The sequence below is a fragment of the Parus major genome, chromosome 1 (genome assembly GCF_001522545.3).
Source record: "Parus major isolate Abel chromosome 1, Parus_major1.1, whole genome shotgun sequence".
Classification (NCBI taxonomy): Eukaryota; Metazoa; Chordata; class Aves; order Passeriformes; family Paridae; genus Parus; species Parus major.
In genome coordinates this window covers 67,324,732-67,468,234 of record NC_031768.1, presented here as the reverse complement: position 1 = coordinate 67,468,234, position 143,503 = coordinate 67,324,732, and the positions used below count along the sequence as shown (strand labels likewise).

Genomic DNA, 143,503 nt, shown 5'->3' with positions numbered 1-143,503 from the left:
ACATACCTGAGCATCCCAGAGGAAAGGCTTCAGGACCGTTTTCCTCAGGCAAATATTAGAGTTAATTGTTAACATAACCAAGACAGATTTTCACATTTCTGTGACTGATCTGATAAATCACTACTTTTCTTGCTCTCCTAAATCTGCAGACTGATGTGAGGCCTCAGGCCTCCCTGGAAACACCAGTGTAGTCAGTCAGAGGTTGCATGTATGGTTCACTCAAGCCTTGGTGCACGGCTAAGCTCCACCTCACTCCAGCTATTGCCCGTCTGAGACACTGTCACCCTTCTCTCCATCTTTGTGGAAATGTGGAAACAATGGCTTTAGTTTGAAGCAAATCTTTGGCAGCAGTGCTCACTCCTGCTCTAGCTGCTCCCTCCTACCTCTGAGTTTCAGTGCATTACCTCATCATTGGCATGCCAAGCAGGGAATTCTCTGAGTTGGTTCTTTTCTTTGGTGATTATTTCTAAGCAGCAGCAATTTTTCACTGGATTTTATTTCTGACTGGTTCATTCTGGGCACTGGACCTTGGCACTTCCCTCCTGGGGCCAGGAAGAGCTATCCCAGCAGGAGCCATGCTCTGGGGTGGGTGAGCAGCAGGGTCAGCAAGAAGGAATTCTTGTACCTGGAATTGCCATGAAAAGCACTTTGAATGTAACCCTTTGAGGGCTCAGGGGGCTGCAGAGATTATCACTACTACTAGCAGTGACATTTTTCTCTAGCAGAATTTTCCAGGAATAGGGAAGGTCTTTGCCATCTGAGACAACTCAAGCACTTCAGGGAGGAGAAGGTATAACTACTCAGGATGCACAGATGTATCATGTTTGGGGGACAGTGATTTATGGGTCTCCTCTGAAGCTGGGAGGAGATAAGTGACCTGTCCATAGAGAGCTCAGCTGACATCTGACAATGACATTTTCATGGCCAAGATAAACGGGTGCCTTCCATGTCATTCTAGGGAGAGCAAATTACTAGCCTGAGACGAGGCTAGCCTATATCTTAACCATATGAAACAAGCCTAAACCACTTCATTTGAGGTTGTTATTTATTTGGGTCAATATAAAACATTTCTAGCATTTATTTTCAATTTTTGGCTGTCACATGCTGCTGTCTTCACTCCTGTGTATATGTTTTCTTCTCTAACACTTCAGATCTCCTCTCCTGTAATATTTTAAATCCCTATTTGACTGATGCTGCAGATGAATACTATTAGTTATCTTCCATTACCACTCTGGCCACAATATCCTCCTTTGCTTGACAAGCTGATTACTTTGTCAAGGTGAATGTTAAGACTATCTGGAGTATCTCCCTGTGTCTTGTGCAAAACTGTAATTGCAAGCTGGTTCTTTTTGGACATGCAGTTTCTCCAGACACAGAATACTTCTGAGGGGATATCTTTCCCCCAACTTTCCTCCTGAGAGTGATGTTGTTGCAGTTTATACCAGTATGATTTAGATGGCTGTATCTCTGAATTTGACAAGCTAGTGTATGGCAAGCAAACCCAACTGATGAAATTCCATTGATAAAGAAGATTCTTATCCTAGCAACTATCCAGAAAAGTCCACAAGTAGAGATTAGGAGTTAATAACAACTGCACCAAATCTGCCAAAGCTGCTGGGCATGTGACCAGCAGACACTCTGTGGAGCCAAAGAATCACTGCAGCGCCTGCTCCCTGCTGCCCTTCATCAGCAGGTGTGGGAGAGCAGCATCTCAAGAGAGTGATGGGGCTGATGGGCTCCTCAGAGTACCAGTTACAGGCAGTAGGGATCAGTTGGGAGCCTTTGTGACAGCTTTGCAAAAAATGGCTTAATACTGTGTAGACTCATTAAAGCAGGAAAGAAACTTCCTGTCAATTGTCACTGGGGTCATCTGTCACTCCGATTGCCATAGCCACGCTTCACAGAGCCAGTGAACAGGGAAGGATCCAGGTGTGTCTCTGGTTGTCAAAGTGGCTGTAGGCAGAACCAAATTTTTCTGTGCACAAACAACCCAGGCTTCCAGAGACCTTCAAATGGTCATATCCTGCATGATCCCTAAAAGAGGCCAGACAGCAACTGCAGCAGGGAGGCTGTAGCATAAGTAGTGCTTTCAGATCGTCCGTTGGATGTAGTTGAGACACAATAGCAAAACTCAAGTAAATGAAATGCATTTCTCAGCTGTTCCTGAGAGTAAACAGGTTGTATTGTTTGTGAGCTGCAAGCCATGTCAAGTGGATCTTTCACAGAGTGGGTGGATCTTTCACAGAGAAATTGCTGCCTCTGGCCCCAAAATATCATTGTAAGAAGATAAGAAAAGCATCCAAATTTTTCTTAATTCTTTCTAGATGATACATTATGAGTAACTGGCAGTCAGACCACTATAGATATTAAGAATCCAAGAAACAATACTGAGCAACACAAAGAACAGAAAACAGTGTGTATTTTCTGAGAAGATTGGGGGGAAAGTCCTGTGCCACTGAATGCTTTGGAAGAATAAGTCCTAATATCTACAGTAGCCAAATGTCAGCTAGGACTACCATGCGAACAATTCTTTTGTAATATTATTTGGTGAATGCCTCAACAACTTGAGCTCATTGCAGAATAGAAAAGAAAAAGTTGGCCAGTGTTATTTTCTGGTGGTGCAGGAATATTTCTCTAACCCTATGTGGTGGTATCTGACCATCTTGGATACCTGAGGGGGCAGGTGGAAGGAAAGCAATGTGTAGATGTGGTTTTCAAAGGTGCCTATTTCCAGTGAGTGTGAACCTCATTTACTGTCAGGAATAAATTTTTTCCTGCCATATCGTAACAGAAATAGTAAAATAAACAAAAGCATGGTATACTTTGTAAGATGAGGCAAGCATCTGTAAGAGGTGCTTTAGTAAGATGAACCTCAGGGCTACACTGCCCACAGGCAAAACAGCCCTAGGTGCCATGTGAGCACTGAGGGCAAATGCTGGGCTGCTCTTTTCCCAAGCAGATGCTGTCCTGGGGCTTCTCTCCTTCCAGAAGGAAGGATAAAAAACAGCCTTTACCATCCAAGTGCATGACATTCCTTCTCCTCCTGAGTGGAAAAGAAAGGGAGCTCTTCTCCCCCTCTGCCTGCGGGGGAAGCACTGGCTAGTGGTGCGAGAGGCAAGAAGCTGTCTCAGGGCAGACCTTGTTCCCCGCAGGGACCTGCACCCAGCCCTTCCCTGCCCTGGACCAGCATGCTGGGATGCCCTGGCCTCCCCTCCCCGGGGCCCCTGCCCCTCCCTCTATTCCGCAGCTCCGAGTTCTGCCACTTTCTGTCCTTGGAAAGACGGAGGTGGGGGAGCAGGCTCCCAGCAGCTCCAGAGGAGCAAAAGGTCTCCATCGGGAGTATCTCCTTGTAGGAGACGAAGAAGGCATCTCTGCCGTAGGGGCTGCAGGCAGCAGCAGTCACCTGCCTCCCTCCGCAGCCGGCAGCACTCTGCTTTATGCCGCTGTGTATTATCTGACGTCTGTTTTCGTGTGTTTCCCCGCAGGCTGGGAGCCAGGAGGGCTGGCGCTCGGGACACCTCCTCCTGGTGGGCTGCCAAGGACGGCGGCAGTGTCCTCCCTCCCGCCCAGGGCGGTGGCCCCGGCCCCGGGCACACGGCATCCATCCGCGCTGCTCGCCCGACCCTCCCCTCGAGACCTACTTCTGCTGGGAGAGGCAAGGTAACCTCGCCACTGAAAATAGCTGGGACGCCGGCCAGCGGAGATTAATGGCATCATTAACGTCCCCGGTTTATTTATAGGTTTAAAAATGCCTTGGACCTGCAAACTGAGCACAGTTGCTCCGTGTAAGGCAGGGACTCATAGATCTCCTGCTTCTGCCTTTCCCCTTCCTGCTATTTGCTTCTGATTGCTGGGACTGTAAAACCTCCGGAGCAGGCACTGTTTCTCATTGTGAAGCTACTTTGTAAACCTTCCTAACTGAAGGGATACACACAGATACTGTTGTTTTTGTTGGTTTTTTTTTCCCCAAGAATGCTGTATTTGTCTGCTCTCCTTCCTCTACCAACTTTTTCTGTTCACACTGTGTCCTGTGGTACTCTTAGAGAAAATTCTCTTTTTCATGAATTCCTGAGGCAAAGGCTGAGCAGCCATCACAGGAATTAGTGATTTCCCACCCTGTGCTTTAAACTGTGAGTTCTGTGGCAGAGAGACTGAGGTTCTCATAGCTGTGGAGAGCATGGAGAGCACTTAGGACATGTAGGGCCCTAGTGAGAAATGCAGATGCAATTAGTGATCGTGGAGGTCTTCCAACAGAAGCCAGCAGAGCTAGCCCAGCTCCCAGGTCCTCCAGGAACCTTGCAGGACTGGTGAGAAAAGAAAAAAACCCACCCCAAATGTGTTTTGCTCCAGATGAGGAGTTTTTGACTCGTGACCTGTGGCCATACTGCCTGCTGTGTTTCCCAGTGCAGTAAACAGTGAAAGGTAAGTGAGAAAGGAGACTTGTCACCAAGCACAAATACCAGGGGTAGGTTCTGTGACTGGGAGACAGATGGCTCCATGAGTAAGGAGAAAAAAGTAAAAATGCCTGTCCTTATACCCAGAAGCATGGATCACCAGTGTGGCAGCTCATGGAAGTGAGGTTGTTTCAGAGGGCAGCCACCCTTCACTTCACTGTTGCTTTTTTGTTGTATTAATCTGAGATAAACTCCTGTGTCAGTCGAGAGACTCATCTTCTAGGGATGAAATAAAGAACCAGCAGAGAACCACTCAAACCTCTGTTGTCTTTTTTCTCCTCTGGGCAGTGAGAGTACTTCAGGGCAGAGTGAAGGAGCCCAAAATGGTAGAAGGAATGTTTCTCTGCCACTACAGGTGAGGACTGGCACCTCTCTTCCCCACAACCCTGGGATGCCCTCACCCTGCCAACAACTGGTGGTTTCGAGGCATCTTCAGGCCTTGATTTCCCCTTCCTTTCTTTCCCACTTGGGTTCTTGGCTCCAGATCTCCTCCATCCCATCTTGGCGATGGGATGAGAATGCCTGTTGGCATCTCACTTTCCACATCTGTTAAATGGGACCATGACACTCAACTAGCTTTATATGGAAGTGTTCCAGGCCAGGTTGAATGGGGCTTTGAGCAGTCTGGTCTAGTCAAAGGTGTCCCTTCTCAGAGCAGGAGAGTTGGAACTGGATGATCTTTAAGGCCCCTCCCAAACCAAACCATTCTGTGATTTCTACAGTCCTTTGAAGGGCGAAAGCAGACATGCAATTCTTCAGCACTGCAATCCAAATTCAATTGGATTCAGCATTGCAATTCAATCCAAAGTTCATAACAGGGAGAGTACTTCCATGCCTGATATACACGAGATCCTGTGTAATTTTAAAGGCTTCAAGGAAAAGGCAAGTCATGTGCAGCACCTGAGACAAAGGCAGGAAGGGGGAAAAGAGTCAAGTTTAACTGTACTCTATTTATTCTAGGAAAGAGGCACAGTTTATATAGTTGTGTCTCATCTAAATTCCTGAACATCTGACCAGAAAAGTCAGCACAACTTTCTCAGTAGACAGATGTCAGACTAGGAGAGTGAGTCTTGTGACAACAGAGACGATCTGCATCTCAAACTGATTACCTGCTTTGAAAAGTGAATATAAAAAGTAGAAGTTTGGGGTTTTTTTAACAAGATGGCTCAATTTCATTTCAGCTCTGGGACACCTACCCCTGAATGCTGGTGCTACGCAGCTTCTGTGACATTACTTACTCCTGATACAGAAAGCAAGAGCTGGATTTTTTACCGGTTTCACTGGGCTACACCCAGTTGTAACCATATTTAACCTTCCTTTTTCTAGCTGCCAACACTGGGTGGCACTAAGTAACTCCTGACATTTTACAAAATTGACTCTAAAAACTTGAATCACACTGATTTGGCTCCACTCTGTCCTGACAGCAAATGGTTTTGTTTGAGAAACTTGGGATCATATGGTTGTTGCATAGAAACATCTGACTTGCATGGCATGTTTTTTACTTCTCTGGTTTGTTAGGTTGTTAAAACTCTCATGAAACTCTGGCCGTACAGCCTGGTAAAGCTTCAATGTGCTGTTGGACTTGAAAGCCAAATTTCTTGTACTGAGTTGAGAATTTATAGAATACTTGAATATATACACCTGAATATCCAATCTGTGCTTTATGCCAGAGGTTTAAATAAGTCTCACTGAAAGACTGAGGTTGGAAGGCACCTCTGGAGATCACCTAGGCCAAGTCCTCTACTTGAGCAAGGTCAGCCAAAGCAGGGTTAACCAAAGGGTTACCCTAAAGGGTTCCAGGAGCCTGTTGCCAGCCCCTGAGTTTCTTTGTTAGTCTCTAAGCAGAGCTTGGACACTGCCATGTCTGCTGGCTGCCACTGCCAGCTGCACACCGTGAAAGTCCTGCTCAAATAAATCATCTTTAAAAGGAGCATGCCCACAAACATATGTCTGTTACCCCCACTGGCTGTGCTCACCCTACCAGTGCTCCAGCCACCCTTTCATCAGCCTGTAATGGCTCCAGTGGGCTCTGGGAGATGCTGGTGCATATGGTGATGGAGGTGGCAAAAAATCAGGGCCAAGTGGTTTGTCCTCAGAGAATACCCCAGGTCTATGAGCAGCCTGATCTAGTGGCTGGCATCCATGCCCACAATGGGAGGTTAGAACTAAATTATCTTTAAGGTCCCTTCCAACTCAAGCCATTCTGTGATGCTGTGACTTGTGACCATTCTCAGCTATGCCACCAGTGGAGCCCCACTGCTGTGTCCTGGTAACAAACATTACCATTGTTGTGTGTGTACCTGTCCCTAAAAAGGTGTTTACATTCTAACAGAGAGCAGATGGCATAACCTGATGGGATCATAAAGATTTGTGCCCTGAAAGGAGGACACAGAATCATCAATAATAGTAGCTAACAATCCTCAATAAGGAAATTAAGTGAGCGAGTCTTGACAGACTTGCCATGGCTATTCTGACAGCAGTAGGAAAGGTGCAACTGAGGAGGAAGCTTGAGAGATGGTAACTACTGAAGGTGCTTAACGTCTGCAAGCAGAAGAGCAGGCAGAGGGTGAAAGACCACCTGGTGGCTACATTAGAGCCAGGGCAGCAGTGATTATACATGAAGCAGTATCTGCAGTATCCCTTCCCTCTCCAGTGGCAGTGGTAAGGGAGTACAGTAAAGCTAATGATGTCTGAAGTACAGCTTACTCACTGAAAAGCAGTTTCTGGTTGACTGAAGCTATCTGCCAATTGGTGTGCAAATTGTTCATCAGAATTAGCCCCAAAAATTAGAAACATAAAAGGGCTTGCTTTGCTGGTTTGGGGTTTTTTTTAACTTTTTTTTTTTTTTTTAAGCTGATCTCAAAAGGAAACCTCAGCTGGAGCAAGGATTTACCTGATATGCTGTATCTTCAGAGTGTGGCCAAACCACAGGACAGCCTGCAATGGGGCTCTCCTTATGCTCTTGCTCGAGGTATAATTATTTACGGTTTATTGGACCAGACAGAGCAGGAATACCTGCAGGACTAAACTGCCAGCCCCAAAGAGTGAGCCTGGGATCTGGTAGGTAGTAGACAAGACCAGTTGTTTCAGAGTTCAGGGCCAGCCAACAAAAAAGAGACCAGATTTGACAGCATACCATGGCACTTGACTCCAGCTTAGTTTGGTCTTGTGTGTTGTGCCTATGGACCTAAAACCACATCAGTATTTTTGTAAGTTTGGTGTTTTTTTTTTATCCCAGCATAAAATGGTCCGGAAGATGATGCGGTAGCTGACCAGTGCTGGAATTCCATAGGATGTGTAGCATGGCCTGGACTGAGGCATGAGAGTGTTCAGGAGAGCTGGAGGTTGAAAAGGATTGTGAGACCATGCTGGAGGAACATCACAAGGGAAATGAGACAGAGTTTGTTGATGTGGCTCTTGCAAGTTATCCCAGGAGTATCCGTGCCTAGAGCAGCACTGCTTGGTAGCCAGAGGGAGCTGCTTTTCCCAGTGCAGAGGACAGCATAGGTGTGTGCTGACCAACACTATGGGAACAATCAAGGATGTCAAGCTCCCCAGTCAGCTGGGGAGCTGTTTCTGACATTGTAGGCACATCTGACAGGCATGGCTACATCACTAGCAAAGAAGAGGTGGACTCCAGCCCTGGATTTGTGCTCATTGTCTGCTGGGCTCTCAAACTCTGAGGCTCTGGTTTGGATCACTCCAAGCAGCTGTTTCCAAAGTAAATGTTCTCCTTGGGAAGCAAGCTCTAAGGCACAGTGCCTTTGAGCCCAGAGGTACCACTCTACCCTGGCCTTTGTGCTGAGCAGTGTAGGCACAGCCAGTCTCCTGCCTCTCTGTGCTCCACCTCAACATGCCTCTGGTGCTGCCTGGCACACTGGGTGTGATACTGCTTCCAGGAAAGCTTTTTTAAAATATTTCCCATATGAGAAACAGAAGGGGTTTGAACTTGCATCCTGTGTGCTCTGAGGCTGTGTTGTAGGCAGTGAATGGTAGTGGGTGATATCTTCTTTTCATAGGCCTTGTGGCTGAGGGCAAAGTTTCTGTGGGAATCTCCCTTTCCACTCCCATGAGGGTTCTGGGGTTGACCTGTATCATGCTTCTTTTGCCTTTAGTTTGACTGCCAAACAGAAAATCAACTATTGTAAGATCTGTCTTGTCAAATAGACAAAGGCCCTAAAAGGCAGAAGCTCTTTGAAAAGAGATCGTGCAGGGATCATGAGGATTTGGGGAGAATTCAGGCAGAGGATAAACCCCACTATCCAAGACGACAACTTGAGGAAAGGAAGTTGCACAGGATTTTTCCACTGCTGTAGGAACCTTTACTATAATTCAGCTCGTGCTGATTAACCCTGGATGCTGGATTCTTAAAAAGTGATTAGTGAGATCACCCTGGAAATAGAAACAGATGTGCCATCTGTTATGCAGTGTATGGGGCTTAGAAGGAGGTTTTGCTGAAGCACGGTTGATCCCAATACTGAAACGAGACTTCACTCCTGTCACCTCCCTGTTTACCTCCCCAGAAGTTAAACACCGCTGTGAACATATGAAGTGAACTGGTGAGATTTGCTGTCAGTGGACTGGAGCTGTAGTTCTGTCCAGTGACTGGGTTGAGAGATGAGCTATGGTGGCATCTCAGGGGAAGACATGGTATAGGACTTGTTGCCAGAGACACTTTCCAAACACCTGAAATCCCAGAGCAGGAAGTCTGGGCTTAAGTCTGAACTTGTGCTGGTGCTGCCTCAGAGCATCTTTGCCGTCAGTGAAATGTAAACTAGAGGTGGGGGTTTTTTTCAGTTCTTTAGCAGAGCTGTTCCTGTGCTGTATTCCTGCCCCAAAATGCTCTCCCTTCATCCTGTAGTGACTCGCTGTGGGTCTCAAGGATTATCAGAAGCACTAAGCAGCTCTGAGACAGCAATTGCAATTATGCTTCTGCAGCTGTGATTGTCCACAGCCGTGCTTTCTGTCTTCCTCCAGAGCAACAGAGGATTTTAAGAAATAGTGCAAGGCTGAAGAAGGCAATACATCCATATGTGCTTTCCTAAATCTAATCTGGCATCCTTCTGGCTGCCATAACCTCTGGAGAGCAAAGTGCACATTTGTGCTGTTCTTAGCGCTGCTGCCTGATAACCGATATCTGCTCTAATAGGGGAAGCATCACAGCACCTGGGGAGAACAGGAGCGGGTTCCCTTTGATCTGCAGGGCACCTCTCTCAGCACAGCTGCACAGCCAGGTAGAAAACTGTCAGGATTCTTGTTTTCTGCTTCCTTTTTCTCAGAGTAAATCTTGAGACTCATATTCAAAAAGAGCCTCTGGCAGGCCTCCATGTAAAAATATAACAATATAACTACTATTTATTATTCATACAGGAGAAGAGGAGGGCCACTGCTTTATGACCGTGCAGTAAAACGGGTCACTGCTCCCCGTGTGCTTTGAAGCACAGGACATGATCCTGAGGTAGAAAATGGGACTCCAGGCACATAAAAGGGGTTGTTACAGTGGATCCCTTTGCAAGGGACTGGACCTAAATACACAACACACCTACAAAGCACAGGTACAGCTCCACAGTGTAAAAGGAGCCCAGCATCCAGCTGCCTCCTCAAGCAGAGGTGTTGCAGGGGAGGCTGAGCACTGCTTCACCAATACTTTTGGGGATCTGCTGAATGTGAAGCCTTGAAGCATTGCACTGGTTTTACCTGGGTAAAGCCATCTGCCCTTTGAAATAAATGATTTAACTGCCCTCCTGTTGCTCCTCTCGCCCCACCTCTGCCCACTATTACCTGCCCTTGTCCCTGGTGTCTCCACTGGGACCAAAGTAGGGCAGATGATATGCCATGAGGAGAAGAGTGACCAGATGGATTCAGCATGCAGTTGTTCTTTACATTTCCAGAATGTCATCTCAACCCCCACCAACACCCCCAGCTTCAGCATTTCATGTCCGTCCCCACGGCTTGTTCTCCAGGATGCTGGGAGGAACTCAGTGTGGAATTCAGGAGGGTAGAGGGGACAGCCTGGAGAAGTTAATTCACCTTCTGGAGGCCAGGGCACATCTGGGGGCGGGTAGAAACTTAAGAAGCTGAGCCACCATCTCCTCCCAACACCACCTGTATGGTGGGGAACCAGAATAGACCCCACCAGCTTCATTCACTCCAGCAGAGATTTGGGGACACAAAAACGTGTAGTGAGCAAGAAGGGCTCAGGTTTGTTCCCTGGTTCCCTATAAAGGCATTTTGGCACCTCACACAGGAGTTAGGGGACAGAAAAGCATGGCACAGGGGAAAACCAGGATGTTGTCAAAGCCTGTGGAGCCAGCAACCCCACCAACATTTCTTTATCCCCCCTGCAGTGGCAGCAACCCTTTGCCTCCCATCCCAAATGGAGCTGCCCCCCAGCAAGCCCAGCTGTCCTCAAGGATGACACGGCTCTTCCGGGATCTCACTTGTTCATGCAGGGCTGATCCAAAAAAGATGTTGGCAGAAGATGTTACAGACCTTTCAAAATCTCTCTTCATACTCTGTCACTTCCTCCTCTCCATCGTCAGACAGGAATCACACAGGCCTGGGCCTCATTCCCCAGCTCTGGAGCCCTGGCAAGCAGAAGCCAGTGCCCAGCAGCAAGTCTTCCCAATTACCCCTTCTAAAAACACTTTCACCAAATAGTTGATTAACACTACAAAGTGCTCTCTCTGAGCACCGTGTGTCATGCACAAGGATCACACACCCACTGCCCAGCGAGAGGATGGGGTCTAGACTCCTCCTGGAAGCCCTAATGGGTGAGCAGAGAAGGGGAGCTATCAGGAAGGGCAACAGTTTTTCCTTGGCAAAAAAGTCACATCTTATAAATTTTTGTCCCTCTAAATTACTCATATGCAAGCCATGGAAACAAAAAGACACTGTTATTCTATAATTCCATGGAACTTTCACCAGAAAAATGGAAAGCACATTTAAAAAACAGGAAGAAGCATGTAGGGAGTCTTAGCAAAGGTGTCTGAAATCTTTGAGTGCACCTGCCTGGCTGTGTTAGCAGTGCTGGACCCTGTGTCCTGGAGCTCAGCGATGCTCAGGGGACAAGGCAGTGCACCCACAGGGGGTTTTCTCCAGTCAGCATTTGCACAGCTGGAGCAAGGACAGGAGGAAGTGCTGCTGGTCCTGAATGCTTTGTTTGCTTTGTCTGAGCAGCTGAAAGGAGAGATGTTTTCTCCCCTGGTTTATTGGAAAATCAGGGTAGTGTGGCTGCCAGCACAGCCACAGGGTCCCCACTCGGTGATGAAGGTCTGCAGCCATGGGTGTGCTGGAGCACACGCTGACATGGCATCCCAGCCTACTCTGAGACAGAAACCACTCAGTGCTGGGCCTACAACCACCCACAGCAATCCTGACACTGCCTCTTGGGCCTGCCTGCCCAAATAACTAAGTAATCACTCCCCCTTCCACACACACCCAAGCATAACCACACATTTTTCCCAAGTGTTTAGCAAATGTAACCTCTGTGTTTTATACCTTTCACTCATTGATCAAGCTGATGTGGTTCTCTTTTGCACAAATAGTCATTACATCTGAAAGTTTATGGCTTGGCTTTGAAGTTAATGTTCTCTGAGATGAAGGAGAAAGTTCACACTTCTTCTATTGCTTCCAGACCTTCTGGCTGCAGACCAGATAAGAGAGTGATGCCTTCAATTTACAAGTGATGACTATTTTTGCAAGCAGAAAAGCCAAAAGACTTCTTAATGTAATAATGGCTTGAATATTGCTATGATGCTCAGCAAAATGCTGGAAAAGGAGGGAAGTGAGTCCAGGAAACATATGGATGCCTCAGACTAGTTATTTCTCTATTTACTGTCTCATTTTCATCTGAGGCTGCATTTCCTTTCCTCCACGTTTTTGCTGTTGCAGTCACTCTGACTTGGTTTGTCCACAAGCGGCCATTTTCTGCCAGCAGCCTTCCTGTGTGGAAGAACAGCCTTCACAGACAAAAAGTTTTCTCCTGCTTAACATTAAGAGATCTGTCCCTCCAATTCTCCTTGAATAGGTAAAGAAAACGCAGTTTTACAGTGCACTCCATTAACAGCCAAGACTCAGTATTTAAGTTGGAGGGTGCTAAGGCATCCAGTTCCTTCACACTCATTTGGAAACTGCAGCCTTGGTGTGACCTTTTCAAGCCTCCAACTTACCCTCCTTCATACTGCAGCATCAGTATGAAACCTTTCTCCTCCAGTCTTCACTGGGAGAAAGGTTTTAGGAGCTTTTAGGGGCAACCTGCACAGAATGCTTGGAGTCAGACTGTCACTGCGTGCAAGCTCCAGGGGAAGCAAGCAAGGCTGAAAGGACTTCAGAGAGGGATTGGGTTTTCCAGAGCTGCATCGAGCCATGTTTGGGATGTCTCCAAAGATGGCAGAGCCACCACCTGAGCAGAGGTGCCTGTGCTTGCCCACATCCTGCTCTCCTGCCCACCATATCCCTCTAGGCCTCTTCACCCATCACAGGACTGGAAAAAAAAAGAGATGCCAGGAAAACCTGTGCATACCCCTCAGCTGGTGTTATCTGAGCCCATGCTAGTGAGATGTGAAATGTAGTTCTGACAGGAACTCCTGAAGAGAGTGTGCAGTATTGCCAGAATTTTGATACTACTAATGAGTAGATGCTTGTATAAATAAAATACCTTCTGATATGTGATTTACAAAACATCAAGATTTTCAGTAATTTAGCATTGAATTACACCCCTTTGTAGCACATAAAGGGAAGGATTAGGGCACTGCATCTCACAGCTGGGCAGCTAAACCCGCTTCTCCTGTTCTATCATCCAGCTTTGATTTGTTTCTCTTAAATATTCATCAGAAATTCAGCTGAAAGGCATCAGCCATGTTCAGATCAGTAAGGTACCATTGGATGAATGCTTGTGCTCTTTGTGAAGTGAAACCTGACTGGAGGGACCACAAGCCCCCCAGCAAATCCCTGTTCCCTATTGTTGGGTCAAGTGTTGCTGAGAACTGGCAGCCAAGCAGGACAAGGCTCTCAAGCCTCCCTGGCACAACCACAAGGACCAGTCAGAAAATCTCTCCCAGGAGGTGATGAAAAACCCCACACCAGCCAAAGGAGTCCCTCCATCACTTCAGACCAGCAGCATCCTTTGCCAAGTGCAGTAGTTCCCTTTCATTGACACCTGTGTTGCTCATTTGCCTCTGTCAGTATGACCAAGTGATGGGATGGGCTCTGCAGGATTTCTGTTGATTCTCCTCCATGCTTGGCATTGAGATCTGGCTCACTGGCCACTCAAGAAACTTCCCTTTATTTAACTTTATTTAACTCCATTTAATCCTTTGATGTAATGCTAAATAAAACGTACCTATTGTTAACCACACCTCGCAACAGCAGTGGTTATGTTTGCTCCTGGTTTAGTTTCCAAGTAATTTAAATAAACAGCTGAGCCATGAGGAGAAACTACTAAACATCCTTTTCCCCTGGACATTATGACATGCCAATCCATTAATATTTCTTTAGCACAGCAAACTTTGAGGCTTGAAATCCATACCTTGGTTTGTCAAATATGATAATTATTAACATTTTCAACTATCCAGCTAATGAGTTCCTGCGTTGCAGTGAATGTGATGTTGTGCAGTGTTTCTCGCACTAATTTCTCGGGAAATCTGGGCCTGTAATTTGGTGCAGTCCTCACAGCAGGAATGTGTTTCATCTTCTAAGGTGACGTCAGCCACTCTTGTCCTGGCATTAAAAGTCAGCAAATGTCCCTTCCAGCTTTCCCAGGCAATCAGCAACCAGAAAATCAGTGTTGTGCTTGGGAACACCAGTGGCAGGAAGTGTGAAGGTGGTCGTCCTGCCTCTGGTGTCAGGGTTACCCTCTGGCAATCAGCACCAGTGCAACACCCCCTCTATTTCAGTGAATGCCCAATCTTTCCTTCAGGAGCACCTACAAGCACTTGGCAGTGCCACTCTGGGGACATGACAGATAGATCTCCCCCAAGGAGAACCTGGGGGTTGGAAGTCATTTTAGGGGCTTTGATGCTTTTCTCTCCTTCCCCTGGGGAAGGCAGGGCCAGTGGGAGTGGGGCTGGGTACCAGAGGCACTGGAGCATCCCCAGGGGTACCAGGGGCACCAGGACATCCCATGCTGTGGCTCTGTTTTGTTTTTATGGTGCTGCCTGCTTACTTCCATTTTCAGAAGGTGGCACAGCTGAAAGTGAAGCTGCGTGCCCCTCAGGGGAGACATTCTGGAGAACACCAGCTGGTTCCCCAACTCCACCACAGAGCAATATTGTTTCACCACAAAAAAATCTCACTGGCCATCACACAGCAGGTCTGGAGCAGCCCCTGAGAAGCACTGGGCTCTGCATCCCATTAGAGCTGCCCGGAGGAAGCTGGACAGGGTTTTTATTAAATCAAGCTCAGTCAATGCTTAAAGAAGGGCTTTTTTGAACTACGAGCTGAACCTCATGTTTGGTGCCCTGCCAAGCTCAGGATAGTGCGAGGAAGAAAAGGAGATGTATTTTTGGACTGCATGTCTGCTAACAGGCTGTTAGATAAAATTAAAGAGGCTGTTTATAAAGAATCCACTGGTGCTGAAGCAGATGTGGAGGCCCGAGTTTATGACAAGATATATTTCTGGTGTTGGCACGAACAATCAATTTCATTCAGGACTTTCCTCATGCTGTAATGATTTGTTGGTTTGGAGTTGATTTCTTTTTTATTTATTTCATTATTTTAACTGAAACTGGCACAAAGCCCTCATTACTTGTGATAAACTTGTTTGTTTACTTACATCGTGGTAACCGGAGAGCTGGGCTCAGGCTCTGCTTCCTCGGATGCTGCTTGTTTCCTTCCAGAGCACTTGGAGCTGTCTGACATTGGCACTGTGTTTTAAAAATACGCTGCTTTCCTCAGCCTTGCAGGCAGCAAGGGCATCACTGTGCTTTTACAAGAAAAAACAAGAGCACAAGTGAAGGCACATCGGCATTAATTATGCATGGTTTGGGTTTTTTCTGCCTTGCTGCTCCTCCTTGGACCATACACCAAGTCCTGACTTCCTTATGGTACAGATAAAAACTTGAAAAAGAGAAGCCTGACACGATTGCTGTGATCTATATCTACAGCAGGGCATTGCATATGGAAGGCATAATATTTGACGGTAAATTTTTGTTTGACATTATAGTAGAAGCTAAGGGAAAAGGTGTCATCTTTGGCCTAGGGTTTCATAAGTGCCACAGGCAGATGGGCTCTTTTAAACCTTCTCCTCCTCTTCCAAAAAGAGAAACTCACAATCTGGACTCAAGCAAACCTTAAAGTCATAAAATTCCAGGTTCCAATAAATCTTTGTTTTATAAAAACACATCCAGCATATATCAAAACAGAAACTGTAAAAGAAATGAAACATGTGTGGGTCACATACTCTGCTGGATGCTCCTTAATAGTTTTGCAGAATCAGAGGAATAATGAGGTGCAGTTTTGCTCCATGAAGTTTTGGCACCTCCCTGCAGAGCTGTTGGGCTGCCCAGGGCGCCCACCCGGAATATGAGCAAACACAAGGGGAAAGGGACAACAGCTCCACTCCCACATCCTTCTCCCTTCTTTCCCAGAGCAAACAAGCTGGGCAGTAAGACCCTGGGCATCCCAACATCTTCCCATTGGGGGCCCAGCAAAGTGGGGACTTGCTCCTCCAGCCCCAGTGAGTGGCAAGGCCATGGCAAACAAAAGTGCCATAATTCAAAAGGAGGGAAAAGTAAAATGATATCTGGGAGCAGGATTTGCCTGCTTGTTGTCGTAAAGTGGAAGAGCAAAGCAAAACCAAAAGGAACTAGGATCACACTGCAGAGACACAGATTTTAACAAGCTCCTTTTCAGGGCTTTAAAAGATTATGCATGTGATGTAATCTTGACATTTCCTGGCTCACTGGTGATTTCCTTGGATGAAATACCCAGAATGCTGGGGACTTGTCACCACCTCGTGCAGCTCCTATTACTTGCAGCACCCAGGGGGACACAGAAGGAGTGAGGCACGGGGTTCTGGGCCAGGGGGCAGGACCTGCACCCCTCTGCCTGTGCTCCTCACCCTGGCTGGGTGAGACATGGAGCACACACCTTCTCTTTTAGAAATTCCCCTTTAATTCTGAGGGTTGAGGTTTAAGGCTCCTGGCCACTCATCCAGTACCCAGAAGCCTTGGCAGAGAGACTAAAGCCTGTGAGAACCCTGGAAGGGACAGACCCTCAGACCTTGTAACAATATATAATCTATTTCTTTCAATCTGTTGTAGAATGACAATTTTATAAAATTCCAGGTGACTTGCTGAAGTAGTCAAAACCAAAACCAAAAGCGAGCAAAGCCCTATAAATTTTAAGAATCTTCTTATCATAAAGGTTCATCAAGTTTCTGCTACTAATGAGCTGAAACTTGAAAGTAATGGGGAAAGAGAAAAAAAAATGCAGCAAAATATTTATTAGCATTTTGTCAAGCATTGGGACAGGCTTCCCAGGGAAGTGGTAGATCTGCCAAACCCAGAGGCTGCAACCAGAGGTGGGGATCAAGCAGGGCACAGTGGCAAATCCCCATCCTGACTTGAGATCCTCCAGCCTCTACTGTAGTGGGTAGGACAAAATGCACAAACTCTTCTCAGAATTTTTTATCTGGATTTCCAAAGACTGTCTAAATTTGGGCTGTTTGGGAGCTTGTTATTATTACTTACTCTAAAATATATAAAAGCAAAGGCAAAGAAAGAAGCACCTGTCTGGGAAGCAATCATACCATGACCAAAGACCCCAGGCTGCTCTTCCCCACCTCCTCTTCCTCTCCAGGGAACCACTGGCAAATCAAGTCAACCTGGGGGCTGCAGGTGCCAGGGGATCAGGGTCTTCCTCTCCAGGGAACCACTGGCAAATCAAGTCAACCTGGGGGCTGCAGGTGCCAGGGGATCAGGGTGGTGGGACCTGCAGGGGTCACCATTCTGCTCCTGACCAGGCACGTTCTGGCTGGCAGTGCCTTTTGCTGTATGTAAACAGGGAAGTTGCAGCTAAGAGGTTAATGCAATTCTCCTCCTAAAAAGCATTTAGAAAGGACATTTAAAAGAGTATCACCAACTAGTTTAATGCAGCAACAGCACAGCTTTGGTAGTATTTTAAAAAAATTGATCCTAATATTAAAAAGAATATATATTTTGTTATGATTTCCATGCAAATAGTGTAAATAATTGATAGAGCATGTTGCAACCCTTCCAGCACAGCCCTGCTGAGCAGAAACAGAAAGTGAAACAAAGCGCAAGCTGGAAAGCCCCCAGGAGGACAGGGAGACAAGGCCAGGAGGAGCCTTTGGCAGGGCTCCTGCCTGCCCAGTGCCTGCCCCAGGCTCCCAGGCCCAGGCAAAGTCTGGGCAGGTTACAGCAAGGATTAGTTAAGCAGCACCACCTCTCTGGTCACCTGGACTTGTATTCACATAATCCTCCAAGTCTTGTGTTAACACACATGGGTTGGTTTTGGTTTTTAGCTTAAATATATCCCATGCTCTGGCTTTTTATACTCACTTCGAGACGCATGGTGTTATTTTCAGATTTGGGTCACTTTAATTTTATTACTGCAGGTGGCCCAAATAAACTTTTCTGAGGTCTTCCGTGTATGTTTTCTAAAGAGAACTGTTAAGAGGTTTGTTGGACCTTTTGAATAAGGATGAGAAGCAGCTTCCCTATCAGTTTTACAATTATGCACTCCGCCTCAACCCTGACATTAAATGCATCATTCCAGTGCCAAAAAATGAACAGTACTTTACCTGACAGATGCAGATACTCAGATACACAAAACAACTATTTATTACAGGCATTTCAGGCAATTTGAATTGTGTTATGCATCCCTGTTTCCACTTTTCTTTCCTACGTTTTGCTTCACTAAAAACCTTCACAAAGCTGCATGCATGTAATCTCCTCACACAAACAACCTCCCAAGGTTAATTTATTACCAATTAACTTGAGGAGCTCAACACCTTTGCAAAGGCTGGTGTGAATGCTGGAAATCAAATAGAGGTAAATCTCTGACTAAAAAAATAAATAAGGAACATGATTAGCAATCCTTTGGTGTTTGGATACTAACCCAAAAGCAAGTGAAAAAGGGAGCAAGGCTAATGACCACACCCCCCCTTTTAGGAGCAGAGCTACACACTGAGCAGCACAGTAGGTTCTCTCTGAAGCATTTTTAAGACTTCTGTGGGACAAAGGAGTTGTCCTGAACTTTTATTATTTTAAAATTAATGCAGAAAAATAGGAAAATAGGGAATTTCCTTTGCAAAAGTCATGGACCAGTGATTAAGCACAGGGGATATCAATTTGAACTCAAGTTTTGAGAGCACTGAACAGAGAAATTTCTCAGTTTGCAAGTTTACCTTTGAAAAACCACCTGTGGAGCTTCCTCTACCTTTTGGCCTTTTTCATGAAATCCAGGAGGTCTCAGTGATGAGAGATTTCTGCACGCTGTGGACACGAGCCACTGCTCAGAGCAGCGCTCTGGGACGCGCTGTCTCTTTGTTTATATTTCAGTGCTACGCGTGATTAATCCTCCATTTCATTCATTGTCTTTTTACTTCTCTGCTACTGGGAACAGTAAATAAGAGGGAAGTTGTAACAAGAGCCTCCCTTTTATTCAGAGACCTTCTGTTTCCTGCAGACTGGCGGCTTCGAAAAAAATCACAGCTCCATTGTGCTCCAAAGTCATACTGAATGATTCAGATGAAAAGAAAAACCCACGTCAGAAGGAACAGGGGACTCAAAGACAAGTGTCGAGGCCAGAAGACGAGGGACAGCGATCCCAGGCAGCAGCACATCCTGAGAATGTTGCACCCCGTGACAGCAGCAGCAGCATTATGGTTTATCCCTCTGTGCTGCGGGTCTGTGGAAGACAAGTCCTTCCAAGTCCTTCCAAGAGCAGCACTTTCAAGTGCTGCTCCCGGTATTGAGGGTGTCCCTGGGCATCCCTGGCCCCATGGGACTGGCACCGATTGCCTGGGGGTCGTGGGGCAGCAGGACAACCCTCCTGTCCTACCTGGGCGACGCAGATCCACCCCCAGCAGCTGTGGGGAGGTGACCTCGCTCCTTCCTCCTGGAGCAGGGCTGCCAGCGGTGGAGGTCAGGCAGGGCAGGAGGAAGGGGCAGGGTCACCAGCGGCAGGGAGGCAGAGCCCGGGCGCTCCTGTGCAGCAGCAGAGCACGCAGCGATGGAGAGTGTTGCCAGCACCGAACATCTGGTGTGAATGCTCCCCAAAAATAGATCACTTCCTTCTTCCACCTCAAAGGAAACAGTGTTGGAAGGAGACTCAGATACAGCAAGGCTGGTGCACGGAGGGGTCTCGTTCACTGTCAGCCTCCCACTGGGAGCCGTTTACACATTCCAGGGTGCGACTCTGGGACCAGACATGGGTCTTGGCAGGGTTCCAAGGGATTAGTCCTGCGAAACGCCTCGACAAGCCACGTGGGTGCTGAGCCCCTCAGCGCCCCGGAGCAGAAACCCACCAGCACTTCCCATCGGTGGCTGGTATTGCACAGCCAACCCCTCTGTTCCCAAAAGCTGCTCCGGTGCCGAAGGGCTCAGGCTGTGATCAGCCCTCACCTGCATTTTCCAGTACTAGTTTTACATTACAGTGCTGCTTCACAGCATCTTCTTTATTGGCAGGCGTCAGGAGAAATGTGTGTCAACAAATCTGAAGCGAGCGTAAGCGCCGCTACAGTCAAGTCTGATAATAAAACATGAGTCACTGTTATTCAATCATTTACCAGCGCACGTCTTGCAAGAATGTTCTCTCTTCTAGGAGTCACCACCACACAAATTTGAGGTGTTTTAAAGAGCACCCTGGTTTTACTTCTAACTGCGTGGCTGAGTTTTCAGAGGGCTGGTTCCCCCTATCCCTGCTTGCAGCTCACCGCCCCGTGCTCCCTCTGAATCTGCGTTTCAAAGCCAGGCATGATCCATGACCTGATGCTCTTCCCAGCAGTTTTCAAGCTCAGTGTCTCCCCAACACCAGGAGTGAACTGGCAGCAAGGAGGGGGCTGCTGGGACTTACCCCCCCAGTTGCTATCAATGCCCCCCACCCTATCTGTAGTGCCACTGGCCAGTGTTTAGGGGATGTGCATTTTTCCCTGGGATGTGGTGAGGAAGACTGTAGTCAACCCCAGCATTTTGGCAAGGGAAACTTTTTCCCAGAAAGGTATTATTTTCATTGTTTTCTTACATTCCAGTTTGGGAAGGAGCAGGAGGGGTCAGGCATGTCTTCCCAGACATTCCTTCCAAACCGTTTTTATCCTTGGTAACAAATGCCCCTGCCAAACACAGCAGCACACGTCCTCAGTTTCCCCTCTGTAAGCCTGGTTTTTTGAATGGCTTCTTGGGAAAAAGCATTTACATGCTGACCTCTTGCTGCTGTAAGATGTGCAGGGAGATGGGTCCTTTCCAGGCATTCAAGCTGCAGTGCTTGGTCTTTCCTGTTTTTACTAAGGAACTTTTGGGAGGTCAGAAATAAATGAATTGAGCTTTTGCTGCCTTAATAGGTGAAAGGCTGCTGGAAGCACGTGGATAAACTTCCTCTGTGCCAAATGACCATCATTTAAGTCAAATGCTTTTTAACAATAGAAGCAAAATTTTAAAAGGTGTAGTTAAAAAAACCCCCACATTTGCCTGTCTGTCCTCCTTGCTCCGTGCTGCTCTGCCTCTTGCTGCTTAGCTTGATCTCGAGCACTCCTGCTGAAGGAAAGGCTTGAGCTTCTGATGTGGCAAACAGGTAGACTAAGCTAATTTATCGCTCAAGTCTTTTATTCCATCACAGAGTGGCAAAAGGGAAGGCTCGTCTCTCTTGCGGGTCACCTCTAATAGCAATTGCTTCAGCAAGATGGATTTCAAAATTAGGTGCTCTCGAAGCAGAAGCCACACTGTATTTTTCAACAGCACAAAGCAGCTGTAAGAGGAATCTGACCTTCATTCTTCATAATAAATTCACTGGGGGGAAAAAAAAAATCCATCTTTGTTTTTCAGCTTGAAGTACTGTCAAAAGAAAAGCCAGGGCACACACAACATATACAAAATAAAAATACAAGACAACTTCAGCAAAATGATAAAAAACTCAGAATTTCCTGCTTTTTCTTATTCAACATTAGAATAGAGTCTGACAGCTTGTCTACAACTACATTGTTTTGGAATAAAGGCTGGTGTTAATTTAAAGTGGATAAACTAGGCTAAATTAAGATCACCTCACCAAAGCAGTTTTCAAATGTAGAGTGCAATCCAGTAGCTAAGTCTGGGGAAAAGTTTATCGATACACACCCACATTTAGGCACTCCATTGGACTTAGCACGTTTGTAAAATGTCTCTGAATGTATTTCGGGTGCTAAAATAATGTCTGCTGCAGCCTGCCAAAGGAAAATGTCACACAGTTATTTTCTGCTAAAGCGCCCCAAAAAGATGTGATCTGCAGTCAAGTACAGATTCGTAAGCTAAAGAATATAATGGAGGAATGCCTAAAAATATTTGGCATTTTACTGTTATTAATAAAATGATTGGTACATTTGAGTCCTAAAAGCCTGTAGCTGGTCAGCTGCCACTGGCTCCGCCTGGAAATGGTGAAAATTAATCGACTCTTGCATTAAACACTATCTTTGTATTTTGCCATGTCTCCGTTACAGACTCTGTATTGAATAACTCATTATAACCCAACACAGCACATTGCCTTTATTCCTTTAATCTCCTGTCAGGCATAGCTGGGAAGGCAGAATGGGATTGTTTATTCTAACCAGCAGGTCTAACCCTTAGGCTAGCAAGAATTAGGAGAGGTTTTTTCCAGGCTTGGCTTGTCCTGCATCCAGAGAACCAAATGCTGTGGCTGCAATCCGTCTGGCTCTTCTTCTGGACAAGTCACTCAAATCCCACTTTCAAGCAAACCCAGACCCCCAGCTGTTACTCAGCCTTTTCTCCTTCAGGATGGGCTGGTTACACTGATAAAAGCAGCTGAAAAAAGAGGCTCAGTGTCAGCAGTGCCCTAATTAAGCTGCAGAAATCAGCCACTTCACACTCCTTAGTTCAGGTTTCCAGGGGCCCGTTTGCCTGGACAGAAACGTTTTGTTAAATAAGCTCAGCTGTTTTGCTAGAGCTGGTGTGACCACTGAAAGCTCGGCAGAAGGGACGAACATTGTCCACACATTCAGTTAAACCAGCTTAAAACCACAGACTGCATCTAGCATATCTAGGTGGCTGCAACTGCAGCTCCTTTCAGGACCAACTCGATAAGCCACCATAAAAATCAGTCTGGCTTCATTTGGCATTCAAGGTATCATAACTCCCATGTATTAACATTCAAGTTCTCTCCAGACCAATCGATTTTTTGTTGTTGTTTACAACAGCAAAAGCCTTTTCTTTACAACAAGCATTTCTGTGAAGGTTAAAGCCCTATGAGATGCTCTTTGATAGTGATGTCAATGCTGTCAGTTCCCCTGTAGGGAACCACTATCTAAACACTCACAATTTCACCGATCATGAGCCCTCTTCTACAGCAAGCACCCACTTTCAAAGATCAAGGGGAGGCAGATTCAAGCTGAAGTGTCAGCAGTAACTGACCTCAGATCTAGTAATCTTGGAGTGGCCAAGTCTGATCCATCAGTGAAGAGACTCAGACAGTTTTGACCAAGCAGATTAATTAACCACTTGCAAGGGAGCACAGCTGTGAACAGCGAGGTCCTTTCCAAGCAACAAGCCTCACTCAGCAGCTCTTCTTTAAAAAGAGCAATTAATCTACCTATGGCATTCCTCTTCACCAAAGAACACTTCCACTGTTTCCTGAGTTCTGTAGCAGATGCAAGCAAAGGCTTTGGTCTCGATATCCATATGCCAGCTCAGCTGAATTACAGGAATGTACCAAGCGCTCCTGAGAAAACCACGGCCACCCTGGAGAGCCGGGGGAGCTTTGGAGCATCTCCCACCCAACACTGGCCTCTGCACTGAGATACAGGAGCTTCCTTTCCTCAGTGAGCAGCATGGATAATTACATTACCTACCCTCTTCAGCCTCAAGCACACTCTGTTTGTTACCTATGTGCTAAAGTCAAAGGCAAAGCAAAGGCCGTGCCTGGCTGCCGGGAAGCACTCACTACTCATCTTTTAAGTTCAGCTGAATCCTCTAGGTTACTTCTGTCAACATCAAGCACCGAGAACAAAGGCACAAGATTATGGGGATCTCATTAAGTATACTTGTTCCAAGAACAAGAAATGGGTCTACTTTCCTCTGATGACCTGGGGAAACAAAAAAACCCTTCAGCACAGAAAATTTATTTGTCATCAGTTACGAGCATTTGAATGTGTAATGTCCAGTTTAAGGAGACAAAAGAATCTGTCTGTCCTACCCTTTTCTATATCGAGACCTTGCAGGAAGCATCATTCTTCTGCTTGAAACAGAAAGCAGGGATGTACATATCTGAGAACACCAACACACACAAAAACCCCCAAATCCTTAGGGTATTAAGTGAGCCATTTAACTAAGTATTTAAAACCTCTGCAATTATTAGTTTATTAGTATCATCCAGGATTTCAGATGTTCAATATTTCTCCTGAAGTTATACATAAATGCAAATTGAAATAAGAATCTGAAAGTCAAAATTGTATAACAAAACAATACTCCATCACAAAAGCGTGTAAAATTACAAGAATGCTTTTTTGTTTGTTTGTTTTTAAACACTGGCACTTAAGAGAACCATAATTTTGAAACCACAAAATTGCCGAATTGTCCCCCAAACTGGTAAGCAGGTATATGTGAAAATAGTTACAGCTGCCAGCACTTGAAGTTTTACTAAATATGCAAAAAACCCCTTAGCTTTGGTTTTGGAAGAGAACTGTATTTGACCAAATTAGACATTGTTGGTATAACCATAAACATTTAACTTTTTAATGCAAAATTTAATAAAATGTACTTTTCCATACAACTATATTTAACTTAAAAATGGGCAAACATCAAGAGTGCGGTATAAAACCTAACAGGAAAAATACATCTTATCTCATTTTCAATTTGAGACAATATACAACTTTGTTTAAAGGGCTAAAACTAGAATTTCAAGAATACAAATATGAATTTACATAGATTTAACAAATAATAATGGTACCATTTATAGAAATCTTAGAAAGAAAAATCATTTCTTGTGGGCCCTTTGCTACCAGGAGTCTCATGGTATAAAGCCCGTGGCCATCACCAGACCTGTCACCAAAAAATAATATGGTCATTTCATGCTTTTAACTTTACACATTTTAGGTACGCTCATCACTCCCAGGTGTTCAGAGATTTACAAATATAACTTCCATTACATGGTAACAGAGTCACACGTGTAAATTTCTCTACACCAGATGGACATACACTCTTCCTATGGGTCCTTCTAGGACAAAATTTAACATTCCCTCCCTCCCCACCCCCCAAAGTATTTAGTTTCTGTAAAATTGAACTCTATACTTCTCAACTCTCCAAGACTGGTAAACTCATGCAACGCAATAGAATATTACATTTCACAAAAATCTGAACAAGTATCCATTTGCTGAGATTGAATTTTTTGTTGTTTCCAGTTATGGAAGAATATTTTCATCATATGCCTATATATTTCTTTTCTTACCCTATCATGATAATGCAGGGTATGCAGATCAAAGCTTTGTTTATCAGCTGGTTATATGAAAGATGAAAACTGTAATATTCCCATGATCCCATACGGGCTTTCAATAAAGCAAAAGATGAGTTCCCCTCAAAAGAAAAAAAAAAAAAAAAAGAGAAAAAAGAAAAAGTATGATTCTCAAGGGCACCTATTAAAAGGACAACAATACTAATAAAAAAAATTGTATTTACTTAGAAGCATTCAGAATGTCAACAAAACAGCTGCAACTTTTTTTCTTCCTTTTTGCAATTACAGAGTGGTATTCAGTTAACAGAACAACAATTATTTTTATGATGCATCAGAGACAACTGAAGATGAGAAATGAACTACATCCCCAAATATAACTAAATTTGTGCTGTGCACCAACAAGAACCTGCTTTATAACTCCCATGCCAATTTACAACCCCCACACTGTACCAGGCAAGGTTAGTGGCCATTGAAATACCACTAAGGACAGGGCTATCTAAAGACACATTCGGTAGTGTGTTAACTATACAAAAAAAGAGACACTGTACAGTTTAAAAACAAATCTTACACAGCCTTACATTTCAATTTTTTTTTTTCTTTAAAAGGAGTGAGTTGTGTACAGGGGGGTTAAATGCTTTATAGACAAGAAAGAAATTGCTCTAAAAGAGACTTATTCATCATCATCATCATCTTCATCCTCATCTTCTTCCTCCTCTTCATCATCTTCATCCTCCTCATCTTCGTCCTCATCCTCCTCCTCTTCCTTCTTCTTCTTGCTCTTCTCAGCCTTGGCAACTACTTTCTTGCCTCCATCAACCTTCCCTTTGGCCCGGTATGCAGCAATATCCTTGGAGAAGAAAAGCAGGAACAATCTCTCAAAGATTTAACCAGCCAAGAAGTCTGAGCAACCTCCACAGAGCACTTGAGAAAGCAGTCACCCAGGCACCTGCTCTTCCCACTGGGATTGGACCAGGAGCTGCGGCTTCAGCTCCGAGGGGAACCAAAGCCGAAGAAACGGGAACTCTCTAGCACAGAGATTACACTGGCATGCTGCTACACACTGCTTATGGCAGCTAAGGGATCCCCACTGCTGGGCTTCTGGGAACAGGCTGGAAAAGCTGCTGCCTCTCACAGCAAAGGCAGAGCTGAGCCCACTATCCCACAAGGAAATGAAGTAGGGAAACCTCTTAAAGTCCCTTTCTAGGCCCACCTTCTACAGGGCCTAAGGAAACACACAGGAAAACCCTTGTTTGAGGCACAAACTGGGATTAGCCACTCAGAACACATCAGAATGACCCAGCCTAACAGCTACAGTGTTACACCTCAGCAAAGAGCTGTTAGGCTGAACTCCGCCTAAGAGAAGTTTACAAAATAAAAGGTAAAAGAAGAACTTGATTAAAGGGTAGACAGTGCCACCTTCTGCATGCAATAAATTTATTCTAATCGTTTGAAACGCACAAAATTCAGTTCCTGCTACAGGGGAGTCAAAACCGTACCTGGAAGGCACAGTCATAAAAGCAGTTAAGACTTCCCAACTTTGTGCCAAAACAGCCAAACAATTAGGCAGAAGAATTGATCTACACAGCTTACACAAACCAGCTAGAGAAACAGCAACACATTTACACAAATGATCCAAATCTTCCAATATTCCCCATCTAATAAACACTACACCACTAATCTTTTACTGTTCTCTTGGACTCCCTTACAGCTTAGCAGGAAATTTTGAGAAGATATGATACCCACTAAGTCAAAGGCCAGGCAGTGAAATAGCTAAGATTACTACACCTTAAATTCCACATGCAAGTGTAAGAAATAAAGACACTACTACTGAAAATTAAAATAAGATCTGTGAATAAAGATTAGTAACTCTATCATTTATAAATGTCTGAGTTGCCCTGGCTGTGTGTACAAGCAATTACCATGAAGCTGTACAGAAAGCACCGTGTGGAAAAGCTCCTGGACCTGTGACTCCTCTCTGCCACATCAACAGGGCTGCAAGGTTACACCTTGCACACTACAGTGCAAAAATTTTGAACTGGGATTTGTCTGCCAGCTGAAGCAGCCAGAGGAAGGTGACAGCAGCCAAAGGACACAGGTGCTGTATGGCAGCTACAGGTGGTCACTGACCCCTTGTGAAGCATCATCGGGTGATGATGCCAACGTGCATCCCCTCCTCTTCCCTTGGCCCCCATACTGGGCTGGGAATCTGCCTCTAGAAATAAACCCATGTGTTGCACAATCCTGTGTGCACAACGGAATCCTACAGCTCCAATTATGATGGCAGGGTTTAGTGTTAATAATTAAAAAAATTGTATGACAAGCTGCTTCATATGCATAATTAACCAAATTCATTGCTAGAAAGGACGTGGACACAAAGTAGGTCCAGGAAAAAAACACATGCCTAAAACTAGCATCTCCTTTGTGTTTTGTCATTTTCCCAAGAATAAATTTTAAAAATCATCTACATGTATCAATTATCCTAACATTCAAGGATGCTCACCAGTATGTCCAAAATTAGGGAGAACCAATTAATTCCTTACCAACATTACTTACTACTACCAACTCAACTCAAATTCTGCTGTGACCTATGGATTTACTAATGATACAGAACCCACTGTATTTATTAAAGCACCAGTGACAGCTCAAAATTACAGACAAATGTAAAGGACTCAAATTTAGTGTTACGCCAATGAACCATTTGCCTCTGTATACAACCTTTTTCAATAAATCTAATGAATTATGTCATGAGCATATTATAATTTGCAACATCAGGTATCAGGGTACACAATAAGGGAAAATCTGTCTAAACCAAAGCATCTCCCTAAATGTCAGTGTTACCTTTTCATACTTCTCCTTCAGCTTAGCAGCCTTCTTTTCATAAGGCTGTTTGTCATCTGCAGCGGTGTTGTTCCACATCTCTCCCAGTTTCTTTGCGACATCTCCAATGGACAGACCGGGATGTTCTCCTTTGATTTTTGGGCGAAACTCAGAGCAAAACAAGAAAAAAGCCGAACTACAGAGGAAAAATAAGAGAAGATTACTGAAATTTTAGACTTTGCTTCAGGAGCAACTTTTGGGACCTTCGCATTTTGGAAAAAGCACCTAAAAGTGAGACAGACATTGATTACAATGGAAGGGATCAGAACTGAACGAGTCACTTTGCAAACTCAACGCACTCTTTTCTCTTAAATAATGCTGCACATCTGGTCCCATTTTTGCCAGGATCCCCAGATAGGCAGATTTTATGTACCAAACACAGAGAAAAGCTTTAGAAATTATGAGTAAGTGAATGATACTAGGGCAGCAAACATTATATTGGAACTGTTAGAGGTGGGAGGCTGCAATATTTGTTGGCAAAGTAGGATTTCCAGACCACAGCACCAGCTGTAAAGGAACATTAGCTTGTAAAGGAACCTCCCTGCCCCTTTCAGCATTAGCTCAGCTTAAAACACAGAAATACACACACAATAAAGTACTGGTGTCTAGTAGAAGATGAATTTGAAGCCAGTCGTCACTATGCCATGGCTAAAGCTTGAATCTTTCCAAGCTGGTTTTGAGGAAGATCACCCCTCCAACCTGTTCTGTGCAAAAGCCTCCAATTTTAAAACAGACTGCCAATCAAAAATTCTCCTCAAGCCAACAGGTGGTGATGAGAGTAGGGCCTGCAGTACTTCACTGCCGTATTACACTGGAATTACCCTCTTAACAACAATTAGAAATATCAGTCAAAATCACACAGTCTATTTTTGCATCTACTTTTAAAGGCTGCCGTTCCTCCAACTTCGATAGTGGGACAAGCCAACCTGAAAATAAAACCAAAATTTCAACCTATCTTCACACCACTGGTGAGGAAGATCATATAGTCTTGTATTTCTGAAGCTCCTGGATAAAACTACCATTTTATAGATACACACCAGTGTGATGGTGCCAAACAAGACAACCTAAAAAGCTAGGAATCTACTTACGGAGGCCTCTTCGGTGCATTTGGATCCTTGAACTTCTTTTTTGTTTCCCCCTTAGGTGGTACATAGTTTTTCATTTCTTTTTCATAACGAAGCTTGTCAGCCTTTGCCATATCTTCAAACTTCCCTTTCTCCTTAGAAGACATAGTCTGGAAGGCAATTAGAATCACAGAATACCTCAGAAGGGACATGTAAGGATCAAAACAGTATTTTAAGAATCAAAAACATACCAAAGTCCATTCCAAAATTTCAGTTGGGGGAGCTAGATGTAAGACAAGGACAATGGACAGTTACCACTCATCTTACAATTGCACTTCATACTTACCCAAAACCTGAGTTTCTAAAGAAACCATTTAGCGTCTTGAATGGTATTTCACAAAAAGCAGTCATTTAAGGTTTTGTGGGGGTTTTTGTAAGCAGCTATTCTTACCTTCCATCGTTCTGAGCATTTTTTTGAGAACTCTGAGAAGTTCACTGACGCATCTGGATGTTTCTTCTTGTGCTCCTCCCGACAGGTTTGCACAAAGAAGGCGTACGAAGACATTTTACCCCTCGGCTTCTTAGGATCACCTTTGCCCATTTTTGCTGATTTTCTGTCATGAAGCAAATGAGACACCTTTAAAACTTGAACTTTCAACAAACCAAGGCAGGAAATAAGTCACGACCAAACAAGACCTGCTAGAGCAGTATTCTGAAATAATACAATGGGAAAAAGATTTCCTTCTGGAAAGTTTACTGAAGATTTCTGTCATCCCTATCTGGGGTGACCTGGATGCAAGCAACCTGAAATCTCAAAGGGCCTTTAAAACGTGCAGTTATGGTCTCCTGCAAACAAGAACTATCCATCCAAGGAATCTGAAGGCCAGGGCTGCAGTGCAACCTGTACACCCCGATTACTACTGGTGTATTAATCACATGCTTGGGAAGAATAAACTCTATTGAAAGGATGGAGAAAGGATCCAAGTATCCTGTCTCAGTGGCCTTCTGGATTACTAATTTTCTTTTTACAGACTATGGTTTCTACCTCATCCCTGTAGGCCCATGGTGCTTATTTAAAAGTACATTTTTTAATTATTTTCCATGCCATGTGTTACCAGCCATCTTTATGTGTACTGCAAAAGCCTACCCTCTGCAAGTATACCTCAAAATACAGGAATGAAATAGCTCATTTGGACAGATATGTTACAACCTACACAGGGAGGAGCACAACATTTATGTACAGCCAGAAGAGCTGTGCTCAGCAAGAACACAATCTGACACTTTCAGGGACTGAAAAATACCTTCCTGGAACTTTCACACCCCAGTCAGACATTCGGAGTATTTCTTCATAGCTCCCTGGAAAAAGTCACTCGCACCCTGACAAGCTCTGCTTTTCAGCACGAATTAAAAGAAGGGAAAAAAAAAAAAAAAAAAAAAAAGAAGCGTGAAAGGGAAAAAAAAAGGGCAGGCAGTGCCTGCCCATATTGCCACAGAAGCTGTATTTCCTATCGGTTTGGCGGATAGACAGAAACAGATTTCTGCTCTGTGACTAAACACGTCCGGTTTGAAGTTTCTATCAAGTAAACAAGAGGGCTGAAGAAGCAGGAGCCGCTCCTGCCTGCCATGGAGACGCTCCCAGCGCAGCGGGCGCGGGGCTCGGCCGGGCCGGGGCAGTGCCCGCGGGGGCCGGCGGCTCTGGGGACGCGGGGCGGCCGCGGCCAGGGCTGGGCACCGCGACCCCGGGGCTGGCCTTTAAAAGCCTCCTCCTTCCCGCCATTTTGGACGCTTCCCCTATGAGGGGGGCAGACAGAGGGAAACTTCGCAAGTCCCTCAAGAGACCTGCCGGGGCTGGGAAGGAAGGAAGAAAAGGAAAAGAAAAAAAAAAGGGGGGGGGAAAAAAACCCAGCAAGAAAAGAAAAAACTAGTCCCGTTATTAAGGAGAACATAAGTTTTATTCCACGTTCAGGCGAGGGCTCGCAGCGGCGAGCACATGCCCAGGAGCAGGACACCCACCGGGGTGCGGCTGTCCGCAGGCGGCGACCCCCCGGCCCCGGCGGGACAAAGCGTTCTCCCGCCGCCGCCCCCGTCCCGCCGCGGCGGGGGGGCCGCCCCCATGCCCAGCCCTGCCCGCTCCGGCCGCCATGAGGCGAGGCAGCCCCGGCCTGCGCTCCCTCCCTCCCTGCCGGCCGCGCCGCCGCAGCGGCGGTGTCGGCGGGAGCGGCCGCCATGGCGCAGGCTCCTGGCGGAGGAGGTCACCCGCCGCCGAGCCTCCTTCCATTTTGTGCGCCGAGGAGCAGAGCCGGCCGCTCCCCACCCCCCCGCCGCCACCACACCCCCCGCGGCCGGGCGGGGCGGCGAGCCCGGGCGGCGGGACCCCCGCCGAGAGGGGCCGCGGCGGGGCCGGGCGGCGCGACCCCCGCCCGCGGGGGCGGCGGCAGCGCAACCCGGGCGGCGCGGAATGGCCGCTGTGGCGTCGCCCGCTGCCGCCGCCGCGCAGAGAACATGGCTCCTTCCTCCCTTCCCTTCCCTTTGTGTGAGCGCGCCGCTACCCTGGCGCACACGCTCAGCCATTGCAGCCGGGGGAGGGCGGGCGGGAGACGGGGGGAGGTGGGTGGGAGCGGGGGGGAAGAAGATGGGGGAGACCAGCGCGCTTTCAGCGGCTGCCCGAGCCCCGGTGGCGCGGTAAAAGCCCCGGCGGGGACCCCCCGCTCGCTCCCTCGCCCCTCCGAGCTGTGCGGCCCCGGGGCTGCCGGCCCCGCGCACGGGCGAGCGGCGGCTGCTGGAGAAAAAAAGTTCCCCCGAACTGCGCCCCCGCCCGCCCGAGCGCCTCCTCTGCTGCTCCGCGCCGCTCGCCTTGTTTTCTCGCTCGCGGCTGCCGTCAGCCATGTTACAGCCGGGCGGCCGCGGGGCCAGCGGCGCCCCGGCCCGCGCCCCGCTTCCCCGCGCTCCCCACCGCCCCGGCGGCTCGGCGCGGCCCGCCCGGAGCCCCCGCCGCCCCACCGCCCGCCCCGCCGCCGCGGCGATGGCTACGGCGAGGTACCGTGTAAGCGGCTTACAGCGGGGCACGGCGCGGCCCTCGCCCCCCGCGGCGGACGACCCCCGGCCGCTCGCCCGGCTCCCTTCGTCCGCCTCTCTTCTCCCGACCTCGCTCCCTTGCCTCCCGCCGCCCCGCTCTCCCCAAGTCGCCCGCCGCCCCCGCCCCGCCCCGGCCGGGGGGCTCGCCGCCCGGCAAAGGGTCTCCCTGGCACAGCCCCGCTCGCCTTTGTGTATGGGCGTCCGAGCCGGCGCTGCCCCGCGCTCCGCGGTCATGCAGCGGCGGCGGCACGACGGCCACCACCGGCTCACCGCCCGGCTGCGAGCGGGCGGGCGAGCGGGCGAGCGCGCCCGGCCGGCCCAGGGGCCCCCGGCGCGTACTCACCCGTGTCAGACAGAGTCGGCACGCAGCCCTCGCTCGGCCCCGAGCCCCAGAGACGCTCCCGCGGCCGCCCGCCCGGCCCCAGCGCTGGCTGGGTCGCTGTGCAGCCCGGTGCACCGCAATGGCTGAGCGCGGGATCGATACGCAGCCTCCTCACACTCGCGGCGCTGGTAACATTACTCTCTGCACAGCCCCGCGCCCATTGGCCGCCGCCAAGCCGAGCGCCGCGCCGATTGGCCCAGGCTCCCATTGTCCTGACCAGAGCGCGCCGCGGGTTGGGCGCGCCGCGGGACACGTCACCGAGCAGGGAAAGGGCGCGCAAATATAAAAGTGAGCGCAGGGAGCCGGGCGGCGCCGGGGCCCGCACAGCGGCGGTGCCCGCCCGGGGCTGCGCTGCCGCCCGCGAGGGGCGCGGGCCCCACCGACCCCGCCGCCGCCTCCCCTGCCTCGGGGGGACCCCCGCGGCCGCCCCGCGGTGAGGAGCAGGGCGCCGCCGCCCCCCGCCCCAGCGGCCGCGCCGCCCGGGCGCGGGAGCCGGAGCTCAGCGGGGAGCCGAGCCGAGCCCGCGTGTCTCGGCTCCTCTCGCCCCGTTTCAGCCGGCGCACGGGGCTCCCCTCCGCTGCCGCGGCTGCGTGCGCGGCTCTGCCCCCTCACCGAGGATGGGCGACGTTTGTTTTGTTTTGTTGATTCATGGGGTTTTTTGGGGTTTTTTTCTTTCTTTTTCCAGAAATGGTTTAATTACCTGTATGAACAGCAGTCGGAAGATACCGATTTTCTCCGTAACCTCCTGGGTGACGAGAAATAGTCCGCAGTGGTCAGGCAGCTCCTCCTGAGTTGTCAGCAGCGGTGCAGCGATGGCCCGGCGCCGTCCCGGGCATCCCGGGGCAGGGGCGCGCTGAGCCACACCTCACCTGTCCTTCGCTGCTGCTCCTCTCTCTGCTTTTTTACCGTCACTTGCACCGCACGAGGCTGCTGTACAGGACTAGCGAACAGGAGAAATACCCCTTAACATCAGCTTCGCTGTTCACACTGCTTTATTGGCCCAAACAACGCTGGGAGGAGCGCTGCCGTGAAAAATCCAAAACCACTGCTCTGCCCCGAAAGGCAATGTCAGCACACTTGCTGTAGTAACACAGACTTGAGTGAAGAGAGGGCACAAATATTCGAGTATAAATGGCTGATTGAGATAACTGATTAATTATCATGCTCTCGGAGTTTTGGAAGGGTCTGTGGTCTGACACAAGGGATAACAATTGTTTGGCAAGGCATGGTGCTTCATGATCCTTCCAAATAAGGACCCTAATTCTAAAACGGCCTCATGTGTGAAGAAGTGCTGGTGGACATATGAAAACAGTGATTCTGCTACCTGAAATCATACAAAAATACATTAATAATAAGGAACATGAGTGTTTCTGTCTCAAGGAAAGATTGTGTGGGTTTTTTTTTCTGATTTGCAGTTAAAGTTTAAACCTTTATATGCAACAGAAGAAAACGGTAAAATCACTAGTATTTATGTGGTGTAGTGTGCAGAAGCTGATAGCTTTGCACATACTGAAGTTTAAGGTTTCTTCTGTGAAAACCAGACCTGAAAGGAAAGCAAAGTAATGCTTTTATTTCTTGCTCTTGTCTAGAGCTGAGGCTTCAGTAAAAGGCAAGTGAGAAGAATTTTGGTTAAGAGACATATCCCTGTAAGGGTTTTCCTTCATCTCTGTTAGTTATATGCTCAGGCCTGTACAGGTTTGCATATTCCAGTGGGTTTCTTCTGCAGTCCTTGATGACAGAAATACAAAAGAATTTACTCATCAGTTGCAGACAGTAGCATTTTTTACGGAAGCAATATATGTTTCTTCTCTTGTTCACGCTGTGCCACATCCCTTCTGATACTTCACAACCATGCCTTCTTGTACAAACCTCATTGAAGTTCAAATCTGTTTTAAATTACACTCCACTAGACAGGTGCAGTCACTGAGATCACTTGAATAACACAAAACACCTTTGACTTCTTGGACATAAACTTTGCCTACAGAACATTCGGGTCACAATAGCCCAGTACAACTGCTTCAGGAAAAAAAAAATATGTAGCTGCAGAGGAAGTTTCAAAACCCCTGTTTAGTAATTTTGGTGTTTTGCAAACTAGGATATACATTGGGAAAAGACACACAGATTGGCTGTCATATTGCAAAGCAAGAGTAAAACTAGGATTTCTATTAGATATGTGTTTTCAAATACTTCAGTTTTTAGGATACCCATTGTGGCTACTCACTTGGAAACCAGTAGAAATCTTTCTAAGGAGCCTTTTGGTTCAACTCATTTTCCACACATGGCAAGCTGAACTTGAATGGAAACATCAGCTATATATTATCAACCTTTTTTTTAAACCTTTTGTTCTCCAGTTTTTTTTAGAGGTAACAGAGGAAGACCTCTCCAAAGACAAAACTGTTCTGAACAATGTGTTGCTGAGCAGAAACAGAGAAGTTTCAACTGAATGACAAAAAAAGTTTTATTAAGGTTTACCTCTCACTTCCTATCATCCCCCGCTTAGCTCACAACCAAAGACTAATAGCAAACACAAACAAGGATGGAGAATTCCAACAAGTACAGACTACCTGGTTGGCAGTGGAGCCTGACTGAGGGATTCAGAGATCTCATTCTCCCCCATTCCCAAATAACTGTGAAACACATTGGTGACAGTACTCCAGCAGAATTTTTGATGAAGTCACAGTATATAAAGAACCTTAGAAAGCGTCTGCTCACTTTAGTGATGGTGTTGCTGACAGAGGTGGGAAAACACATTTGCATCAATTCCAGAAGTCACAGGGTATGGGGCAGCACACCTCCCATGGGGCAGGAATGTGCTTCTTCTGTGCCCCATCTCTTCCTGCAAAATGTGTGTTCTGTGAAAGACACTGCTTACTCCTCAGTGGGATTTGGCAGGAAAGCAGATGATTTCACAGCTTGCCTTGACAACAAAGAGATTCAGTGTCGTCACGGGGCTTCCAGATTTTGTCACTCTGTCCTCCCTCTCAAGGAATGATATCACTGTTTCTTTGGGTCAAAAGTACTAGATTATTACTATGAAAACTGCATAGTAACAACTAGCTTGTCACTCAAATCCAAAGCTACTATTAGGCTATTTTTAACAAGATCTGAAAGCCTTTCTCAACAAAAAAGTTACATTTTCAGCTCAAAACGAGAGCAAAACATCTGTGGAGACAGGGCACCTGGGCACATATACTTCTGATGGAGCTGCTAGTAATGTAGATTGTCACTGTTGCTTTTGAACACTCCCGTCCCTACAGCGAGCAGGGTTTTCACAGCACATTTGAAAAAAAAAAGGGCCATATTTGCCCTTTTCCTGAGGCTGCAGTGCCAGTCTGTGCACAGCCCAGATGAACACAATTCTCAGTTGCTTATTAGATGCAGATTTGCAGCCAATCTTTTGATTTGGTGTCTTATTTGAAATCTTTAGGAGATACACTTTAAATATTTCCATAAAATCACGTCTGGAAGAGAAAGTTTCGGTTCAAAGGAATGAGAATCAGTATGTCTGCAAACAGTACCACTGATTTGCTTTACCTTTCTCTCTGGACTTGCTCACATTGCATCAAGTAATCAGGGGAGGCTGCTGTCCCTCCTGTATCAGTGAGCAGGGTTTCAAGTGGCTTTTTGTCCACTCCCCACGGATGAGTGGCTGGCTGACCCAGGTGTGTAAGGGCTAACTGTGGAGCAGTGGCAGACAGGCAAGGAAACCTCGGCTGAATAAAGGCAGCAGGTCTGGGAGAGGCAGGCAGGGAGCAGGGACGGCGCCAGTGCCGCTGCAGCGTTTTCCTCGCCAAGCTTCACATGCGAACCAGCTGATTTTTGTTGACATGTGAGCCCTGAAGACAATTCCATCGTTTCTAGAGCTGATACATTCCTAAATCAGGGTCAGTAGTTACATAGAGCTTTTATCCACAAATTGGGTAAATTGAAAATTTGTACACTTTCTGTGGAATTAGCAGATATTAGCAGATGTATGGAAAAGTATTAAGTAAGTAGATTCTCATAGCAAAAACATATACCCACAATGTTCAGCTCAGAAAGATGGTGAAGATACATCAGTATGGACTTTTCCTCTTGATGATCAGTATACCATGAACATTTTTTAAAGTGAATATGTGTACAAAATGTAACCATTTTATGGTAAGATTAATAGATTCACTCTTATGAAATATGATTCCTTCAGCATCTTATTCCTTATGCATAAGTACGTAACTTCTTTAAGTGCCTCTGTGAAGCTCTCAATGTGCAGTTTCAGACAGATGGAACTGTGTTCAGCTTCAACAGCAAAAAGGAGTTCAAAAAATGTTCTTTCAGGACAGCACTATTTCTGAAATCGCTGACCTGCTGAGATACTTGCTTTGCTGAGAACACAACATGCAGTGCAACATCCACTTATCTCTTCAACTTTCTGGAAACATGGTATCAAACATTCAGTCCCCTCCAAAATCTCCAGATCATTTATGTATTGTACACTCAAGCCTACCACTGAGGTAAGAGTTATCAGCTGCTTCTAATAAACCCAAAATGCTGCTGTCCATCTTCACAGACACTGCTCTAAAGGTGTTAGTACTCTGTCTCCCTCACTCCAGTCTAGAGGCAGGGAAGCTTCTGATGCTGACACCACTGTTAGACTTCTACACCTGAACAAGCAGAATACAACCAGGCCTAAGGTGATGAAAGAAAAAATACCTGAGATGCCCTTCCTTCCTATTTCATCCAGCCCAGAAGATTCAACAGGACATGCTCTCTCACAACCAGGACTCCTTCAGACAGACCTCGATGCTCCATGTCAAACTGGAAAGATTCCTAGAGCTAGGTACAGTCCTGGGACAGAGCTACTACTTCCTTATCTACATGTTTTCTGAAAATACACTATATATAAACATCACCTGACCTGTACTCTGGTCCTTTATGCGGGACTGCAACACAGACTAAACCATCTGCTTCAGCATATGAAGATGACACCTTGACGCCAACACAGTCCCCGATATTAGAAATCCTAGTACACTCTTATTTCCACAAACCAAAAAATTATTGTGAATTTATGGGATGCTGATATCCAAAGAATCAGGATGCAGCACACATCACTCTATCTAGTAACTACCCAGGACATACTGTGAATGTAGACTGCATACAAGCAGTTACAGGAACTGCTGGAGGAAACAACCATTTGCTCACAGCTTCAAAAGGGGAACTTGCATAGTTTGACAGGACAGCCTTACCCTTTTGCTAAATACAGCCAAGTGTACATGGGTGTCATTGAGTAGTGTCTGTCTCATCCCTTACAATGCAATGGAGTTTCTCATTCATTCAAGGAGCTGTCCACATACTCATAACTTCATAAACCTGCTACCTTCCCATGGAGATATGGTGCTAAAGGAAGATTAAAAGTACAAGTTACCAGCATATACCACTCACTACAGATGGCAAAGAACACATCCTGGAAGAGCAGAAGCAGCCTCAAAGAACTCTTATCCTTTCTCCATCTCTCTCCTTTCTGCCCCCTTTTTCTTCTCTTCTTTTGTCCACACTCCTCCACTTGCTCCACTAGTGCAAAGATAAATGCATTCTGGCAGCTGCACCTGCTCACCAAATAATCATCAGTAGCATTATTTAATAATTTTCTAGCCACACCCCCCGTCCCCCTGCTTTCAAAATGGTTTTCCAGTATGTCCTGCACTGCACTGAGTGCTTCATTGGTCAAACACCTACCATTACATGCAGCCATAGCAATTTATTACTGGTTCAGAAAGGAGGATCACCTCTCAGTTGGCTGTTCAGAGAAAAGAAGTCATGCTAACATTCTCTTGGAATTGTCTCCAGCTTCTGTCATAATCGTCCTTTTCTTCTACTATCTCCTTTTCAATTACATTATCTCCTTTTATTTAAGGATTCTATTCCAAGATTTCTGAGACTCAGGTGAAGAAACTGAGGCAACCTAGGATGTAAGATACAACATACTTTACACTAAGCCTGTGATACCAAAAAGCATCCAAGGGAATGCCCACTTCTCTTGCCTTTTCCAACAGCAGATGGTTGTTTTGAAAAGGGCTCTGTGAGCTCATCATTGCAGGGGGACAATTTCTACCCCAAGAAATTGCATTACCAAAATCTTAGTAATAACTTTTTAGTTAACACACACAAACATGTAGTCTAAATCTATTTAGCTTAGTACTTTCTTAACTAGAGGCCATTTGGCTTTCTATTCAGTTCTCGTTCACCTTTACTTCTTTTTCATGAATTTTAGAAGATTCTAAGTCTTTTGCATTACTTTAAATCCATTTTTCCCCCATTTACGATATTACCATGAACTTTCATCTTGCTGAAACAAATGAAGATCCTTGTGGAATATGCCCTGAATTTCACAGAGGGAATGCTGTCAAATGGAAAGCCACGTTCTTTTTAAAATCAAAAGTCAGTTTGGACAGGAAGTCAGGGTTGTGACATCAAAGTTTTGTCAGACACAACATTAGACAGAGGTGTTTTGACCAGACAGGCATCTGATTAGTCTCCTTCCTATAAACTTAATTTAACCTTGTCCTAAAGTATGGATGCAAATCAAAATAAATAGCCATCCCTTTGGAAAGAAATACTGAAGCAGTAAAATTTTCAAGAGCCTCTTTGAAGCTCTGGATTTTGATTGCTTGATCTTTTATATGACTTAATGCTGACAACTTGTAAAACAAAAGGAATTCTTAATACTGTGTTATTTCTTCTATTTCAGTATAACAGATCACATAATTTCTTGGGTTTCCAGATATAAGCAAGTGACTACTTATGGGATTAAACAGATGTAAGGGATATGTACATTCACTTCCATTTACGGCCTCTATTTCCAGTGACCCACAACAGTGTTTGTTAATAAAAAACATTTTTCATTCAATCCTACAAAATTTCTGCAAGTATATGTTACTATATTAAATACAACACTTAATTTTTGATGTTTTATTTTGTTTTACAATTAAAATTATTATGTTTATTTTCACTTCTAGCTCCTTAAGAACCTATACAAAATACTTTTGGCCTCCCTCCTGCACACCCACTCTTGCTGATTTGTGGATCACTTAAAAATATTAATTTTTTTTTTAAATCATCCATCCTTTTCTGTCCTCTAATACCTACAACACTCAGATGTGTAGAAGTCATATTAGGGTTTTTTTAATCTGACCTTGCAATAACATCAATTTCTAACCATACTAACACAAGAGGAACTAGAGAAGTAATTTTTTTTGTGTATGTGACTAGTAACACACAGTTTTATGGACAGAAAAGAGCCACAAAAATCATCCAGGAATATGAAAAATTTAGAACCCTAAATAATGAGAACCCTAAAAAGCTCAGTCTGTTTAGCTTTTTCTTAAATCAAACAAACAAAAAAAAATAATACTGAAAAGTAACTTGATTACAGGTTAAAAGCACCTTCCTGTGGAGAAAATAGCAAGTCCTAAAGAGCTCTTTAATCCATCGGAGAAGGCATAACAAGAATCAATGACTGGAAGCTGAAGGCAAACAAATGCAAATGAAATAAGGTAGAAAATTTTTAGCAGCAGGCATGATTACTACTTGTATTATCTTAGTACCTGGAAGCCAAATCATGAGTCAGGACTCTGATCTGTTAGGTGCTGGTAAAAAACCACAGCCCCAAACCAAAAGAAGACACCCAAAGCACAGAAAAAACTGTGATCCCTGTCAGAAGATTACAAAAAGCAAGTAAGATGAAGTAACATAATAAATCAGTGATAATATTATCTGATATGACAGGCAGCAATTTCAGGCCATGGTTTCCTGATACAAAGTGTTATTAAGACTTAAGGTGATTCTTCGTATCAAGACTGTTTTGTCCCATTCCCACCATTTCTCCACAGCTATGAAATGTTAAGACTGATCCTTATTTAAAAAAAAATAAATCAGTACTAAAATCAGGGATTTCATTTTTATTTTGCAACAAAATGCCAGTGAATACTTTTGCAAATATTTTGATTTTTATAAATTTCAGTGAATGGGTTGACCAAATTTTCCTTAACAGTATTCCTACCTGTTCTTTTTACAGGAACTTGCTGCATTACTTGTGAGACAAGACTGCATATCCCAGAGAAAAACATGCAAAAGCAAAGTAGGAGATTGTTTTGTTTTCCTCATAGCAAATCACTAGGCTTGGTGACCAGATCTCAAGCACCATGCATAGACAAAGCAGACATTAACAGAAACGGAAACTCAGACCATGGTCTGGCAAGGTTTCCCTGAAAAAAAACTTAATACACTACCAAATTCTAACATAAAAGATAACAAGATGAGCTTGTGTTCCCAACACAATTGCCCTGGCACTGGAGCCTACACACCATCCTTGGTAGCTTACAAACACAGCAGGTCACTACAATTTGACTGGGAAGAAGATTAAAGGGCTAAGCCAAGAGCAGCATTTTCTATTATTAAAGTTTTTGCCATCTATTTGTGAGATCAAGGATCAGAAGAAAAGCCCCTGAAATTCATTGTGGAGAGAACTGGGAGCATCTCCTCTTATTTTTCAATAGGAAAACATAGGAGAAAAGCCCACTTTTGATTTCTGTTTCCTCATTTAAATTATTAGCAGACTACAGCAACACCCCCAACATCTACTGCGCTGGGAAGCTCTGGAGGAGCTAACTTTTGGGGGTGGGAATGCTGAAGAGAAAACAAAAGCTAAAGAGCTGGGGTCAACACTACAAATAGTCCCTAAGACTTGGAAGCAAATTGGATACACCCATGGTGTTAAGCACCCATCCTTTTTGCTTCCCTTCCTCCCTGGAGGTGGCCAGCCTCCTTCCATCAGCTGATGTTGCATTTCACTGGGCTGGATAGTCACATTCACAAGCTAGACAGGGAATCAGTTACCATCAGTTCTGAAAGCTTTCATTTTTCTCTTGTTCTTTGTTAAAAACAAATTGAGCTATAGCTATAATAAGTGACATTAAAAGAACACTGCTTCATTGCAAAGTTTAAACACTAAACAGCCTTACTCTTTGGCCTCGTGCACTGTGCTGCGTTTTTCCACAGGACTGCTCCGTGTGTGCAGGACACAGCTCAGGAAGTGAATCGGGGCTGTGCATCAAATTAGATTATTTATTGGTTGGTATACGTGTTGTCTTTAGGAGTTATGCTGAGAACAAGACACAACTACAGGAAGAGAGCGATGGGCATGTGGTTAAGGCAGTTGAATGCCACACAGAACACTCACTTCTGCCTCTGCTACACCAGCAGCCCCCGTGAGCAAGGAGCAAGTCAGACCTCACACCTTGGCAGATGGCCAATCAACCTCTTCTTCCTTGTTTTCTGAGAGTCCAAACAGAAACACCTTGGGCCTTTCACGTAGAAATGCAAAGCAGATGATGATAATGGAAGGTTTGGGTCTTGAGGGAAAAATGGAGCCAGTGGCACAAGGTTAAAAGGCAGGAGAATCCATTTAATATCATTGACTTTACTACTGACTAAACACGTGGCTCAGTTTTCTCCTTGGTCTAACAGGACAATGGTGCTCTTCTGTTCTGGGAATATGCAAAAATTCATCAAATATACTATGAAGCTCCTTAATATCATTATAATAAGCCTACAAAAACAAAAAAAAATTGATTCTCTATATACAAAGAAAGTTTTGGATCTTTTAATCTCTTAAATATTATATACTGCTATATACTTGCTTTAAAAGTATTACAATATAAATACTAACATAGAATACATCTATTTTTCCTCTCACATTCTATTTGTGATTTTTCAAAAGTCCTTTATACAGCTTCTATCAGGGCTATAACTTTAGTATTCAGCGAAGCTGCAACATGGAATAGGACAGGGAACAGCAAGGCATTCAGTGGCTCATATAAATAAAAATAATCTTCACTCTCAGTTGTGTGTTGTGTAACCACAGCCACAGGAATAGAAAAGTAACAGTAGAGCTAGTAAAAGGTAATGTCTTTTCCTACTTATTTTATTACATCAGAGTATCATCATACTGAAAGCTTTCAGTAATACTAGGCTGCCAAGTTTGCAAAATAAATTATACTTTCTGTCCAGCAAAAATCCTTAAAAATAACCTGAACAGTTTCAACAGTTACTGTGACTTAAAAATCTGAGTTAAGAGAAATACCACAATGATTGAAAACCCAGGTGATGATCTCCTCCATTATAGGTAGAGAACCACTACATGTAAAAAACGAACACAATAATCAGAGCAATCATGAGGTTTAGGCACACAACAGAACTGAAATATTTTAACAATGTCTGAAAACATCCCAAGCACACAGTGTCTGAACACTTCTGAAGTGGATGTGCATAAGACTCAAAGACAACACCATTTTAAAGGATAACTTTCATCATTTAAGAAGCAAATAGACAGGAGAACAAAACAGAAATTTTGGTTCAGGCCTACAATCAGATCTTCAGAGTGAGAACTTGCAGTCACCAGAGTCCCATGAACTTTGTCAGGCCCCCAGGCTATCAAGATCCATTTGAACAAATCCAGTTGCAGAAGATTAGGACCTAAATATGTAAAAAGAAAAATAATGAAATCAGGTAACACAGCACACTCCTCTAATTAAAGAGACACCAAACTAATCACAGAAAAATAATCTGAGTGGCTAGACCATGACAAGATCTCTATTTTTACCCTAAAATGCTGCAGCTACAGCAAAGGCAACAGTGATCTCTTACACCAAGAGATTTATAGAGCATTAATTGATCACAGTGCATTCCCCTTCAGGCAAACACAAGTACCTGCAGTGTGTTTGCTCACCTCCTGTGTGCTGCTGCTTTTTTGTTGTTATATGTAATTTGTTTTATTATTTTTAATAAAAGAGAGTGGTCTAAAATCAATAAAGGCAATGTATTTATCTTCATCAGCTCTTCATGTAGATTTTCAGCCTCTTAGTAACACAATGGCCAAAACTAAAATAAGACAATCTTCCCATATTTTAAAACACTATAAAACTGACAGAAAGTAAATAATACTTCTATGAGAAGTGTCATTGTTAAGCCTATCTGAAGGTTGTGAGAAGTTCTAGCAGTGTGTCTCCCTAAGGTTTCAGTGAAACTCCATGGCAGCACACACCTAGTATCATACAACTGCTAATGAGAAAAGAGATTGTAGCAAAAAAAATGCCTAGCTCATAATGAGGTTTTCCCACTGAAATACAGACACAACAGGAAATTTAACACATCAGGAGTGTGTGACAGCAGCAGTGAAGACACTACAGATATCAGATTTATGGTGGCACAAGCACATGGCTACACAGACTACACAGTGGAGAGCTGAGCCATCCAAACTTCCACAGCAGCACTTCCCATCCCACCCCAGGAAGGGGCCCATGCTTCCTCCCTACCTAGGGCTATCTCTCTCAGCTTGGGAGGCCATAGTGACCAATTCACCATGCCTGAAAATGTCTGCACCACTGCACCTTGTACATTCACTACCATGACCTCTTTGAGACAGCCAGACCAAGGACAGAATGAATTGTCTAGGAGCATGACACCATTCTTCCTATTACTAGAGCAGAGTTATACTTTCAGAGATCAGCATGTGACCAGATAAATCAATATAAATACAACTTCTACCCAAAAAAATGTTCAAGACAATCAACAGTCTCTGATTACTTTTGTATCTCCTACAGGATGGCTTAAGATGCAGCAAGATCCTTTACATAAAAAAATTAGCAAGTTTAAAAATTAACTCAAGGTATACAAGGACATGAACATCTTAAATTCACTGAGACATTCATTTGCCTATAGCACTCATGGAGACATAAGGACTCAAACTGCTATTATTTCTACATAGGAAAAAAACAATATTATATACAAAGTTTTCCATGCACACGGACATGAAAAAGCCTTTTTTGCCAATATGACACACTGACTTAGACCACATATATATAAGGAAACAGAGATATGCAAGGCATATGAGATCTCAAAAATTTGTGAGCAAAAGAAATGTGTTTGTCTTTTTAGAACTGATGTTAGCTCAGGACAGATACCAAAATCTTTACTCCCATTTTAATACTGAATTCCCAGTTCAATCCCACATGTATATCTGAAACTGGCACATGGTAAAGAATCTACAACACTGGGCTTCAGCTATAGTGTCAGATTTTGGTTATTTTATCTCCAGAGAGTTACAGCCTCAAACCTGGGGTCACTCTGCAAGCACACAGAGACTTGGGGGGAAGATGCAGCCAGCAGGGCCCAGCCTTGCTCAGGCAGAGGTTCCGGTCCCAGAGCCCACTGTGCCTGTGGGGTATGTTTGCTCAATGAATTTATGATTTCACAAATTTTTAGTAAGCAGAGAGTAATTTACTGCCCCTTACCTGGCTATCACTGCTCTTTCTTTGAACAACCTGGAACTATTGATGGGCTATTAATATCAAATTCCTTGTCAGAGTTACATTTCTGAAGAAAGGCAGGTTTTAATTTCTTTTCCTGAAGCTTTATCTTTTTAATCTGGACAGTTAACTACTTGACACCTAAGACAACCTTTTTTTTGCTCTTGCAAACATACATTAACAGTTTAGATTTCCACACCTGGCAGAAATTTATTGAAAAACAACAACAACAAAGCAACTGTTTGGATGTTTTCTTCAGGCTATGCCTCCTTGAAACTAAAGCTGCCTCATCTCTGGTCTAAGTCAGAAAAGCCTAGAAAAAATTCTAATTCACACCTGTTTGCTAGCAAGTCCATACAACTACACACCACTGGAAAGTTAGCCAAGAGCAGATGTATTTCCTCTGTCCTTTCTCAACCTGTGAGCTCTGGTACATGCTGAAGGGAGAAGGAAAAGATGACTGTGGCTGGTATGGGACCTGGCTATAAGATTCTCAAGCAAACTGAAAGCTTCCTCCTCCTGGGGGGAATTCTTATATCATCAGGCAGAATCAGAATAAGGAACAGAATAAATTAATTACTACTGAAATACTATGGAGTATTGTTATGAGAAGACTTGACTCCATAATTTAATTGTAAGGAAATTACTGTATCTGTGTTCTCCATTACTATAAACCAAATGAAAAGATCAGTGCCTTCCCAGCAAATACAAAATCCATCTTTTCATGCCAGGCACCCTACTGTGACATTACAAATCTAACTCAACAATTAATGTCCAGTCCTTTGTGGCAGGTGGGGAAATATTCTAAGCAGTATTATGTGGGAAGCAGTTGTAGGAGTGCAGAATGTCAAATAATAAATAATATAACTATATTTGAGGACAGATCTTTACAGTTTTTCCTATGAATGACTTAACTGTTGGTGACACACACAAAGCTGCACAGCTACACCGTCATCCTGCCTATTGCTCAGACATGTAACTCTAGCATCACCTCACATCCCAAAGATACTCCAAATCCCAAGATTCATATTCATAATTTGCAGATACTTTCAATGCAACATTTCCAAGACGGTATTTTTCTTAATCCTCCCAATCAGCTAAAGTATTCAATCAGGTTAATCATCATCATCATGATGATGTTTTGATTCAGCAAGATTTTGCTCTCTGCTTTTTGATTCAGCAACATTTTTTCTCTCTGCTTTTGACAAACACAACCTAATATCACACACATTCACTCAGAGAACTGCTGCAAAGACCCTTTCCTAGTCAATCGCTCAGAGAACACATCACTATCTCCACAGCTCTACATTGGCTACTTCTGCAGCATTTACCACTTGTCTTCACTTCCAAGGTCCATCCTTGTTTATCACCACCACACCTATTTCTCCTTAATCTTTGTAAGGAAGACAGCTGTGGTTTGCTCATGTTTGAAACCGGGCCAATCTTCATAAAACACAAAGCTGAAAAGACCATTAGGTCATACTGTCTAATTTGGTTATTATGTTGTGTTTGGCTAAGACACTTAAAAAAACCTCCGTTTTTTACTGATAAAAAAAAACAAAATTCAGGGATGCTTCTTGTATCTCTTCCCTTCCTATCTCCCACTTGCCATTCAGTGTCAAGAGTCCAGTTTCCAGCTCCGCTCACACCCACATGGTGTATTTTCAAACAAACCTCTTGTGCCTTTTTCTGTCTTACACCTTACACTTTATGGAAACTCCCTTAAATATCTGAAAACATACTGCATTACTGTTGTTCAAAGCTTCCTCTGAAATTCAGCTTACTAACATGCCCCTACAGCCCCGATGAGCAAAATGTGTGATAAGTAGTTATATACACATCACCTGTTTTCAAATGTCTACAGTAAGCAAGAGTGGGATGTAGGAGGCAGATCCTATCCTACAGTAAACAGAGAGAGGCTCTTTGAGAGAGATTTGCTTGAAGGAACTCCTGAAACACTGCAAAATGTCCTGTGAAGGATTCTCTACATACACTGTGGAAATGGCCTAAGGAAATCAGTCGTTTGATTTAGTTACATGAGTTGGATCCCCGAAGTATTAATGATCCCCCTGACTATTAGCATTTCCCTTTTCCTCTGTGTATATTTTCTACTTTCAACTGTATTATATTTACACTGGTAAGATTTAAAATTGCAGATATTCTTTCCAGCACATCTGCATGATGCAAAGCATCATAGGAACTAGTTATTTTACAGTTATAGAAAAACAGCCTCACAATGCTATGCAGTACTTTATTAAACAGATCCTGATCATGCAATTATCATAGCATTACACACATATGCCTGGTGGGTGATGCAGAGCTCTGTGCACTAACTTCAGCTCTGGTATTTACTAAATTCCTCAATCCTATAATAAAGACCTGGAATGTGTTCATGGCTGGCACCAGCTTTTTTCTCCCCACTGTGAATCATGGGCAAATCCTCAAGAGAAATCAACATAGCTAAAAGAGCAGAAAAGGGAGAGCAGGAATATTAGGAAGAGTTAGGATATCAAGAAGAATTTATTCATATAAAGTGTGATTAGACATTGGAATGGGCTGCATAAACAATAATCAAAAGACATACCAGGCACCATGTAAAAAAGAAAATAGACCAGAACAACTGCTACTGATGATGATCTAGTTCCTGCTCCAGATAACAGAAAATAAGTTCTTTCAAAGCCCAGAGTAAGAGAAAAACACCTCCTGAAGCAAACAAAAAAAATGAGGACACGGTCAGTCATAGATCAAAATCTGATCAAAATCTAACCTGGGAAAACATTGAATTAAATTATTTGATTTCATTATAATAAACATCATTAATAGCAAAGAGTTAACCACAAAATGCTGAAAAGGATGTATTTGGTCCTGTATTATAGTACAGTCATTAATAATTCAGAAACTGGGGCAAGTATCATGGCATAAAATCTGCAGTTATTTCAGTTACTCAGAATCAAGGAAAATTAATAATCTAACCAAAATTACAAAGTGGACCCCAGAAACAACAAATCAACTTTAAATGATGATAGATAGATAACAGACACATATTAAAATAAACCCATTAAAAAAACCCAACAGTCTGTGCCTTATGAGGTTTCAAATTAAAGACAAAACTGTAAGGAACTTAGTGCAATAAAACTCAATGTGTTAGGCAAAGGGAGGGTAACAGTTACCTACTAAATCTCCAGATAAATTGATGTTAGTCACTTACATTTAGTCTCCCACAGATTTAATTTACTCACAGTCTTACATTCACTTGCTCACAAGCACCAACTTATGTTTAAAGGTCCAGCCAAGATAACTTCCATGAAAAACAAAAGACGAGGGCCATCAGCTATGAAGTCCTCACCCCATTTCAGGAGTTCTTTTAATTATCAATATCAATTAGACAAGTCAAAGAATCATAAAATGGTTTGAGTTAGATGGCACCTTCAAGATCATCTAGTTCCAACCCCCCCTTCTATGGGTAAGAACACTTTTCACAGGTGCTCAAAGACCCGTCCAGCCTGGCCTGGAACACCTCCAGGGATGGGGCATCCACAGCTTCTCTGGGAAATTTGTTCCAGTACCTCACCACACCCACAGTAAAGAATTCCTTCCTAACATCTAATCTGACTATCTCCTTTCAGTTTGAAGCCATTAACCCTTGTCCTATCACTACATGCCAGTGTCGGGTGCCAGGGGTTGTAGGATTGCATCTGTTTAATGGAAGTCAAACATTAGATCAGTTATCCCCTAATGGGAAAACACACCAGCTGCTTTGGCCTCAGGAAAGAACCAAAGCCCACTTCAGCAGTTTAGTGAAAAATCTCTGTTCAACACACCACTACAATCAAAATGAAAATAATGAAACAGGCAGCTTAAACAATGCAAGACAATTAGAAGAAAACTGGTGTAAGAGGATTATAAAAATCAGTGCTGTGACCTTACCAGAAAAAAAACAAACCTATATGAGGTATAGGTCACTCTTTCTCCAAAAGGATACTAACGATATGGACAGGGTTCAAATTGAGACTGTTATGCATGGACATGTAAAGCAATTGCACTAGAGAGGTCAGATCAGACATTTGTATGCTTGCTATCTTACAACACAAGAAGAAATACCAAGAAACACTGAAAGTGTGGAAAATTCAAAACTGAGCAGAAGAAATGTTTTTTCACATAATATATAATCCATTTGTATTGATTATCATGGAAATTCAGTTATTAATCTAAACACAATGTCCCTATCAATGACAGTATGAATTAAACCAGTTACTACATAGAGAAATCAGGAAGCAACTTGTAGTTTACATCAACTGAAGCATTAGGAGGTATTTACTAGTCAAAGGGGAAACTGTATTATAGTTTAAGCAAATATGACAATCCCTATGTAAAAATATAAATTACAAAAAAGGAATAGTAACTTGATTTTATGATTGAAATTTTATTCACCATCTCCCAGTAACTTTTCATACAGTTTGCATTAAATACTATTAATAGCTCATTAACAACAGTAGTTGTCTTTAGAAGGTTTTGAAACAACTGAAGTTTGGACACATTAAGCTTTCATGTCAGCAGTAAAGGCAAATACATGAAAAATTAAAACCAGCATGACTATGAACTTGTTTATTCCATCTCTGCAGGTTCTATTTAATATATATATTTCCCTCATTTCCAATCACAGCCAGTTTATTGGAAGCTTATCTGTTTTTAAAGACAAGGGTATTGAACAGTTTCCTTCATCACTTTTTAAAAGGATTACTTTAACAAGGATTCTCATCACAAAATCTTGCTAACAAACACCTAAAAACTGACTACTTACCATTCACCCACAGACAAGGGAGCTAGAATTAGCTTAAGCACTGAATCCCTAGCACACCACAACTATACAGCTTGGTTATCTTGATTAGATCATCCTAGCTTAGTTTGAAATGCACATTGTCACTGCACATACTAAGACCCACACAGCCCTGTTGTACTAGCAATTACAAGAACATATATGACATTATAACCTATATAAAATATATATAACAGTATAATTTTTTATCAAAGGGCACAGTCTTAATTTTATTAGCACAGACATGGAAAAAATGAAAGTGAGAATAAGGACGTGGCTTCATATATTTTGGTTGACTTTTTTCCATCGTGTCTGGGAAGGTAAAAAGAATATTATATTGTCTGGAGGTGGGGGAGCAGGGAGGCTGCCAGCACTGTCAGTGCAAGGTTGGGCTTAGTCAAGGGCTGGGTCAGGTAAACAGGGCAGAAGTAAAAGGCAGAAGCACCACACAGTACAACAGACAGTAAAAGTGAAGCCTCGTACATCAGTTATATAGAGAGCACAAAGAACCAGAAAGATTGCCCGGGAACTCTTCCTTGGATAGAGATGATATAGCTTGTACCACGACACAAGAAACAGATTTAAAGAGCTACATGAACTGCTCTGGTTCTGGTAAAGAAAGGAATTTCAGTCCATGGGCAGCCATGGGTCTGACAAGACCTTACCGTCAGCAATGACAGGAAAGCTATCTGGAATAAAAGCAGTGCAACAGGCTGCAGAAAGGCAGTATAAAAATTCTGAACCCAAAAGGCAACATCATCTGTGTTCTGAAAGCCGCAGAGCATTTACTACTGGGACACTAAGAACATAAAAATTATTCTCCTTGGGTAACTTACTCTGATTTGCTGTTCTCATGGGTTGTGTATGTGAGTGCAAGCACTGTCACATGGCAGATTTACCTTTCAGTCGTACAGTTTCTACCTGTGATCATTTTAATGACACATTCCATTAAAAAATACTGTCACTTCCTAAAATAAAAGGGACATTTTGCTTTTCTAAAGCTATTATATGCTTGATAGTATGTTATCAATGTACATAACTTGAAATATACTTCATTGGACATTTACCTGCAAAGTTGCCCCATGCTTTTTTCCTTTTAAGTAGAAGGTGGGGAAGAGCAGCAAACTAAACTCATGGGAGAAAAGGTGTTAACTTACTTCATTTACATGTAAAGGAATTTCTTGTTAAGGACATTTCTTTGCTCATTCCAACAGTCCCAAAGCTATTTATTTGGTAGTAAGAGTTTCTGGACTGAAACAGACATTTCTGAACTTGTTGTTGATGATTAATGCACAGTTTAAGAGAGCCATTACCTTGTGACAGGCACTACAGAAGCCAAGTGTCAGGTAATATATCAACTTCTTCTCCAATCTAATTCTAATTTAATGGTTAGGACTCTTATTTTTACGGTCTTGTTTCAAATATTATACTACAAAGAGTTCAGCAGGATACATAGTAGCTGCTGTAAAAGTCTTGTAGCGCGAATATCACGTAGGCATTAAATTCGACGTATTTTAACTTTAGCCAAAGCGCGTTTTTGAGCGCGAACACGTTCCGCAATGCCCTGCACCACCATTGAAGGAAGAGCCGAGTTTCTGCTATCAATGAACAAAAGCCAGCTGACATGAAGCCAGCGAGCATCGGGCGCACCGCCCGCCGCGGGCAGCGGCTGGGCCGGCGGGCAAAGGTCCCTGCAGCCCCGGCCCGGCCCCGGCCGGCTGCGGGCGGCTGCCGCTCCCCGGGCAGGCAGCGGGGACACAGGGAGACACAGCCCGCCGGGTCCTAATGCCGCCGAGCCCGGGCTGGAGCCTCTCGCCTCCCGCCCCGGCGGGCTGAAGGCATCGAGGGGATGCCCGGACCGTCCCAATGGAGAAATTTCTGGCGGGGAACACCCTGAGGCCACTTGGACGTGCTAGTGTGCAACACGGTCCTGGCAGAGCTGAGCGCTGCCACGGGTGAAACCACCTTACCCCGCCTCCCTCGAGAGAAAAGCACCGAAGGATTCCACGAGAAAAGAAAGAGGTACCAGCAGCTCCTGATATCGATGCTCCTTCTATACTTGTAAGAAACCCTGATTTGTTCGTCAAAACTCAGCCCCTGAGTTTTACCTGAGAGCTGCTCATCTTCATCACACAGTACACGAACAGAAAAAACGCCCTGGAACAGGTGGGAAAGTGAGAGAGCAGGACTAAAACCGTACATGCCGCAGCAGACACGAGCACGATTCCAGGATCTCTCCTGGCAAACAAAGGAAGGCTCTTGACAAGCCAAAGACTAGGAAGAGAGGAGACTGTAAAGAAGTCCAGCGAGGCAGCTTTTACACTTAAAGATTAAACAGTAGAATTGTTTAACTTTGTATGTTTTAATACCATTTTAGCAAGACATCCTTAAGTGACCTGAGATGACTTGGTCTGAGGGTGCTAGAACTGCAAACAGGATTGAAACAGTTGCTTTTATTGCCTTCCAGTGTTTCCTGGGGAATTGTGATCAATTTTGTTAACAGTGGCACACAGTTTTCATTAATTTGCCTAGTCTTGCTGCCAAAGCTGACAAGGGACAGGAGAGACAAGCTCCCCATCAGTGAAAGTAGAGTTAGGTGAGCAGTGACAGCCTCCTCACAAAAACAGGCAGGGACACAGACAGAAAAAGCTGCACACAATGTACAGCCATGAGTAATGCTGAGTGAAAAATGTATGTTAAAGAGTGGTCTTCCCATAAATGTATCTGTTCTCTTTGGCATGAACTCTTCTACTACATACTATGCATGACAGAACAGGACCATTATTTAAAAGCCAAAATACCTGACTTGCGCTATGTTTTATCTATCCTGTCACAGCAATCTGTCTTACTCCTATCAAAACCACAAAACTAAACCACAGAACAAAAATTCTGGAGCCATGCACATACTTTCACTGTGTGAATCAATGCAGGCTTAGAGTTAACACCACTATATGGCACATGAAAAAAGCCCAAATGTCCTAAAGACTCAATATCAAAAAAAGTTTTGCTTCATATACTTTTCAAAGCCTTTCCTCTCACTGCTTTGAGTGCTCATCTCCCTACTGCAGATACTAAAGGACCTGCTCCTAGCAGCATTCTTACGTGAAGCTTCTGTAATGTAAGTGAAAATTTGTGTGATTTCATCAATAGGTAAATCTGTTTCCTCTTTCACGTTCTTATTAAACAATGAAAAATCAAATGGCTAAGAAAACCAAAATTCAAGGAGACCTAAGGTAATCAGGTCCAATTGCTTCAATATAACACTCATTAGTGCTTTCACAATGTGGAGAGCATTAGGTTTGTGCTATCAACTTCCAAAATAAAACAATTTCAGAATCTGCCAAAATACTTTAAAAAATGCACAGGCAGCAGTGCAAACCAGATACTTCCGTAGCCTCTCATCAAATAGTCCAGAAATTAATACAATGAAACGGTACCACCTTGTTAAAAGAAACTAACAAACAAACTAAAAATTACTATTTCTCAGTCCCAACTTGGGCTCCCAAGACAGACGTAGCTTACAAACTCAGCAAATCAACAGTGTGAAAAAGAGCAGTCAGACATGGTAAGCCACAGCTTTTTGAAAGATCATACGTTGAGTAATTGCTAGCACACGCGTCCGAAGTGCACAAAACTTCCCAAGGATTCAAACGGATATGAGCATCTTCCACATTTTTATGTGCAATGGCATTAAGTTTCACTGTGGGCTGCAATAGCAAGGTCATGCCTTGAGGCTGGCAAGTTCATTTAACATATGAGTCATTCAGTGTGGCAACAACATAACAGAAATATCCACAAACCAATGAATTGTGAAAGAACTATAACATTTTCCCCCTCAGGTCTGCACCTACTAAAGTGTCACAAATAAAACTAATATCACAGAAATGATTCAGCAAAAGAGGAACTAAGCAGTAAATGACAGTCAACTCTTTTACAAGTCAATAACTTAACTGTTTTTATTTGAAAACATACCAGTCAGCACAGTCATCTTAGAAAAGATCAACAAAAAAAGACACTCCAGACATGATGTTTATAACTACTGCAACTACAGATAAGATACCTCTACAACATGGAAATTGCAAACTAGGTTTTTCTTCACTGATACCTTCTGTCAGAATCTGAGGGAATTTAAAACTAAGAACTTATCACCACTCCCCCAAAAAGAAAGTTGGTTTAAAATATAAATGAGATAAAATAATTAACCAAACACTTGATGTGCAATGAACCTGAGTGAAAGATTAGCCTAGCAAGAAAAAAAAAAAAAGAAAAAAAAAGATAAAAAAAGTTGTAAGCAGTCTAGCTTCCTCTCCATTAGCTTCTTACTACATTAGCCCACAGAATCACAGCAGCCAAAAAAAACATAAGTACATCAAAGCAGGTATCTAAGTTTACATTCATATATCTAACATGCATATTTGTCCAAGTGCAGTTAAGGGAACCTAGTATGCCCCTAAATTGAAGTTGCTGATTTGTGTTTTGTATTTTGGCACTGGAATGAATACCTAGTACTTTGAAGGCCAGATTTTATCTCCCTCTCACCTCAAAAGTAAAAATGAAAAACTGAGTGTTACAGAAAGGGATATTAAATAGTCACTCTTAGTCACCTTCCTTGCCAATCTAATTTCAAATAAGGAGACTGCTTACATTAATCTTTTTAAGTCTAACTTATGCACTTATATCAGACCTTTGGAGGGTGGCCACAGATCTCTCAAGAGCTCACCTACCAGGCATTCTCTGTCCTTTCTCCCCCAGTATCTTAGTGAGGATGCTCTGTTTCAGTTAATGCTGCCCTAGATGCAGACCTGTTATGGCCTACATCTGTATCATGCAAAGGAGTCCAGAGCAGCTGGGTTCTGTCAGCTTGGCTGGTGCTCACCCGCACAAGAATACAGCCCTGTTTTCCTGCTCTCACTGTGTGTCCATGGGAAGTATCTGTGTTAGCACAAGGATGTGTCTGAGCTCCTTACCCTTGCCTCTCAGCAGGACTAAGGCCTCTGACAGGCCCGCTGTTACCACTCAGACATTAACCACCACCCCTCTGACCAACACAGTCTATCCGATTAACACCTAATCTGCTTGTGAATCAGCTCCTGAGCCTCCGCTGCTTTCTGCAGGGCATGACAAAGTTAAGAGGTCCCGAGGGTGACTAAACTCTAATTTCACTGGAAGTAGCACACTCTGGAACAGCTATCTCAGCTATGAAAGTGGTTCATCAGAAGAATGTGCAGTGTCTGTGCTGCTCTTTACTACAGCGCATGTGCACATCAAGCACCTCAAAATACTTCTACCAAGAAGCTTTAAGAATTGCCAGCTGCCACCAGAACAGTTCCATTTCAATATAAACTACCAGTGGGATTCAGAGAGTAGGAAGAAAAAGAGGTACAAAGTCTTTGTTAATTTCGAGATGTCAGTATATACACAGATAAGAATATATTTGGCTTTGGTGAAAACAAGAATTTTTGCTTAGGGAATTGTTGGCCTAAGTTATTTCAAATCCTGAATTTGAAGGAATCACTTCTACTATACCGCAGTTACAGTAAAACTTTCATTGGTGTTTTTACTTGCACTTTCTAATTGTGTACACTATTTAAATGGTGTGAAAGTTTCAACTAAGTAGTATTAGTACAGTAACTTAGCATGCTACCATGGTTTTTTAATGAATACGAGGTTTAAAAGTTTCCAGCTATGATTAGTTTGTCAGTAATTATATGTTCTGTATCTCCTACAAAGCTGGATGCAATGCATGGTAGAATATTCTCATGTGTAGTGGTGAAGTATACCATGAGAGATTATAGACAGAGTGAAAAAAAGACTTTTTTTTAAAATGACAGTTCAAATATATTCAGTTCTGAATATTCAGAGAAACAGGCTCACAAACAGTGAGCCATAAATGGCCACTAACTCCCTCTCTAAAATAACTTACTTTTCTAAAAAGATGCTTTTATTATTTTTATATGCAAGAAGTGAATGCTAAGTAAAGTTGCTGTGAAATGCTTCAGAATTTAAAATACTTCATGGTATAGAGCAACCCTCCTACTTTTCACATTTTAGAAGAAAATTTCATCAGACAAATCCTCAGAGAGAGACACAAACACATTTTACTGAGAACTATCACGTAGTGTTTAATAAATTACATGCAAATTCTTACCAGAATGCCACAGCTTTTGAAGATGCCATATCCATTGTTATCCTCAAGACATCCATTCTTATTCATCATTAGTTCCCTGCTTCCTTTGCACTCAAGCTTCGGAACGGATTTCTGACAAGCAACTCACACCTACCAAAATGGTTTCTAGAAAGCAAATTATATAGCTGTAAGACATGGAAAACAAACCAGCAATTTGCAAACCACTGCAAGTGCAATGCAAACACAGCAAATAGAAAATTCATTCTGAAACGTTCATCCTATTATGCTGGACACTAATATAACCACAGCTGTAACATTATACTTATAAGTCACTAGTTCACCTATAGAAAAAAACACAAGAGCAAAATTCCTTTTTATCCCATGGAATCCCATATATTTCATCTCATTAAGGGTGGTAATATGCCTGTGAATGATTTTTATAAAAGAACAGGATAAAGGAACATTATTCTAAACTATACTTAAGGTCTTCTAAGGACTTATGAAAACCAAAGTTCCATTTATGCTGGGTAAAGCAAATACACAGAACAGTAAAAGGTCCTCAACCACATAAAAAACCCCAAGTCTAAACAGGTAAGACAGCACAGGGGAAAAGTCCACACACAGCACAAACAGCAGGACTGCAGTTAATGTAACAGCAGTTCTACTTTGCAGGTGGCTTTTGCTTGCAAACAACATAGAGAGAGGTAAAGGGTAAGGAGGGCACATTGGCTGGGAGGAAGCATATGTAGTATACAGGAATGAAGCAGAAGTGAAGAGGTAGAATGGACAGCAAGAAGTGGGAGAAACAGTAAGCACGGGACAGAGATCAGCTAATTAAAGTTAGTCAATGTTCTCTGAATGATCAAAGGTCCCTGGGCTTTTGGCTCTTTCTGTTCCTGTGGGTTAGTCTCTGGCATGGTTCCTTCTTTACTGCTCCCAGGCTTAGAGCAGTATACTTAGACATATTTTATACTTATTTTCTGTTCTTTTCCCCATCACAGTCCCCTCCCCACATTTTAAGATGGGATCAAAGATCTCTCCCTCAGTTATAGCTTTAAAAGAGAGATGATCTGAATCTGCTCAACAATATGTTCTGTATAGAACAAACACATTCAGATCAGCCCTATTTGCAAGTGATCTGAGTTCTGATATTCTGACTTCAGCCTTCCTAATTCTTTCTTAAGTAACACATACTGGATAGCAGAAAAGTGAGGCAAGACACTGATCTATAAAACAGTAGCTGAAAGTTGATAAGAGTACGTAAAACATTGTACTCCATGCTGAATAACAGAGTTGTTAGGATTCAGGATGGGGACAGCTGCTCTATAGGCTCTGGTGCACACAGCCAGACGGAAATATTCCAACCTTCACAGTAAACTGTACTTGTTCCAATGTTAACTGAATAGATTAGGCTTATATCAGAACAGAATATGCATCTGCATTGTCAAAACACTCATTGTTTAGATCCTTTAACATAAATGGAGATAAGTCAGAGTAAAGAGCAAGTCTGCCTACAAGGGCAAATCAAACCTGTGAAACTGAAGTGGTGTAATTTTTTATGGGGCTGTATGGATAAGGGCAAATAAACTAGATCGAAGTCACTTTCATCTGGTGCAAGATCTCCAATAGGAATAGTTCATACAGGCATAGCAACTGCAATATAATTAAAAACAATTTCTGGAACTGGGCCAGCCCTCCTAGGCTGTTTCCTTCTATGCAGAAATAAGCTACCAATAGATACAGTTTTACACTGATACAGCTCTATTCACACTGGGGAAAGGTGGCTGATACTTTAATTACGCCAGTACAGATAAAGTAGAGAAATGTCTGATAGAAAACTAAGTGTCTCAGATACAGTCCATCTACCTATTGCAAGATAGCAACAATATTCCTAGCTCAGGAAACCCTTTAGACTAGTTCTTAACTTAAAAAAATAATCCTTCCTGTGTCATTCCCAGAACATCACCAATCTTTGAAATGCTAATGGAATTACTAGAGACAAACCAGACTTTGAATTTCTGCCAGATTCTGTCAAGAGTTCATCTGACAAAAGTTTTCTCTCTGCCACTCAGGTGTCACTATTCTCTTCGTATCTCCTTTTCTTTTAAAATGAACCAGGTTTTTTTTAGCAACAATGTTGTGGTAATTTTAAATCTTTGTAAAAACACTGGTAAAAGTAAAGTGTGTGTCTTGGCGTGAAAAATATGCACAAAAGCAATTATTACTCCTTTGCCAGACTACAGCTTTGGAAATTACCCACAACTTGCAGGTGATGACAATAACAGGCAAGCAGTTACCTAGAAAAATTCCTTTAGTTCAGCTGCACAATAGTATTTCCACACTACCTGTACTTTACTTTGTTGCTTGTAACAGCATCTGCCATTTCCAGCTGTGCTGTTAAAAAAATAGAAAAACAACCCCAAACTTTCCTGCTTCTAAAGGAGCAAAGTTTAGTTATTTATCCAAGTGCTCTTTAAAGGAGAAAACAAATTAAAAAAAAAAGTTTTAATCACTGTGTTGTCCCCGGGACACATGAATGGTAACTCCCAGACAACTGAGTTGAGACACCAGAATAACCAGATGCAAATGCAATAAGAATGCATTTTTGTCTTTACTGGTGACTTCTTTACAACAGCTTCAAAAACAGACTCAAGAGAAATGCATTGTTTCTGTCTCCCTATCTCTGTCTCTCCCTAAAATAAGACCTCTGCTCTCAGGAATCTTTGGATAAAGTACCTACAATTGTAGATACAATTACTTATCAAAGGTGAACTGTATGTGCCTTGCTAAGAATAAGAACTGCAGTGACCATAACCTAGCACATGTACTGTTAGGTATATTAATTATTAAAAAAATAGTAAAATACTTACTTTTAATAGCATAAATGTTCTCAACTCAGGGATCAGTCTGTGTTGAAAAGTGAGGTGCTTAAAAGTCGGAGGTTTTTGTTTGCTAGTTGATGAATCTCAGAAGAAGAAAATTGAAAATAAAACTCAACACTACAATTCTTGTGTAGCATGCTATCCTAACTTAATGGAAAGGGCATACTAATATAGAATATCTTCTTAAACAAACATGATATTTCTATTTAGAAAAATTATCTCATTGCAAATAGTTAACAGGTTGCTTTAGGACCTGCCATCAAATGTAGTCTATTATATACAGAAATTATAATTTCTCAATAACCTGAAATTCTGTAAAAAATAATCTAAAATACTTTTAACTTACAGAAATCAGCTTGAAGGATGCAATACTTAAATCTACTCCTTAAAAATCAACTTCACTGCACTTTTTGATGTTATTCCAAAACATACACATTTACCATTTTGCAGCATGATAATGAAGTTAATCTTCAAAGCACTATATAGGCTTCATCACCTCTTCTTAGTGAGCATGTCAGGAATGAAATATCCTCTCTTGGAAGACCCTCAAACTCCCATACCTGTATTGCAGACAAAGCAACAGACTCTCCTCCTTCAAAAATACAATCAATATGACAATAAAAGAGTTGGATCCAAGAGGATAGCATTTAAGCTGGATGTTCATGACCAGGATAACAAATTCCTGGGCCTGCTCTCAAAAGAATGTCATGATGTTGGGACCCAAAACCAGTGTAGCACATTGGGTGGTATCCAGTCCTGCTATTGTTGTTAAGCCCTAAAGTAAGCTACATACAAGGTCCCACACGAGCCCTCTCTTAGATAGTCTTGGAACACAAGTCCCAAGAACAAGATATATCTTTCTGAGAGGGCAGGAAGCTGTGTTCCAAAGAACAGTGGAGCAAAGATATTCCATAAAACTAATATATGAATGGGTTACCCACAGAGAGGTACATGCACAGCTTAGGTATTGCTCAGACACTTCTATTTTAAAGTGCTAATGGCACTTTACAGTGCCACCTACAGTGGTATGAACTGTCTCTTAAAATATGTCCCTTCTCTAAGACTGAATGTGCTGTGTACTACACATTTTTTTTTATTTTTTTTTTTATTTTTATTATAAAGAACCTTTAGTAACTGTACAGGATTTTCCCACAAATCTTTAGTATATCCTGTGGCAAGAATTACAGGGATTACTCATTTCTATAGGGGGAAAAAAAAATCCCCAAACCTTGTATTCTTCACCACTTAGGAACACACAACTTATTACAAGAATGTGATACTCCTTCTACTTAAATGAATTATGAAGCTACTATAAAACCACTTGTATTTTAATAGGTTGTTTTAACCAGTTGCTTGGCAGGAATAGTTTCCTACTTTCTTAAAGCAGATGATCTATTTCAGATGCAGCTGTTTCTCTCACATTCTATATTGCCTATAGAACTGAACATAGAAAACCCTAAATATATCTCATTGATGTTAACAGTCCATTGAAGTTAAATATATTAAAATGTAATACATCTATTTCTTTGATTTGTTGTAATCTTTTATCTTAAAATACTCTCAATTTTTATTCTTGATCTCAAAATACTGATCCTTTCATATTATCTTTCTGATTTTGAAGGTGGCAAGGAATTAAGTCTATATTTGAAATTGGACAAGTCTTAAAAACAAACACCCAAATCTGTAATGTTTTCTCTTTGAACACTATGACAGAAGAAAAACTTTTTGTTTTTTAACAAGGAAAACTTACTGCTTTTTTCTAACAATTACTTAACTATATTTGATTTTTTCCTCCCCATCTTTCCCAAAAAGCAGAGCAAAAAAGGACTCTGGATGATGAACTAGGACAAGCTATCGGAGATAGCCGTAACAGCTCCTGCTGCCATTGCACACTGTTCCTCTCCAACTGTCCTGTCTCCAGTACTGAGGCAGCAGCACCTGCTATACCACTGTACTTTCCAAGAGCAGAAATAAAGTACAGCAGCACCAGTTCTGGGTGACTTTAAGTCTCTCTGTTACAAATTATACTGAGCTGTCACAACACAAACTGTTGTGATCCCGTGATCTGAACAGAGCCCCTATCACCTACTCTAATATGGAAGCTGTTAGTTCTAAATTATACATTCAATACCAAAAGACATCTCTGTCTTTGCAAAATGGAAATCACAGTGGCTGGACCAACTACACACAGGTTCATGTTGGAAAATGGGATTAGAGCTAGACATTCATGTTCTGTGTCAATATAGAAGTCCTCTTTAGAAACAGTACTGCTGAAATATTAGATAATTATATAAGACTCAAACTGCAACTAACAAATCCTCTCACAAATATAGACATGTCTATTTTAAATTAAATGTTAAGTGGGAAATATTTATAGTTTAAGTTGCACACTTCGCTACTTAATTATCATAATTTTAAAAAGAAGACACCTTTAATTTCCTCCTCCAAAGAAGTTATTTACCTGATCTGTAGCCTGGGAGTCCCCAGTAGTCAGTTCTGAGATTCTCATCCCACTGAATGTCAAGGACCTAGCATTTGAAGGATGAGATTTCAACATCAGTTATTGACAGCTTAACTTTGCCTCACCAAAGATAAACCAACCTTCATTCCCACTCAGGTCAGCTCATTGATTTCACAGAAAACACATTTAGAAAGCAGAGCTGAATGCTTTCAGAAATTCCACCCATGAGATAAAAAGCAGAAAAAAAACCCTAACCAGCAAAAAGGAACTGATATAAAATGTTTGAGACTTCTTGATGCATGATAAATCATGTATTTTTGTATATTTGTCTGCAAAGTAACAAGTAACTGAAATTGCTGTTAACTGCTTGCTGAAATGATATAATCTCAAATACCTTACATTCTTACTCTTCAGATACAGGACTCTGTTCTTTGACAAAAACCCAATTTATCCTTGTACCAGAGGTTGTGTTAGGAAAGTAACAGTTCTGCTGAAAGAGTCTGAAAAAAAAAAAAAATACACTTGCTGCTCTCAATACCCATATTATAGACACCATAAGCATTATTATGAATAATACTGAACTTGGTTTCTATTTTACTCTTGTCCTGGTTTGGGTTCAATGGAACTGTGTTCCATTGAAGTTTGACTTCATGTGCAGCCAGAATGGATTCTCAGCAACAGGACCTAATAAGCTTAAGAATAAATATTGGTCTTCAACTACATTAAAAATAAATCTGGATACACCAAGGCCCTCAGTTTTTATAATTCTGTATCATTAAAAAAAATAAATAAAATTGTATCTGGTGAACACTATTCATAGCATTCATATGCAAAATAGGACCAGAAAATATAAGCACTATCTCCAGAATTAATTCTGGTTTGTGATGATTTTATTGACATGTATTTCAATTTTTAGAAGTACACTGAGGCAACAGCCTCCTTTTTACTACTGCCATTCCTGTCTGGAATACATTAACAGTTCAAAAGCTTCTCTTAACTAGTTTCTGACTTCTAAGTACTTATTACATTTACAAAGCATTTATTTAAAACAATATCTTCATGTTTCCTACAAGGATGAGGGAACTAAACTAAAGACTTATATTTATAAAAAGTAATGCTCTTTCTACAACACTGTAGTTCTCAGCATCAGCACTCTACCAGGAAGGCACTGACAGGAAGTCAAATGTGTGCATGAAAACACACAGAACAGGAGCCTCTGTTTCCAGACCCAGAAGATACCACAGTAATACATTTGAGAAATTTGAAATCCATTTAATTCTGTGGGATTTTTAGCAAGACAAATGATACTCTTAAGGCTTCTCAGATCAGATTTTAGAGATGTATCTAAAAGATGCAAGCGATCCAGTAATTTAACTAATATTTTGTCTTACAAAGTAGGCAGATATTATTAAGAGAGTCTTGATTTGTGTACAGCTGAAAAGGCTGACAAACAGTACTCTATCTGATAAGAAGAATTTGGCTGTTGAGTTTTTTTCCCAAATTATCATTTATTTGGCTGCTGGTTGGAACACCAAACACACTGCCAGTTTGAGAATCCCTACAGTTTGCTATGAGAACACAAGAAATTCAAGTGCCTGTTTAAATATTCATAACTACTTTATTACTTTACTTCTAATAGTTCTTATTGAATGTATATTGCATACAGTTCCCATACAGAATATGACTAGAAACCAACTTGTGCTGTGAAGTCATGATTAGTTATAAAAATAATTGGATGTCTTGAAAAAAAATAAACATTATGTTCAGAAACCATTAGTCTAAAATTAAATCCTAGTCAGGTGTTACAATGCCAAGATTTAAGGACACATTTTAGAAAAAATAAAATTAAAATAAATTTTAAAAAATTCCAAAGCTGATTTTTTTAAGTAGAAAATTTTCCAAGTTGTGAAAACCTAACTGTGACTTGCTTTTTACTGCTTCTGGATGACTTGAGGTTTAATAACCAACATTTTGATCCAAAACAACAACTCAGGCTTAGCAAAATATTGAATTTATATAATAAACACATATGAAAAGTCTGAAAAAAGCACACAGCAAAAGGGAGTTGCATCATTAAGATCATAACCTCCATTGACAGGTACTCCAGAGATAATAAATGGTGCTAGAATTATTTTCCAAACTCTTTTCCTCCACTCATCTCTTAAGTATGCCTGTTCCTATATGTGCCTTTTAATTTCAACATACTTCATGTGTCAAATGACCAACACAAAGGCTCTGACAGGACACAGCATATATGCAAATGTAAATTAAATGCCAGCATACCAAACCCAAGTAAGTATAATTAAAAAACAAAACCTACCTGGACTTGAAAAAGCACCCTTGAGCTGCATCAATACTAATTCCCAAATGAAGACTCTTCCTTGCAAATAAGTGAGCTTTCTTCAGATCATTATTCTGTGGCACAGGCTCCTCCAAATGGCAGAATGAATGTATTGCCATTATTGAAAATTTACAGATCATCTGAAGTAACTGAACTGAAAGCAAGAAATACAGCAACTTTATTTTGTGTAAAGTTACTGAAAATACTTCACTTAGTTTTCAAGAACTTGTTGCTTAACAATAGCATTTAAAACACATACAGGATATGTATGTGCAGTGATTGATAAAGCATAAATGAATTCATTAAACCAGATGGACAGTTCATCTAAGCGGAGATGCCCAGATAAGGAACTTCCATTTAAGGCTACTGTGAGCACCATTTCAATGCATTTTAGGATGTTTCTTATACATCACGTATTTCTTCTCTTCAAAGAAGCTTTCACCTGGGTATCTAGAATGATACATGTATTTTTGCAGAACATTTGCTTGTAATATAGAATTATCTTCACCTAGTTTAAGTTACTCCTTCCAGCATTAATTATTTTGTAGCTAAAAACACCAAATGTCATCTAGCACTATCATGCTAATACAGACAGCCTTAGAAGACTGCCTTCAAGATTCTCACAACTTTCTCTGATTTTACTGGATGTATGCAGTATTTTACTTGGGATGCTTACTTGAGGGCAAGATGAGTCACAGATTCTAGAGGCATAATCTGATGAGCATCTATTCTGGTAAAATGCCAGTCCAGAGAGGACACTCCTGCTGCTTGTTCTGATCCTTAGGTCATGATCCCGTCTCCTGGTGGAGCCACCCACCAAGATGAGACCAGAGCGAGGAACAAGCTTGGGTTAGAAATTGCTGCTTGCCACAGACTCCTCTCAAAGTCAGGATCAATTTTCTGATTCAAGTCACTGCATGATGGTAGAAATCACTGTGCTAATATAACAGGAGGGAAAGTGAGGGAACAAGACCACACAGAAAACTGCAGCTAAAAATGTCAGCACTTAAGAAACTGCTGTTGCCACCTGAGTGTAAATTACAAGGTAAATCACAGCTCTGCCACTGAAAGCAGCATAGTGTACTACTGGACTGCTGTAACTTTCAGTTCCACCTCTGAATCACTGGTCATCCTCCCAACAATGGCATAAAAAAATGACGACTTCTAGAGCCTAACAAAACTGCCTGCAGTACAATTTCCTGCCAAAGGCCATACACTGCAACTTTAAGGTAGGATGAACTCAACAGGATGGTCTGCAAATTCCAGCTCTGTTCTTTGTGTTCTGTTTAAAAGTACAGCATGTAGAGCACTTGACAGCTTCCGGTCTTCTGGCACAGCATCCCATCCTAACAAGATGCATTCTTCTTAGCAGATCAGCCACTTCATCCTTTAGAACCACTAAATGAATGAATAGCATCAAGTCCTTCTGACTTAGAAGCCTTTAGCACTTCATTCTTGCATTCAGTCTTTTGCTTTTTTAATCCCATAATCAGATAACATCCAATCAACATTATTTGAAAATAATAAAATGCCCACAACATCCTTGTTGTGGACAACATCCTATGCTTGAAAAGCAGCATAAAGAGATAAGTCCACTCCTTCCTAGCAGCTCTTATTCCTTTTTATTGTTTCTATACTCCCTAAAAGCCAAAGAGACCTGCCAGGTCCTTAACACATTACTGGTGATGTTAACATACTCCTTATATTTTTAAATAAAAGCATACAACCAAGGGTTTTCCTGAAATACACTGCCACCAATAAGCCATGACAACACCTATAGCCCGTTACTGAGATCAATTCAAATATTGGGAGCTTAAAATGTTACACAAAAACATCTATGATTGCATGCAAGTGAAAGTGATTGGCCTTTATCAGGCAGCAGTTTAGAGATTTCCTCTCTTATCACCAACTTCTTCCTTAAAACTAAGCAATAAACAATTCTAAATGAGAACAATTATAGAAGTATCAATGGGTAAAAAGTTTATCCAGATACAGAAAGAAAATCCATATGATTCCCCGCACATGAGAAGGATTACAGTTTTTTAAACTCAACCAGTTGTGTCTCAACACCTACATATATTCAGATTCTACACAGTATATTCTAACAGTGGGGGAGTTTGTTGGGGTGGTAGTGGGTTTGGGTTTGTTTTGTTTTTAAATATAAGAATGTGCTCTCACATTCTGAGTCCTTGCTTTGGAAAGTTTTTAGGGCCTCAAACCTTTCTCAATCTGCTAACCCACACTGATGCCCCTGTTACCATAGACTCAGTACTAGTGGTACCTGAATTAGGCAGAGTAAATTTAAATTCATTCACATGCCTCAATTGCACATGAAGTATCAAATTTTTGGGCACTCTACTCTGGAGAAATTCCAGAACGTGTCAACTATATGCTAGGAAAGAATTCCTATACAAGAAACTCAATCTGATATAAAAGTGTATACAAAGAATTTGAAGCAATACACAAAAAAGGCATGGGTGTATTCCTCTTACTGTTTTAAATCTTAATCTTGGGTCAAATTTGCAACTCCATGCTACAACATGATGCAATTAGGTAAAACAACAACAGTAACTTACTAGAGTTTAACTTACCCAACTAATGGGTTTTTTTATAAAGGAAGTATCTATTTGCATAATACAAGTGTGATAATCAAAAAAATCATTCTAGTTGGAACAGACCTCAGAGGTCATCTAGTTCAATCTCTGCTCAAAGCAGCATTAATATGTGAATACTCATTAATGATACAAGTTGTACTCTTAACCTTGCAGACCACTAATCGCATGTAATCCTTAATCAAATGCACTCAACCGCCTTTGATAGGATTACTTATCTGCAGAAGGGTTTGTGGGACCAGTCACTTGCCACACATTATTCCTAAGCATGCAACATTATAGCACTTCCAGCTGCACTCAGAACCAGTACCCAGACACTTGCATTTCACTTTAAATGTCTTCTAATCAGGTAGTGTTATGAGAGAAGTCATCCAAGGGGACCTGCTGTACAGGGGCAGATTTTCATAGATGACAAAAGGATGGAGTGAAGCAGGGGGTGATGAACCCCTAAGCAAGGTAGAAGCAGAGGGCTGGATCCTGGTTTCAGGTGGTTCACAGGTTGATGAAAACCATGGTTACCCAATGACACAAGCTGAATTACAAAGTAAATTTGCTTTATATCAGTTCAGTAATACCCTCTGTTCTGAAGCATGAAATACAGTGACAGTTTATCTATGCTGTATGACACTATGTGAACTCTGACAAACAAACTAAATGAAGAAAAGCTCATCTTCTAAATAATTATTTCATTTGAACATTTAATACCTGCTATTTTAAGTAACTTCAAATATTAATACTGTGGACACTACTGTAAATAATATAGTCACTATTTAAGTGGTAACAACAGCAACAAGAAATAAATAGCAGAATTTATAGGAAAAACTAAATTTACTTTAGCAGCCTTGTTAACCTTGGTCTTCATTCAAAAGGCATTTTAAAACACTGGGTTCTGGGGTATTTTTAAATACACTGAAAACCTTTAGAATTCCACAGCTCCAGACATTATTTACACGTCTTCTCCAAACATTCATTAGTAGCCACTGCTGTTTGCTAGGTTCCATAGAGGGCCTGTCCCTATTTGACCTCATTTGCTTGAACTACAGGATATTCCAACAATTTTCTCTTGCATATCCATAAAAAGAGTTTAATTTCCCAGCAGTGTTTAAGCAGCAGAAGTTAGGTGCCAGGATGGTGCACCTACATCAACCTCAATGAAAGGGAATGAATGAAAGGGACGTGGTTCAAAGATGCAGGTAGGAAGCAGCAAGAGACAACAATCAAGCCAGCAATTCCAAAGCCAAAAATGAGAGGTCAGTCAGATTCTCAAACTGATGGAGCATCTTCACCAGCAAATTTCTACTTTAGATATCTTTATTTTATACTTGTGTTAAGAAACTTTAACATTTTTTCTGATTAATTAAGATAATTGATTCTACTAAAATATTTAAGTTCTCTCTTAACAGTAAGCTATATAGCTTTTGTGTTTTAGAAAGAAAAAAATTACTTCAGAATAGTTGTTTGCAACAAAACTAACTGCATTTCCATGTCTGCAACCCTTTATAGGAGTGTAGTGTTTGGTATCGTAGTTGAGAAAGTCAATACCTGACTACCAAGCAACAAGTCTTGTCCTGGCACCCTGTCTGAGGGAAGAGAGAACAAATTGCAAGGAGATGCTCTGTGGTATGCTGCCAACACAGGTATGCCCACACCTTGCACTGTGCTGCTGCCACGTTAGAAGCAGATGATTGCTTTTGAGTTTTGGCCAAGGTGCAAAATTACTTTACTGAAAACCAGGGAAAAAGCAACCGAAACAAAAAAGAGAAAGAAGGTGTTGTGTCAATTATACCATATTGTGTACAGAGAATGACATCAGCACACCTCAAAACTTCTGCATTAGCACACCACAAATTATATAAAAATTACCATTGTGGCTAGTTAATAACTTTTCTGATATAAGAAAAAGCACTATCAGGTTGAAAAGGACAATTACAGCCATTCTCTTCTGCTCTAAAGGCAAAGGTAGAAATGAAGCTTTATAGAGAACAAGTACTGAACACTACCACAGCTTTGGAGCATATGGAACATTAATTTTAAAGTACAAAGAAAGGTTGGGAGATTGACAGAGAAGAGGACATACAATTAGATGCACTTAACAGGCCAATGGGCTGCAACACTTGAGAATCAGAGGGGTGCTAAATATACATCAGCAAACCAGAACTCAGCAATATTTTGTTTCAGCTAGAAGTTGAACTACTAATGTTTTAGGCTAGAGTGAAAAAAGGTAACAATTTAACAATTTTTTTTCACCACCATGATCCCACTCATCCACTCCCCACATCCCCTGCCAACACAGGGTCCAAGAATTACAGAAAAAATGCTCTAAAAACAGTTTGCAGATGTAAAAAATAATTTATTTAGAAAAGGGTAGTGATGTCCAGGCCCAAAATGTCTCCTTCTTGAGGGTGAAGAACCACATGCATTCTTACAGCAACTAGCATGATAACAAAAATCATGATGTGGTGATTCAGCACCACAATCAAATAAAAAGTGTCATATAAAAATATCCGTGTACTACACTTTATTAAAGACAAATCATCTTCTTTCATTAGCCCTACTTAAAGAATGACTTCATATATAAATAAATTTTTCAGACATTAAAAAAGAAACAAACAAAATCATCACAGGCTAATTCAGAAACAGGAAAGATTTTGCAAGGGCTTTAAGCTCACATAGAATTAGTCTTACCAACTCCAAAAAACTCTTTAGACTCATGCAACTCTGTGAAAAATCAGGCAAGTATGCAATATGCTGCAATTCCAGAAACAGGAGATGGGACAGGCATTTTAAACTCTTCAGTAGAAGCATCAGTCTTCCTTTGCATTTACACAGCACTTCCTCAAGAGATGCCAGAAGCTGGAGCCTCTGTTCACGCATAGCATAAAGTGGCTGTAACAATACCAGCATCCTTACACAGAATGTTTAACCAAATGGGATTGCAGAAAGCAAAAACCCTCCAAGACTAAATAAGAAAAGAACCACAAGATAATGGTGATAAAATGTAGCTCAAGTGCTTCAAATACCAGAGGGGAAAGTCTCTAATGGACAGGTAATGCTACATCAGTGAAAGTTTAAATAGGTAAGTAAGAACAGAGAGATAATCTGTCACTTTTAAACTTCACAAAATAGATCATTGCTCTTTTTTCCTTTGTTGGTACCAACTGACATCTTACAAACTTAGAATCAGTCTACTTGAAAAGACTCCTTCCTTCTGAAAGTACCAGAATACATGAAAAATATTGTGAAGCACATTATGGAGTGCAAAAAGAACTGGCCAATTTCTTAGACAGAGTGTTACTTAATATTCTTTTCTCTGCTAACATAGGAACCAGGTTCTGCAGGCAAGATATTGAGATTTTTTTTCCAAGATTCAAAAGGGTTCAATTTTAACTAGTATGTTTGATTACCACTTACTATTTCAAGAAAACAAAACAACCTTTAAAGTTACTTTGAAAACAGAACAAAATAACTAAGATTCTTTTTAGAAGTGTCATAATATCAATTATTGTTTACTTGCATAGATATAATTTGGCATTTCCCTTTTATAAACACATACAAAAGAGTGATAGCACCTTTTACACCATCCCAGTTTTCCTAACTTCCTGTACAACACTGTCTTTAGCAGCTATTGCTGAAAATCCCTGTTCCCAAAAAGAATGAAACCTTACTGATATGCATCTTGGAATTCTGCTGTAAGTCAATCAGTTAAACCTAAATCCACCTTAGAGATTCCAGACTTTCATACAGAGGAAGAGAAAACCAGTATAAAGGCCAAACAAAAAGGAAAGTAAAATATAACCTGCCTTAAAAGAGCAATTAATGTGTGAAACCAGAAACCAGCATATCACATCTGGGCAAGTATTAACTATTTGTTCATTTAATTTCAAAACACTTGGCTAGCTGTAATCCTTCTTATTTTGTAAGTCTTTTAACCAATGCAACTCCAAACTTTCACCTCAGTTTTCGAAGTCCTTAATATCAAGCTAGGCAATATCTTTGCTACTACAGAGACATGAATTTTGTTTGACTCTTGTTATATTACCTCAGCTGAGTCCAATCCAAATCCTTCCATCAACATTAAGCCGTGCTTTCTGTTTTTGTTAACTTTAACAAGAGTAGCAATGCAACACCACAATGTCACAGAAACAACCTAACTATTGGAAGATTCCTAAGGACACAAATGCACAACATAACCACCATGATCATATCAGATACCACCCTGCTTTCCATGGGTTTCAGAAACAAGATTTCATCACTGATATTTTCCCCACTAGAAGCATTCCTGAAAGTAATTCCTTTCTGGAAACACAAGAGATACAAAGAATCTAACTCTTGGCTATTGTTCCCTACTAGAACAGGGTCAGATGCCTAAGGGCTGTAGGAAATGGAGGTAAAATAACTTCAAGAATAGTATGAAAATTAAGAAAGTACTTTGAAGGCTAGCTGCAATTCCCAAATGGAAGTATTTTCAGTGATTTCTGAGAGCACTGCATCAGGTCAGAAGTGTTCAGTTTCTCTCTTTCTATGCATCAAAAAATGTACTCCTGTTAAGGATGACTAAGAGGCATCTCTTATAAGATCCAAGAAGAAAAAACAGGTCTACCTCAGAGCAATATATAGATTTCTCCTGTTCTGTAAAGGCTACAGCCAACATAACAGGGAAAAATGCAGCACTTTTTTTTTTCTGTACTTCTGAAAATATGTCATAAAAATACAAGATGTTTTTACTCCAGAAAAACAAAGGGTTTAAATACATAGCAGTTGACAAAAAAAATGGCCTCTTTTTTAGCTACTGATTTTAAAATCTGTCTTAAAAGAGATCTCCCTCCCTTAAAATACTGCAATGCAATAGCCAAATGATACTAAGTATACATATCAAAATCGGTAATGTTACTGATCTGCGGGCTTAAAAACAGTTGAGGAATGCAAGAAAGTTTACAATCACAGTTACCTTGACTTCATATACAAAAAAAAAATCTAAGTGAGACAATGGCTTTCTTGTGGTCTGTACTTGAAAAACAGAACATAATTAATATATTCAAGCATTAAACAGAGAAAAAGAGGTATATATATAATTAGTTGCTTTATTTTTCTTACATTAAAATTTAAACTTTCAAAGTGTCATTTTAGAAATGTCCTTATGTTAGGTTTTAGAAAAAGAAGGAAAGTCAAGCAAAAGTGAAAGCCAAGAAACAAAACCTCCAGAGCAAAAGTTTTCAGCTGGTACCTCCCACTCCATTCTCAGTTTCTCAGGGACCATCATGCAGCAACAACATGGTTAGAACTGAGCAGCCAGCGGGTGTGTAATTTGCATGTGAAAATATTTTTAGAGGACACACATGAATAGCATCTGCTCTCAGCCCGAGTGCAATTTTCTAAATATATGCCCTGAATGTTTCCCCGACATTCTTAACTGTGTTCCAGATAATGGTTTCTTGTACAGATTTGCTACTCTTTGAAAGCACCATATATATACATATATCGAGTCTTAAACAGCATTTCAAGAGTTCATCTTGGGGTTTGGGGGGAAGACTCTGAGTCTTGGCTGTGTCTATGTAACCACAGAGTTGGAAAATCATACTTGAACAGAGTGCAACAAGAGGATGATTCCCTAATTCAAGAAGTTAAATCAGACATGGCTGTTCGCATACTTGCCTGAACCAAAGGAGCTTCAAAAATATATCTTAAAACCCTCCTAATTCTTTCTATATTAAAAAAAGTTTCAAAAAATAGATAGAAATTGATGAAACAATAAATAAGCCATGGCTTCATGCACTGTTAGTTAACTCAAAACCAAAGCTACAAGACATACAAGACAAAATTCAGTTTGAGCAAACAGAAGTCTAACCAGATCCCAAAGTCATTACCAGTCCACATCTGGAACACTCAGATCAAGTCCTAGTGACTGTGGAGCTGGCATCATGTAGTAATTATTACTGTAGGATTGTTTAGTTCAGGACAAATGAAATTCTATTGTAAAATGAGATGAAAAACATCAGTTTCCTTTGCCAACACAAAAACTCTATTCCTCAAGCATATGGAAAAACTCAGGTTCTGGATTCTGTCTTTGGCATAAGCTTTCCTTTAATCAACTTGAATGTCCAGGAGGAAAAAAGAAAGGACACCAGTAAATCCTGTGTGGTGCTTAGGAGTATATAAAAAACACCTGAAGTCATAGAATACTTTGGGTTGGAAAGGACGTTTAAAATTTATCTAGTCCACCCTCATGCAACGAGCATGGTAATCTACAAGACCAGGTTGCTCAGAGCCCTAACCAAAATGACCTTGAATGTTTCCATGCATGAGGCATCTACTAGCTCTCTGGCAACCTCACAGTTTTTCTCCAACCTTATTGTAAAGTATTTCTTCCTAGTCCCTGCTAAAATGTCTGTCCCCAAATATAGGATAGTTTACCAAAAAAGTTGGGGGTGGGAGGGAGGGAGGAGACAAAACAGAGAATGGAGGCATTAGGTAGCAAAAAAAAAATCTTAACAATATTGAGTCATGCATTCTAACTTACCAAAGACCTGGGATCTAGTACTAGAACTTTTTCAAAATCAGCCTATGCTAACAAGCAGGAAAAACATCTATTTAATCCTTCCAGAGCACAAACACACACAAGTAAACACCTTTTAACCACATTATCTCTTAAGCTGTCAACACTTGAGACAAAAGTTTGTGGAAGTCCAAAACAAAACAGCAGACTCTAGTCACCCCTGGGAAAAGGTGGAACTTACACTACAATGAGAAGCTAAAAATTTGTTATTGAAATTAATAAACAGAACTTACATTACCTTTCATACTACTGAACAGAACTTATATTGATTTTCATAGGTCCGCTGCATTTTAACCATAATTCAGTACTGTGGTTTTGAGAGACCCAAATGCCAGGAGAAAAATCACTGCATAAGTACAACTACCTAAGGAAACTACTACATGATATCATTCAGTAGATTACATTATTTGACCAGTTTTAGCAGTTAAACAGAGCCACTGGAAAAGAGATTAAATACATATAAAATGCACTGCATATATGTAGGAACACCCATCTCAGTGACTGTAGAGCAACCGAGTTCCTCCTCCTACTCAACATATCCAAAAGTGCTTTACACTCCTGATGAACGTACACAGAAAAAAACATTCTCCACAATCAAAGCACTAATGAAGCAAATCTCAACATCAATCTAAAAATAAGTACACGTGACATATTTCTTTGCAAATTTCATTCTAGTATTTCTCCAGTCAGGTATAAAACTTCCTCCAATAGAATAAAATACTCTCAAACATTAATTCAACCTTCACAACATTGCTGCACAACTTAAAGGAATAAGTACAGGATAAAAATTAGATTACGGATGTTACGACGGCCCCGTTATAGTAGCACATCATTTCGCAATGCTAATCATACAGCGCTAAGCGCTTTTTAAAAGCGCAGCCAGGAGCAGCGTGTCAGGAAAGCAGAGGCAGGCAGTAGGAGAGAAGGTATTTTCTGTGCTCCCACTGGAACAATCTCCTGACTCACTCTGCCCTGCAGCCCCGAGGAGCAGGAGGCTGGGGCCGCACTGACAGCTTTCCTGACGCAAGAGAAGCGGAGCACTGACCTAAATGCCGCAGCTGCCGGGCTCCTTGCAGCTCAGCTCGAGGAAAAGGGGCCAGCATGGATTCAAGCGCCGGCCACAAATACTCGAGCAACTGCAGCCCGAGGCTGCTGGTGCAGAGACGCTCGCCGAGACCCCACCATCATCTCGACCTCTTGAGCCTGAAACCGCCAAAAACGACTGCGAGGCGAGCTCTAGGTTGAGATTTAGAGCAGAGATTTTCAACAGGGAGCTGCGCATCCCCGCAGCGCTTCGGCGGCAGCAGCAGAACTGGTCGCTGCAGGCTCTCGGGCAGAATCACACGGGAGGCACCGAGCCTCGCACAAGGTTAAACCCCACCCTGGGCGCGACTTTAGGCAGGTATTCGATGGCCCGCAGGTTAATCATCACCTCCCTGCCCCGGGCACCGCGCCGAGCGGCGGTGCGGCCCCTCCCGCCACCGGGGCGAGCGCTGCGGGGCCGCCGCCTCCCGGCCCTCAGCTGCGGGGGGAGCAGGGGCGGGCCCTCCCTGCCCGGGCGGCCCCGGGAGGTGCCGCAGGACCGGCCCCCGCCACCGTCCCCTCCCACCGCGCCGCGTGAGTGAGGGCGGAAGGGCGCGGAGGAGAGAGGGAGGGAGCGGGAAATACCTCGGGCGCTGCTGGCCCCGCTCAGCGCAGCCCAGGGCCCGCCCGGCGCTGGCCCCGCCTCCGCCGGCTGCCGGGAGCGGGGCGGGGCGGGCCCGCATGGAAGCGGGAGCGCGCCGGAAGCTGCGCAGCGGCCGCGGCCGGGCGGGGGGCGGCGGCGGCCAGGCGCGGCGGGGTCTGGGGCAGCGCCGGGAGCCGGGAGCGGCGGCGGCCGCCGCAGGTGAGAGCGAGGCCGCCGGTGAGAGCGAGGCCGTCGGGCGCAGCGGGCCGGGGCTCGGCTGGCGCCGGGAGCGGCGGGCCCGGCCTGTCCCGGTCCCTTGGAGGTGGAGAGCGGGGAGAGGGCGTGTCGCGGGTCCCGAAATGCCGACTGAGTATTTCATGTCAGTAGCAGCGCGGGGAAGGGTGCGGGCCTTCGGAGCCTCACTCGCTCAGAGATGCGCTCGGGCAGGTACCGCGTGTGTGTCCGCCCCTGACGCGGTTTCCTAGTATTCAGCGATTAACTCTGAACGCTTTTTTCCTTCTGCAGTCTTTCCGTAGCGTGTGGATCACTCTGGCTGTGGAATAAGAACACAGGAGGCAGTTTACCCATAGGTTTATCTGAAAAAGCCGAGCACGTTTCGGTGTGGAAAGGAGGGAGGGAGGGCGGGCAGCAGCCCCGCGCTGGGCCGGGCCTGCCCTGACGGCTGGTTAGATGGCATCCACCCCCCCAGCCCGTGCCTCTCATTTCCACTGCCTTGGGCACAGATCGCCTGCCTTCCTGAAATCTTGCCTCTTAGCTGCTGCTATCATAAACTGCACTAGTTTAGGCGGTGTTTTTCCTACACTCGCATTCCTGCACTCCTTTTGTTCCAGAAGGACTGAATGATTTGCCAATAAAGTGTAGTCCCCATCCCTTGTCATGCACTCATAAAAGCATTTAATATGTGGAGGTCTCAGAGGAGTCTGCCTGTAGAAGAAACACTTACAACAGTGGAGTAATGATGTTGCACGCTGGTTTGTTTTGCAGTGTCATTAGCTTTATCATTATTTGCTTAGTCTATGTTAGGCTGTTTTCAGGAAAGGAATTCATGTTTGCTCCCACACCGTGGAGCCTTGCAGGTCTGCCCAGTACTTAGGGGCTGTGCTGGAGAGAGAGTAGCTTTCTCACTGGAATGATGTTACTGTTGCATGTAACGAAATACATTTTGTGGCCAAAGCTGTCAATTTTTGAGGGGGGGATTGGCATTTGAATAGTTATGGCTATCTCAAGTAGTTATGATTTCAGATAAAGAAAAACCTTAATACTCTGATTTCTTATAGTGTAAAGAATGGAAAGATAACTAAAACCACTTTTTTTTTTTCCCTTCACATTTGTTTTTTTTAATCTTTTCAATATCCCCTTGATGAAGAAAACAAGACTTGTAAGGTGATTTTAAAATAAGGCTATTTTTAAATGTCCGTTTAGCCTTTAAAAAAGGAGGTATTCTCTTCACTGTAGTGTAATCACTTGTGTTGCCTGCTTTTTGCAGTTTGCAACTGATTCTAATTCATAAGGTACTGTTTCACAAGGTACAGTTGTTATCAAAAAGGCACAGGTCCCTTTATCCATAGAATTGTTTGATGTGATGGTTTGGGCTGGAAGGGACCTTTAAAGATCATTTAGTTCCAATCCCCCCTGCTGTGGGCAGGGATGCCTTCCCCTAGACCAGCTTCTTCAAAGTTCTGTCCCACCTGACCTTGAACATTTCCAATGATGAGACATCCACAGCTTCCTTGAGCAACCTTTCCCAGTGTCTCACCATTCTGATTGTAGAGAATTTCTTCCTTTAATCCAATCTAAATTTGCCCTCTTTAAATTTAAAACCACTGCACATTGTACCATCATTCCAGATCTCAGTAAAAGGTCTCTATCTCCTCCTTGTAAGCCTTTTTTAAGTACTGAAAAGCTGCTGTAAGGTCTCCCTAGAGCCTGTTTTTCTCCAGGCTGAGCAATCCTAGCTCTCACAGCCTTTCCTTGTAGGAGAGGTGCTCTGAACTCACTCCAGCAGGTCCACATCATTACTTAGTTCGCAGCACTTCAGGTGGAGTTTCACCAGAGCAGACTGGAGGGGCAGAATCCAGATCCCACAATCTGTCTCTTTGCATGAAGACAATAAACAGTATTGGCCTCAGTATGGGCCCTTGAGGAACACCATTTGTCACTGGTTTGTGCTTGGTACATTGAGCTGCAGCTGTTTGGATGTGGCCATCCAGCCAGTTCCTTAGGCTGTTCTATTTCAAACCCATATGTCTCTAACCCTTCATCTTTTCCTTACTTTCTATCTTCTGCCCTCCCTAGGTCATTGGAATTTTCACAGACCAATTTAATTCCCTGGAATAGCAGAAAAACTCGTGCTTTACTAAGTTTTCTGCTGTTTTGTGAGTTCATTTAGTTAATGAAAAGTCTGATGAGGACATGAGCTGTCAGGGAAAGTGGGGGGAAAGGAAATGAAAGAGAAAAGTGATGCCCATATTCTGCAGCAGCAAGCTGTTAGATCAACTCATCTACTGAAGGAAGTGTAGCCACAGCATAATGATAATTAAGTCACATTCATACCATATTTTGCATCATATTTTTCAATATTCAGATGTAAAGGAGGATTAATTGTTTGGAACATGACCTAGTAAGGTTGAATGTGCATTCCTGTGAACTTTTCCATCTGTAATGCAGTTATTGCATGTGGCTATAATGAGTTGTTGCAGTACTTGACGCAGCAGTCTTTTACTTGGCTGTTTTCCTTGGCAGTGTTGATCTGATGCCCAGTGTTTGTACATTGTGCAAAGATCACCAATACCTTCCTGTAATGTTAGAAACTTTAGAAGAGTACAGGCAGGCCTCTTGGTACCACTCTGCATATCTAGTACTGGCAGACCCATTTTATTTGCTCCTTGTATTTGTCTTTGAACTAAAAGGATAATTAATTTTTAAAAAGTGTTATTGTATTTGTAATAGAAATAAAAGTATTTCAGTATTGTGGTGCAGTTGGCTGGATGATTATAGCTGGGGGAGGTATTGCACATCTCAGAACATCTCACACATTTCAGTATTTAAACTAAAAAAACCAGCAGAAGTAACAGAAGTGGAATACAACTAAATAAATATGTTTTACAAAACCAAGGGGCATGCTTAAAATGGAATAACTTGCAGGGCCTTAGTGTTATGATTATGAGTGTGTGTTGAATTTTTGTGGTGAGAAATTTCTCAGGAGTTTCTGTCATATGATCTGGTTTTTATTTATTCTGGAGAGCTGATACTGCTTCATGCCAAGGAATTGACTAAAGTCCCGTGAAAAATAATGTATTTTAGTATAATATATCCTATGTGAAAGGTTGTTATCTGTACAGCTTGTAATTGTATAAAACAAGTCAACTTCCTGGCTAGACTAAATACATGATAACAGAGTTTAGTTGCAGTGTGATAGTGGTGTTGCTGTTGTGTGAAAGTCAGGATGCTTGTCTTTCCTTTATACTCCACCAAACTTGTACACCTTGAGCTAACTCATTAATTTTCACCTTGCATGAGCCCTGGACCGTGTTGTTTCTTGTGCACCCTAGAACATTACTTTGAAAGCTAAATGTGCTCTAAGGCACATGGATTGATACTTTTATGTTCTTGCCTTCTGTTACAACCATTAGTTTCATCAGTCGGGGACTACTGTCTCTACATGCTCATAATTCTGAAAAATGCTGCTGGACACACTGAAAGTATCAATAGGATACTATCTCATTTTGACCCACTCTTAAGTTGCTGTGAGGGTCTGACTTGGAATCTGAGAGGTTGCATTTTTCTGTTGTGTCTTTTTAAGCTGTTGGTTGTCAGCATTCCATGCAGTTCTGTAGGGTCTCTCCTTGCCAAATATTCTAAGTAGGTTTAGGTTGAACTAGTGTTTACACTAGTCTCAAGAATGCCTGGAGAATTTTTATTTATTTTTTTTTTTTTGGAAGAAGTTGTTGCTGTACTGTATAAAAGGTTTTAAAGGACATCATGGTGTGGGAGGGAGATAGTGTTTTTCAGTGAAGTAACGAAAAGGGAACAGTAGGAAAGATCCTACATTAATGACTTTGCAATTCAACAATTTCCTCATGCATCTTGAAGAGATATATATTTATTCTAGTTAGACTCAAGTCAACAGGAGTAGGATTGGGTCCCTATAGTTCTTAATTTAAAGTTTTGAGTTCACAGTCCACACTATAACAAAAAAAATATTTTCAGTTTAGGAAATACTCTTCTGAATTAATTTCCAGAAGTCACGCAAGCTGCATTGTTGTTGGTATTTTTTTTTTTTCACAAACTTCACTCTAATTTTTCTTTAATTGTTTTATTCACTTCTTATTTTTCAGGCATCTTTGAAAAATCCTTAGTGGTCATGACATTGTTACAAGTGACATAAATTAGCCAGTGGCTCAGAATGATGGATACCCAGAAGACTACAAATGGTTTGCAAGTGATTGGAGAAGGGACTGGTATAGGGAAATCGACACTCCACATGGTGGGGTATTTGGGAAAAGTCAGTTGAAACTTGTTTTACATATGTGCAAAGTTCATATTTTTCTCTGTTTTGAGAGATTTTTAATTGGTCTTAATTTTACCAAAAAAAACCAACAAACCCTCAAAATTATTTTCCACGGAAATCTATAACAATGGCGAAAGATTATTCTAATTAAATATGTGCCTATGTTTTTTTACTGGCACTATTTTTACAACTGTTTGCATTCCTATGAAAATTGATTTGTCTTTCAAAGATCTGAGCTTGTGTTCCCTGGCAATAAGGGTCCTGTGGTTTAGTTTAAGTAGAATAAAACGTGCATAATTGTGTTGTTAAAGACACCTTATTTGAATATTTAAATAAAAATATAAATTTATTTAAATCATTCTACCATACAAATATATTAAAAATAATAATAAAGAAACCAATGTAGTTTTTTTATATTGTATTATATCTAGAAGTTGAACAATGATTTTGTATCTTGCTAAGTATGTCGTACCTTGGGATAATGCATGAAATACATTAATTTATGCTGCTTTATCTTTCTTGATTTGTTATTATTTTAGAACTGTTATCCTTTGGAAACAACTGCACATGAATGTTGTCCAGTCTGCAAAGAGAAGGGTCAGATCCAAGGTTTACGGACTTACCGCCTTAATTTTCAAGAGTCCATTTTCCTTTGTGAAAATCCTCAGGTATTACACTAATAAAGAGTTTTATTTGGGCCTGCAGAGGCCTTTACCTTCAGCAGTTACACCTCTCTTAAGTCCATGATTTTATTGGGGGTAAGCAGGCTGTTGGAATAGGACCCCTCTGCTTCTATATGCTGCTGGATATTTGCTTACAAATAGGGAAAAACAGAAGTAACCTGTGTATATTCAGTGTAGGATTAAAAAGAGTAAATTAAATTTAAATAAAGGAGAGTTCTTCTCATGTAACAAGGGGTCACAAGTGATACTAAATAAATTCTTGTACAAGTCAGAGTAGAAGGTGAGTATTTGGTGATCCATGTAACTAGTGCGTAACTCCAGCAGATCTGGGTCTCCCATTTTCCTTTCTTTGAGGTAATGCAAATAGGTTTATAATTGTAATTACAATGTTTTTCTTTCTTTTCTTTCCTCTTTTTAATTTTAACCTTAGCTGCGTTGCTTAATATTTGAATTGTGCTTTTGTTACCTCTCCCTTCACTGCTCCATGTATGTGGGGAGGATATAGGAATCCCAAACAGACTGGTGCCCATAAATTAGTAGAAACTAAATGAGATATGGATCTCAGAGTTGTTTTTCCCATTCTTTCCTACTTTTAATTAATTGCAGTATAGTTCTGAAGGTTGGTAATAGGGATTTGTCTATATTCTAGTTGCCACTTGGTCATTGAGCTAGCCTGAAAGATACCCTGCCAGTTTGGGCATCAATAGTCTCTCAGACATGAGATAATAATGTCAAATCTGTATCCTAAAGGAATGGATTTAGCAGAATAAGACAAGAGGACTCCCCTTGTCCAAACTAGGTTGGTTGTGGGGGTTGGAAGAATTTGCTGGAAAAGTAGTTATGAAGTATCAGTACTGATGTATTTATTTCACAGTTGCTTATAAGACAGTGGTGGGATAACACACCCTTCCTGTCATACCTATGTTGAATATATGCATTGATTTAATTAAAATATCACTTTACAGAAGTCCCTATGACTGGGTTGGATGTGGGTCTAAGCAACTTGGTCCAGTAGAAAGTGTCCCTGCCCATGGCAGGGGGTTTGGAACTGGATGGTCTATAACGTCCTTTCCAAACCAAGCCATTTTATGATTCTGTGATTCAATTCCATTTTAAAAGTATGTTTTGCACTTTCTTTAGCTCTTGTTCACCTGAAATTGCTTTTCAGATTTCACTGTAACCTTCTTTCTTTCCTTTAGTGTATCTACCCACTTGGTTATAAACCATTAAACAGCATAATAACTTCTACTGGTTCAAAAAATCATCAAGTTCCAACTATTCACAAGAAAAGGAAATTGAGTGATACCAGTGACTTTTCTGCTGTTGAATCAGATCCAAAAAAAGCAAGAACTAACAATGTACTCGATGTTGGACACACCATTAATGCAGACTCCGTTGTGAAAGGCTACCAGAATAATTTGTGTATTCCCAAGCCAAGCCTGCATGATGTATTACAAAATGACCAGCAAAACCCTGGCAACCATGTGGGGTCCTGCATGCCGAAGGTGGATTTTGAAAAAACCACCAAGACCAACAACTGCCAAGAAAGTCCACCAAAGACTTATAGTCCCAAAACACAACTCTTGCCAAATTCTGAACTTTTATCAACAGCATCTGAAATTTCACTCAAAGAGGATAAAGGTTCCACTAATAACAGAGACTTATGTCTTCAGTGGAGAAACATACGTAATCTTTGTTGGTTAGATTGTATTTTGTCAGCACTGGTACACTTAGAAACATTAAAATCTGCTGTAGCAGAAGAATATAAAGATGGAAAATGTTTACTCCAGAAACTCTTAACAAAGTATAATCAAGCATCTATTCTTCTGAATACCTGTAAAAGGAGTAAAGTAAAAGGTGAGTAAATTTAGCTTCTGTTTTCTCATAGACTGATTTGCTACAAATATGTGGAATTTAAGACAGCGTACTTATATATGCCTGTGTTCTATTTCAAGATCAGAAAAAATACAACTGTTACCATGAATTTGCAGATTGGTGTGCTTTTCAGATGGTAACATCTGAAATTGTTTTTGTTGGGGCAAACATGCACTCTTTGAAGGCACCAAACACCAAGCATCTCTTAATTTTTTTTTGTCATATCCAAAATAAAGATATTATGAATTATTTATGTAATTCACCCTTACTTTGTTTCCTTTTCCTCTATTGGTTAACATGATACTAGGATGCTGTTTTAATCTTGATCTTCAAAACAATTTCTGTTGTGGTTTATATCATTGTGTAAGTGGGCAGCTGTCTTGTCAGGCTGAAAATAGTAAAGCTGGGAACATAAGTTCTTTCTGACTCCAGCTGCGTTCATTGAAGGAATGCTTCTCCTGAGGTCTGCAGGCTGCTGTAGTTGACAGTGTTTCCTAACCTGCTTCAGTCAGAAGTAGTCAAACTCATTAACCTGGATCTTGTGGTCTGGAAAGGGTTAGTCCTTAACAGGAGTTAAGGTCAGCTCAACATATTGGAGGACTCTAACTGAGGAGGATGTGTCACTGTGTCCTACTGGTGTGGCCTTTAGTCATTTTCTGTTCTGTGGAGATTGTGTTTAAGACTCCCAAACTAAGACCATGGGGTTTTTATTTCTCTTGAACTGGACCATAGATATCATAAGTCTAAAATTCTAAGATATGATCTGTTACAGAAGGAGTGAAGCTCTCCGGTTAGCCAGTACCTCTCCTGGACATTCTGTTGGGCTATGTGTGTTTGATTATATAAAACCATAGTCACAGAACAGCCTTAGGTCACTTGAATAAGGTTCTTTCCTAGGAAAAGTAATGTATATCAAAAAGTGGTTTCATCCATGTTACAAAGGGAGAAAACCCCAAAATATTCTGAACCAGTTCGTGTCCTGTGCTTGCCAGGAAGGCAGGCTGCTTGAGTTTAGGTGTTCAGCTGTTACTGGGAAGCCCTCTGCCATCCTAGAACCTGTCTGAGATGTTTTTCTTTGTTGGGCTGTGTTTGCAAAGGAGCTCTGGTGTGCAGTAACCCTTAAATGGGAATGTTAAGTGTTGGAATAAAGTGTTTTTTGAAAGAACTTAGGCCTTTTAATTTCAATTGCTGCAAAACAACTTAGTTTATTTGGGTAATAGTGGAGAGAGGATTAGATGAAGAGTATTTTTGTGGAGAATAGGTGCAGAATTCATTCTGCTCCTCTGTGTAATTTTACAGTATCTTTTGCATACAGCTGTTTTTAGAAACAATCTAGAGCAATATAGCTGCAAGAAACTTTGTTTCTTTTTTTCTATACACAGTTAATATGTAATAAGCAGTTTCAACAGCTAATCTAGATATTTCCTTTGATTTCTGCAGGTTATGATCATGATTGTGTAATAGAAGTTATGTTCTTGTGCTTAAAGAATGTATTTGTGTTTAAACAACATGCAAAATTAAAATACTAACACATATAAAATAAAATGTTATTTTAAAATTTAAAATTATTTATAGTATTTTAAAGGTTTACTTAGGAAATTGGTATTTAATCTGAAACAATACATTTAAATGTTCTATTATTTGAATTGTATAATATTAGAAAGCATATAGACCAATTTTTATGCTTCTGGTCTTAATGCTTAAGTTTCAAAGTTTTCTTTTAATCTCTGAATCTTCAGGATTTGTAATGTGTGTAATTGTAATTCATATTGTCACACTATCCTTAAAAATTGTTACTACAAAGCTGTTGGCCCAGGCTCTTAGTCATAATTTAAGTCAGAGCAAGTAGGTTTTAGTCAGCAGACTACAGGTGAGTAACTTCTGTAAATTCTTCTCTAATTTTCAAATCTGTTAATACCAAGAATTGGCTGTTCCACCAGCAAGTCTTAGGCATGTATGGGTCAATATGAAGGGCATTGGTTTGCAGAGGAGGAGTGCACGCCAGGGCTACCTGTGTGTGTCAAAAGGTGTGGGGCTGGTTACACGTGACTGCATGAAGACATACTGTATTTTTTTCTTTAGATGTTCTTCCAAAAGCAGAATCTCAGCTCAATGAAATCAGAAACTTCATGTTTACAGAAGTTCAGCCTCAGCTGAGGTGTGAATTGGGTAAGTAATTAGTGCAGCATCTCAGTAATTACTTCAGGTAACCCTGGATGTATAGCCTTTTATGTCATACATAAAAGTATGTGTGAATGTATGCATACAAGAAAGTTTGGAAATACATTTGTTTCTACTGATGACTTGCACATGCTTTGCAGTATGATCAGCTGTTTTGTCTTTTGCCCATTTTGACTTTTTAGAGAGTAGATAATCTTTGTTATGATGCTGTTAGTCATTAAATTGTTGCTGATAACAACCTAAAAACATCAATCAATCCCTTTGCTGTAAGAATTACAAATAGAGCCTTGAAAAAATAACTGAAATTTAACTCATAGTAATAAAATTGTCTTCATCCTTTTTGAGGTACTGAAAGGTGATTTTAGACATTTAGTATCTTTTTTTCCTGTCCCATCTTTGAAGGTAATATGGAGAATCCAGTGTCTGCACTTCAGTTACTCTTACAAGTAGATCAACAAGCTGAGAAACTGTTCTTGCATTCGTTTTCTTGGAAGTCTGAATGTGTACATTGTGGCCACAAACATCAGGACCAGTAAGATTTTTATGTAGCTGTTCTACCTTACCTTTAAAAATCTGTATATAATAGTCAGTTTTCTTCAGATTTCCAGGTTTAAGCTTGTTGTTGAAGTTTTACATGATCTGCTTTTTCATTTGCAAATAGTTTGCTGCTATTCCATGTCTTAAGCAACCATGTCATCAATTAATTAAGAAAGAAACAATATGTAACCATGTGAGTCTCTGGACCTGCTCACTCTGATATTTTGCTGAGAGTATACAAATTGTTGTGATTCTAAAGAATATATGCCTAGTACACTTCTGCTATTGAGAAATACTTGGAATATTCACTTGGGTTACAAAGAATCAGGGATTCTATAACACAGTTTATGTATTTTAAAATGGTATTACAGGGGAGGAACTTCTTGAGAATTGATTTAGCTCTGTGTAGCCGCAGGTACAAGCTCATAATATAAGCTCCTTTTAGAATCAGCAGAAAAAGAGAGACGCCTTTGGAAGACAGCTCATTTTATTTGAAAAACATCTGTTTTTTTCCACTACCTTAGGTTTGTATAATAAAATTCTAGATCCCCAAATGAAATGAGATTAATTTGATCTGTTATTCTGGAAAGTTAATATGCAGACCTGGTTAATAGGATGTCTTTAAGATCCTTTGTTACATTCTGGGCTTTTATAAAGTTGAAAACTGTAGTTTTGGTTGAATACAGAGGAAGTCCTTTCTGTGGCTAGTGAGTGAATAAACTGTTGCTTCATTTTAATATCCCACACATTGTATTTTCATACATACAGTGTAATCTCTGCTATGAATGTACTAGTTTTTAAAAACAAGACCTTGTTTTTAATGTTAAGACATGGATTCTCAGGTAATTGCTGCTTTCTTCTCTTCTTGAGATTCTGTATTAGCTAGTAAATTATGCAGATGCTGGTACAAGTTCTATCTTATGTTGGAAAGGAAACAGAGATAACATTTTAAAAGGAAGAAAAAGCAAATAATGTGAAACTGAGGGCCACAGAGCTGCTGAAAAAAATTGTGACTGATGCTGTTTGGCAGAACTGAATTCAGGGCTGACTTGGATGTGATGCTGTCACAGTGAATTCCACGCAGATTACATGAACATGAATAGAATTTGGGTTTGCCATGTTTTTATAACTTGTTTCCTGGTGAAGTATGTATATTTATTGTTTTCTGATCACCAACTCTGCTTACTCTTTTAATGTGTGTGTGTGTCCAGATTGAAGAAAACACTAACAACATTTACAAATGTAATCCCTGACTGGCATCCACTTAACGCTGTTCATATTGGACCATGTAATAACTGTGGTAATACATCTCAAAGACAACAGATGATCTTGGAAAAGTAAGTTTGAATATGTGAACTTGAAAGTAACATACATAAAGATCTGAGACTTCATTTATTGAATATATGACTTTTGAACCCAGACTGTTACTGTGGGTTTGCAGAGATTCTGTACCCTGAACTCTGATCAGTACTTGTAAATATTTGAGATTGCAGGCCCCTGGGCCTCCACATTAGATCATTCTTAAAAGCTGAAATAGAAAATGGTGTTTACTAAACATGAAACAGAGCAGCATTTAACATGCTGACCAGCACATGTGTTTGAGCTAGGTCATAAATTCTTAACTATCAAGTAGTAAATACAGACAACTGATAGCCAGTGTCAGCCTTTTCAGTCTCTGCTGTGGGTAAAAGTTGTTTGGTCATTTGTTTACTTTTATGACTTGGTAACAATGTCCCTGATTAATGTGTTTATGGCACAGGGGTGTTTGTTTTCAACTTTTCCCCACTCCCCAAATTTCTTATTTGGTGTTGGTTTCTTTCCCCTAATCTATAATTAAATTGAATATCCAGTTGGGATATTCTTTTCCCTTTGTGCTTACTGTGCAATCTGAAGAGACTGTGAGGAAGTAGAATAGTAAGGGCAGAACCATGTACTCTTAGAGATGTTCTGCTTTATCATTAGGAACTTTTGCCACTGTTTTATTGTAGTAAACTGATTCTTTATTGTTTCTTTGTCAGACTACCCTCAATATTAACATTACATTTTATGGAAGGCTTGCCACATAATAACCTGGAGAAATATTCATTCCAATTTGAGGAAGACACCTACCAAATAACATCTGTTGTTCAGTACCAAACAGATAAGAAGCACTTCATAAGCTGGTCTTTGAATCCTGATGGTAAGAATCATGAGTGGGTCAGGTTGGAAGGTACCACAGGGGGTCATCCAACTTCTCTGCTCAAGCAGGGCCATCCCAGACAAATGGCACAGGATTGTGTCCAGACAGTTCTTGAATGTCTCCAGTGAGGGAAACCCCACAACCTCTCTGGGTGTTCTGTTCCAGTGTGTGGTCACTGCCCAGTAAAAAAGTTCTTCCTCATGTTCAGGTGAAGGTTCCTGTGCATCACATCCTGCCCGTTGCCTTCTGCCCTATTGCTCAGCACTGCTGAGCAGAGCCTGGGTCTGTCCTCTGACACCTCCTGCCAGATACTCACAGACACTGATGAGATCCCCACTCAGTCATCTCCTCACGGCTGAACAGGCCCAGCTCCCTCAGCCTTTCCTCACAAAACAAGAGTTTTTTGACTCATATCTCTCATAAGATAGAGTTTATGGTTCTTACCTGCCATAATATTTCATGAGTCTGCATGAAATGTTTTACGGGTTACTGCAGTAGTCTCAGCCGTTGATATATAATAACAAAGATTTCTTTTTGTCTGCATTCTAAAGTTCATATTAAAATGTTGCAAATAACTGGGGGGACTTGTTTCTCAGAGTGAAGGTTTTTGGTTGGTTTAACTGCACTGTGTTGTCTTACAGTGCATTTACTGGAAAAAGGTAATTTGGCTATAGAGCTTTTTTCCCTTCGTAACTTCATAAAAGTTAAAAAATGCAGTCTGACCATGACTGTGGAGCAAGTAGTATTGTTTATTTTTAAACCAGTGATTCATCCATTCTTGGCTGGAAGCAAGGTAACCTATTGTACTATGAGCAATTAATTAAGTTATTTTTTATATCTGAACTTTATGGCACCTCAGGGGTGGGCGGCACAAATCCATGTTAGAAACATTACTAATGGTAAGATGGTTGTACCACTGGTGGAAGATCCATAATCAGAAAAGGTGAAAAGGTGATATTTTGATAATCATGCCTCTGTAGAGAGCGTGGGCTGCAGTCTTATGAAATGTTGTGACAGTATGAAAATTGTCTAAGTCTTACTGGCAGAGATAAAAAAGAAACGGGAAGAGGAAGCAGCTGGGAAATGCCTAGTTAAGAACCTCCTATATGTCGTATATATCTGTTTTAAAATTCTTGAAGCTGTAAAATATTATTTCATGATCTAAAACCAGTTTGCAGATGAAGACACAAGAATATTAAAATGAGCAATTTCTTTTTAGCCCCTGTGCTTCCTACCCAGGCAATGAAAAGGTCTACAGAGAAACTTAATTTGAGAGGTAGTTCTTACCTCAGACTTGTGAGGATATTTTCAGACAAGATGTTTCAGCCAAAAAAAAACCCCTGAGCTAGCTTTGTTTTATGGTTGACCTGCTCTGACCTGTTATAATATTGCTGCAAGTTCTTCTTGTATTTGATCTTTTTACAGTGAAAGTCTCCCAGTTTTCTCTGGAGAAAAAAACCCCTCTATTTTCTACTTGTCAGGGGAATGGGTTAATAAAAATACTTGACAAGTGTGAGGATAGTGACTTCAATTTTAAAAGTCTGAGTCTCTGCACTGGTTGCTATTTTTCAGGCACTTGGCTTGAATGTGATGATTTAAAGGGTCCATATTGCAAGAGACATCAAAGATTTGAAGTTCCTCCTTCAGAGATTCATATTGTTATCTGGGAAAAGAAAGCATCCCCTGTGCCAGAAGTGAATTCACAGTTCCAAAGTAAAAATAGTGAAGATTTTCCTCTTAATAATGTACATTCAAATTCCAGAGTGTTGCATTGTGATTTTGATAACACTGTCGGCAAAGCACCTGCAGAACACCACAAAGAGGATTCTGTGAGGACTCCAGAGAAGAAACAGCAGCAAGTAGCTGAGGACAAAAGTATTGTTCATCATGGTTTAGAAAATCTGGCAGATGGTGATCTTGTAAAACTGATGCTTGAAGAAGATCTAGCTGCTTCTGAAGATAAATCACTGCCTAACGGACGGATGGTGGAAAATGACCTTCTTGATGGATGGGGCACACCACAACAGCAGGAACCAGCTTTTCCACTTAGCACTCCATATACAGGAGAGTTTGCTGGAACTAGTCTAACTATGAGCAACAAATCCATGTTATATGAAAATTCCAGTATTTGTTTACCTCTAGGTGAGTTGAACCCAGTAAATATTATTCCTCCTGTGCCCATAAAACACGACCCTGATTCATCTGACTCCTCACCTTCTCAATTAAATGACAGGTCTAATTTAGCTAACAGAGAACATGGATTAAATTCAGAACTGCTAAACAAGAAGTTGTTAGCAATGGAAAATACCATACAAAAATCACCTGACTTGAAAGGTACAAGCAAAACGGTAGTTAATTCTCAAGTTGGCAGTTCTTCTGGTGCCAGTAATTCAGTCCAGCCCTCACACAAAGACCAAAAAGGAGGATTTGTAGGAAGCTGGGTAAAGAAATTATTAATCAAGAATACTTCTTTTATGCCTTCAAGTGCCTCAGCTCTCAAGGATGAGAGAAGTTGCAAAACTCCCTCAGTGCAAAAAATAAGTAAAGTTCGGCTGCCAGTTAAGGGCGCAAGTAACTTTGGTGGATTTCAAAGCAGAGATACAAAGAAAACAGCGGAGACCCCAAAGTTACTGGCTCCTCAGAGTAATAATACTCATCCTTTATCAAATTTCAAAGGATTTTCTCAAAGCACTTGTCTTCCAACAGCAAATCATACCACTGTTGTAGGTCCAACTTGGAATAAGTCACAAAGTACGTTGGGTACCTCAGGTAAAGTGACTCAGTTCCCTTCACCTGGCTATAATTCTGGTAAGGCAGAAGAGTCAGACAGTGACAAAACAAAAAAACTTCGCCTAAAATTATTAAAAAAACTTAATGCTAAAAAGAAGAAGTTGGCTTCACTGGATAAATTAGCAGTGGAACAGATGAAACGGGAAAAACCTGTGAGTGGAGATGTTAGCGCCCCATCGCAGACTGAACCTCAAAATGAGAGTGAATTATTGCAGAGCTTTTTAAGGGAGCTGCCGTATCAGATTGATGTCACAGGGAATGGATCTGAATTTAATGCAAACACTGTGCCAGGGTGCACTGGGCATGATAACACCGATGAAATACTGGCAGAATTACTGTCCCCTTCTTTGACTGTCGCTTCCTTGGAGGCTCCAAAGAGCGAAGACGAGTGTATGTACATGGAAATGGTGCACAGCAGCGTGGCAACAACCACGTCCGATGAGGACACCAGTGTGCCACAGGCAGCAGTGACAAGTGAGGACCACAATTACTACAGTCCTGTAAAGGACACTAATTCGGAGCTTGATGCAATAAATAAACAGTGTGTGAAGAAACTTTCTTTTGAAAGTCCTATGAGAGAAGATATTCTCGAAGACCTGTTCTCAATTTCAGCACCAAGCTCCATGGCAGGTGACATAGATTTACCTCATTTTGATGAAACTCTGTTTGAAACTTGGTAAATACTGAGTTTCTTGGGTTTAAGTATTTTTTCAGTATTATGTATGTTTTGAAACAAAGCACTACTAAATTATATTTTATAACTATAATTGCACACTGGCTGTACTTGAACGATTTACATTTGAGGTATTTTTTTCTTTATATTTATTGTAACAAGCAAATCAGGGTTTGATGAATTTTATTTTTCTAAGAAGCAGTTATCTTAGCTGTCAGATATGATGGTGATTTTTAATTAAAAGCTCCTATAAGTCTTAATTTTTGCTGCTTTTAATATAAAAAACTTACATACTCCAGTGAGTTGGAAAAATAATGAAGTTCTGTAGTCTTGATGATGTAATGGTGTAAGAAATACTACTTCTGTAGTAGTGATTTTTACAGGACCACTCAACTCCTGAAGTTACTTTGTCCAATATTTAAAAAAGAAATTTAAAGTACCTTCTGTAATTAAGGAATTTTGCATCCTCTGATATGAAGATCATTTGTAACATAAACTTGAGGCTGGCATTCTGCTAGGCTGGCATTCAACTCCTTACACTATTACAGTTCTACAAGCTCATGCTGATGTATACACCCCTTGGATCCAAGAAAAAGTGGATACATGGTAAAAATTTCCCTATTTAAAGTTACAGCACCTACTGAGCTTTCATCCTAGGTAACTGTGAATATAACTTGGTAGAATATCTTCTGAGCCAGGTTATTTTTTTAAGTAGAATTAGTAAGATTTGGTCCAGAGTTTGCATCACTAAGAATATCAGATGTACCCATTAGTTTTTCATAGCTGCAAAAAACATGTAATAAAAGAAAGGTTTCTCAGAATTAATTTGAGTGTAAGTTAATGCCTATTACTGTTGTCACTTGGAGTTTTTCATGACTCAGGCACTGCACCCCCGACCGTATGTGAGATGCCAAGGAGAGGCAAGGTCAGTAGGAAGAAAGGAATGGAAAAATGTGGCAAGACAGCAGTGAGTAAGCAGAGGATTCACACCTTGGTGTTTCTGGATTTGTATAGCTTTCATGTTGCTGATTTGGAGTCATTTTAAAATGCATAGACACAAAGCTGAGGGTATTAGATTAGATGTACATTTTTCTTGTTCTTGAAAATAAGAAGGATTTTATCAGCAAATCTTTATATCAGGCATTTTTAGAGGTGTTCTGCATTTTTTTCGTTGTTTTAGAACCCAAGTTCAAAGCATTAAATGTTCAGTCTTACTTTTCCAGTAGGTGCAGTTGAAAATAATACTATTACATGGCATGGCTACAGATTCTAATGTGTTTGGATTGTTTGAACTAGGTTTAAAAAGTGTTTGAAAAACTAACAGTGGCCCTGAACTCGCTGTAATAACTTACTTCTGCTGCAGTTTGGTACATTGTTATCAAACTGATACTTCAGGCAGTGAATGTTTCAATTTTTGAAATTTAAGTTATTGTGAAGAACTTGAGCTTCCTTGTTTTAAATACTGTAATTGGTAATGTTACAATAGAAAACAAATTAATTCTGAATGTTAAGGGCTGGTGTACTGCTTGTGAAATGTTTACCCATTTGTGAATTCCCTAATTAAAAAAATAAAAAAAAAAAAGCTGACCAAAATGAGTTTGATTTATCTATGAATGGGCTGCAATGACCTGCAGCTGTGACATGGGAGCTCCTTCACCACTGGCTTGGGACACAACACAGACCCAGGGGTGAGTAAAGCAGCGAGCTCAGGGTTGGTGGTGCAGAATGCCCAGAGCAACAGGAGGAAGAAACCCTGCTAGAAGATAAGGAAGTCCTGGTGGAGAGGTTTATAATGAGGTTTACAGCAGAGGAGGGAGGGTGTGGGGGCATTACTGCTGTGCAGATACACCTAGACAGAAGAAAGGAGCTCTGGTCACCACTGGCACCCCCTCCACAAACTGAAGTTAGGAGTGTTTGGTCTGCAGCTGCGTGGGATTCAGTGTGGGTACAGGTATATATAGAAGCTCCAAGAACAAACAAATAACACTTGAGATTAAAGTAGGTGTGAAAATAAATCTGTTCGTGCAGCATGTTCCTGGCTGCCTTTTTTTTCTGAAACAGAAAACTAAAGATGATGCAGTGCAGATTTGTTTCCATAAATGTTTTACTGCCTCCAATCCTGTGTAAGTGAGAATTCAGCTGAGGTTGAATGAAAACCCCATGACCAAAAAAACTGGTTGGAATTTGAAATGTTACTGGATGTTTTATATTAAGAGTAGTTTTTAAATGCAGCTCTTAATTTGCCATGACGACAATGCAAAGTGTTGTAGTAGTTTTCTTTCAACTGGAAATACACGAGGTGGGCAGATAGCAAGTATAGGTAGTGATCAGAAGCTGGCCACTGTATTGTGGAGATTTTATCAGTGTTCTAGGGTAAATTTCACAAAGTCTAATGACTTTGAGCACTGCCGTCTTCACCACTAAACCATGTCCCCAAATGCCACATCTACATTTTTTGAACACTTCCAGGGATGGTTTCTCCACCACTTCCCTGAGCAATCTCTTCCAATTCCTAACCATCCTTTCAGAGAGGAGATTTTTTTCCTAACATCCAATCTAACCTCCCATGGCACAACTTGAAACCATTTCCTCTCATCCTGTCTCCTGTTACCTAGGAGAAAAGGCCTGCCCCCACCTGGCTACACTCTCTTTACAAGTGGCTGTGGAGAGCAGTAAGGTCCCCCCCGAGACTCCTTTTCTCCAGGCTAAACACCCTCAGCTGCTTCTCCCAGGCCTTGCACTCCAGACCCTTCCCCAGCTCTGTTGCCCTTCTCTGGACACTCTGCAGCCCCTCAATGTCCTTGTAGTCCAGAACTGGACACAGAACTGAAGGTGTGGCCTCAGCAGTGCCGAGTACAGACAATCCCTACCCTGCTCCTGCTGGCCACACCACTGCTGATCCAGCCCAGGATGGCATTGGCCTTCTTGGCCACCTGGGCACAGCTGGCTCGTGTTCAGCTGCCATTGACCAGCACCCCCAGGTCCTTTTCCTTTGAACAGCCTCCCAGGCACTGCCCTCCATCTATAGCACTGCAGCTGCTGTGACGCAAGGGCAGGACCGGGCACCCAGCCTTGTTGAACCCCACAAAACTGGCCCCAGCCCTTCAATCCAGCCTGTCCAGATCCCTCTGCAGAGTCTTGTTAGTCTGTGTCTTCTGATTTGGGAAAGGCATAATTGTGGCACTTAGAGTTTGGAATTGGCTCTGCAGAGATATCTGCTGTGATTCAGATCTTACTACTTGATGATAGAAACACTTCTTATAACACAGTAAAGGGTGAAAAACAGGGCTACCTTCTCACATCCTGCCTACAATAAACTGACGCATCTGCAAAGGAGTTGTCTGATGGATTTCTAACTGTATACTTGCTAGAGCACTGTTCAAGAAATCAGTTGTGGTGCCGATTACAAATCTGATTTTGATCTTGATGTTTTTAATGGCTGGCTATTGCCATTTATTCTTCCATCACTGTTTTTTGCTTTAAACAATTTATTCCCTTCCTGACAATATATCAGCGAGGGCCATTGTGTCTTTGCTCATTTTGTGAAGCTAAACAGCTGCTCTTGATGTGAGCCCCTTGGTGCTCAGAGCAAAGCACATTACCTTTCAAGCAGCTCCTGCTCAGAAGTGTATGCTGTGCTTTGAAGTTCGCCAGGATTCGGTCTCGGAGTGGAAGAACTTCCAGTCTAAGTACGGATCTAAGACGGCACGCAGACAGAGCAAGAGAGAAGGGAAGGTTAGTGGGATAACACGGCTGATGGATTTTAAGGCATTTTTAGTTTTACACTGCTGTGCACAAACACGGTGTGGTTGTTTGCGAGGGAGATGCTGAAGCTGCACAGCCCAGGAGAACACGGTGGAGCCACAGGGCACCTCGCAAACGAGAGGAAATGCTGGGAAAGGAGTATGAGGAAAGAGGGACCGGGTGTCTCCTGCGTATGTTTTCGAGGAAGAGGCTGAAGAAACCCTCAGGAGATGCTTCTCCCCCGACCTGGGTCTGTATTACTCTTTTTACATAAGTTAGTATCCAAAGCGGCTTCTGTAATGCCCACGGCATGTGGTTGTAGCTTTTGTCCCACGTTTTCTGATGACGTCCAGACCGTTTCAGCTGAGGCTCGTTCCCCCTCCTCCGGACGATCTTTTCCAGGGAAACATGCGTTTGCCGCGGGGTTCGTGCATGGGAATGAAACCGAGCTTCAGCACAGGCCCCAGCCCTGTCCCTGTTTCTTCCTCCCGGCCCCGCTGCAGCCCAGGAGGCCGCTCACCCCCCTCCCACTGCCGGGCGGGGGATGTGCCCCACGCCGCCACTGCCGCGTTCTAAAGAAGGAGCCAGGAAGCACGTCCGCCGTGACACGGGAAGGGAAGAAAAACATGGTGTTTCCGCCCGGTTTCGAACCGGGGACCTTTCGCGTGTTAGGCGAACGTGATAACCACTACACTACGGAAACTCCCGCTATACTTTGCTCTACCTGCGCTCCCCCTTGAGCAATCAGACGTAGGCCGGGAGCCCCGCTGTGAGCACACGCCACGGGTCAAACTCCTCTCGCCGGGGCAGGACGAGTGAGGTCCCGGAGGCAAAAGCGGGTCTCGGGTAGTTCCCACCGCTACAATGGCGGCGCGGCCCGGTTAGAGCCACCGCCTCTTGTAGGAGGGAAGGAAAAAACAGATGGCGCAGCACAAAAAAAGCCGCGCCCCGTCCCTGGGTGGGCTCGAACCACCAACCTTTCGGTTAACAGCCGAACGCGCTAACCGATTGCGCCACAGAGACGCGCTGCGAGGGCGCTCCGCCGAGCCGCGGCTGGTTCCCGCGGCGGCGGGGACGGGCGTTCCCTCCTTTGTGCTCCCGCCGCTCCTCGCTCCTTCTGGGGGCCGCGGGGGCTGGGGTGTTTAATCACCAGCCTTGGGACTTGACTGCTTCTGTAATCTGATAAACGGCCCTTCCTTCGCTTTCCTTTTTCTTTGCTCTGTTGTTTTGTTTTCCCTGGGGCCTTTTCTGTTTGCCTTCCTGAGGGATTGGGAAAGAAGAAAAATGTAGTGGTTGAAGTTTTGCCTTTTGGTGGGACGGAGCCTGAAAGGTGCTCTCCGAGACAGCTCAGCTGCAAGAGGAAGCTCTGACAGCTGTGCCAAGGATGAAGAAGGCAAAAATTAGCATTGCCCTGTTATTAAGGTGGTCAGGGGATCCAGCATCTTTCCTTCTGATAATTACAGTACCAAAAGGAGGAGGTGTGACCAGAGGCTTGAAGAACAGAAGACAAAATTCACCTCATGGTAACTTTTGACTCAAAGACCTCTGATAATTATTTGCAAAACCTAATGGAAAGCAGCAACACTGACAGAAATGAGACAAGGTGAAAGAGACTTCTCAAAGCAGAGTGAAGAGAAGGACCTGTGAATCTGCTGCCCAGGCAGCCTCACCTCAGCTCTAAACAGTCTATATAATGAATTATTAATCAAATTGCAGCCACCTAAAAGGTAATAAGGGGAGAATGGCAGCAAACAGGAGTTACAAAAACCAAATCAGCAAGGAAGATATACCCTAGATGGATGAGGGCCAAGTCTGGGAATACTTAAGGATCCTGCATGTACATAAATCCATTGGCCCTGGTGGGATATACCCCCAGGTGCTGGGAGAGATGGCAGATCCATTGCAATATCCATCAGCTTTGATCAGTCACAGCAATGACGAGAAGTGCCCAAGGATGGGAATAAAGCAACATAACCCCCAATCTTCCAAGATTACTGGGGGAACTACAGGCTTTTCAGCTTCACCTCAGTTCCTGGGAAGGTGATGGATGAGCTAATCCTGGAAACCATCTTCAGGCACATCGAAGACAGTGAAATTGCCAGCAGTTGGTAGGTATGGCTCAGGCAAGGGGAAGTCATGTTTGGGAATTTGGTAGACTCCCATGGTGAAGCAACTGGCCTGGTAGAAGAGATGAAGTCAGTGGGTATTTTCTGCCTGGATTTCAGTGAGGCCTTTGACACTGTCGCCCATGAGATCCTTGCAGAAAAGAGTTGATGTATGAGGTGGATTGAAAAAAGTGGCCAAACCTTTGTGTCCAGAGTGTGGTGATCAGTGAATGGCACAATGTAGTTGGGTGCCTGTAACTAACAGTGTACCCCAGGGACAAAATGGCACAGCATTCCATTAATGATCTGGATGATGGGCCAGAATTTACTGTCAGCAAGTTTGCAGACAGCAGGAGTGGCAGACAGAGCAGAGGGTGATGCTACTATCCAGGGGGACCTTGACAGTTTGGAGAAATGTGCTGACAGGTACCTCATAAAGTTCAGCAAGAAGTGCAAAGTCCTGCAGCTGTGGACAAAAAAAGAACATCATGTACCAGGACATGCTGGGGGCACCCATCTAGGCCTTTCTGCCTCTCACATCACCCCACCAGTGAGTGGACTGGGGGTGCACAAGAGTTGAGGGGGGACAGAGTGAGGACAAGTGACCCCAACAAATCCAAGGATTACCCCATGCCATATGGCATTGTGCTCAGCATATAAAGCTGGGGGAAGAAGGAGGAAAGAGAGAACATTTGGAGGGATGGTGTCTTCCACAGTAACCATTATGTGTGATGGAGCCTGGTTTTCCTGGAAATGGCTGAACACCTGCTTGTCTGTGGGAAGCAGTGAATACATTTATTGTTTATATTTGCTTGCATGTGTGGATTTTCCTAACCCTTTTCTCACTTTTATCCTTCTGATTCTCTCTCCCATCTCACTGGTGGGGCTGTGAACAAGTGGCTGCGTGGGGCTGAGTTGCCTGCTGGGGTTGAACCATGACAATGGGACACAGAGGGTGAGGAGGAGGAGGCTGTGCCAGGGGACCTGGAAGGGCTGCACCTTCTGTCTTCCATCTCTGTTGTGAGCTGAATTTGTACCACTGGAATACAAAGACAGTAAGTGAAAGGAAGAAGGCTGTGAAATGTGGGGAAGGAGGGGGTTTTGAGGGAGGGCTCTGTCAGCTCATTCTCTTGGCTCTGCAGAACGAAGGCAGCATTTTAAAAACTGCAGCATTGCCCTTTCCTTCGTGCTGCACTTCACTATTTCCAGCTCTGTTCATGAGCTCCGCTGGTGTTTTGTCAGGGTCCAGCAAGGATGCGCTGCTGAGGCAGGCTGCCGTGACAGCAGGTAGTCACCCACACGTGTGTGTGCACTGCCTTTGACGGGGCTGGGGTGCTTTAAGATTGCAAAGCACAGGGCTAATATTAAGCAGCCAGTCCAAGGGGCTTCTGTCACCTTGCATTTATGACAGAGCATGAGAGCTGGGTGTCACCTGGCACTCACATGTGGGAGCTTCACACGAGCAGCCCTTATTTCATCAAGAGACATGCGCTTTCATTGGAGTCCTTTCTGCTGAGTTCTGATCAGAGTGCATGAGAGGAGAGGTGAACATCCCAAAATATATTTATAGGTCTGTGTTCCTGGTCCTTTCCTCTTCACTATGAAAGCAATTCTACAAAGGGATTATTTTGACTGGCTGTTCAAGATTCCAGAGGAGGAGATTAATGTGCAGGAAGCCTCGCAGAGCAACTGGAAAAGCTCGCTGGCTTTGCACATTTTTGTGAGCTTCACGGCTCACTGTGTCAAGGTTATCTTCCTCAGACAGGATGATGTGGATGTCAAACAGCCATGCAGCAAGCAGAAGGGCTGGGGTCTGACAGCAGCTGCTGAAGTGCTGAATTGCCTGTGCCTGAAGAGGTCTGACCACAGCTGGGGGTTACAGAAGGTGCAGGTACTGTTCCCCAAGCTCCCTCCCCACTGTACCACTCCCTCCCACCCCCTTTTCTTTTTTTTTGTCTACTCAGGAAAATCCCTTATTTCAAATGGCCAAGTGAGATATGATGGAGATGTTTTGCACTGATCTTTCTCCCAGGTGGATGGGGTTTTCCAGTGGTGCCAACTTTATCTTACCCAGACAGTGATCCTGTGTGTGTTTAGGTCCCAGGGAGAAGGGACAATTTAGTGTGTAGATATGGAAAAAACTGTTTGCAGAGTAATTTTAGCCCTCCTTTGCCAAGGCAATTCCCCAAATTGCAAAAATATTGCCAGAATCTCTTAGCCTGCAGCTATTCTAGTGCCAAGGGGTATAAAAAGGTAATATTCCTCCCCATAAGAGGTTTCTGCTCTGTCTGTCTATACAACAGTGTTGCCTTGCCATGCTAAAGGGACTTCTTATTCCATGTCTCACATACCATCTTGATTTCCTTGTTTTTCCTCAAGCAGAGCCCTCAGAGTGATGCTGTACTTAAAACAAACAAACAAACAAACAAAAAACCAACAAAACAAAACCCTGCAGTTCCTTTCTTAAGGCAGCAATACGAAAGAGGTTCTTGCTGGCAAAGCTTTTTTCTCTCTGAACACCAAGAAATCATTTTAACAAGCCCTGGAGTTGATATCATGTTGGTTTTTTTTTTTACAGCAGGGAGGAGTGTGAAACCCTGCTTTCCTCCACAGATACATGTGGGATGGCTTTGGAGCAAACCTGGGTAAGAGGAGGGAACAGGCTGGGTTTCCAGAAAAGCACTGCGGGTGTCAAGTGCCAAAATCCCAAAGCATTGCCAGAGGGCAGGGGGAAATCCAAAGGTGCAGAGCAGAGGAGAAAAGTGGGGATGAGTGTGTGGTGAGAGGCACTGAGCAGAAGAAAAGCAAAGACCTGGAAAGCAAAGAGGAGGACAAGAAGAAGGCAAAGGCATCAACAGCTCATCTCTCACGATGTGGCCAGCACACAGGGCAAGGGATGGGAGCTTGGGTCAGCCTGCTGAAAGGCCTCCTGCCATAAACCGGTGTGTTGTCGGGTTTTTTGCATTATGGCAACTTCATACCTCAGCAGCCTGATTTCTACCCTCTTTTATACAAGAGTTCTGCTGAATAGAAGTCACCTCTGGGAAGCCTTTGATAGTGTGGAAGCATGTGTATTTTCTTGGCAAGTTGGAACAGACTTACGTGCTTGTGCTGCCACTTGTAAATCAAAAGCAAGCTGCAGGCTGCCAGGTAGCTTTGCACCGGCACAGAACAGGTAGCAGAAGGAGAAGGCTCAGTGCCTGCTGCAGGAGAATAACTGGGAATCCTCCTACCACGGATGTCCTGAGGACCTGTATTGTCTCCTTTTCCCTCTCCTGTCAGCAGCTCCCTCCTGCTTGCCCATGCCCATGCCCAGCTCCTCTCTTTTCAATCATAACACTGATCTCTGCTTAGACAATACTCTTCTTTCAACTTCCATAATTAATTATTAATTAATTATAATAATAATAATTATTATGCTAATTCCATAACAGCTTTTAGGTGATGGGTTTTTCCTTCTCAGAAAATTAGTAGATGCTTAGCATTAAATACCATCCCTAAATACCAGCTACAATCCTGTGCTCAATAGACAACAAAACATAAGCACTGATGTTCAAACACTAGGAAAAGATCATATTCTGTTTAAAAAGAAAACTTCAACCTGAATGAAAGCATTCTCAAAGAGCTGTTGTGTTTCTCCTTTTGTTCTTGGATTTGTTTTTTTTCTAACGTAAATCTGGCAAAAGTAAAAAATCTGAAGAAAAAACCACAGGCTGAGTCTAAACCTTGATATTCTTTATGGCCTTGCTTCTCACACAGTCATGTCTGTATGGACTGTAGGGAAGGCATCCCAAAAAGACAGCCTTTTCCTATTCTGATAACTATGTCACAGCTCAGTGTTAATCACCTACCTCTCAGCCAGTTCATCTCTGTATTTGTTTATCTCCAAAGTATATGAGAGTTTTCCATATGTAAGACTACGGATTATAAAAATTTGCATGATAGAGAGACTGGATAAAAACATTGTAAGTAAATGTATTCCCATTGAAAAGGGTGGGTTTTGCAGGTTGGCTCCTGCTGGGAACTCCTACCTGGCTTTGTCCCACCCAGAATGAGGTCTGATTTGCCTGTGACAGTAACTGGTGAATGATCTCTCCCTGCCCTTATCTCAACCCCTTAGCCTTTTGTTGTATTTTTAATTCCCTGTCCAGCTGAGGAGGGGAGAGATAGAGTGGCTTGGGTGAGCACCTGCTATTCAGCCAAGGTCAACCCATCACTTTTGTCCAACACCAGAGCCTGTGCTTCTGTGCCAACTTCATCAAGGGGCTGGATCTGAGCTGTGAATATGCTCAAGTTCACAGCTATACTGTATATATATATATATAGTGTATATATATATATATATGTACACTATATATATATATATAGTGTATATATATATATATATGTACACAGTATATTGGGCTTCAAGCACTAAAATTGGGGCACAACTGTGAAGTCTGAGCCTGTAAAACACTGAATGCTCATAGCTGTCACTGTCTCCCAAGGAGTTACTTGCAGGGGGAAGGATGCAGGATCCATGCCTGGTAACAAAAGTCATATTTCTGTGCTCATCAGCAATGCTCACAGTGCTGATGTACTGCCCATTCCATTATGCCCGGGAGTTCAAGAGCTCTGGCTTGTGGCATGCAGGCCTGGGGTCTCCTCACTGGTGAGACTGATGGAGATGTGACCAGGAAGATCATCTGCATGAGATCAACACCATTGCTGACACTTGTCGACATTATTTCTTCTCCCTGCTACTTGTGGAGTGGTCGGGCACTTGCTGGCAATGCCATGGTAGCCTGGCTGGTTTCTTCCAGCCTTCTGCTGTTCCACAGAGCCAGCCAAATTCTCAGACATGCTTTAGATATCCAGGTTTTGCTTGTGTGTAGGAAGGGCAATAGGTATCTTTCCACATTATGTATCCTCTTGGATCACCAACATGTAATTTTTTTTCCCTGGGCTTCATCTGTACACAACAAGCAAGCGAGCCTGTGGTTATTGGTCTGACAGGCACAAGAGCAGAGGGTGCTGCCACTCTCCTGTGAAGCCATAGGAAGTGTTTCATGATTCAAGATAAAACCTTCACTTCCTCGTTCTGTGCTCGTAGCACTGAGCTGCCACCGAGGCTGCACCGTCCACCCTGACAGCTCCCTCACAGAATGGACCAGGAGACCCTGGGAAGCATTGTCCTGCTTGCCATCGTCACTCTGATCAGCGTTGTCCAGAACGGTAAGACAAAAATAAATAAATTTATTTAAGGGATAGAAGGGAGCTGAGGAAAGTTCAGGATGACACATGCTGAGCTGATCTTTGGATAGATAATCTTTGGTTATAAGTGCATGCATGCTTAGGCATGGCTTTGGCTTTAGAAACGGCCTCCTAAGCATGGAATTTTGTGTGATGCTGTGGCAGTATCCTGACTGTCACATGGTCTTACTCCCTGACATTCTAGAGTGAGTGTGTTATACATTTCAGCTAATACAAGGACTAATATGCTGGGATACCCTGTGGCTATATGCGTTTTGATTTGATGACTTAAGACCTCCTTTTCTGACCTAGGTCCCTGCTATGGTAAGCCAGGGCTGCTCTCAAGCTGGAGCCCTGCTGCCATGGGCAGGGATGGAATCCCTGGGGGGCTGCAATGGGTCAGACCTTTACCTGGAGCTGGGTGAAGGGGATAGAATCGGAGGAGTCTGTGTGGGCTATTTGTGGGCAGGCACAGCTCTCCTGCTTTCCTGTATCTCCAGGTCCTGCAGTATAACAATGTACATTTCCTGAGATGGTGAAGTTTCCTTCTCTAGCTCTTATTCAGGCCTTGTGTAGTCATCCTTTGTATATTCTTCAAGATTTTTTAAATAAAACAAGTATCTCTCCTGTGTAAATTTGATTTTAACTTCTTTGCGCTCTCTTACAAGTACTTATTTTAGCAGGAAATTCTGTCCAGAATACAAAGAAAGTATTGAGTTTTGCCTCAGCTGCACTAAGTTTGCCCAGGTTCAAAGAAATTCAGCAGTGGGATGGGGGGGGGCTGGTGAAAATTCCAGAAATCTCTAGTGAAGGCTTGTTATTACAAATAGGAGATTCCCACTGAGCACAAAGTCCTAGGAAATGGGCTATTCTTGGGCTGCTGCAGAGAGGGGGAAGTGCTGGGAGCCTAGCTGCCAAGGAGCAAAAACAAAAATGAAAAAAAAAAAAAGAGATGCAAACTGGTTTAGTTTCAACATAGTCACTAAATGCCACATCATTTCACCCAATGCTATTCTCTGGTAAATGCACAGCGTGTGACATCACCAGAATATGGTACATTAAGACCAGAGCACGTACCATAATTAAGAAAATGTGTCAAATATACGTTTCTTGCTATGTAATCATATGACTTTATATACATGTTTTTTCCTCTCATTCGCACATATCAGACTTCCATTCATGTGCTTTTAGCTGTCTGTGAGATTATTGACCCAGCTGCTACAAAGGGGAAGTAGGATGCTTGGCAGAGTCTGCCGAGCACGTGGCACAGACAGCCCTAAACCATGATTTCAAGCTTTACATCATCTGATTTCCTCTTCCCAAGCTTTCTTTCTAGAAAGACTGGACCTGATATGCAGCCTTGCAGTGACTGCAATTATGAAGGCAGTAGAAATGTTTGTCAAGGGGTATCAGGTGGACTGAACTCTTGTTGTGGCTCTCATTCAGCAAAGAACTTGGGCCTCTGCTTGACTGTCTCTAAGTGCATGAACTCAGCACCACGTAAATTTGTGATTAAATGCTTCTCTGCATAGGGTGCAGGACTAGAAAACAGCTTGAATGGTGTTACTCCTAAAGATGGAGGTGGGCTACGGTGCTGCCCCAGTCTGGTGTCCATTGACTGTCACCTTGCTCATGATGGAATCTGCACATCCTACGGAATGACTCATGTGGCCGCATACCACTGAGTGACGCATGCAGCCTAAAGTATTGTTCTTTCACTGAAGAGATGTTGCAATCCAGAAGCTTTCAGGGAAAATCAGTTTCTGACCAGATCAGGACAGAGGAAGCAAAGTGGAGAGAAATAAGGGGCATGTTTGCAAGCACTGGCTATGTGGGATCATCAGCTCTCAGTGTCTGTTGACATGGACTTGTGAAACAACCAGGCTTACACTGAACTCTTGAGCATTGCCTTGATCAGAGTGGGACTGCCACTGTTCAGGCTCTGGGCGGTCTGTGCAGCCTTGGATCCTCAGGGCATTATATCCTGGAACAGCTGAGGTGAATTAAACCTCTCCAGCCCTGCTCTGCTCACTCCTCTCATGATGGCTTGTGAAAGCACCCTCTTGCCTCCTGGCATCATGGAGCCTCTCTGCAGCAGCAAGCTGATATTTGGGAAGTGGCAGCACCTGCAGCAGAGGAGAGGGAGACAAATGGCTTACTTGGCTTTCTCAGAAGCTGTGGTATTTTCTAGAGATTTCCCATGCATGATAAAAGAAAGGGAGGAGGTATACTACCAGTGACTTCATGTGGTCCCAGACCTGCAGGAAGTGGTTTCCCATTGCTGCAGCTCTGGACAAAAAAGTGCTGATCACCTTTGTCCTCTTCAGTTAGGTCCTTATCCTGGGGTGACTTTATGATGCTTGTATCCCCAATCACCTTGTTTATGTTATATATTAAGTTCTGGACCTTTAAGACTGGCTCTGAGAGCACAAGCAGAGAAAGAAGAAGCCGTAGTTTGTGTTGATAAAGAGCACTCACTGCCCTGCGTCCTGCTCCTGGACTGTGCTATCTGCAGCACAGACAGAGAGCGGGACAGAGCTCTCCTTTGCTTTTAGTTAGCTTTTAGCTAGCTGAGGCAGAGAAATTCCCCAGACTGTTCTTTTTTCCTTTTCCTTGGATCTGTTCAAACCTGCTCTGGACTGAAAAAAAATCCCAGCCAAACCCCTGCACAGGTGTGAGGGATCTCACACCTGTGGCCCACCAGGACCTGGGCCTTGTCACTATCCAGTGACAGAGGGATTGATGAGAACCTGAGCAAGCCCAGCTACACCACATGAAAAAGACTTTCCTGGATTTGCCATCTCATTGAGCAGCGAGAGGTTTTATTGTTTAATATTATTCAATTTCTGTTAAATAAACAGTTTTTCCCACTTCTCCCCAAGGAAATCTTTCTCCCGAGCCAGCTGAGGGAGAGGCCGCTTGAATTTGCTTTCTGGAGGTACCCCTTTTGGGTGTTCTCTCTCAAATTTACCCTAAACCAGGACAGTCCTCTTAGTGGCTGCAGGCAGGGTAACCTGTTGCCAAAGGCTGGGCCGGTGTGCAGGTGGAGGTGCTGAGAGCTCTGTGCTGCCCGATGGTGTCTGGTCAGGGTCCCCCAGCAGTGCCTGGTGCTGCGGGCAGTGGGAGGTCTGCAGCCTGCCCCAGGGTAGGGGTGCTGGCTTAAAGCACCGTGGGGTTTTCTGCAGAAGGGCTGTATGTACCCTGGGGGTCCCACAACACTGGGAACCGAAAAGCTCAGTAGCTTTTATTAAGGACAATGGAAGTACAAAAAACCTATTTACAGCATCAATGAAGGATGAGAAAAAGCGGCAACCCTTCAGATTGCAGGGATGAAATCCTGCAGCTTATCTAGTTAAATTTTTATTGTTACAATAATGTGTTTCCTGATGGCCTATCTTTTATGTGGATATATTAGGTTAATATTCCAAGCCACAGAGTGATTTGGATGCACTTGAGATGGGGTGCACGACAACAGAAAGTTTGCAGCTTGTAGCCTGCCAGAGCTCTCTCTGGTGTATTTAGACATGTGATTGATGGTCTCTGGTTTAGTGTCATCAGATAAAACATGTTTGTCAAGAAGATGAAATATTATCTTGAGGTGCTGCATTTTTGCAGCAGCTAACACTCTGACATAACTCTTTTGCCTAAAAGGAGGATACACACAGATCAGCCATTAGGAACAGGCTTTCTTTGGGCCTTTCTGGAAAAAGAACCAGCCCTGCAGGATGTCCTTGGTTTGGCAAATGGGTTTCACTAAAAGAGAATAGACTCCCTTGTCTCCCTGCTCTGTTGGAGAGCAAGATTTGGGGTTGGCAGCTCTGACTGGAAAGCTCTTTTTCCACTGGGAGCTCAAAGGACCAGGTCAGGTCAGTGGTTCTGCAGCAAAGATACAGAGACTGACCAAAGTGCAATATTGGGATGAAACAGGGATTGGAGGTGAGAGCCTGCTACCAGTCACCTCCAGATATGTGGGGGTGCACAGAAGGTTTGGTTAAACCTGGGTGACAGAGCGAGCACACTGGCCGCATCCTGCACCCTCACACACCTGTGTCTTCTCCTGGCGTCTGTCCAGCATGGATGCTTATGGGAATAGACCTGAGCCCACAAAGCCCAGCTTCTGCAATATCTTCAGATGACATACTGAATACCCTGTTTTTTTAACAGCTTTTTTTGCTAACAAAGTGGAGCATGAAAGCAGACATTGCAATGGGAAGGGATTGCAGCGGCAGGGATCCTCCTCCTTCGACCGTGTCTACACTGCCAAGTGAGTAGACAAGAACTGAGGGGTTGGTGAGGGCAGAGTGGGGCTTATCATGCTCTGCATTAAAATTAAATCCAAACCCTTTTGGGGGCCAGAAGTGGATTCCAAATTCCCTCAGATGAAGGCTTTGTACATAATCCCTAGCTGTGCTCAGTGCTCAGACATGAAGTTTTCGGATGTATTTGCTGAATCCAGCACCCTTTTACCACCCTGTGCTGCATCTATATAGGTCTTGCAGCCATCACAAGTACTGTGTCCCTTCATCTGGGAACCAGTTCACTCTTCCCTGCTGGAAGGGTGGCACAGGCACAGACAGAGTCCCAAGGGCTCAAAAGGAAAGAGCCAGCAGAGATGTCAGCCTGCTGAGGAGCAGGGAGGTGTCAGAGCTTGCACAAATCCCTTGGTCTCTGGCACCTCCCTTGGCACACAGCTCTCCACTTCTCCACTACTTTTCCACATATAATCACTCTCAACTTCTTCACTTCTCCCCCTCAGAAAGCATTCACAGCTGAAGGAGGCAGCTGGAAACCATTCCTATTCCACTGCAAAGACACATGTTAACTCTGTGAGACGCTCTTATTTGTGATGCAATTCTACATTTGTTGGTTTCATCCAATAACTTTATTAATATGACTCAATTTAAAGGACTTTAAGCCAATAAAGCTCACAGCAACTATCATGATCAAACAGGTTAGGGAAAAAGTGGCTTCCACAGGTGCCACATGGGCACAGGATGGTTTGTTTTTCTCATCAGGCAGCACAAAGGCATCCATTATCTGAGTGAGAAAACAGGGAAGCAGATGTGGGTGAGGAGCCCAGCCCTGGGCAGGTCAGGGGCCTCACATTGCTCTGGGATGGAAGTCTACTCTCAGGGGCACTAGTGCAGCCCAAATTCACCTGCCACCATTCTCTGCTGGTGAAACATAATGAGTATTTTTCTGTTTGCCTGTGCTCTGATTTCTCTCTAATACATTCCATTCTAGCCAGAACTGTGGACATGCGTACCCTACGTTTCTCGCTGTGCTTTGGTGTGCTGGCCTTCTCTGCAGCCAAGGTAATGCTCTAAAGTTTGGGATTTTTTTTCCCCCCTTCAACCTGGCACCACATTCAGCAGAGGATGGTGAGCGCTTCACAAGTTACACTTTCAGGGCTTAACCCTCCTGCAGCAGTGGAACCTGTCTTACCCTCCTGTCCTGGAGATTAGCATGCTGCTTGAGTAGCAGCACACTAGTGGCTTGGCTTGGCTTATGTCAACAGATGTGTTCCCAGACTTGATTCAAGGTAGTCCAGGCCAGGGACATTTCCCATACATGGCATTATGGCACTTTGTTTTTGGGAGAAGGGGTTGTGGATTATTGCCATGTTGTTCAGTCTTGGAGCAGGAAATGGGCTCAATTTCTAAATTGCCAGAGCTGCCAGCTCTCCCCTGTGCTGAGGGCAGCCCAGGACTACTGACCTGCATTTCTAATTGTGATCCCCTTCAGTGCAGTGTGAGTTTGTCTAACATTAAGATTAGTTCATACCTGGGGTACCTGTCTATTTTTTCTGGGAAAAAATGGAGTTCCCTGACCAGGAGGAGGAGAACCAGTTTTGTCTGCAGCTGTGGGAAAAGCTAGAATTATGGGGGAAAGCCCCTTTTTATATGCTCAGAAGTTAGTATTGGACCATAGTGTAACCTCCACCTGTTCCTAGTGAAGTGCAGTTGCCAACCAGAACAGCCTTCTCTTTCTGGTGAGGACAGTGCCTGAGTTGGAATTCTCTTTCCTGAGCCTGGTATGACCCACACTGGATTTCACAAAATCATAGAATGGTTTGGGTTGGAAAAGATCTCAAAGATCACCTTGTTCCAGCTCCCTTGCCAGACACAGGAACACCTTCCACCAGACCAGGTTGCTTGAAGCCCCATCCAGCCTGGCCTAGAACACTTCCAGGGATGGGGCATCCACACCTTCTCTGTGAAACCTGTGCCAGTGGCTCATCACTCCCACCGTGAAGAACTTCTTCCTTAAATATAATCTAAACCTGCTCTCTTTCAGGTTAAAGCCTTTTCCCCATTGTCCTATGAGTTCATGTCCTTGTAAAAAGTCCCTCTCCAGCTTCCTTGTAGGCTCCCTTTAGGTACTGGAAGGATGGTGGTGAGTGTGTGCTCTGCAGTGGGCACAGGATCCTGAGAGCAGGATTACACCCACAAAGTCTTCAGAAAAGCTGGAGTGAGGGCAAGGCAAGGGCTGTTTCCAATACAGAAGTCTTCATCCCAGTTCCAGTGCTTGTTCCATAATGCAGGACTGCAGATTCCCGTTTCCATTCCAGCCCAGGCAGCAGATGGGGACAGTGTGTACAGTGAGACCTGGGCTGGTGTTTTTAATGCCTTGTTTTATCCTTTACCCAGCTCCTGCTGCCTTTGCTGGCCTGATGTACTTGTTTGTGAGGCAGAAGTACTTTGTGGGCTACCTCGGGGAGAGGACTCAGAGGTAAGGACTTGCAGAGCCTCTTTACAAAATCCAGAATGTGGTAGCAGCACAGCTGGATGCTGCCACTTCCACAGGCTCAGCTGCTGGCTTGTGGTGCTGCCTGCAAGAGCTGCTGGTGTTGGCTTGTGCAGGAAAGCCTCTCTCTTTTGGATGAATGGGTGTAGCTGAGGGAGATGATGGATGTGCAGCATCACTGGGTTCAGGGGTCCTGCAGCTCCCGCTCACAGGACTCTCTGCAAATGTTTGCATTTTTGTGCCCCTATTTGCACAAGATTGTGTTTCCATATTAGTATTTATATTTTGTTTATATTAATAAAGCAAATTACACACATGTGAAACAGAGCTATCTCACAGCCTGTAATGGATGAGAACACATTCAAGTCCCTCTGAACAGACACTTTTGTAAGCAGCAGCCTACGCTGAGAACAGAACACCAAATCCAGATCCAAATGGATCCTGAAAATTACATTTAAGTCCTCTCAACTGCCTGGCAATGCAAGACAGAAGAGAAATTTTCCCCCTCTCTGTCAGCCCCTGGGGTCTTTCAGTTGGTCTCAACAGCGGAGTCCAAAGTCTGAGGGTTCTCATGTGAGATGATGCACACTAACAAATTGCTTTCCCTCATTTCTGTTTCCTCAGCACTCCTGGCTACTTGTTTGGAAAACGCATCATTTTGTTCCTGTTCCTCATGTCTGTGGCTGGAATACTTAACTACTATCTCGTCTTCTTTTTCGGGAGTGACTTTGAAATACACATTAAGACGATAACCAGCGCGATCTCTCCGTTGCTGCTCATACCCTAACTCCCCACAGCCCCCAGGCGGTCAGCACGCTTCATTTATTGATGCCCAGAAGCTGCTATAATTCAACTGTTTAAGAAATGAACCCATAACCCAGTGAGATTTCTGTAAATCTCATGCTTGACAAGCTCTGTAGTTTGATTTAGCCTTGCTTTTTTCTTCAGGAAAAAGATTTATCATGAGCACTTTGCACGCCCAAGGAATGGTAACAACTTTCAGTTAATTCTTTAGAATTTTTTTCCTAAAGTGCATCTTGCAAGCTGATTGCATGACGGAAGGAACATTGTATCCTCGCTTCATAACTGTATTGTATTTAGCTTTTGTCCCAAAACCCAGGATCCTCCAGGGTTGTTCCTGACTGGTGGCTCTCCCAGTCACCCTCAGAGGCAAGAACAGCCTTTCACCAGCATACCACACACTGCTGCCTGCACCAAGGCATGGACCAGCCTCTTCACCTACCCTTTCCCTCTGACTTGTTGATGACCAAGCTCTTGCTGTTGCAGGAAGGTGGCAAATCGGCCCCTCTCTTGTCTTCCTTGATAAATATTCATGTGCGTAACACTCACCACATTGTTCTCATTTACAGTCCAGCCTCTTTGTTCTCCCAGAGCTGGGAAAAGGAGTGGTGTGTAAATGAGGAGCTGGTGTCTCACCGGTGGGGTTGGGTTGGGTTTGTTTTGATTTGCTTTGTTTAATAAAACAGTCTAAAGCGATGAAACGTGTCTGCTGCCATCTTCTTTGCCCGGTGCGTGATCCCATTGCTCTGTGGCTCAGCAGCTGGCCGGAGAGTGGAGTAAGGGCAGCAGCACAGGGCTCTTTCTGCCAGCTGCTGAGCGCCCCAAAAAGACCGAGCTTAACAACTCCCCCTCTCTGAGCATGTTCGCTGTTCTGCTCCCAGCTCTGACAATGTCCATGCTGAGGAGAGCCTTGATTAGTGATGCAGATCGAGGCAGGCAAACAGGCCTGTGCAATCTTTTTAAGCATTGCTACCCTACGAGTGCTTAAGCTCCTAAGCCTGTCTGATTGCTGCATGCAGGATGGATAAAACTGTATTTTATGACTCCTTCGGGAGGGAATGAGACTCCTCGCTACGTGAGAAGAGGGTTTGCAGAGCTGTTCACAAAAGCAGGTGCAGAAAGTCATCTGCCTTTGTGCTACACCAAGGCTGGAGGGTTTTGGTGCTGTCTCATGGGGCAAAGGTGCTTGTGCATGGCTGCTCTCTCTGCAGCAGGCAATTCACGTGTATCTTTTTCTTTCTTTTTTTTTCTTTCTTTTTTTTTTCTTTTCTTTTTTTTTCTTTTTTGTGTGTTCTACAGGAAACTTAGATGTGGAAGATTAGTAATAGAAACGTTTATTGCGTGATGATTGTAAATGTTCTCACTGGTTAGAATATGTAATTAAAAAAATTAATCTAGCCTTCCAACCTATAGCTGCTGAGACACCTTATTCCCAGGCAGGGCACTCATCTTCCTTCCCTCTCATCCTTTTCATCACACACTCCAAATACTCCTCACACCATGCTTTTCTGCCAAAGCTCTCTTCACATCTCATGCCAGCTGCCTGTCCTTGGTGGAGACCCATTACCCTTCTGCCCCAAGTGTCAGCCCATCAAGGGATGGCAGCACCCCAGGAGGAAAGGGGGTAACCCCAGTGGTCTGAATCTACAGAGCTCTTCTGCATTACTGGGATCAGCAAAGGCTCATGCTGCCACCACCTTTAGCCAGCTCAGAGCAGGAAAAGCTTCACCAGCACCAGTCCCTGCTCTCCAGCCTGTTTGGTCTCCCTGAGGTCTGGGACTTGTTAATAGAAACCATCACTTGTGGGAGGTGGCTTTCCCAACTCTGTGTGTCCACTTTGCAGGTCTCCTCAGATGGTTGAGTCTCCCCTGGGGCTTTTTTGTCCTCTGCATCAAGAAACAACTCACTTGAACTCTTACCTTCCCCTGTTAGCATGAAAAGTGGCTCTCCACCAGCCAGCTATAAAGGGAAGAAGATTGAAGTGTGTATTTTGGGTCAGATAATCTATCATAGCACTCTGTGGCCTCTCAGTTAGACTTGATAGTCCTTGTGGGTCACTTCCAACTCAAGATATTCTGTGATTCTCTGTCAGCTGGATGTTTGGTTTTTACTCAGTTGTACTTAGGTATGATCAGGTCATCTTTCAGAGGAACCAAAGCCCATCTTTTGATGTAATGTTTTATTTTGCAAGAATATCTCCTACTTGCTTCCTCAAAACCTTTCTGATAACAGAAGAGATTAAAATGTAGGCAAAATCCATTTTCCATCTATCTGTAAATGGAAATAGTGATAGTATCAGACAAACAGGTGCAACATAAATTGATCACTGTGTAAATTCTTGGTGAATGTCACGCTGTGTTTTCCATATTACAGCCAGGCCTTGTGGTTGCATTTGCCTTCCCACTCCTTCTGTGAAAGGAAGGCAACGTCAGTGATATTTGGATATATTTTTTCCCACAGTCTTACACAGCTCTAGTTTTTGTTTTCAGCAGCAAAACCACCCTGATCTTGTCGGTACAGTTGTCAGCACTTAGCACACCGTCTTCTCAGAAAGCTGCACACACAGGCTCCTTGCAAGGGGGTTGGACTAGATGACCTTTAAAGGTCCTTTCCATCCCAAACCAGTCTATGGTTTTATGATTCTGCAGATAAACATGAAAAAATACAAACACCCCTGTAAAAATGCATGCTGGGGTCACATACACGAGAACCTCTGAGGACCTACTGCACTGGACTTGGGGACCTGGTTGGTGGCAGGAGTGGCAGCCCCTCTGATGGCTCCTGCTTAAGGCTGGCTTGAAAACTCCAGGGCCCAGCACAAGTGTTTGGTGCAATGCATATCATGGCAGCTCCTGACCTGGAGCTGCAGCTGCATATGAAGAGCTAACACTTCCCAGTCTGCTGATCAGCAGCAGTGTGGCCAGCAGGACCAAGGAGGAGATCATACCCCTGTACTCAGCACTGAGGAGGCACTGGAGGTCTTACTGCTCCCTACAACTACCTGAAAGGTCTCTTCTCCAAACAGCAAGCAATAGGACAAGAGGAAATAGCCTCAAGTTGCACCAGAGGAGGTTTGGATTTGATATTAGGTAAAATTTCTTCACTGAGAGGGTGGTCAGACATTGGAACAGCTGTCCAGGGGAGTGGTGGAATTATCATCCTTGGAGCTATTTAAAAGCTGTGTAGATGTGGCCCTGAGGGACATGGTTTAGTGGTGGACTTGACAGTCCTGGGATAACATTTGGGTTCAATGACCTTTTAAGTCTTCTCCAACCTGAATGACACTGTGATTCTATCATTGTGCTGATGCTGCTAATTGTCCCACTCGCCGTGTTGCCAGGCTGTGGGCTTTGCTTCACCAGTGGTGCCCTGGCTCATTGCCACGCTGTGCCACTGCCACACCTCGTGGGTGCTCATGCATCAAAACCCCAGGTGCACAGTCAAACATTCTGTCCATCAGTGCATATGCACAGGCACAGTGTGTTTACTTATCTATCTGTCTGTCTGTCTGTCTACCTTTCTATCTATGTCTCTAACCATGTTGTAGGTGCAGAATCACATGAATGCTGGAGGCTGTCAGGGAAGGCAGGGAAGCAGGCTGCTCAGGCACCAGCCCTCTCGCAGCTTGCAGGCTGTGCACATCAGAGGAAACTGCGGAGACTGCTGGAAGCCGGGATATCGCAGGTTGCTTTTGATCTGCTGACAAAGGCCTGGAATACAGGCGATATTTCTGCCACAGTAACCGTGTCTGCTTCCTTACAGCGCTACAACCCTCTAGTGGAAATTCGGCCCCATCGGCACGCCAGTGCTGCTGGCCGTGGCATCAGCTGTTCCCTCAAGGTTTGAAGCCTGACAGCAATGCAAAAGCATCCACGTTTCTGAACAGGTGTATTGTTACTATTGAATACTGTTTTTTATTATTTCTTTCAAATAGGAAGCCCAGTCCTGAGGCAGGACACCTCCTCTACCCATGCCAAAGCAAGCAGTCCTGCTTAGCACAGGATCTGAGCAAGCAGGTAAAATCCAAGTGAAATGAGAAATTTGTGTGCACCAGTCACAAGGGTTTCCTGCAGTATTTCCTAGATTCCCAGTTTCCCAGAGCTTGAAAAATCATCCTGTGCAGTATCAATTTGGTCTAAGTCACACCTCTGCCAGGTCAGGTTTCTGAATGTGTCTCTGAAGACTGGGAAAGCGATTCTGCTGGCATGGAGAAAAGAGTGGCCCTGGACAGCTTTTTCAACTCTCACCTGCTCTGAGGTTATTTCTTCTAGCGGGTTTGGCAGGTTTAATATTCACAGAAACCTTTCCAAAGCCCTGTTGGGATGGGATACCACAAGGCAGTGAGCACTGGACCAAGGCAGTGGTGTGGCACTTACAGATGACATTGGGAGCAAAACTAGACCATGCTTAGAAATAGTCCACCCATGATTACTGAAAGGACAATAAAAACTGAGAATAGTGGTAAAACCATTCATTGTGTGCTTTTAAGTTGGTGTCATGTTCCCGCTGGAGTGAGCAGGATGAGCATTCCCATGAAAAACCCCTTTTTGAGGGGCTCTGCAGAGCCCAGCAGAGCCTGCCAGCACCCTTGCAGAGAGAACTCTGACTGCTGGGAGAGGGAAGGACATTGTACACCATGGTATCCCTTTGGAGCACGTGGGGGACTGATACAGGCTTCACAACCCCTTTGGGTAAAGAAGACTGCTATCCTGGAGCTGCCAGGGAGCATCAAGGACACCTCATCTGTGGTTCCTATCACGGCAGCTCAATGCCCCGAGGGTGAGGGTGGAGAATCAGCCATTGCATTGTTGGCTGGCAGCAGTGGAGCAGAAGGTGCTCTTAGCAGCACTAGTGTGATCCCCATGTGCCATGGAGGAGCAGTGAACTCTGCCCCTCATTGTACCTGCCTTGGCAGAGGGAGGCTGTGGGCAGGAGGGCATCAGCTCTGCTGCATCCTGCCTGCCAGAACATCTCACTGCTCCCAGCCAGTGCGTAGAAACACAGAAGCTGGCAAAAGTGAGATCCCTGCCCCAAAGGACAAACAGCCTCCACAGTGAGATGTTTTTCCCCTTTAGAGGAGAAATAAATAACTTTTCAATTTCAGCTGCGAGGATCTTCACACTGTGAGATGATTTCATCAGACAGAGGAGCTCCTGGGGCTTGGTGCTGGCTGCCTACTGAGTTGCTCAGATGCTGTCCTGTGGGAGCTTCCTGCTCATCCTCAAGGGAAGGGAGCCAGGCACCAAAGGGGCAGCTGTGATGTGGGGTGCAGAGATGAAATGGGATGTGTTTTCCACCTAAAAAAATAAAGGTATGATGATTAAGTGGATTGAACTCACAGTTATGGCAGTGCTGCTTCTGCCATGTGGGAGTTGGCAGGGACTTGCTTGTGTGCCATGACCTCTCGAAAGGCCAGGGGATGCTCTGGGAGGCTTTGGAGGAGCAGCCTGCTGCTGCCTGCTGTGCTGCTATTTGCCACCACTTGTACAAGCATACGATTGATTTATTGTTCTTGTGTTTTCCCAAGAGAGTGGCACTGTTGCCTTCATTCCCAAACAAATGATTTTTGTGCTCTTGGCACAGCACTTCAGAGGATGTCAGTCTGATCCAGCAAGAGCCCCCTTGGCCCTCTGGGATTAAACAGAACAGCATGGTACCTCCTGCCCAGCTGCTTCTTGCTATTCGTTTTGCTGCAGCTAAGGAATTTCTTTTCAAAAGACAGTGCCAACCTTCCCACTGCCCTCAGCAGATGGGAGGTGATGGTGGAAGTCCTTGCCAGCAACTGGAGGCTGCAATCTTGTTTCCCTGTGCTCTACCACCACTTGGGGACCACACACCTTTGCTGGTGGACAGATTTACCTCCTTTTCTCAGCCCAAGCAGTCAGTCATTTATCACAGTTCAAGCTGAAGCTCAGTCCAAACAATTCTGAGGTTTCTTGGAGTGTATCTTGCTCCACTTCAGCAGAGGCATTGCTAAAGAGCAGAAAATAATAGTTTTCATGGCATGACCCCACTGTTTGGTTCAGCTCTGACTTCATTCCCCAGATCTCACGTGCCCACTCTCCTTGCTCCCCTCAGGATACTTCCCAAGCGTTCAGTTCAGTGCCTGCTTCACGCATTCATCCCTCTCTGTGTTTGTTGTCCCCTCCATATCCCTGCTAATCAATGCACCTACTGGCAGAGCCACCTGATAAGACAGACTGATCTGGCTGAAAACAACCTTTTTTCCCACATTCCTGACCTGTTTTTAACCTACCTCAACTCCCTGATCCCCACTGCTGCATGTGGGGACCTTAACAGAGGTCCTTGTGAGGCTCTCGGTGTGTTCCTTCTGCATGGGGTAAATGCTGTGCTGATCTATCAATCTTGAGATGCTCCTGTGTGGCTTAGGTCTCCTTCCCCTAGCTCACACTGAGTCACCACAGAGTCACCCAGAGGCCAGCCCCCCTTCTCTCCCCTCATACCGTCCATAGGATTTGCACAGCATCCCAGACAGCACAGAAAACGTGACTGACCTGGGGTTCTTTCCCAGCTTGCAACCCCTGCTGCAGATCTCTGGCAGCACAGACCCTACCCGTGACATACCAGTGAACTGCTCACAGATGTGAAACAGCAGCAGGAAACTCTGACCAAGCTTGTTATGGAGACCAAAAACCCTGCTGGTCATTGCTTATCCCACCCACAGCCAGCTTTGTTCCTGGGCTGCGATATTTCAGAGGAGTACTTTCATTTCCCAAACAGGGTCTTTGGTTTATAAGTTTGTGGGTTTTCTTCTGACTGAAATAGAAGGATGTCGCCCTTTCTGACAGGGCTGACAGCAGCAGAGGCTTGGCTCAAATTTAGAGGTTGCTAGAAACATATTAGCTCCAACTCCTTGAAAGCTGAACTTTTCCTGCTTACATGCAATTCATATGGTCTTTTATGGCAGAAATGAAAATGAGAAAGAGGGACAGTGATACACTCCTGTTCACAGCCCAACCATCCCAGAGAGCTGCCCTGAACCAGCAGGCTGTTTGCTCCCATGACGTGACAAGTCCCCATCCCACCGGAGCCACCACTTATCTGTGGGATTGCATGCACTTCCCCAAGCCTGACAGTTCTCAGATACTGCAAGCCCAGAGCTCATGACTTATCACATTTGCACGTCAGTAGTAGCTACCTCCAGTATTTCACTGTAAAATGTGTTTGGAAGAGGCTGACCTGGTTTCCAGGGTGTTGAGTGTCCTCCATCACCACTCACTCTGTGGTGGGTTGATTTGGCATACTGAATCATCCCTTGCCTCTCTTCCCTCTTCTCTCCCAGATCCTCTGTGACACATTCTGGTTTTGTGTGGTCTGAGGAGCTTTCAGATGACAGCATACTCAACGTGCTAATTTGAAACAGCAGGATCCCACCAGGGCTGCCTTCCCAGCACTCATCAGGCACTGGGCACAACGTGCTGGGTGTTTGCTCCCTGGGGGATGCAGAGATGCTCATCTGTGGCCATGGGCATCCCAGACCCACCGGCAGCTCTGTGGTGCACAGAGCTGCCCCAGGGAAACCTTTTGCACTGCTGAGTGGGTGTGAGGGGATCTGGATGGGTCATCCACATGCTGCCACCGTGCAAATTAGGAGGGTAAGTAAGGTTGTGAGGTTGTACATCACATGAAAACACTGTGGCTTCACACACCACTGAACACATTTGATATCTTGCAGGCACTGGAAGGAGATGGTTCATAACTGTGTGCTTATCCCAACCCTTGCTTTCCCAGTCCTAGTCCCAATGTCTCATCCCCAACTCTGCTTTAGCACCAGCACTCAGCAAATCTCCCTGAACCACTCCATCGCTCCAAATGGCAGAAGACCTCTCATTTCTGTGGGTCACACCTGTCTGCAGAAAGAGCCTGAGAGGTTAGACTTTCTGCAAGGTTAATTGCAAGGTGGGAAGTTGTGCTCATCTCAGTCTGTGCAGCATGTTCTGCTCAGTGTAGCTGAGGCTGCACTCAAAGGTGCCTGAGTAGTTCTGGTGTTGAACTTGGGATCAGCACAGGCTTATCCTGTGCAGGCTCAAATGCTGTGTTTAAATACAGCCAGAATTAATAGGAAACCTGGGGAGTAGCATTCTGTTTGCCTTGTGCTTACACTTAGTCACAGGGATCTCGCTCTCAGCCACCATCAGAGGTAGGATCACGTTGACAAGCATTTTTCGGGTTGACTCAGTGCAGCTGATCTCATGTTATGATGAATTTCTGCTCCCAGCCAATTTTGCAAAGTACACCACAGCTGCCCAGCAAGGCAAGGGGAACAGAGTGGTGATGCATGCTGCAAATCAATTAAGAGACACCCTGCCAAATTTGTTTCCTTGTCAAATGATTCAGAAAATTACTACAGGATGGTACAAATGGCTTTTATTAGTGTAGCATGAAAAATTCAGCACTTTAAATGAGAGAAAGATTAGTCCACAGGCCCTCAAGACCATAGCTGGACAGGGCTTGTTCTCTCCCTCCATGAGTCACACATAGACCTCAAGCCTGCATGGTACTAATCTGCTCCAGGGCTTGCAATGGAGAAGTAGACATCTCCTAGCATTTCCCAGGGGAGGAGACTTCTCTGCTGGCCTGGGGCATGGCACAGTTCTTGTGCAGGACACACAGCCGCAGCCCCGAGGGCAGTAGCAGCATCGAGGTGGGTGTGAACACTCTGCTCGAGGCTTGGGTGAGGGGACGTGTCCTGGCACTTGTGGTGATGGGAGCAGCAGCCCACAGAGTAAAGCGTCCCACTGTCATCCCCAGTCCACTCGGGGAAGCTTACACAAGCCTGCAGTCTCCCCCCTGCATCCTGTGCTCAGCCTCCTTCAGCAAAAATGCCACCAAATGCAGGCAGGCTCGGGGCAGACACAGGTCAGACATGTGCCTCCAGAAGGGCCTGAACAAATCTAGGGCCAGCAGCTGTGGAAGTGTAGCTTGGGACAACATTTGGCAGGATCCTTAATGCTTCCTCCCCTCCCTTCTGGGCTGAGAGAACACAGAGGGTGATGCAGCAATCGTTTCTTCAGCACAGCCTGTGCTGCAGTTCTTTGCTATGGTAGAGCTGTACCAAGCCTGAGAAGGCAGCACATCCCAGGAAGTCTTTGTATATGAGCAGCTTCCTAACCCTAGTTCAGACCAGCCTGCACTGGGTTTTGGCAAGTGTCAGTTGGGAAACATTTCCTACAAGTTTCATTACAAACATGTCAGTGTTTTTTACTGTTGCTTTGTGGGGTTTTCTAACCCAGATGGCAAATTCCAATTGGCTTTTTCCCATGTTTGGCTAGTGTAATATATGAAATAGTGTGATGGGTTTTACACTAACAAGAGATCTAATGTTGATTATTGGTCCAGTTTCTTGGTTATAAAACACAGCAGAAATTTGTGGGAGATTTGCTTAAGGTATCCATCCCTACCATAAATGAACAGTTGTGGTATAGGGCTGTCAGAACTATACAAGGGTACATAACTCATTCTTTACACTCATCATATATGTGGGTAAAGATGAAATTATGACGTATCTCCTAAGTTCTGGGGGTGAAGTACTGTGCTCAGTGTGCCAGGAGACCCAACTGATTACATGATGGAGTTTGTTGTTTTACCATTTGCAAGTCTTGTGACATTGAGATTTCAGGTACAGGTTTAGGCGTGCCTTGGATGGAAGGTGCAAAGAACATTGGAACAGAGCTGGTATCAGCTTCTAACAAAGGTCCCCTCTGTGCAGTAGCTGTGAGGGAAGCAGAGCTGTGTCTCCTGCTCCTGAGGACCTGTCACTGTCTGGTGCCTCAAATAGTATAGTTTTGGGGTTGGAGTAAAGACAAACTGAGCTGGGCTAACTCACATGCTCCTCTTCTGCCTCAGCACATACTATATCACTCAGGTCGGTGCTTTCCCAACAGGTCTCAGGATTTAGTGCCCTTTGTATTTGATCAGGCAGAGATCCCCAAGGAACCATTTGAATAGCAGAGGATATGAGTACAGAATGTGAAGGGACCACCTGGGCCATTAAGCCCGGTCCCCTGTTGTCCCTTGCAACCACATAACAGACATTTAATCCAGAAAGGTCTGGATTAAATGGAACTGCCTCCATTCCTCCTCCCCTGTGTGGCTGAAGCCTGCAACATGATATTAAAGCCATCACTGAAAGCACATTTTTTGCTGCAAAAAGGCAGAGCTCCCAGAAAATGGAAAGTCTCTGGTGTCTTTGGCCATAATATATTGCTAGGAATAACACGGTTCCTAGCAATAGCATTTCACACTGAGCCAGACTTGGCATTTCCCCAAACACTTTCTCAGCCATTCTAGAGATTTATAACTAATAATTGCATAGCTGGATAAATAATTAGACTCTGAGGTTTTGTCTTAGCATTTTCCTTATAAATAAATCCCTTATTCACAAGCTATATTAAAATACCTGTCGGTGGTGTAATGTGCATTTCATATCGCACTTGCTTATTTCCTGGCTGGGTACATTGATTTCATTTCCATTATCCGTACTTTATTTATGCAATTATCAGACCTGTCTTTCATCAGAAATACACCTATTCCATCTGTATAGGTGTATATCACTGTGCTGGAGATGGTTCACATACACAAACTGTTGTGGTTTAACCCCAGCCAGAAGCCAAACCCCATGCAGCTGCTTGCTCACTCCTCTCTATCCCTGTGGGATGGGGAGGAGAGTTAGGGAAGGGGAAAAAAAACCCCGTGGGTTGAGATAAGAGCAGCTGATAATTGAAAAAAGGTAAAATATAATAATAATTACAATAGCAATAACAATGAAGAAAAATACAACTCAAGTGAAAAGAATCATGAGTGATGCACAATGCAATTGCTCACCACCTGCTGGTCAACATCCAGCCCATCCTTGAACAGCTATCAGTCTGTCCCCTGGTCAACAACCTCCAGTTTATATACTGGACATGTTCTACAGTATGGGATATCCCTTCTGCCTGTTTGGGTCAGCTCTCCTGGCCATGCTCCCTCCCAGATTCTTGTGCAGCTCCTCACTGGCAGAGCACAGGAAACTCAGAAATCCTTGACTTAGGGTGAGAGCTGCTTAACAACAACCACCAAAACATCACTGCATTACCAACATTATTCCCATACTGAATCCAAAACTGTAACAGCACTGTACCGGCTACTAAGAAAAAAAAAATCTCTATCCCAGAAAAAAACAGGACACAAGCACACATACAAAAAGAGTAACAGAGAAGTGGGTCAGCACAAGGCAGAAACCCATCACAAAATGATGGAGTTGTTCTAAATTGCATCTGGTTGCCCTGAGTGAATGCTGAGATATGGCAGAGCTATGGCAGACCATGTTGTCCCACTGAAGGAGCATTTTAAAGGAAGAGCAGTGATTCCCAAGAACAAACTCAAACCCTGCAGAGGAAGTGTTGGCTAATGTTTAGAAGTTACTTATAGGAAGGCAGAGCACTGCACTCTCACAGGACCTGGTGTTAGAAGACATATTTTAAGCATCTAAGAAAGTGAGAGATGAAGAAGCAGAAAGAGCAGCATGAGTAATATATTCACCTCTCAGAATTTTACACCACTCCCATCTTCATTCTTGGCATGTCCAGAAGTTGCACAGCTACTTACAGTCAGGACAGGACAAGAGATATCAGGTTAGATTTATAAAAGGACAGGCACCCTCAGCACTGGAAATAGATGAGCGTGTCACCTTCCATCAGCTTGAGGCAGATTCATGGGAAGGAGGATGTGGGAGTCCATCAGGGCTGTTGCTCTCCCCTACTTTGTCCTGCTGCCTTGTATGGCATATGCACTGCCCCTCATCACTGCCACAGCCGTATCTGGCCCCATTTTAATTTCCACCAATGTCAGTCTCTGGTGCAGCTTTATCTTCTCTCCACGTCTTTACCCCTCTCCCAAGTTAGCCAAAACCTCTTCTGTGCAGTTTGCAGCCCACAAGAATTAGCCTCTCCTTGGGAGATGTGTGGAGGGGAGCAAGCAAGGTAAATGTTGTCTGGAAGCAGATTGACTCTTACTCACACAGAAGCATAAATTCAGAAGATCCAAAAGACCCAAAAGACTGTGTTTTCTCCACACTCGATTCTCCTTCCATTTCATGCCAGTTGAGTGCTGTTGTGAGCTAAAAGCAATGGAGCTCCACCAAGAGGGATGAGGAAGATGTGACCATTACTGAATCCTACAACAAAGACTGGGCATAGCTAGCATGGACCTGAGTCCACCTGATCTCTCTAATGAAAACTGAACTCATTTCTGTGTCAATAAACTTGATTTCATGGTTGTGTTGGGGTAAAGGAGCAAATAAAGACACTAGCTTCTGGCCCAACATCTCATGTCTCAGCTCTGACCCTGGGTGACAGATGATGTCCAAGATATATTTCTTAATGACACTAATTACTTTTTGTCCATCTGAAGACCTTTAGCAGAGCGCCAACAAGTTTCCTTAGTAAAGCACGTAGACAAGCATTGCTTTTCCTGTTTAATGATGGGCATATTTTGCATCATGCATTTGTAATACACAGACTCAAATGAGCTGAGTCAGACAAAAGCAACCTGTAAGAATTCATTACTATTTCCTCTTAACCACATTTTTCTTTTCTCCATTGGGCCCAAGCCTTGCGGCAAGGGTACTAGAGACACTTCTAAAAATTCACAGATGGATTCATGTGTACAAATGGGTATGATTCTGCTGGAATTCCACTGAAAGTGGAAGGGCTGTGGAGCCAGAAAGCCAGGCTCGGCCACTCGTTTTCCCCTTTCCATCACTCACTGGCGGCACCACACTGGGCTTCTGAGTTCTTTGCAAAATTGAACGTTTTTGTATTGCTGGCTGGCAGGAGGTTCACTTGCCCCTGGCCTAAATTGAGTGGCACTGGGGAGCAGCTGCTCCCCCAGAGCCAAGGCAGGGCTGTCGAGTGGTCATGGTAGTTGGCTGGAAGCGGGGTAGCAGTTTTAGGAAACTCATTAGTCATTCGACTTACTAGAAAAATCTTCAGTAACCACCTGTGCTTTCCTGGTCCTATGAGAGTTTGGTTGGTTGGTTTTGGTTTGTTTGTTGGTTTTTTTTTTTTTTTATTTCTTTGGACTGTTGAGTTTTGGTGTTGATATTACCTTGTGAAAAATATCTGATTCTGTGGAACACCCCAGAGAGCCTCTGGCAGCCAAACCTGTTCTGTCTCACTAAGCAGGCAGCTGTCCCCACGACCCTGTGGCTGCAGCACAGCTCTGCTGCATCACAGCCCTCAGAGGAGCATCCCTCAGAGAGCAACCAGACAGACACTGCTGCCTCTGCCTTGCACTCTTAGACGGGCAGAGGCATTGTAAGAAAGTCAGTCTATTCTTTACACCATTGGGTGCTTTTGTGGGTCACTTCACCCTGTGTGTAGAAGGGAATAAGGGGGATGAATTCACCTATTTATCATAAACTTTCACACAGTTTGAAGGATTTTCTGTCTAGGTTCCATGCTGGCCCATGCAGACCTGCCTGTGCAGTAAGCTGTGATCAGAACAACATGGTGGGAATAGTCAAACTCTTCCTTGATGAAGTGGCCTGTGGGATAGAAATGCTGGAGGACACTTCGTATGGGTCTACTGCCTCTGGAGTTAGGGAATTGCACTTCATAACCCACACAGAAGGCTTTCCTACTGATGCTGAGCTATGTCCTCTCCAATGAAGTTAGAGAAAGGGCAGAGAGGACAAGTAAAATGATCAAGACAATGAAGCAACTTCTAGGGAAGGCTCTGGAGAGAGGGAAACTAGGGGTTATGACTGACATTTGCAAAATCATGAAGGCAGTGGATGAGGCGATTGCAGAAAGGTTATTCATCCCTAGAACTAGGGGAAGCTCGATCAAACTAGTGGTAGATTAGCCTAAGATTCTTCTTTGCATTTAAGGTAGCAAGCCCTCCTCAGAGCCCTGTCTGAGTTTTCTCATGGAAAGACCTAGATGGACCACATGCAAAACTGAGCAAAGGAATGAGCCAGAAACTGAGTAGTGTGTTGGTCAAAGAGGGTCAGGGTCCATTATCGCCTCTTCTATTAACCATAACCATACGTGCATCTGTAGTGTATATTCATGAATAATTTTCATATAAGCTTTGTAGGTACTCATATATTTTTTGCCTTATTACAAGAACACATCCTCAGCCTGTAATTCTTGCAAAAAAAGCAAAATAAGAATTAAGAGCTGTGATTTACAAGAGTGAGTAAGGCAGTATTTAACCTAGCCAGCTAATTCTTCTTTAAATCTCTGCTGAAAGCCACAGGCAGGCTTCCAGAAAGTGAGCCTTTCTTCAGCATTTCCTATAATTTAAACAAGAGTTCAGCTGGAGTTCTAAATTACTGAGGAAAATTGATTCTTCTCTGTCTGGTTTCCACCAGTTCTTCCAAGATCACACAAAAATTGAAACAAACTTTCTAAAATTTCAAAAACATGCTGTAGCCATTGGAAATTAATGGGATACACTAGTGCAATAACCTACCAGCACAGCTGACTGCAAAAGAAACTGGACCTCTAGCAGCAGTGTGACCTGAGCAGTGTGAGAAGAAACAATTGCTAGGTTATGTATTAACAAGAATTCCTCATCCACTCGAGTTAGTGGCAGCCACCACAGCGGTTGGGAGCTCCACTTTCCATTCAACCTACATGGAAAAATACCTGGAAATGGCCAAACCACCCCACACTCCAAGTAAAACAAAAACTTTGTCAAGCCTAAAGTAAATATGTTTGCTAGAAATGTTGGAGCTTCTACCCATTCACATTTCCAGTGAAAGGCCAAGAAGCATCCTGGGGTAAGTATCCTGACTTTTCAGTGTGCTCAGTAGCTATTCCTGAACATCATAAGAAATTTGGTGTGGGTGAGTGTTGCTATATATTAGTAAAGGTCTGTCTGCACAAACCAGCCTTTGAAATAAGTCGTGATATTAAGGGCTAAAATCCTTGAAACTTGCCTGCAGAAGAGAGAGTAAAGCAAAACAATATCCTTGTGTGTAGGGGAAAATATGTAAACTGTGTGTCTTAGCCAGTAGTAGCTTGCTCTGCCCACAGACCCTGTAGAACCCTATAAAAGGTGCGCTAAAAATAAAGTTAGGTGGTGTTCACAATTACTTCTGTGAAGACTGGTGAATTGCTTGGGGGTCTCTCAACAGGTGAGCTACAGGCAGGTTGCATGGAGCTGCAAGTGGAGCCTGGTGGAACGCAGAGAGGAGAAATTGCTGTACAGCTTGAGATGTTTAATGTGTGCATTAACCTCTAATACCCACATCACTGGGGACACAGGAGACTGCAGGTTCAATTTAACTCACTGCAGAAACTCTTCACTCTGGAAATGTTTGTTGCATGTAGATTTGTTTAACAAACTTGTGGATAAAGCTGAGAAGTGAACATTTATCATGTCTCAGGGCTGCTCAATCTATAATCTTTTAACAGTTATTTTGTAGCTGTGACTTTCAGGCAGAGAATAGAGCAGAGCTCTGTGAAGTGAATGTTAATACTGAGCTGCTCTGGGCTTGAGAGAAAGAGAGGCAGAAATCTGGATAGTTGCAGCCTTTGGAGAGACGGTAATTTCATAGGCTGGTCCCAAAATTTTACAAATCTGGCCAGTGCCTTCTGTTCTTCTGAGAGCCCTGATGACACAGTCAGGAATTTCTCACATCAGCAGGACATCTTTCAGCAGCCTCAATGGGTGGCCTCCTCCCTCAGCTGTGCAGTTTGTGGCAGGACATAAAGATCAGTCCTGGAAACTTGTCCACCTTACTAATAATCTTAAGAAAAAAGAGATGAGGGGTTATTCCTGGTCCATATCTGTTTGCTGACTCAGAGAGAGCAGTCAATAAATATTCAGCGGTGGAACCTCCATGAGCAGTTAGCAGCACAAGTTGCTGAAGTGGCAGTGCTGCAGTGAGAAATGTTTTTACACCCCCAGCTTGAAAAGTTAAAACTTTGGCCAGTACTTCAGTAAAGGACTTAAACAGATATGCAGGTCAGCAAGCAGGTAAAGTGATACAGAGCAAGAACCTTGTCCCTCCCTTATGACTTCCAAAACACGAGCTTATCATTAAAACTAAAATATCCTTTCTCAGTATATCCACATCTTAGATAAGGCATCATCAATTCAAGGATTCTTCCAGCTCCCCATGAGATTTCAACCAACAGATGGCAGCAGCCCTATTCATAATGGCACTACGACTGCAGTTTTTGTTCTCATCCAGGCACATGGTCGCCAGATTCCCTCGGATGCTCCAGACCTCACTGATGAGCTTGATAGTGAGAAGGGCATTAAAAATGTCCCTGTAACAGAGCATGGGGCCATGAAACACAAAGCATCTTGACTGACTGCAATCTTCACCGCTTTCTTAGGGACAGGATGGCTTAAATGGGACTACAGATGCCTGAGAAAGTACAGCTGAGTTCTGTCAGAGACATTAAGTATCACAGCCCCACAGGCTGCATAGCAGCTGACATTCAGCATCACTGTTTGTTCATACATGAACTCTGCATGGTTTACGTCACATTTATTTAGGCACTGCCTCCACTGTGTTTGCAAAGCAGCACTTGGCACAGAGCAGGTGTGGGTGGTCCTTTTGGTCAGACACCACCGGCACTTCTCACTTCTCCTGGCTCCTTGCCACTTGTCATGTGAAAGCATTTGGCCATTTGCAGACTGCCACAGGGTTTTCCCTCTGAAAAACCACTTGAAACTCAATCTCCTTGCATGAAAGTTTTCTTTCTCTGAGAGAAGTTATCTTTTACACCTGCTCTTTGTTCTAGTTAGATTGTCCATGCACATCAGGGATATAAAATAATTTTTTTTGTGGTTATCCAACAGAGTCCCCACTCATTCCGTACACATTTTGCTGTATGTACAACATACAGCCCCAGGGCTAGAGACAGTTTACCAAAATATTTCCTTGGCCTGCCACACTACACTAGAGAAGGGATCCAGTGGATCTGAGAAGTTTGGTACTGCAGGGCTGACCGCGCCTGGCTGAATTCTCTCTCTTCTTCCTAATGGCACTGTGATGGCACTGGGGCAGTGTCACTGCACATCTCATGGTGAAAGGGTAAGCATGGGGAGGGACAGGAAAAATGCCACTGGGAGGTGGTAGCAAAGGGGAAACTGTGGGCCTGCTGCTGAAGGGGGAAGGGGACCTAGTGATAACAGACTGGAGGATGCTGACATACCCAACGTCATCCTTGACTTGGTCATTCCAGTACAGCTTTCCTTCTGAGATTCATAGGAATGTCTGGAGCAAAGAACTCACTGGAGGAGACCCAGTTTAGAGAACATTTAAATCGACTAGACATATAGAAGTCTGTGGGACCTGATGGGAGGCACCCATGAGTGCTGAGGGAGCTGGCTAATATAGCTACAAGGCCACTCTCAAATACTCTTAAAAGGTTGTGGTGACCAGAGGAAGTAGCTAAGGATCAGAAGAAAGCAATTATGCTTTCTATATCTGTATCCTACCTTCAAGAAGAGCAAGAAGAATCTGGACAACCACAGGCTGGTCAGTCTCACCTTAACACCTGGGAAGATAAAGTAGTAAATAATCCTGGAAGCAATTTCTAAATATATGAAGAAGAAAACCATGACGGGAGGAAGTCAGCATGATTTATGAGGGTTATGAGGATGAAATCATGTTTGGCCAGCCCAAAGATGAGATAACTGGTGGATGAAACGAGAGCAATGGCCTTTGTTTACCCTGATTTTAGTCAAGTCTTTCTCCACAGACAAAGTGATGAAATTCAAGCTAGGTATGTGAGTGCTAAGCTGGACTGAAAGCCAGCTGAACTGCTGGGTTCAGAGGACTGTGATCAGTGTCACAAAGTCCTGCCAGAAGCCAGGCCCTGGTGAAGTACCCCAGGGTCCCTTACTGGGTCCAGTACTGTTTAACAACTTCATTAATGAACTTGGTGATGGGACAGAGTGCACCCTCAGCAAGTTTGTAGAGGATACAGAATGGGGATGAGGGTTTGATGCACCAGCTAGTTGCGCTGCCATTCAGGGGGACCTCAAGAGATGAAGAAATGGGATGGCAAGTTCAGCAAAGAGGGGTGACAAGCTTTGCCCCTTGGGAGAAATAATAGTATGGGCCACACTGGGGAGCAGCCAGCTGGAAGGACCTCTGCAGAGAAAGACTTGAGCGTCCTGGGGGACACCTTACCATAAGCCAGTGGTGTATCCATCCTTGGGAGAAAGCTGGCAAACCTCTTCCTGGCCTGCATGAGGAAGAGTGTCACCAACAGATCTACAGAGGTGAACATTCCCATCTACTTAGCCCTGATGGGACACATCTGGGGTGCTGTGTCCCAGTCTGGGCTCTTCAGTACAAGAGATATGTGGACACACTGGACTGAGTCCCTCAAAGGACCACGCAGGTAATTAAGGGATCAGAGTATGTGACATATGAGGAAGTGCTGAAGGACCTGGATGTGTTTAGCCCAGAGAAGGTAAGGCTCAGGGGGACCTTATAAATGTATACCTGAGGTTGGGAGACAGTAAAGAAGACAGAGACATTTTTCTTATAGGTGCTAAATTAACGGTTGGAAGGCAATGGGAACAACTGGAAATACAGAAAATACATTTTTTTACTCTGAAAGTGGTCCAACACTGGAACAGGTTGCTCTGAGAGGTTGTGTAGTCACTATCCCTGGAGGTATTCAAAACCCATCTGGACGTGGTCCTGGGCAGCCATCTCTAGGTGGTCTTGCCTGAGCAAGGCAAGGGCTCAAGCTAGATCATCGCCAGGTGCCTTCCATCCTCAAACATTCTATGATTGTTGCATTCTTTAAATAAATAACCTTGTTTTAAAATCAGGTCAAATGCATATTTTTCCTGAAATGAGAGCCAAAGCCAAGAAATGACACAGAAAGATGAATCAGTGGAATCTTATGATTTCAGAAAATGTTTTTTGTGATTTCACCGTTCCTTAAAGTAATTGTGTGACTGAGCCTCGTTCTTAATTTTATTCCTTGGAAACTGAAAGCCTGCTTAATTCCAGTCCATGTAAAAGTCAATCCTGCCAATACCCCGAACACCAGACCAATAACCTTCCCCATGTATCACCATTTGGGCTAAACAAAATACACTAGGCATCTTAATTAGGTATGTGCAGTCATCTTGGAAGACACATAGAAAATGACCTAATCCATAATTAGCTCACCGAGTCTGGATTCTGTGGGAATTTTCTTACACTCTTGATTTTGCTGCATACATTAGCGTACCTCTGCAAAAAAACCTCTGAGGCTGACAAGAATACACAAGCACACCCACAACTGCACTGTCCTTGTCCTTCCGCTCTTACCGCTGGCCTGTGTTTTGTCCCTGTGGTGCCCCACCAAGGGACCTTTCTGGAGCTCTGCTCATGAGTATCCCAGGCACAATGGGGCCCTCTTGACTCTGCTGCACATAAATACAGCAGATTGCTGCTCTCCATCTCATTTATGCAATCCCTAAGGGAGCACTAGTGGTGCTTGCCTCAGAAGAAGAATAAGAGAAAGCTTACCTTACCAGCCCTCCCTCGAGGGACAGGTACAACTCCCACCCCTGCACTGAGAGGAGGACAGTGCTCGATGGCCCTTGCAGAGCCTGTCTGTCTATACCTGGAAGGAGGGAGCCAGGGACATGCACGGCTGTGATGTTCACAGGGCAGGTGACAGCAGGACTCACAGTCACGGTCACGGTACTCAAAGAGAAATGGCTATGCAGTCACAGTACTCAAAGAGAAATGTGCAGCCCTAGAAGATGTTTCACTCTTTTGAACAAAAATGAGGCAAAAATAAATCAAAATAAACTTTCCAGCTACTACAGGGTCACTGAAATGCAGCCCTGCTGTAAGAACAACAAATCATGCACACTGCATAGCTCATTTTCCTCTCTGTAGGTTAACCAGAGAAGGTCACAGCAATCATGTTTAATAAAAGAAGGTTCCCTTATTTCTTGGCACTAGCTCTGAACAATTGGCCACAAGGGCTGCTTTCAAATCACTCCCCAGCTATTCTGTCTCTTTTCTGCTCAATATTCCTTGAGGCACTTGCAGCCAAGTAGATTATTTCTTTCTGTTTTTTTTAATGAAAAGATTATATTAATTTAGCTCAGATTTCAACCAACACACATTATAAGTCTCCACAGATTCTATATGAGCATGGGAACTTCAAATACACAATAATTGAAATGTATTATATTCAAATAAAGTCTCAAGAGAGCAGCTTCAAGTGCCGGTTTAATGCTACTGGTTTTTTAAAAGTCTCATCATGGTATGAAAATAAGTCACTGGGAGAGACTCTCCCCCCACTGATGAAGTGTTTCAATGTTTTCTCCTAATGGTACCTTGTGTTTTCCCTTTGCCAGCTATGTTTAATCTCTGGTTTGATTATCAGCAGATCTTTTAGGCTCTAGTGCTGCCTGAAAATGGTTTGTGTAGTGCAAAACATCCTTATTTCATGCCTTGCCCATCACTCAGAACCCAGCCACTTCTCAGCACCTGTTGAGCCATACTGCCTGTGGCTACATCCATCTTTCCCAAGAGCAACCGTGCTGCCCACGTGCCCAGCCTAGCTACGGACCCTCCTGCAGCTCTGCCTGCAGGGTGATCATGTCAGCCCCTTCCCAGCATGCCATCAGGATCCACGGGCACCTTCTGCTCTGGAACCCCCACCTCTGGGGTCCTCACCCAGCTCTGTGAGGGGTAGGCAGTGCCACCAGGCCTGCAGAGCTGAGACAATGCCCACAGAGAATGACTCAGGCAGCACAGCTGTCACTGCTGCCTACCCAAGGAGCTGAGAGCCCTGGCAATGGAGAATGAGCTGCAGCTTGTCCTAAAAACAGTGCTCACAGGGGGTGTGTGGTCATGCACATGCCACCAGTCCGGGCTCCTCGTGGCACTGGCCCTGCGTGAGCCTCAGCCATAAGTGACAGTAATCTTGGGGCAGCCTGGTCGTGGCTGGGTTGAGATACTGGACACAGAGATGGCATCTGCAAAAAGGGAGGGAACCAGACAGACATTTCCCAAGCCAGTACCCTCTTGCTGACAGATGCCTGCCGGGAAATACCCAGTTCAGTGTCCCCAGGAGCTGAAGGTCCCTGGCAGGTTCCTGCCACTCCAGGCCCGCCTGCCAGTACAGGTCCTGAAACAGCCAGGGCCTCCTAACTCTTGACACCCTGGTTTCACTGGTACAGCTCCAGCCTAAGGCAGCCCATGGACTGGGGGGATTTCTGCTTCCCCTTCCTCAGCCCCTTTTGGATATTGTAGTCTGTCTTTCAAGTCAGTTTAGGAGTAACAAAGCTTTGAGGGCTGGAAGCTCCATGGGAATGTCCAAGGGCAGGGTGTGAGAGGAGGAAGACAACCCCTTACTTGTCTGTGTCTGCACTTCCCCATAAGCCCATAAGGCTGTCTGGATCCCATGGACACCCTTCTTGCTTGGAAGATGTCAGTGGGAACCATGATTCAGCAGACTCAGTCTGCAGAAATCAGCCTTCCTGTACTGCTGGTCTGCATCTCTCATCTCTGCTGCCTACACCCCAGCAGCCAAAGCTTCCATCCCAGCCTGCCCATGTGTGGACCTCACTGCTGCTGACCCCAAGCCAGTTCCCCTCCTGCCTGCACTCAGAACACTCTCTCCTGCTCATACACCTATGTCCTGTGGCTCACATGTTGCACCTTGCAAATGAACACCATGCACACCAGGAATTTTAATAGAAGCTAGCCGGTAGAAGAGATCGGAAGATGCCTCACACTCTTCACACCCTAAGGAACTCTAAAACCAAAGTATTTCAAGAATTAATTAAATGCTTGTCCATTGTTTTATCTTCAACATCAGGTTCAGCAGCTAAGTTGATCACCAAGATTGTGGCCTTTTATTGGTAAGCTGCACTCAGAAATGGAAAACTGGGAAATGGCATGGCTACTGGGCAAGAGAGTGCTGAGGATTTTAGGGCCCTAGAAACAAGAAGGCAGGGGAGGGAAAAGCCAGCAGGGGAAACACTCCCCTTAGTGTAGTCATCTATAAACAGCTCCCATTAGGATGTTTCTGAGAAGGGTCACTCCTGACTCACCTGAGACAGGGATCCATTCAAACAAGTCAGTCGGTGTCATTGCAGTGCCTTCAATCGCAACTGGAAAAGCGACAGCATGACAACAAAACCTTTAATGTACATTAAAATGTATATTACTCTGAAATCCCAGCACACTCTGCAGGATGACAAGCAAAGTGATAGAGCCCAGACTGCTGTAGGTTTCTGAGAAAGAATTTAAATATTCACGCAGGCAGTAGGAACAGAGTTTAGGCTGAAATAGGATATTAGAGTTTAATAATTTTTGATGCTACTAAGCAATCTTACTCAACTTCAGGCCACAACGGCACAGCTGAAATCACCATCTCCCACAGTTCTCAGTTTTAGTCCAATGAGAAAATGCTAACAACACTCAGGTGTGTTATTTTCCAAGATGTGCTAGTCAGCATATTTTTTCCTACAACACAAAGATTTTGAAAATAGGAGGGACCTTTCAGAATACCTGGGCAGAGCAAATAACTTCAAACTGATACATCTGAAATTTTGGAATGTACGAACACAAGTAGGTTTATGGAATAACAGTTAATTCCAGAAGGATAAGTTTCAATAAAATGAGGGGTTAATTAATGCTTTTAAGAACTAAAAGTCTTGACAGTGGAAAAGGCTGGCAGTAGTTTTACTCTAAAGAAACAAAAACTGTGTGGATTAACTATGATGAGTTTTTGTCCTAAGCAAAATGAAGATCACCATGGTCATCTGGATGAAAAGTTATGATTTTAAAATAAACTACCAGGAATAAGGAAAGATCCTATTGAGAGTGAAAGGAAAACATGGACGACAAAACAGTTCTTCTTGGTTAAGAAGAACTGGGAAGAAGTAAGCATTGACAAATATCAAAGTGAGTAAGAAACAGAGCAGCAAAACAATAAAAATATGGCAAAAAGCTCTTAGAGCAAAGGGAGCTGCTTACAGTCAGCACAGGATAAAGACTAGAGACTAGCCATGTATAGCACCCAAAACTAACACCCATTTATAGGCCTGTGTTGAGAAACTATCTGGAATACAATGTACAATTCCCACAGACCAGCTTCAGTGAACATCTGAAGTGAAACAAGTGCAGGGTATAAATACAAAGAGAGTGAAGGGCTCTTCTAAATGGGTAACTGGCTGCCAAAGAATCCTGGCTGGGTATCAGAGGGCAGAAGAAGGATCCTGTAATAATTTTTTCAGAAAAGGTAGTGAGAAAAAGTAGGTCAAGTAATTTTGAACCTAGCTCATGCAAATCTTTTCAAAGTGCTCCTGAAGGTGACATTGCTGTAGACAGCACAGTTCTGGTGCCTGCACAGGCAGAGCACTGGCTGCAACAGACCATCATACCATCAACGCAGGTAAACTTATGAAAACTGATTGTAAGGAGGCTCATCTCCAGTAAAAGAAACACTATATTCTCTCTTAAATGCTTCCATTGCGTGTCAGATGGAACTATTGTGTTGATACATTTTTTATTGAAGTATTTCAACCCAATGAGCAAAACACAAAAAAAAAAAATCTTGAATTCATGAAAGCAATGTTAAGTGGTTTCACTCACCATGTCCAGTACAACCTAATTACTGACTTTCATGAAGATGATCTCTGAAGGTAGAGAAAGCATTGGTTTGGTCTAAAGAATTTAATTTAAAAATCTCTTAACTGCAGTAATTTTTTTTGTTCACATTTTCCCAAGATTTATGTATGCTGAGTACAAATGTTGCTAAGTTTTCAGCTCAGGTTTCCTTCATTATCCTCAGCAGATTATTTGCAATGCTTTGAATTCAAAGTTATTCAATAGTTATTTTGTTCACTGGTAATGGAAATATCTTGAACCTTTCCTTTGCATTATTATCAAAATAACTGAGGAAGAAGAGGGAAAAAACCCAAGCAGAACCCCATCTCAGTATCTGGGCTGTGTCCTGGATATTCCTAGGGTAAAACCATTGGAGAAAAGCCTGTCCCACTTGAATGGTGCCCTACACTTTTCTGTTCTCTGTGAGGCTGCCTAGCTGCATGGACCATGGATTTGCCCAGGCTTTCCCTAGGACTGGGACAGTAGATTTTGCTATTATTCTTGCAGCTCTGCACTGATTAATGCTACATGGTCCAGCAGGACAAATCTGATCCTGATTAAGGCTAAATACCCAGTTTCCCTTCTATTAGATTATCCTGAACACATCAGGATATTTGATCTGAATTTATATTTCAAACAATCTCCTGATGTGTTGTGGAAGGACAAGCAATGCCTTTTCTGGCATGAAATTACAGTGGCTGACAGCAAACCCCATCAGGTGTGAAGTGTGCACTCTCACTAGGATGAGTAGACAGTGCCTCTATTCCTTGTGTTACATGGCTGCAGGAGTTTTGATTCATTATTGGGCCATTTAAACCCAGATTTATGTCTCTTAGAGCTGCAGCACTGCTCTAATTAACATTGTGTGACTGTGTTTTCTCCCCCTCTCCACCAACACATCATGATGTTTGACTGGAAGGATGTTCCTCTCTTTAGGAATCTGATTAAGAACAGCAGTTCTGACCTGGAAGGGCCCTTTTCTGCCCTGAATTGAGCAGCACTTTCCCTGTGCTCCCCTCATTGCCCTGTGGCACTACTGGCAGTACCAGAGCTAAACCCCAACTTGGCATCACAGCAACACTGGTTGAGGAAGAGAGGGCTTAGCTCTACCTCAGCCACAGACCAGAAAGTCAGGTGGGCAGCATAGCAGAAAGGCAGGCTAGGGAGAAAGTCTGTCATGCATTTTCAGACTAATTTAGTTTGTCCTTGGTTATCATTGCAATGCCTTCCACGCTCATTTAAAAATACATTTCTGCAGGCTGAGCAGTGACTAAAGTGGAACAGCACAGTCTGATACGCCGCAGGAGGCAGGACAATAGGAACATATCCAGTTTTTCTTCTTTCCCAGAGGTGCTCCTGGAGTTGTAGATTTGCTCTTGGCCATCAGAACATGACTCCAGAGCTGCCAGTGCTTTGGAGCAGAGCCCACTCCGGCTTCCCTGTGCTCGGTGCCCCCAGCTGCTGCAGGGGCAGCCAGGGGCTCGCTGACAAACCATCTTGTCCTGCTCTTGGCCCCATCTCCTGCATGATCTGGTTGCCTTCAGTTAAAAACTCTGCTTCCATAAGTAATACCAAAACCAAGCTTTTCAAGGAGTTTTAGCTTCATTATGTCCTTAAGATTCTTTAGCTCTTAGAAAGAGTAATTCTTTGTATAAAACTACAACATAATAGTGAAGTAGTCCAGCCTTCAGCTCATGTATCACAAATCCAGCTATGTTTAGAAATAAGATTTTCAGTTATTTAACATTAGAAAGAGAATTTTCAGTTAGTTAACATTAGAAAGAAAAAAATTGGAAGCACAATTTTTTCTCCATGAACAGTCTGTGGATTTTGGTTAGTGTTCAAAATCCTCTTTCTGAAATATTGAATGTGAATTCTTGGTGATGTTGTTTTGCTTCTGTCACATATGCTCCATCTGTAAGATTTGAATCACTCTTGAAGAAAACAGGAGGGTCTCCATGGCGACAAACTCCTGTGGTCTGAAGAAAGATGACAATATTTTCTTTATATTCTTATATTTTTATTTTGTGATTTTTGCCCCCCCCCCCCAAGTTGAGTTAACAATGATAAATATATAAAGTAATATTCAGTATAAACAAAATCTTCCTGAATGTTCAAAGAATCTGTCCTCTCTTACCTACACCCGCGAAAAGTTATCATCATCTGCTATGTAGTGAGAACTCTGCAGGAGGGATACGTGAGCAAAAACTGCTGCAGTCTCACCCACACGAGAGTTCCAGAGCTGGAGAATGTTGTTTTCTTAGCCTTCCCTTATGAAAAATTAACACAGGAGCATCTCTCTCGTAAATCCTACCAAGATGAAAACACACAGCATTCTGTGTGTTTATACACCCTGGGGAGTGATGCCTGTGAGGCTGCTCTGAGCAAGCAGAGCAGAGGGAATCCCCTTGAAGGGGGCCAGGCTTTTCCCCCACTATGATGACAGCAACACTCAGAAGTCCTCTTGCAAAGGAGGAAATGGAACATTTGTCCCCAAGGCCTCACATTCCTAGTGACAGACTTTGAGGTGTTTTTCTCGAATCACAGAAAATTGTAAAAGACATCAAATCTATCAAAGTTAGGGTGAAAAAACACCCAGCCTCTTGTACTTTGCACCATCTTGGAATGATCGGTTTCAAAAACAGCATGGGATTGAACTGTGATTTTAGCAAAGATTCAATTTACATTATATAAACAAAGTAATTCTAGCAGTTACCGTGTTGTTGGTACATCATACAATCTGTGTGAATAAAACTATGTGTGTTTTTAATTGGAAGATTATACAGTGAAAAATAGCTGGAAAAGAAAGCCCAATTGTGTTTTGCTTTTCCAGCACTCTGTATTCACACTGATCCTGTTAAAAACATTACAGGATTCCCTGTAGAATAGCAGCCAGCTGAGCTTATACATTTTCTTGCTGCTCTTAACACATTAAATAGCAAATTCATTTATTTTAAAGCCTCTTATAAAATATTCCAGATCATGATTTTTCGGTAAATTGCTTTTCATGTGAGGTTTTTTCAGTTTCTGTAATTATGATAGGGTAGACAGACAGACAGTTCTCCAAGAAAATGGCCTTGGCTTCCCCTAATATTATACAGGTTTTATAACAGAATATTTATACTTATTCAGTAGCTCCTGATTTGTCTTAGAGGAAAAAAAAAAAAAAAAGAAAACGACCACAGAATTATAAGGGTCATGGCTTAACCACAGGCAGCACCTAAGCCCCAGCAGCTGCTCGCTCACCACCACAGTGGGATGGAGGGAGGGAATCTTTATGGTAAAAGTGATAAAACTGTGCATGCAAGCAAAGCAAAACAAAACTAGGAGTTAATTCACTGCTTTCCATGGTCAGGGAGGTGTTCAGTCATCTCCAGGAAAGCTGGGCTCCATCACAGTTACTTGGGAAGACAAGAGCCATGACTCTTAACATCCTCCCTTTTTTTCATCTTCTTCCAGGTTTATATACCAAGATTTATATACTAAACCTACTATCCCACATGTTTTGGGATATCCCTTTGGTCAGCTGGGGTCCTGGCTGTGTCCTTTCCCAACCTTGTGTGCTCCCAACCCAGTCGCTGGTGGGGTGGGATGAGGAGGAGAAAAGACCTGGATGTTTTGTAAGCTCTGATCAGCAACAACTAAAACATCCCTGTGTTATCAACTCTGTTTCCAGCACAAAACCAAAACACAGCTCCATACCAGACACTGTGAAGAAAACTAATACCAGCTAAAGTCAGCACAATAGGATAGGGTTTTTTAAACTTTGAATTCTGAGGGGAAAAAATTCTGGAACAAATTAGCAATTTGTAAACAGGGAAATGAATGAGAGATAAAATTAGTTGTCAAGGACAATCTCTCAAATTAATCCTCATCTCTTCTGTGTGATAGGTCTTGTGAGTAAAGGAGAAACATAAGAAACATAAGTTATACATCTACAATTCAGCAAGATTTCTGCTGTCTTATTTGAAGCTTTCACTGGCAGGAGAGGAAAACATAGACTAAATGAAATTGTGATTAAAAGGTGTAAAAATAATTAGATCACGTACCAGGCTGAAATTAAAAGATTTATCAAATCATCAAATGAGTGGATATCTTGACTGTAGGACATCTGCTGCCTGTCCTGAACTGAAGTCCATTATGCTCTTTCATTAGTAATTGACAGCAGCACCAAGCACTCACCCAACAAACCTACCTGGCAAAAAAGGCAGGTTGCAGTTGTGGCCATTTGAATCATTGTCTAGGCTATGCCGATGGTACCAAGTAATCTCCATCTTCGGTAATAAGAGCTGAGATTCCTGTCTCACACATAGGCCCCCACATTTTTTACTTAGTTAAGAGTGAAGCAAGTGAATCGTATTTCAGCCGATTTTTAAAGAAGTTATTTTTGACATTCAGTAGTTTAGGTCCAATAACAAACCATGAAAGAGAGTAAGAGTTTTGCCCTATCCTTCATGATGGAAGAGGCCTCCAAGTTCTTGGGCACAAAATTCCTTCATTTGGTTCATGTTATGGGTCTACTATTACTGACAAATGGAGAATATTAGCTCCTATTACCATTAGCACCAAGCAGCTCACAGACAGGGTTAGGAAATCCTGCCTTTCTCCAGACACAGAAATAGAGACAGCAGGTACATGGAAAATCAGTGCAAAACTGAGAGCAAGACCACATGACTTGTCATATCCACCCACCAAGTCTTGCTGTCCTGTGACAAATTTTAATTGCAAATTGTCTTTTTCCTGTTCCAATAGAAATCAGCATAATTTAATGGAGGCACCAGACACCAAAACACAAAAGCAATAAAGAGAAAAGGATGGAGAAAAAGAAAAACTTGTAAACTACTGCATGTGTATTCAAAGTCCCATTGTCTCGCACTTCTCATAGGGGATTGCTGCTCTGGATACTTTACTTGGGCATGTTTGGGATCTGATCATGTTAAATGGAAAAGGCTCAATGTCTCCTTTCCCCCTTTCATTATATAGGACTTGATCACATTGTGCCAAGGTTTGACCCCCAAAAGGAGCAGAATCAGACAAGAAGATAACAGTCCTTCTGCCATTATTTAAGCATTCATGTTCATTAACATCACAGTGGGGAAAAAGCACAAAAATGGAGGCTTCCAGCCAAGCAAAATATATTATAGAATACTGAGAATTCGTGAGCAATGAGATGCATGATCCAGCATCACTCAGCTTTCTCATTTCCAAATTGCAATGAAATCTGAAATTGCCCATTTACCGAGGGTTAACAAAAAGAACCATTCTTTCTCACACTGTGCTCCCTAGAGAATTTCTAAATCATGTGATTTTGCCATTGTTGCCCTTTCTGCTTTTTAGAAGTGTCTCTGGAAAAATGTCTATTGTCCCCAAATGCCTGTTAATTGTGCTCAGTTTACTATGAAATCATTGTTTTTTCTTCTAATGGCTTCTCCTGCAAATCAGAGATCATCTCATCCGTCTGAGCTCACGCTTTCTTGCACATTAACAACAGTGCAGAAGGAAGCTAAATTATGCCCACAGTTATTGCAGGCAGTCATGATCTTCCAGCTTATCTCAGAGTAATGTCACTGGAATCCCATTATCTTCAGCAGTGGAGATTAGGCTGATTTAAGCATTTCTTTTCCATCATTTTTTCCATATTTACCATGTACTGTAGTTGCAGGGAGGGCTAATATACAGTGTTCACAACTTTCCAACACAGCCTGGATTCAGTGCTTCAGTGAAGTGCTCGTTTTCTTGGCTGTACTGACAGTGCACACGTGTGTGCTCAGAAGTGGGGTGTTGACAGCAATGCAAGCAGACAAAATTCATTTGCACTGAACTTCAGCAGTGCAGAAGCACCTGGTTTAAAGATGGTTAATACAAGCTATCACTGAACAGATCAAAACTGCCCATGAGCAACGCCAGAAACTGGAGCTCTTACAGTTAAATCAGTGAGGTCCTGGCACAGGTTTTTTTTAGGAAAATTAGGTGTTGAAGTGGGAGTAGCCCAGGTGTAACCTTGCTCCTTCATGAGGGCAGCAAGAATGCAGTGCTCCAGCCTGCTGTCCAGCAAGACAACCTCCAAAAGTGACTCCAGATAGGAAAAATGCCTGTGCAAGCATGGAGACTGCAGGCTTCCCAGCCCAGCACCACCTGCCTGCACCTCCCAGCCCTCAGGAGCACTTCCCTGCAGCAGAGAAGGGTACACTGCTCACCACCAAATACTTTCCTTTTTTTGATTAAACTGCTGTTTCATCTGAGCTGGTAATTTGTACTCCTAAATTATATACCCAAATTAAATCAAAAAGAAAAGCTCAAGTAACTAAAAATTGATGTGAAAACTAGAAGAGTCAGTGGAATCTAAAACCTATCATAAATTTTTAGCATTTCTGCATGCACACAAAAGCTATAAATGTATCTCTAAAAAACTCCAACTGCTGCTGTAACAGAAACATGTTCATAAATGATCAGGAAAGTTGTAATTATGCATTTAGGCATTTACAGACTATTTTTTCCCCAGAGCACTGAATTTCCCCTCCTTCTCTCATAATTTTGTTCAACTGTAATTTAAATCCCTACTCCCCACATGAACCACAAGGTGATATGGCATTAGCTACATTTCTACTCAAGGCACTGCCAGTTTGCCAAACCAAAGCTGGTTAAACATTCTGCCAAGACATGTCCAACAGCTCAATCAGTCTATCAGTCACATTAAATTGTAGTGCTTCAGCATGAATGGTTGGATGTTTCAAGAACAGCGTTGGCACTTCTGTATCTGAGTAAATTTAGCCATAAATTAGTTTTTCTGGAGTTAAAATTGTCCATTTGTTCTTGCTACAAAATGAAGTTTACATATGAAGTGTATTCTCTGTTTAAAACATCACCCTTGCTACTGCTACCAAAATTGCACTTGCTTGGGTAGTGCATGGCAAACTTCTGGCTTCAGGGAGATAGTGTGGAAAGGAAGGAAAAATCCTGGAAGTCTCCAAGGCAGCAGAAGTTTGTAAGATGGGAAACCCACACCTCTTTAAGATGCTTTCTGTGAAAGCTCAGAAAACTCCTTCTCAAATTAATTTTGCACACTTCCAGAGGCCACTAATGGATGTGAGCATTGATGTTTTCTCTGGCAGCTGCAAATAGGGGATCATGCATGAAGCATTACTGGAGCCAGCTGCAGGCCATGTGGTTTAGCTGAGCAATTGAAGTACCTGGATAATGCACTCAGTGTACAATTACTGCATCTTCCTACCACCTCGTAATCTTGAGGCTTTCCAACAAGAGAACCTCTGTTCTGGCTCCTGAACACAACCAAAGAGCAGCAATTCATTAGAAGACTTGTTAAGTTGACTAGAATATTTTCAGTGTTATGGAATGGCTTTCAAGCTAAGAAATCAATCAGCTCTTTCCAAATATCCATAAATCACCTTGAAATATTTCTCAATAATTTAAACTCCTGCCCAACCCTGTTGAAGCCAACAACATTAAACAGGCATGGTTGTGAGACAGAGCTCAGCGAAGGACACCAGCCAAGGGAAATTTTAGGAAGAGCAACAGAAGTCTGAGTAGGGCCCACAAGCAAAACAGTCCATGGTGACCCTGGGACACTTCCAGCAAAAAATCTGCAGAAATAATTTTAAAAAAATCACTTGAAATTTTACCAGTAGAGGGAAACAGAGCACCTCTGCTGCAACCTGCTCAGAGATACAGGCTGTCACAGTTTCTTTGATGATGAGCTGTCCTCCTGTCCCTTCTCCTGGTTACCCACTTGCATCCTGCAGCTGCACACTTGCATGCAGGCAGCCCCATGCCTGGGGGCAGCTGATGGCCATGCCATCTGCTCAGGTCAGAGGATGAGCAGCACCTTTAGCATCTTGCTGCCCAGGCATTTCACTTCCTGAAACTGGGATAGTTTGCCCTTGGTATGTAAATGAAACCTTCAAAGTTTGTTTCATGAAGTTAGATTACTAAATATCCATTAAAGCACTTAAATACAAGTAGCTTAATCTTCAGAGCTGTTACATACCTCTGACTTAATGGAATTTGTGGCTCCTTAGTATTTCTGAAAATCCGGCCCCTAAATGTGTACTTCATCACTCAGACTTGGCATTAGGAACCTGCCTAGAGAGTCAGAGTTCTTTGGAGTGGGGTAGGTTGAATTGTTTTCTTCAATCTGTCATGAAATATTTAAAAGCTTCTATATTGAACCTATAATTGTTATTTTCACTTGCTCTTCAGACTCTGCTTTTTTCACAGATGTGATTTGTGGTGTACAAGTTTAGATAAAAAGGCATTATATCCGTGTCTTGTATGGTATGAGCACAGCAGCAGTTCCTTGCAAGCAATGATATCATGAAGTCTCAAACAGAAAAAATAATTCCTTGCCTTCCCTTGGTTGGATCCTGTCTTTGGAAGCTGGATAGAAATAGCATGGTCAGAGGGATTTTCGACTGATGCAAACAACATGCAATTTGTGCTTCACCACTCATCCCAGCTTCCTCATCTATGTTCCATGTTCTGCAGTGGCACCTTAGTGTCCTGAAAAATTGCTTCTGTTAGCAGTGGTAAAGAAGAGAAGCTGGCAGGCTGTGTTTTAAATCTGCCATCATTAGTGCAGTCAGGCTACTTGTTTTAACCTACAACAAGCTGTAAATAAATTTTTAAGTGGATTTCATTTCCTGAAGTCCCACAGTGAGGAGGAAGAGTGGGAGGGCAGGGGTCTGGGTCTCCCATCAGCAAAGTCAGGTGAAATTCTGCCTTTGGCCAGAACATTTCAGACAGTCCAGCCCACTCCAGGTTGGAGTCAGGATGTGACTGTGATGGGAACCCAGGCCATAAAGGCACTTCTGGATCCTGAGAAACTGAGAGCGCTCATGGGAGAGACCTAAACACGCAACCACTTATCTGCAGGCACAAAGGCAGCAGCCTAAATTGATGCTTTAATTCCTGAAAGCTGCAGTCTCACAGCAAAGTGGTCAAGAAGTGTGAGTCATCATTAGTGGGGCTTTTACAGGTTCTGTTTCACTGTTGAGTAGCCCCATGCCCATTAATATGGTTTTCTTCTTAAAGGAGTCAATATTCTACAACCATTCAATAGCAATTTTTTTTTAAAAAGTGTCTCATTAAGAGAAATATAATTCTCTAGATGATTTTTACAAGAATCTAGGTTATTTTGGGGTTTAGTCTCGTCACTAAAGTTTCCCTGCTTTGGGGAATTGGTCTTACAGAGAACCATTGAGGAATTACTGGAAATGAGAGAGTCTGGAAGTGTTGCCCAGGAAATGTGTGTTTTTTCAGTTGTGCTTTTACAGGTTTGTCAGTGAAAGGTGTAGATGTAGCACCACATCAGTATTTTATGGGCAAGAATCTTTATTTTTACTCTTTCTTATAAACCATACTATTATAAAAATCACTGCTTATCATTACAAGCTTGCACATTGCTGTGAAAATATTGAAGAAATGATACAGCAAATGAAATTGTCGGTATCATTTGTTTCAAAGTGAGAGCAGCAGACTGTTTGAGTATTGGCATTTTTACTGGTGTTTTTTCAGTGGTTTTTACAGGCTTTTTTGTGGTTCTGTTTGGCTTTAACAATCTGTGCATGAGTGATAGAGAGAAATAGTTGCAACCTTTTTTTCAGAGTGAACTATAAGCTACAAGCAACAGTTAGGATTATATTAAACTGCTTCAGTCATCAAGCCTTTTCTTCTGGCTGTTATCTTTTACATCTAAAGCATTGCTTATTTGATTCATTTTTGCATCTTATTTGTTGAGAAAGGAAAAGGAGAAAGTTTTCTTACATTTCACTTGGTTCAGCTGATCTTTTTTGTAAAGAATTATTGGATTATCAAAAATAAATTTGGTATTGACAGCGGCAGCTGTTCGACAACATTAATTAGGTAACAGAAGTCATAATATTGGATCAAAGATAATTTCTTCCAAATCACTTAAGTTTGAAAATCTATTTATTTTTTAAGTAATCTGGATCATGCTTTAAGGTTTTTCATTCTAAGTACAAGGACAAGGAACTTGCTTTCTAATGGAAGAAGTGGAGTTGTTTCCATTTTCCTTGGATCCTAAAGGATAAATGTTGAATATATTACATGCACAATAAGAGGAACATCCTGAGAGCTGGAAACAAAAATTAACAGTATTGTCAAGATTTTTAAGAGCTAGTGGATAAAACTGGAAAACAACTTCATCAAAAGTCTTTTATTCATCTATTTAGCTCTTGTATTGATAATTTTGTGAATGAATTACAGAATGAATAATTTTGTAACTTTAAATGACTTTTTAAGCCTCTACATTTCTGTATGAGTTTGGCCGAGGGATGCTTTAGGTAACAGAAATTTATTTGCATTTTTCTTCCTTTTTCATAAAATAAACACTCATTTAAGAAAAATAAAAAAGCAAAAACACACACTCAAACACAGAAAAAATGTTCTGTTCCAAAGTAATATCTGATAGCACTATTGATGATGTTTTGCTTAACTGGGCTCTATTGCTCATCTCCCATGGTATGAAGTCTACAGAGAAAATAATTTTAAGCCAGCCATTAGTATTCTTTAAAAATGTCTAAATAAAAAACAAAGTATCCTAAACCCATACGTACTGCATAGTCTGTCATTTTCTCCTCACATTTAAAATTGTTACAATAAAAATATTAAAAAACAAACCACCAAAAAACCAAACAAAACCCAAACAAAAACAACCCTCCCAAAACAAAACAATCAAAAAACCCAGAAACAAAACAAAACCAACAAAGCAAAAACAAAACAAAAACCACCAAAACAACAACAAAAAAAATAGTCCACCTGGTGCTACCTGTCCTTGTAAGAGTGTGTTTTGTTGATCATTTGGGCAGCAGCAGGGTGTCCCCCCTAGTTCCCCTAATTCTACTGCTGGAAGTTATCATGAATGCTGATTGCTTGATCTGAAGTTATTTTACATTTTGCCACCTATTTCTCCCATGCCCTGAAGATTTAAGCAAATAGCAAGGCAGATTTGGAGATCCAAACAAAGCATAAAATACACTTCATATTTCATTATGCTGATCTACATTCAAAACAGTTATTCATTGGAAGATGTACCTTCCTGTGGCAGTAAGCTCCAAAAAAAAAGTACTTTGCACTGGCCAGGTGAAAACCATCTTCACATCTGTATCTGCAAATGTTGTCATACCCTTCTTAAGTGCTTTTAGCTTGTAAATTATTCAGATGGAACTATTATGCTGCATGTGATCACACTGAAGAGCTGTGAAATGAAGAGTGGTGCACAGGGACAGAAGAAAAGCATGGAGACACTTTGCAAGTAGCTTTTTCTGTTCCCCAAAATCCCAAATCTGCAAGGATTTCTGATGCGTACAAGACAGGAAATTGCTCTCCAGGGCTTAACTTGATAGGGAGTGTTCTCCTCACCCTGCCATGCCATTACTTCTGCTGAAGCACTGTAGCAGCAGACAAATACAGTTCATAGCAGATGCTTCTGGGGTTTTGTGCTATTTGGTTAACTTCATAACACCAGCAAGTTTAATATTGGACCAGCTTTCTTCCCCTTTACTT

At 43.0% G+C, this 143,503-nt stretch overlaps 3 protein-coding genes, 2 long non-coding RNA genes and 2 other non-coding genes across 17 annotated transcripts in view; 3 read left to right on the top strand and 4 right to left on the bottom strand.

Annotated features, from left to right (window-relative positions):
- Positions 1–4,706, top strand: part of LOC117244583 — a 38,339-nt gene extending 33,633 nt beyond the window's left edge. For both annotated transcript variants that reach the window (XR_004497961.1, XR_004497965.1), the window contains one exon: positions 3,486–4,706. This is a non-coding gene — a long non-coding RNA (uncharacterized LOC117244583). The remainder of the gene's footprint in view (positions 1–3,485) is intronic.
- A 19,249-nt stretch (positions 4,707–23,955) lies between these two features.
- HMGB1 (high mobility group box 1) lies at positions 23,956–32,625 on the bottom strand. The gene is made up of 5 exons (XM_015623559.1): positions 32,430–32,625; positions 29,463–29,625; positions 29,036–29,181; positions 27,909–28,083; positions 23,956–25,917 (listed from the first exon to the last, which is right to left on the bottom strand). Exons 2-5 carry the CDS (start codon positions 29,610–29,612, stop codon positions 25,741–25,743), a joined length of 648 nt encoding a protein of 215 aa, XP_015479045.1. The 5' UTR covers positions 29,613–29,625; positions 32,430–32,625; the 3' UTR covers positions 23,956–25,740.
- A 2,283-nt stretch (positions 32,626–34,908) lies between these two features.
- Positions 34,909–74,355, bottom strand: LOC107205629. Of its 9 annotated transcripts, XR_002001813.2 has the most exons (8): positions 73,647–74,126; positions 63,416–63,590; positions 61,490–61,595; positions 61,096–61,162; positions 59,075–59,226; positions 58,623–58,717; positions 55,774–55,917; positions 34,909–42,977 (listed from the first exon to the last, which is right to left on the bottom strand). It is a non-coding gene; the product is annotated as an uncharacterized LOC107205629 (long non-coding RNA). The 9 variants fall into 9 exon arrangements; XR_002001814.2 differs by lacking the exon at positions 73,647–74,126 and adding an exon at positions 74,270–74,355 and having other exon boundaries at positions 58,623–59,226; XR_002001819.2 differs by lacking the exon at positions 73,647–74,126 and adding an exon at positions 74,270–74,355 and having other exon boundaries at positions 58,623–59,226; positions 61,495–61,595.
- A 113-nt stretch (positions 74,356–74,468) lies between these two features.
- USPL1 (ubiquitin specific peptidase like 1) lies at positions 74,469–91,308 on the top strand. 2 transcript variants are annotated; one of them, XM_015630211.3, is made up of 9 exons: positions 74,469–74,486; positions 78,626–78,792; positions 79,338–79,466; positions 80,681–81,338; positions 83,439–83,525; positions 83,940–84,069; positions 85,286–85,411; positions 86,093–86,253; positions 87,826–91,308. In XM_015630211.3, exons 2-9 carry the CDS (start codon positions 78,694–78,696, stop codon positions 89,721–89,723), a joined length of 3,288 nt encoding a protein of 1,095 aa, XP_015485697.1. In that variant the 5' UTR covers positions 74,469–74,486; positions 78,626–78,693; the 3' UTR covers positions 89,724–91,308. The 2 variants fall into 2 exon arrangements, with proteins under 2 accessions (XP_015485697.1, XP_015485706.1); XM_015630220.2 differs by lacking the exon at positions 74,469–74,486 and having other exon boundaries at positions 78,644–78,721.
- A 2,782-nt stretch (positions 91,309–94,090) lies between these two features.
- Positions 94,091–94,163, bottom strand: TRNAV-AAC. Its single transcript has one exon. It is a non-coding gene; the product is annotated as a tRNA-Val (tRNA).
- Positions 94,164–94,409: 246 nt separating this feature from the next.
- Positions 94,410–94,483, bottom strand: TRNAN-GUU. Its single transcript has one exon. It is a non-coding gene; the product is annotated as a tRNA-Asn (tRNA).
- A 2,801-nt stretch (positions 94,484–97,284) lies between these two features.
- ALOX5AP (arachidonate 5-lipoxygenase activating protein) lies at positions 97,285–109,041 on the top strand. The gene is made up of 7 exons (XM_015648644.3): positions 97,285–97,456; positions 98,144–98,210; positions 100,658–100,779; positions 104,962–105,061; positions 106,042–106,112; positions 107,448–107,529; positions 108,169–109,041. The coding sequence occupies exons 3-7, from the start codon at positions 100,710–100,712 to the stop codon at positions 108,329–108,331; spliced, it is 486 nt and encodes a 161-aa protein (XP_015504130.1). The 5' UTR covers positions 97,285–97,456; positions 98,144–98,210; positions 100,658–100,709; the 3' UTR covers positions 108,332–109,041.
- The last annotated feature ends 34,462 nt before the right edge of the window (positions 109,042–143,503 follow it).

What these genes read in the sequence shown, in the direction of transcription:
- HMGB1 (XM_015623559.1), bottom strand. Translation starts at nt 29,612, where the DNA reads ATGGGCAAAGGTGATCCTAAGAAGCCGAGGGGTAAAATGTCTTCGTAC. An exon ending in AATGCTCAGAACGATGGAAG is followed by an intron (nt 29,182 to 29,462) that starts GTAAGAATAGCT and finishes ATTGCCTTCCAG; the next exon opens with ACTATGTCTTCTAAGGAGAA. An exon ending in TGAAGGAGAAGTATGAAAAG is followed by an intron (nt 25,918 to 27,908) that starts GTAACACTGACA and finishes TTCTTCTCCAAG; the next exon opens with GATATTGCTGCATACCGGGC.
- USPL1 (XM_015630211.3), top strand. Translation starts at nt 78,694, where the DNA reads ATGATGGATACCCAGAAGACTACAAATGGTTTGCAAGTGATTGGAGAA. An exon ending in TAAAAGGAGTAAAGTAAAAG is followed by an intron (nt 81,339 to 83,438) that starts GTGAGTAAATTT and finishes TTTTTTCTTTAG; the next exon opens with ATGTTCTTCCAAAAGCAGAA. An exon ending in CAACAGATGATCTTGGAAAA is followed by an intron (nt 85,412 to 86,092) that starts GTAAGTTTGAAT and finishes TTTCTTTGTCAG; the next exon opens with ACTACCCTCAATATTAACAT.
- ALOX5AP (XM_015648644.3), top strand. Translation starts at nt 100,710, where the DNA reads ATGGACCAGGAGACCCTGGGAAGCATTGTCCTGCTTGCCATCGTCACT. An exon ending in GACCGTGTCTACACTGCCAA is followed by an intron (nt 105,062 to 106,041) that starts GTGAGTAGACAA and finishes ATTCCATTCTAG; the next exon opens with CCAGAACTGTGGACATGCGT. An exon ending in TGGCCTTCTCTGCAGCCAAG is followed by an intron (nt 106,113 to 107,447) that starts GTAATGCTCTAA and finishes TCCTTTACCCAG; the next exon opens with CTCCTGCTGCCTTTGCTGGC.